This window comes from Nesoenas mayeri (assembly GCF_963082525.1).
Source record: "Nesoenas mayeri genome assembly, chromosome: 8".
NCBI classification, from domain to species: domain Eukaryota; kingdom Metazoa; phylum Chordata; class Aves; order Columbiformes; family Columbidae; genus Nesoenas; species Nesoenas mayeri.
Window position 1 is genome coordinate 25,310,710 of NC_137554.1, and position 121,896 is coordinate 25,432,605.

The following is a 121,896-nucleotide window of genomic DNA, read 5'->3' on the forward strand; positions in this document are numbered from 1 at the left end:
TGAGGTGCCACAATGGCTGCCTCCAGCAGGGCTTGGCTGAGGCTGCACACAGCCTCAGGTCTGGCATTTCCTCTCTTATGAATATTCATTTTGACAGCCTTAGTTTAACATATGTTGATATGTGTTACATGTATCTGGATGTGCCGACATTCGTATGTGCACAGGCATGAACTATATGTGGATTCATTAATGTATAGAGCAATTAGCTTTTACATAGTGCTTGTGTTCTAGAAATTGGCCCAGTTAATCACTACACCAAGGAGGGAAGTGAGTCTGTATGTCTGGCTGTTCTCCTCCTCCACTTTTTTTCTTCTTTATTGAGTAAAAAAAGGGTGGTGCTACACTTATTGGTATCTATTGATCATCTTTTATAGATAATCTGTCTTGCCTGCTCTTAAATACTCATGATGGGATCCACAAGCTCCACATTATCCACTGCCACACTTCAGTTGTATTATATTTACTATGTTTTTTCTGAGTATCTAACATAAAGCCCTCTTGCTGTGAATTGGACTGATTTATTCTAGTCAACACTTCCCAACTTTCCTCAAACATCTTATTTTAGAAATCTATTGTCATTCTAGTTGTCTATTGCGTGGGTGCAGAATAACTATATCGATACAGATACAACATTCCTCGTAGTACATGGCAGCCCAAGCTCTTCTGTAAATATTACAGCAAAACTCTGCTCAAGCCTGGCTCAAAAGCAGGACTAAGGAGCAGCTGATCTCTGTTGCAAAGTTCCCTCCTCCTCTGCCAAGATACTCAGCATTGCGTCTGGTCTCTTCATCTGGCTTTTTTCTTTTGGGTAAATCTTTGCATATCAGAAGCAGCCCAGTAGAGGGGGTGCAGATCTCCTTTTTGAAATAGGGTTAAGAGAGAATTGGCATTGAAACGCATTAATTGCTTCTTAACGCTGCACCACCAAAGCTTTATTTTGTAAAACAGTGCTGGAGCTGTACACATAACCAGATGGTTGCTGTCACCCAGTGTCACCCGTGCGAACGCTGAGTGAAATATTTTCTTTGCTGACACTTGGAAACAGTCAGAAGAGCGGAGGTCCCTCATCAATGTTTAATCAGTGCTTAATGGGGCAATATTCTCTTTGACCTCTGATAGTGCTGCTTGAGCAAGAATTGCAAAATACAACCTTTGGAGAACAGCCTAGTGATAGGGCAGGTTCTTATTATATGTCAAAGACACACCATTTATTAAGCAGGCAGAGAGCAGAGCTGAGCCTGAGGGACAGAAAGAGATTTTGAACTTCTCCCAGAGGCCAGGAAGTAATTTCAGATTTTAGATATGTTCTTCCCACAAAAATACTTGCAGCCATAAAGTTCAGGCTCTCAAGTGAAAACAAGTAACTACCAGAAAGAGTTCTCGGGGTTGCTTTTTCCACATCCATGCAGTGGTGGTGAGCCTCCAGAAACTGGTACTGTATTAATCATCGAGGGAAATACCCCCTGAACTGAAAATGTTTGGTAGACTCAAATCAGTTACTCCTAGAATATCGCAAAACATGAACAGACCTGGATTGTCCTTTGAATATATTTGCACATACCAGTGAAATGATCTGCTGGTAAAAATGAAAAGAGATTTTGGATCACCAGATAAAATAAATCTGGAGTTTGCTTGTGTTGACAGAGCCTCTTAAGTCCTTGAGATGCTTCCTTGTTAAGTGTGTAGGCTACAAGCTAAATTAACAGTGGAATACACGTGAATTTTGTCCGTTCCTGTTAATGGAGAGTTAAGATAACAGTGGCCTGATGGGGCAGCTTCTCACACTGATGCTTTGGAAAAGGCAAACATGCTAAAATGTGAAACACTCAGCTATAAACTACAGCACATGGCAGCCATCGCTCTTTATCACTGCGCTACGCTTGGCTGTAAACTTCCCCCCATAGAAAAGAACTACAAAAACATCCAGTGCAATCACCTCTTCTTCTTCAAAGCCAAATCAGCATTTTCTAGGACAAATATAGTCTTTTCATGTCATGACTCCCTTGTTAGCCAGAAATGAAGGGTCATACATCACCCACATACCATGCACCACAGAGGGTTTATAATGTTCCAGGGTTCAAACAGGCAATGACAAACCACAATTGACAAGACTAATGAGTCCACCAAAATTTTTACACACTTGACAGTTTGGGGTTTTTTTAGTGCATTTGATAAAGGCGGACTCTTCTCTCTTTGTTTATAGTGGTTCCCCCATGAAATGTGAATTACCAGCTTTCTACCATCTAGTAATAACATTTTGCACTTTTATGGCTCATGTGAAGATCTTAAAGTATTTTCAAAACATTAGCTCATTATGTGTGACAACATACTTGTCAGATAGACAGATGAAGGCATAAAGCAGCAGCAAACTTCTTCCGGCGTTGCAATATTGTCGTGTTTTGGCTGGTGTGCGACTGGTGCTGCCGACTGGGGAACCAGCAGCTCGGGGAAGGGAACAGAGCAGGAGGTCTAACGCGACGGGAAGTGTAAATTCCTGAATCTGGAGTTTATGAGGGCTGTGTGGGATTACCCCTGCGGAGATTTTTCAGGTGGTCTCTGGCATATGGCTTTGAGATATCTCTAAAGTCATATTTGCCAAACTATTTTTTTTAATCCAACTAAAAGGAAGAAACTAAAGACACTGCAGTGTGGCATCTCCAACCCTAGAGGAGAGCTCACAGCTTTAGCTTCCTTTCATAAGGAAAACTTATTTTTACAGCACATTGCTCACCCCACAGTGTGGCTGCAGTAGGTGAACCTGAGCCTGGGGACTGTCCCAACTGTGGCTCTGCGAACGTGGCTGCTTTTGCTGAGCTCCAGTTTGGAAATCTCTGCCAGACCTTTCCTCATTGCACTGGGAGAATGACCCTGGATATTACGGAGCAACACTGGCTTCATGGTGCTCAGTTCGGGCCCTTTGCCACACTAATAACGACCAACTTTTCTTTTCAAAAACACTTCTTAAAGAAGGTGTTGCCCTAGCTTACAAAACCCCAAATAAGCACTTTGTAGCTCGCTGTAATAAGATGGTCTGAAATACAGAGCACCAAACATAGCGACAACAAAACAGAAATAAAATCCGTTCTCCTCACCATAATCATAGACTGCACCAAAACCCACCCCAGCCACCACTCTGCCTCAGTGTTTGGTTTCCCTCCACACACATTTGATTTTTGACTTCCCCAAAGTCCCCTCAGGCAGCACATACCAGCTCTGCACTGCGATTGCCTTGTGGTGGTGTACAATTTTTTTATTTGTCCTGCTATTTGTTGCTGGGACCATAGAAACAAAGGAACTGGGGACCGGGAGGGACTTCTCAGCTCAGGTTTTGCAAGGCAACATCCAGCTGCCGCTTGGCACTGAGTGACCAGTGGTTTTTCCCACTACTCTTCCTTTTGGGTAGATGTTCCAAAACATCGTGGTCTGGTGGCTAGAGATGGTCCAACCTCCCGTCCCAATGTCTTTGGTGAATTTTTGCTCCTATGTCTTTTGTGCTGGTGTTGTTACAAACACAAATAGCTCTTCTCTCCTGCTCCCGCTCCCTTCCTCGGGTGTCACCTTCCGGATGCTCTTTCTATTTTTATCTGTTGACTTCGTTCAAGTTAGAGTTGAGTATTTTCAATGCACTTATAGTACCTGCTTATGATGTTTTGGAAATTTCTAGGCTTTTTTGGAGAGGGCCTGGCATTATGCCCCCCGTGAAGCATGGCTGCAGCTTTGCTGTCTTCAAGCTGTTGCATCTGTGGCCAGAGCTCTGGTAGTGATGGTTACATGTGCTGTCCTACAGCAACGCTTCTCCAGGCAGCATTCAGCTTATTACTATTGTTTAAAGTTTGCACTGGGCTTTTTGTGTTGCTTTTGTTTGTGTGTGTGTGTGTGGTTTGGGTTTGGTTTGTTTGCTTTTTTTTCCATTTGAAAATGTAAACAACTTATCTGAAAGTCAGACAAATTAATTGACAAGTGCCAAGTCTATATTCGCTCCGAATGACACTTCAGATGCTTCATGGGGCCATTTTCCAACCCATGCTGGGCTCCCTGTTCACATTATATCTGTCACACCACAGGTCCTCCTCGATGCCCTGGTGTCCAACATGCCATCGCATCCCAGCTTACAATCCCATTGCAACATTGCCATCTCATTCTGGGGTTGCTATCTTCTTGCAGCTTGCAATCTTATTGCAGCACTGCTCACTCAGTCAGTAGATGTTCCATGGGTGAAGCGGGCACCTTTTTTTGATCTTGCGTCTCTGCAGAATGAATTTTTCAATAACCATGAAGATTATAAGGATGACATCAGAGAGTCATGAAACCTTATCTGGGTCAGCAGACCCTGGTAGCTGGTTTGGTTGATGGCGGTTGCAGTGAGTGCTGTGCAGGGGCAGGTCCTTGCTGTGGGTGCTGCTACTTGCCCAGCCCAAACTCAACCTTTCAACCTGGGGAGCACATCTAAGACTGTCCTGTCTCATAGGAAACCCACAGTGTATGTGTACGAGGAGACTGACTGAGCTGGATTGTTTTCATCCAGGGAAGTAAAAGCATCCCAGACTTATTAGATCTGGATGACTTTGCTTCAAATTTCAAGCCACTTCTTGAAAATAAAAATAGCCAAGATGCAGGATGGCCCAGGGAAGCCAGACTGGCTGCTCACAGGGTCCCTGGGGCTGGCACAACCCCTCTCCTCTTCTTCCATGCAGAGTCATCTCTGCCAGCTGCCTGTAGCTTCTTGCATCCTCCTTCTTCCTGACTGTGTCATTAATTTTACTCCCAAGCTCCGATTCAGTGTCTCCTCCTCACTGTCTACAACTACCTGAAAGGAGGTTGTAGCATGGAGGATGTTGGTCTCTTCTCCCAAGTAGAAAGTGACAGGACAAGAGCAAATGGCCTCAAGTTGCACCAGGGGAGGTTTAGATTGGATATTAGGAAAAAATTATTCCCAGAAAGGGCTGTCGGGCATTGGAACAGGCTGCCCAGGGCAGTGGTGGAGTCACCATCCCTGGAGGGGCTTAAAAGGTGTTTAGAGGAGATTCTTAGGGACATGGCTTAGTGCTAGAGTTAGGATAGGGTATGGTTCATCTCGATGATCCTGAGGGTCTTTTCCAACTGAAACAATTCTATGATTTTATGATTCTTTGCAGAGACAGCATGTAGCAGACAGGTAAGATGTGTGTTGCCATCACCGTGAGAGCCCCATCCCTAACCCCTGCTCAGCTCCTGGCCTTTGCCTTGCTCAGTCCCACAGGTCCATTTGCTCGAGGACTCAGAAATATTCCCAACCAGTCTACTCCAGTCAAACCAGATGAGCCAGGAATGTGTGGAAACCTCTGGTACCTGCTGCCGCAGACACCCGGCCAGCCCGACCGCATCGGAGTAGTCACAGGATATCCCAGCATGGCGGTGCCTTTGCTCTCCAAAAATAGAGCTGGGGGGTAGGTTTTGAAGCTGCTCAAGCTCAAAATGCAGTCTTCATTTTAGTGAAATTATATAATCTTTTGTGCTACATACCTTCAAATGTCGTGTCTTTACTAATATCTTTTAAAATTCATTTCCCCCCTGCGTCAGAGCCGTTGACCTCCTGTACTAGATTGCCTCTAGATGTCCAGGAGGGAGAGGGCGAGTGATCCCTGCCAGCTCCTCATCCCCCGCTTGGCTGGCAGAACTGCTGACCCCCCTTGCACACATTATATTTTTAGTCAGTTTAAATGAGCATCATTCGCAGCCCCCATCAGAAAGGTCATCCCGCCACCTCCATCCCTGGCTGCTCTTTCCCTTTCCCATCTCCTTTGAACCGTCCTGGGGGACTGAGCAGGATTAAAATAACTTCTTTTGTCCAGCAGTTTAAGTTTAACCAGGACAGGTTTTTTTTAAGTTGGATCTGGATCGCTGAGACGACCTTTGCAGCCACGGCTCATGGTGGGGTGGCCACAGCAGGGACCCGCAGGATGAGGAGGAAGCGTATGGGCTGATGGCCTCTAGAGCTGCATAAATGAGGAGAAGCATTGGCTGCAGGGCAATAATCTTTAGAAAAGTGAAATAACTGGAAGCCAGCAGGTGAGAGAGCCCTGTGCCTGCTCCCAGCCGCCTCAGGCAGCATCCCCGCTCTCCTCGCCGCATCCTGGGCAGCACAAGTTTCCCAACATGAGGCTTTTCGACAGGCTCTTTATCTGCGTCAGTATTCCAGGCTGCTTTTTTATTTGCTCCAGATGGGCTACAATGGTTTCCTATCTTAATTCTTTGGTCTTTTTATCTTTTATTTCAATCCAAACAATTCCTGAGCTTCTTGCCAAGCTATATATTGTATCACATTCTTTCCCTCTTTAGACACAATATCCTCCTTGAGCCAGGCTGGCATGTTTCCACCTGCCCTGTTGTGTCTATCCCTTCTACAAACTCTTATTTCACCATTAAAAGCAAAACCAAAGGGATATGATATCCTGTTGTCTGTCATCCCAGTTACATAAAGTGTCTCTTAGACATCAGGAAGACAAATTCCCATTCCCTAAACTACTGCAGCCGCCCAGGAGGGCTGGACTGAGACCATCACTTTCTCTTTAACACACTTTTTGGTACATAATTTTGTTAATCATCCCTTTTAAGTGAATCGTTTGTTTGCATGTACACCCAACCTCTCCTCCAGGTTGATTCCTGCAGTTGTATACTGCTGCATGTGCCAAAAAGTACATTTTACATTTCTAAATTGTTTCTGCTTAGCAAGTCAGGACAGCGTTTAATTGCGTAGATCCACCTCTGTCTCCCAACACTGTCTACTTTATACCAAAAATTATTTTTGTTATTTATTCCAATTTGTTATTTCTCATGTTCAGTAGCTAGAAAAAAAAAAAATGTGAAGACCCTTTTGAGCATTTCTATGCATGTTTTAAATATTTCTAATGTAATTTCTGCATACCTTAGTCTTTTGAGGTAAATCTGAGGATTGCCTGCATACAGGAATAAAGAAAAAGTTCCTGCCGATGAAGAGTATTTGAGGTACTGATGGTACCCTCATATTGTTGTTTCTCAGCTCCTCCAAATTCCAGACAATGGTCCCATATAACCATAATAATGTAATTTAGCAGATTATGCTGGATTTCCTCTCAACAGTTCAGTTTTCTGTTATTTTTTAGTGTATTTTACATGGACAATCCAAAAATTAAATAAAAAGTAAGCAAATTATTCTAATATCTACAACAACAACAAAATAGAAACTGCTCTACTGATAAGTTCAAACTAATTTGACTAATAAGTCAAAACTAATTCAAGCAAATCATAATACTGGGGTAATTTACTATAATTTCAAAGCGAGTACAAAGGTGCCTTTGAGTAGTTGATCAGGTCCACAGGCTTGTGAGGGGGTTTTTGAGATTAATGATGTGCAAGGAGGAAGAACCTGGTTTGACTCTGGATATGTATGAATATTAATGAGTTTGCACTGGCATAATTTGGACAATCTAAAAGGAGTTTGATACCACCGTGGCAAATTCTTAATATGGAGCTAGTTACACCAGGTGAAGATGCAGTTGGACTGTATTTTTGGTATAATTGCTTAAAATATATTTACTTTGCAGGAGCTACAATTATCTGCCATACAAGTGGCTTTTTAATGTGGGATAATCTGAGTCTGTTCGTAGTTAAGGAAAATATTTTAATGTTGCTATCTGAGTAGCTTTGACTTGATATTCTACTTTAATAGAGACTCTTCCTATAAAAGAAATCTAAACTTCCTTAATTGCTAAATAATACATAAGAGAAGTGAAAGAATTAATGCCTTTATAGACTCAGGCCCAAACAGGCACCAGCTAAAAGATGGATTGTTATCTGTGCCTTTCCCCTCATGTATCTGAGACTTTTGTATCCATGGCCCCATCTTAATTTGTCATTCACACTGGAAAGCAACTAAAGGATCTGCTGGGAGATCTTTTCATTGCCACTGTTAAGAAAAAAAAAGCCATTTTCTTTGCAAGCCATTTGTCTCTGCCTTGTTTCTAACAGCAGGAGGTTTGGCTGCACATGTCTATCATATTTTAAAGGGCCATTGGTGATAAGCTGATCAAAAGAATGCAGATTCCTTGCAACCACTTGAGTCCAACAAGCTATATATATCCAGTATGACAGATAAGTCTACTTTTCTCCCCTTTTAAATATACGGTCATTTCCAATAAGACTGTTGGGTATGGACATATCCCGCAGAATATACACAGTGGCTGTGTAGTGTTGTTGAGTGGATAAATAACTGATAAGGGTATCAGGAACACTTCATAAATGATAAGTATTCTTTTGTCTTCAATTAATCATTAGCAATAAAATTGCAAGAGGCTTTGTGCAAAGTCCCCAGTGATTTTGACAACACAGTAACACTAATTTCCTATTAATTTGTGAGTAGGTAGAGGTAGGCACCTGGACACTGCCCACTCTGACAACTCATGCTAAAGCAATCACATGCATTAGATGTTTGATTTTGATTAGGGTAAAGATCATCTCCATCAATGCATGGAGAACATGGCGTTATTTAGTGCTCATCAAATCTCCACAGAATGAAATGAGGCAGCGTTTCCAGTGGGGATTGAGAGAAACCCACAACCCGTCTAGACTTCATGGTTGCCTTAAAGCAATTCAACACCCATGGTGGCAAAAGGGACAGAGTTTTGCCACTTGCATTAGAGAAGATGCTCTGCCAATTGCTGGCCACGTATATGGCCTATATATACATACGGTTGCCTTGCTGGGAGGGCTAATGGTGCCTGTACACACTAGCCAAATCACTGTAATATTTGCCATGGAGTTGTGATCTCCTTAATACATAGCTCTTGTTGTACCACATTTCTTTGAACTTCCTCCTGCCGTGATGAAAACATGGAAAAGCTTGAGACAAGTTCAGTCACATCTTAACAAAGGATTCATAACAGAAGCTTGGTTTTCTCCTTATCACCATGGATGGCCTTTGTATTTTTACCAGGTTTTTAGTCTTTAAAGGTGAATTCCCATCTTCCTCTTGAAGAGGACACCCTTCAAGGCCTCCAAACACCTCTGGAGTGAACGTGCTGTCTTCCAAAATCTGCCAGAATAGGGAGAAATTAGGAGCAAAGTCAAGCTATGATTACAGTGTATCTTGCATTTGCTGTCACTGGCCAATCTACTAAATGAACTTTTAAAAATGTTACTAACTTTTCTTGTCTACCCCCTGACCCTACTTTTGTCTTTGCTGTTGAAAAGGGCTGCAAATAATGCCCTGTGACATTTAAATGCAATCCCTTAACAAGAGCTGTTTCATATGCTTTAGATTCATCCTTCACGATTAAGGGCACGAATAACTGGAAAATGAGTGTCTGTTTCTTTACTGCATCTCAGCTGTTCGTTAGGTGGTGGAGCTGAAATCTGTGATAAGAATCAGAAGGCAGAGCCAAACTGATAAGAAGTCCAATTCTGTTGATGGAAGAAGAAAAAGAAAACTAGCTGCAATTTTTCACTCTTAGTTTCTTTAATGAAGTTTAGACTATATGTCTTGTGCAGTTTGGAAATATCTAGAAATATTTACCAAGCTGCACTCTGATTGTGATGCCAATAATCAAACTAAAAGAATGAGCAGAGGATGGATTTAGGAAAGAAGCGAAAGATTGGATTTGCCAATCCATGCTGCTTAGAACATCAGTGAACTTCAAAGACACAAATGTTCTTTCTTCCCAGTTTGTAAATGTTTTTCTAGCCAGCACTTCTGTTTCCCATGAAACCCGAATTTTACATTGCTAGCACCAGAGAAGTGATGTAGATGAGAAGATTTCACTTCTTGCCCTCTGGGCTTTCCATTTAAAAAATAGAATACCCGTTTCAGCCTTCAAAAGGATTTCTTCAACAAATCTCAAATTGTATAAGAAAAAATACAACTACAGAGTTTTATGATCTCCAGTCTGAGGTTTTCATCTTCACAGACTGTACACAATTTCAATCTATTCCTATATATTTTCTTTTAAAAGCCTATCTTTAATAAAATAACTAAGGCTTCAAACCTATAATGACTTCTGTATGTGTCTAACTTTCAGTTAGAGGAGAATTTCAGATGAGTATCTGTATACTCCAAATATAGTAAAGCAGTGGTGGGATCAGAGTTTTCTGTTGGTACTTGCTATAACAAAGAAATAGCAACGGACAAAGAGTAACCAAAAAAAAACCCTCTGGAGGCAAGGAGTAACACATAACATCAATCAGGTATGCAGAAATCACTCTTCTCCCTGCTTCTTCGTTAGCTGCAGTGCCTAAAACAACACATTGTTTAATCACAAGTGACGTTTGGGAGGAATGTGGCTGCAGGTACGATCTGTCATCAAAGCTGACGGTGACATTTACTATGTTTTCAAGAAAAATAATTTAAGAGCAGGTAAGTTGCTCGATCCTCTTGTTTCATACCAGAGGTACATGTTTTGACTGTTATCTAACCAGCCTATAAATGAGCCGTTTAATTAACACATCGACTAGTTAGTTTAGGAGGCACAATTCAGTTCTGAATGCAGACATACAACCCGCTCTCTTTGATGGCTTCTTTATTTTTTTCAGTTCAGGCATACTTATTAAATTGATCAGTCAAAAAAATGTTGCGTTTAAAGTGAGTATGTCATTATCTGCTATTTTCCATAAAACTGGAAAAATATCTTGAAGGATTTTGTTTGTTTGTTTGTTTTTAATTTTGTAACATTAAAAAATTACAAATTCAGTTGCATTCCAACCTTTCTATTGGTAGGCCTGTATTTCTCTCACTGTTACTCGTAGCAAAATTAATTACTATGCTTAAACATGATCCTGGCTCTACAGAGTTTACACTCCTGTCCACAGCAAAGCTGCAATTTGCAGGGACAACACAGGTCTAAGGCTTTGCAGGAGCAAATTCTACTAAGGGAAGTAGGTGTCACATATAACCACAGTGGTACAATGAGATTGTAGGGGATACTTTTTAGGGGGGTTAAAGAAAAGGATAAAAATGTAGTAAAAGCTGTAACAAAACAAAAGAGAGAAATATACTCTGAAAAAAATAATGACCAAAAATACAGATATATTTATTTTATTAATTTTGGTGCTTGTTTACAGTTTGATACTGATTCACGCTGATGGCAGTCCCCAAAAGAATGCAGATTCTACCTTTCCATTTATATCTTGAAAGATGTGACATTCAAATCAGTAGTTTTTGGCTATTAAATTATGCATTTCTTTTACTTCTGGGGGTCCTGATGAGCGGCCAAATTCCAAATCACTGAGCTGGATACCCTGAAAATGTAACTACCTCCAGATGGTGTCATATAGGCATTTATTTAGGTGCACATTAGGTATTCCTAAAAATGTGATAAAAGAAAATTCCACTTATTGCCTGCCTAATTTCAGAGCCCATAACCAGCTCAAGGTGTTCCCGGAGCACAGTCCATGGCGAGGATCCTGGCTGCTCAAGGCTAAAGAATTCCAGATGTGTTGGGCCAGGGCGGAGGACAGGGTGGGTAGGACTCCAGGCACAGAGGAGGGTGTTCATTACACAGGGAACAGCCCTGGATTTTGGCTTTCATTCTTCAGATTATATTTTAATCAATGTTTATTGAATGTAAAATGCAAAACAGCAGCAGAGCGCAGTGCGCAGGCTTGGAAACTTAGCTGTACTCAGTAGATGAAGCTGTTGATGGAGGTGGACACCATTGTGCTGTCTCCTGAGAAGGTGATGAGACACCACGGAGACAACTGTCCCCCAGTGCGCTGAGTGGAGCACTGTAGCTTCAGAAAGGACTTCCTGGAACAGCAGGAGATGGAGAAAGAGAGACCTGGGTCCTGCTGGACACACAGTTCCGAATCACAAAACTGCTCCTTGGCGACCTCCTCCATGATCAGCCCCGTCCCTCATCCAGGTGGGCTGGTGAAACCTCTTAGAGAACACCCTCTCACTGTACGACTCTCCTCACAAGTCTTCTCAAGCTTTGTTTACATCCTGGAGTCGAGAAATTTAAATTTCATGTGTGTGGGAATGGCAGTGGATCCTTTGTGGGGATGGCACTGGATCCTTTGCCTGAGAGCGTGTTCCTGATGACAGAAATCTTGTCAGCCTGTTTACAACATGCTCCACAAACCCTATCAGGAGGTTAAGCAGAAGTTACTACTTCACCCTACAAGCGTCGTGTATGGCCAGGCCCAAGGTGACGGTGATATTAATAGCAGCGCAATGCTGTGTTTAAAGTGTCTGCCCAGCGTTCAGAGGGAGATTCAGATGAGGACCTCAAGGAATCCCCGTGACAGGGACAGCTGAGCTATATACTGTTTCCCAAGAGCCAGGAGAGGGGCGGATGGCTCTCACGTTCTCCCTGTCACCACTACAAATACTTCCATCCAACTGATCTTGCTGTGGCAGTGATACTCTTTTGGTCCCATGGGAGAGCATCTTCTTATGCCGTTAAAAATCTCTGTTCACATCACTGAAAGCTGTCACCCTGCTTTATATGGCAGGTTCATTGCCAAGAGAGAGGAAAACTGCACCTTGTCACAAGATAGGAGCCAGGGAGTGCATGGAAGGTATACCAGAACTTTCACTTTTTTTGAACAATAAAAATGAGGCAATTTTAATGTTGAGAATGAAGCCAAAGGGAAAAGAAAAAAAACTCACCACCATATTTTGGTGCCATGAATTCCACAGCATCATAATGAAGATAAAAGAAGAGATGCAGAAGGAAGATAAAGAGATTAGAGTATCAGAATTATTACACATATTGCCGGTGGCAGTGCCTGTTCCCAAGGCTGCCTGCCATTTCTCAATGGCAAGATCCAGGTTTTCAGGTTTGGTGTTTATTTTCCTATGTGTGCTGGAAAGCTTCTAGCTATTTTTTTTTTCCTTCAGACTCCAAGATATTCATGCTGAAGGCTTCAGCCATTTCTACAAATGTTATAGAAAACTATAAACAAAGCTATTTTGTTGAGAAAAGAGAAAAGCTGAGGTTGTTTAAGTTTTGCCACAACAGCCGACAGCATGCCCTTTGATACACCTATGAAAATCCAGGCTAGTTTAACTAAATTGTAAGTCTCTGAAAACCTATGGCTTGCATATATTCACTGAGTCTTCACTAGAGTCTGGCAGGGTAGGAACCAACTAGAAAGAAAGCCCGTGATTCTCGTACCTAAGGCTGAGGTACGTATTTTTCATGTGATATGGAAAGCAAAAACAAGTTTAAAAAAATAAGAAGGCATCTGATGCTTTTTCTAGAAACATTTCTCATATTATCCTAAAATCATAGAAAGAGTGCAGGTAGCACAATATTTTTTTTTTAGCAATAATCTCAAAAATAATATCTTCCTAATCATGTTTGATGGTTGCACTCAATGATCTCAAGGGTCTTTTGCAACCTAAATTATTCTATGATCTTTTCACCAGCAGAAAGAGAAGAACCATGGAAGAATGAAGAGATCACAAAATGTGAATTAGAAATCTGTATCCTTTGTTTCACAGCATGGGCATGTCCTTTTATCCCTAAGCATGAAAAATGCTTGATAATTCATATGCTCTTGATCCAGGAGAGAGCCAGGAGTATTCAAAGAGTTCCTTAAACGTGTTTCACATGTAGTTTGCTTCTCATTTACAATTTGCTTGGATTACTGCCTAATGAACCATGTCGTTCCTTAATGGAGTTCCCCCCCCCAAACTGGGTGCCATGCTGATAAAAGAGGTTATTGCAGATATTGTACAGATACAGGAGACATGCCGAAGGCACCATATTGCTGGAGTAAGGGAAGCTCATCAGCCTGGAGTTCAGATGAGGTCCTGAGCCCGTGGAACCACGATTTCCGGAAGAGGCTCCATCACACCTGCCTCCTGCGAGGGAAGCACAGCAGAAACCCTGGTGATGTTCAGGTGTGGTACAGCAAGACCAGGATAAATACTCTGAATCTGCTGTGCTTGATGAACTGTTAACACTCTAACAGGCTGGTTCTCTTACAGGTAATTACATGATTGTATAAAGGTCATGACTTATAAATTGATGTAGACTGCTGGAGAACAGGTTAAAAAAAAAAAGCCATGCCATCTGCTGCTCTGGTTATATTAATCCCAGACCGTTTGACTGCAGCTTTCATACACTGTCTTCACTCTCTTCTCCATTGTGACAAATAATATCTATTATTTTTCCTGTATTATGAACTTCTCCTGTAACATTGTGCTCCCCCAGTGGTTCTGTTTCAGGAGAAATTAGATGTGGTGAGATGTCCCTGTGCCCAGACCCTGAACAACTCTTTCTAGTGACAGGTAAGAAAATGCCAGAGTACCAGAAAGTTCTGCTAGGGGAAGTTTCTGGCTTTGTTACCTATTTACTCTTTCTGGGACCAGCAGGAGCAGCAGACTGAGCTTCTCAGTTCCTTCCGTTGGCTTTCACCCCTTCCTGCGGCTGTCTCTGCCCTGCAGCAGGGATGCCACTGCCTCTCCCCCTCTTTAGCACTTGCTTAAAAATTTCAGCCCTGCAATGGTTGCTTGAAGCCTACAAGTTTGTTTTCCTCCTTACATCATCTCTTAGTTAGAATCTAGTATAAAATTAGCTGCCCTGAAAGGAGAGCGCAGCGATAATGCTGTGACACAGCTACGCTGCTCGCATTGGGCTTTTTCAGCCCTGAGCTGTACAGCTGGGCACAATGCTCGCTTTGAAATCCCACGCCACACACATGATGGCTTTCATTAAAAATATTATCTGGTGATGATGGTGCTGTGGAAAGAACGCTCTCATAGGCACACTTGCAGACCCAGGCTGGGGAGGGAGGAGACCATTTTTTCCATTTTCATTACTGGTTGTAATCTATAGCGGAATGACTGATGAGGTGGGTGGATGTTGCACCGACTATGAGACAAAACTTGGAGTTTAAAGTATTACAGGCCCTACCGTGGGATCAGTGTGAAAACAGGCACATATAAGGAGGGCAGACTTCAGAACAGGTTTATACAAATGCTCTTCCCATCAACAATTCATTAAGGATGTTAAAGGAACAGTTATTTCCAACGTACAACACAGTTTGTAATCTGCATACAAGGAAACAAGGTTTAGAGAAGCAGTTTACAGACACATTAATCAATTGCTACTTGAAATATTCTGTGCTAAATCGAAGTATGAGAGATTCTACACTTGGCTTAATCCTAATGTCAGTATGTTCAACGTGTAACTCTCCTGAGTGAGCAAAGATCAGTCTTAGTGAGAAAGCAAGAACGTTAGCCAAAACTAACACAAAGATTTAACTTCCAGAGGAAGAAAACATTTTAAAATATAATGGGAGGGATGGGAAACTAAACATGAAAATCAACATGGGCAAATTAAGTACAGCATACTGATGACCACAATCAAAAGGAAGGCAAATAAAAAACGAGTCAGACAAGAAAGCGAAAACGAAACACATAAATTGGGAGATACACGAGGAGATGCGCTGTGAGATACACGAGAAAGATTGCAGGAAAGCAAAAAGTGGTAGTCTCATGCAAACTTCCATTTTCTCTATTTTTAATCTGGATTTATACCAAAAGATTAAACTTAATCTTTGCTTTGAGGTTTGAAATGAGAGCTACAAAGAGTTTCTCAGTATCACTCTGCCTTTTTGGGGGTTACTGGATGCGCAGTTTGCAGTTAGAGAAAGGGTTGTGGGCTGGGACTGAGGATCAGGCAGAAAGCATGACGCTGCCAAACAAGCATTCCATCTACCTGTTAATTTTTTGGAGCATACATTATATTGCTTGCAGGAGTGAAGATCAGTATCATAAAAGAGTTGCCACTTTCAAGGAGATTTTCCAAAGGCTGGACCATGCTTTTTCAACATAATATGCTCCTGATTTCTAGGAGAGCACAGGGACCTGCTGCAAAGTGAAGCAAGTGCAGCAGCCCAGGAGTGCCACACATGAGACCTCTGTATCATACAAATCTGTACCTCTATGTACAGTCAGATGAGAGTTTTTCAAAAATATATTAAATATTTATCAGTAAAGAAACCTTAGAAGATGCAACAATAACGTCATGATCTCTACTAGAGGGATATATGCAATTAATAAAACATGTTGAACATACGCTACAAAAATAGTGGGTTTTTTGGTGCCATCACGTCACCACAAGTAGCAGCTATTTTGGAGACATCTCACTTGTTCTGTTTCCCAGTGTTGCCATATCCTGACCTATTTGGCATCTGCGTATGCTGCTGTCAGAAGAATTTTCACTCCCACCATGGTGCTAGGATTTATATCTGACATATGTTCCTATTCTTCCCATACTCCAGCACTTAAACTCCAGATTAATTCCTTTCTTGCTGTTTAAAAAAGGAACACATTTCTAGTGTGGCCTCATTTTTGCAAATCTTAATGGCCGCATTATTTATGCCGGAATGCTGTTAGCACGGCAGAGGCTTCAGCTCTTCTCTTCTTCGCATCTTGCTGGTTCTTTCTTCCTCCGGCCTCCAGCACAAGCAGGTGCCACTTGTGGGGATGCCACAACTCCACAGCACCAGCCAAGGGTGATCCTGCTCTTCTCCAAGGCTTATTCTAAAGCGAGAGGAGACAGATTTAATCCACAGCTGTGTCAGCCTGATCATCTAAGCATGTGAAAGACCAGCCTGGTTTGAGAGGGCCATGAACATCAGGTTGTCTGAATTGGCAGTTTTGACCAATGTCTTGTGACACCTAAGACCATGGAAGCTGAATTTATATATATGTATATATATATATTGTTCTTTTTTTCCCCGTGGCATTTGGAGGGAGTTTTTTCATCTTTTTTCTTTAAATAATTCAACATGTGAAAGTGAGCACGTGTACAACCAGTTTGAAACAGCGCCACTGATGGTCACCTCAGTTGCAATTCTGCAACGGGTTTGCTTTCCACATCACCTCCATAAACCCGTGAGGTTGTGGGGTGGAAGGACAGGCCGCTGCCACCGCTGCTCTGCTGTTCATCTGGGGAGGCAGCGATTCGGGCACGAAGCACATGGGAACTCCAGGAGGAGTCTGGGTTTGCCCCAAGGGCTGTAAATAAATTGAGGTTGTACATGAAAATGTTAAACCTGTTCAGTGGCTTCCCTCACCATGAGCAGGATTCCCGGGGTTTGGAACCAGAAGGACAATTGCCTCATTCATTTCCTGAGGTTAGTTTGTTAAAAAAAAAATAAATACTATTTCTAGCCTAACCCTAACCATGACTCTAACCCTTACCCTGACCATAACCCTGAGTGAATTTAACAAAAAAAACCCAAAACAAAACAACAACAAACAAATTAACCAACCCCTAAAAACAACCTCTCCCCCCCAAACCAACCAACCAACAAACAAAAACCCAAACCCCTACAAAATGGAATACAAAAATGACTAGTGCTAACAGCGAATTTGGCTCAATTTTGCTTCTCCCTCTCTCAGGCCCAGTGAAAATATTCCAACAGAAGTCCCAAAGCTTCAGCTTCGTGCAAAGAAAATTCCTTGTCCTTCAGGTAGCAAATGCTGCTTTAGCAACAGAAATACAAGATATTGATTATGGCAGCTTTGAGAGGTGTCGTTTTGGTTTAGATTGCTTTCTCTAAATCAGAAGTCCTCCTCAGCAAAACTGGAAAAAATATATTCTTTTAGACCAAAAAATCACCTAAATGAACAAAAGCCAAGGATAAACTGATATGACTTTTGCATAGTAAGAATTAGATTTCATTTATTAAAACCAGTTGAAAGAGAGTTTTGCTGACATCCCGTACAAGAACAGCGGCAGGTGAAAACCCATCCCTGAGAGATGCCAGTGTGGGGAAGGGTTTGGGGTCTGACCCAGCTCCCACTCACCACAAAATGGGATGCGGAATCCACTACTAACATCCAATGCCAGGGAGAAACCGAAAAAATCAGCTCTGAAAGCAGAGGGAAACCACATTCAAGAAAATAGAGTATGATTACAGAAAATAATATGTCAATGTATTAATTCTTGGATGAATAGCTAACTTGTGGAATTTATTGCTGCAGGACGCGCATGACTCTGGTAGGACTCTGTTGAAAAGATGTGAAGTGGATATTGAAGCCATCTAGTCACTACAGGTGAGATTTATTTAAAAATTATGTACATCTGCAGGGTTTCAACAAAGTGTTAATTAACAAAGAGGAAATCTAGAGGGTATGTGCTTCACATGTGTGTAGTAGGCCTGTATCTAGCGGAGTCCCTCGAGGGTCAGTACTGGGACCAGCACTATTCAATATATTCATGAACGACTTGGATGAAAGAATAGAGTGCACTGTCAGCAAGTTTGCCTATGACACCAAGCTGGGAGAAGTGGCTGACACACCAGAAGGCTGTGCTGCCATCCAGAGACCTGGACAGGCTGGAGAGTTGGGCAGGGAAAAAATGAATGAAAGATAACAAGGGCAGGAACAAGCACAGGTTCCAGTATAAGCTGGGGAATGACCTGTTGGAGAGCAGTATAGGGGAAAGGGATCTGGTGGTCCTAGTGGCCAGCAGGATGACCATGAGCCAGCACTGTGCCCTTGTGGCCAGGAAGGCCAATGGCATCCTGGGGTGTATTAGAAGGGGAGTGGTTAGTAGGTCAAAAGAGGTCTGCCTCCCCCTCTACTCTGCCCTGGTGAGACGGCATCTGGTATATTGTGTCCGGTTCTGGGCCCCTCAGTTCCAGAAGGACAGGGAACTGCTGGAGAGAGTCCAGCGCAGGACAATGAAGATGATTAAGGGAGTGGAACATCTCCTGTGTGACGAAAGGCTGAGGGAGCTGGGGCTCTTGAGCTTGGAGAAGAGGAGACTGAGGGGTGACCTCATTAATGTTTATAAATATGTAAAGGGTGAATGTCATGAGGATGGAGACAGGCTCTTCTTGGTGATAACCAATGATATGAGAAGGGGCAATGGAACACAAGAGCTTCCATTTAAATATGAGAAGAAACTTCTTCTCAGTGAGGGTAACAGAGCACTGGAACAGGCTGCCCAGGGGGGTTGTGGAGTCTCCTTCTCTGCAGACATTCAAACCTGCCTCCACACCTTCCTGTGTAACCTCATCTGGGTGTTCCTGCTCTGGCGGGGGGATTGGACTGGATGATCTTTCAAGGTCCCTTCCAAGCCCTGACATTCTGCGATTCTGTATTTGGCTCCTTGGGCCCACTGATTGCTGGCCAGGAACTGCTGCTGAGTGCCCCATAAAGGCACTCCTGCTCTCATCTGGCAAATTTTATTCCCCTGTACAGATTTTCCTTATCAAACCCAATGTGTGCACAAGGCTTCTGGTGCGTGCCTGATGAGGATGGAAGGTGTAGGGTGTGAGGAAATGAGAGATTGAGAAAGATGCTGCTACGTATCCCTGGGTACAGGGGGAAGAGGCTTCTGTGGCTGACGGGGTTATGAGCAGAGGTTGTGGAGGATGTTTCTCTGCATCACCCCTAGTGTGGCTTTCTTCCTACCCCAGCTCTTTGTTGCTCAACGGGGATACTTCTCCAGGGGTCTCGCCTTATCTGTTTTCTGCTCTGCTCTTCCCAGGAGGACAGCTGCCGTTTGGGTGCCACTGAGCGGCTTAGGCTTTGCCTGTGTTCCCTTTGTTTATTTATTTTCCACCCCTGTTGCACGATAAACATTTTCTCAAAGCATCATTGCCTGACATGAGCCTGTGCTGCGTGGTGCCGCCTGGGGCTCTGGATTGTGAGAGGAAACAGGCACATCGCACTGCGATTTGAAACAAGGAAAAAAAAAGGAAAAACAAGTTTAAAAGATAAAGAAAAAACAGGATAAAAAAGTTTTTTTAGAAAGTAAATAAAAGGGGGGGGGAAGAGAAACAAGAAAGTGTGCTTTTTAGGACCACGCTCACGGCCAATTAAACAAACACTCGCGGCTCCCGCGCGGGCGGAGAGGGAGCCGGGGGTTCCCGGGGGGGTCCCGGCCCGGCCCCGCGCTGCCCCCGCCCGCAGCGCGGCGGCACCAGGCGCCTCCCTTTCCCCGCGGCGACTCCGGTCCCGGCCCCGCCGCTCCCGCTCCGCCTCCGCTCCGCACTTTGTATCTCGCCGCCGCTCTCAGTCAGCGGCGGGGCCGCCGCGCAGTGTCCCCGGAGCCGGGCGCGCAGCGCGGGGCGCAGCGCCTGCCCGCCGAGCCGCCGCCGCTGTCCCCCTGCATGGCGGCCGCCCCGCAGCCCTAGCCGGCCCCCGGGGCCCGGGGGAAGGCGGCGCGGGAGTCCGGCGGGCGGGGGGCGGTTGGCCGGAGGCGGTGTCCGCGGCTCTCCCGCCGCGGCAGCATGGCGCGGGGCGGCGGGCGACTGGAGGCCGCCGCTGCCGCCCGGAGCCATCGCCCGCGGGGCCGGGGAGGGCTCGGCCTCCTGTGCCTGGCGCTGCTCTGGGGGCTCTGTGGGCTGGGCGCCGCCGAGGCCGAGTTCTCCATCCTAGACGAGGCGCAAGTTCTGGCTACCCAGATGAGGAAACTCGCCATCGAGGAGCTGGGGGTCGTCACCATGCAGGTACGGCCCGGCCCGCGCCTCGCCTGGTTTTCCCTGCTTCCCTCCCTCCCTCCTCCTCCTCCACACGCTCTTCCCGATTCCTGTTTTGCCTTTTCTTTCTTCATTCCTTCCTTTCTTTCCTTAACCCACCCCGGTTCTTTTCTTCTTTGCAAACTTTCCTTCCCCCTTGCGCCGGCCGCCCAGTTCCCCTCAGCCCGGCCCGGCTCCCCTCAGCCCCCGGTTCCCCCAGCCCCCGGCTCGGGCGGGGGGAACAGGGGCAGACTCCTGTTTTATTTATAATTTGCACAATAGAAACGGGCAGAAAACGCCCTCCGGCGTCCCGAAGGCTGGGTGTTCGCGGGGGGGGGGCCGAGCCCGGGGCGGCTGCGGGGCTCGGGCTGGGTGCAGAGCTGCCTCCCGCCCGAGCATCCAGCCCTCAGCCTGCCAGGGAGCGGCGATGAGCCCAGTCCTGCCCGAAAACGCTCAGATCGGCATAAAGAAAACGTTCCCCGGCCTGAGAGTGCGTTGGGACAAGTTTATTCAGATGCTGTAATTCATTTCGGGGTTGGGGTGAAGACGGTGATAAGAAGCTGTTTGCATCTCGGCCTTCGAGGTTGCATCTTAATGGGATGTCGTGTGGAGGGGCTGGTCGGGCTGGCAGGGTGTGCTGGGACCTGCGGTACAGCCATCGACTGCCGACCCGCTCTGGGGGGGGAAAGTGAAATCAGATCCCGAGCGGCTTTCGGGGAAAGGTATGGTCAGTAGCAAATGCAGTTTTAAAAGCCTCCCAAATTGAAAAGGAGATACTTTCATAGGATCAGCAGGGGTCTCTACCCAAATGGCCTTTTATCTTCTCTAAACTGGCTTCATTCTCTCACCTCTGAAACATCATTGTGCTGACCGGCCTCCTAGGGCTGCATTTTGTCTGAGAAAACAGTGAGCTGTCTCTTGTCCTTGATGCTGAGAAGACGTGTATTTAAATGACTTCGCTTAACAAGGTAGATTATTGATGTACTAAATTCAAGGAAGTCACTTTTTTCTTCTATGCCATGCATACACATGCATGGATTTGCCCTCAAAAGATACGAGCATAAACCTGTGAACGGTGGAGTCTGTGGTTAATGCGAATTAAGTCAGTATAATTGTATTGCTAAATCTGTTTCTGCTATTAAAAAAATATATACTACAATAATCTTAACACATATTGTTCTTAAAAAAGCAGCTCATAAAAACATACATGGTTACCTTGTGAAATACACCAGCCAGCCGTAGGATGAGCCGGGTTTTCTTTCCAACAATTGTACTGATTATATGAAGTCAGGAACAATCTGGATGCTAGTGCACAGGGATGCAAATAATGTTAAAGCTGTGTTTACAATTAGTTGGATATTTAAGGCCCTAAAGTAATTTAATGCAATGAAACTGGTAGTTAAGCCCTTTTCATACTGAGCTCTATTTTTATATGCTTAATATTTTGGCTGCCTTAACTCCCATCCAGCTAATGCGCAGCCTGTCCTTTGCTCTCCCCTGTAACATTGTTACAGCTGTTTAAGATTAAAAACGGTGGGAACAAACCTCTGCTGATTTTAGAAGCTTCTTTGCTGACCTCCGACAGTAGAACGAAAAATGTTATGACGTGTGTCACTGCAATCTGTGCTTCTCACTTGATTTTAGGGCAGAAATTTCCTAATCTCGCTCAGAGTTGGGTGTAACTGTTGCAGAATTACCCTTTTCTCTGCCTTTGCGGGACTGTTGGTGGGCAGTGGTGGGTTGTCTATGCCGCAGGACTGTTGGCACAGCTGGGATGCTTGGGGTGGTGCGAACAGGTGTTCCCTGTGGTGAGGCTGTGCCTGGGCACAACAGAGGGATGGGAGGTTTTTAGAAGAAGAGCGAAGCACTTTTGGTCTTTAATTAAATCTAGGGGTGTTGTCCTGGGTTTAGAGAGCAATGTGGAGGCAGGCCCCAAATCGGGATGTAGAGAGAGGAAGTTGCGGTAGCGAGGGGAAGGATAAATAACCAAACATTTAGGAGCTGCGGTTTTCTTTAGTTTCACAGATTGTGGAGGAGCAGGTGGAAGGATTAAATGGTTCCCTTGCGTGCACCCATCCTGCTTTGGTCCTTGACCGTTGTGGCTCCCACACCTGCACATCCTGGTGATAGGCAGGAGGTGGTGTCACCAGCAGCTGGAGTGGGATGTAACTGGGAGAGGGCTTTGGAGGAAGGGTAGGTCTGTGCTGGAGGTGGGGAGGGAGCATCCAATGAGTGAAGGAGCAGGTGGAAATGCTTAAATAAAGTGAAGGTGAGAGGTTGGTTTGGGTGTGCCTTGAGTCTGGAAAAGAGGAAATTCTAGACGGAGCCACCATAAATGCAGGAGGGAGGATGAGCTGGAGCCTCCAGAGCGGGCACTAGAGGAGCAACGGAAGAGGTAAGAGGAGAACCATGAAATTTCTGAGCCTTAAATGCCTGTGTAACAAATACAGATGTTGTGCGATAGAAAATAAATGAGATTTCTGCTGGAGCAGCCACCAGTGCTATAAACGACATCTGTCTTCTCCGTGTGGTACCTACTTCCTGTGATACGTTCTTCTTCTACCAGTATTTCATGTTATTAGACCAACAGCAATAAGAACTTAGTGTTTTTAATCTAATCGCAGTATTTTGCTTTGAGAGGAATAAGGTGCATGCACATCTGCATTGTAATATAGGCTGAAGCTATAGGAAGAATGGGGATGAGAGAGATTTCTGATGCTAGCATCAGTGTGACAATTGTTTTTGGCACTTGCAGCTTTCTATTTATAGACATTTGCATGAATACACTATCTGACTGTTACCTTTAAGTAATGCTTTGATTTTTTTTCCTAAGTGCTCTGATTTCATATATAAATTTATTCCATGAATGGTACTGGAAAGAGCAACTGAGGATAATGTAGGTGACAAGTCACAAGATTCACTGAACACTGGACAGCAGTGTGGTGGTTTCTTGTTTAAGGTTCAAATTAGAATATGCAAATTTGTATCACACAAGGTATTCACTTAGTGAGAACATGTGTTGTGCGCTGCAGTGCAGAAGGGCATGCGGGTTCCTGGGTGTCTGTGTGTTATCGTCCTGGGTGTTATTCCTCTGGTAGTGGCTGAATATAGAAAGTTGGTTAATTTTCTGACTTCCTCTGTTGCACTAATTAATTATTGTTCACACTCTGTTTGATGGTTCTATCAAACCTGCAGGTAATGACATAGCTGCATCTTAATATCGCCTGTATTTCCTTCTATGCATCACGATATGGGGTGGTATGTACATGCAGATGCTTGTGCCTTTATTTTCCATGAGCAGCAGAGCTGATCAATTCACTGTTCTCCCCAAAGTTTGTCAGTGCATCTTCCAAGTTAACCAGGAACAGCTGCGCCGTAATCTCTTAGTCTTCCCTCTCCTTCCTGCGGGACAGAGGGTGCTGTCTTGTGACAGCGACTGGAGGAGAAGCCACTGTTTCATGCAGGGATGCTGTACCTGCAGCAGGACTCAGGTAGGGTACCGACAGTCACCCGTAATCCATTATCTTCTTTTTTTTTGTTAGCTAGAGCGTGTGTTGACAGTGTCCATATTGTTACAGGGAGCAGCTCTTGGCAGCAGGCTGCATCCTTGCAAGACAGGGTGCAATCACGTCTCCACTTGCCAGCCTCAGCAGCCGTGTTACTTCTCATTACTCAGTAGAATTCATCTTAAATAGCCCAGTGTCATAATTTACAAAGCGCTGGAGCTTGGTGAATGAGTGGCTCGTGTGACAGTCCTGCAATATATTCTCCTGGGCAGAGCTGACACTCAGCGGTAATTGAAAGCTAAGCGCCCCTTTATACTAAAATTACAACTAAATTGGTAGTTGTGCCATGACCTGGGCTGCTGGTGGAGTTTCACCATCCCTGTTACGTTCCTCGCCTGATCCCGGTTGAAATTACAAAGTAGGTGGTTGGTTGAAACAATTGAAATTCTTTGGTTGGGAGTTGAAGGCAGGAGAAGAATAAATCAGAACTTTGGTGAGCATTTTGTTTGGTTTTGGCAAGGTTTATCCCTCTGAATCTGCACGGGGCGTCCAAGGTGAGGACCATTTTTTGATAGCGTGGGGCAGGGTAACATCTCCACCTCCAAAATGGAGATATAATACTTGCAGGGAGAGTTGAAAGGATTAAGAAATGCTTTGAAGATGAAAAGCATTGTTAAGTGCTTCTCTAACTTTCAAAATGCATGTTGGTGTTTCTAGCCAGATAGTAATGAAAGTTACAGGCCCAGAGGGCCTTGAATATTTTTGACACCAGCTCTGCCCTCTTAATCCTTTACACTTACTCTGTGAAGGAAGCACAGCCCTTTCTCATTGTCTGTTACTGGTCTTGGAGGTTGGAAGAAGAAGAAGAAAAAAAAAAAGGCATTTTGACCCTGAAAACTTTTGACCCTGAAAACAGCAGTTTGATTGTCATTTTTCTCCTCTGTGTGGTCGTGGTGTTGTTTTCTTTTATTTTCATATTAATACTGGCTCAGGTGATGTAGTGATGTGTAAAATAATAAGCAGCATAGTACAAACTTCTCCAGGTTGATTAACGAACACATTATTTATTTATTTTACTAATAACTTATCTGGCTAAATGTTTCTTTTTGGCTATATAGGTTGTGCACAGACAAGAGTGACATGTAGACAGGGAGATGTCTGGGGTTTTATAGGGCGAGGATACCCTGACACCATTGTTCTGAAAAATCTACATTCTTTGAAGATTTCTGGGTAATAGCAAAGAGTTGCAGTCACCAGAACTGTCCATTTATTTAATCTCTTCGAAAATGGACACTGACAAATGCATTTTATTTTTTTTTTTCCTAATGGGATGATCTGCTGGCTAATGACAGTGGATGTATGCTTTAGAAGAGAGAAATCCCATTTTGAGCTGCACTGCAGACCAGTCGTAATGCCAGAACTGTGGTTCTCCCATCTCTGAAATCAAGGGCTTCACACATTTCCCCACTTCTTTCTATGGGTATTTGCAAATAAATCTGTTTGTGGCTGTGAGGTGTTTGTGCATCAAGTGATATAAAGCACCCCAAGTTCTCCAGCACCGGGTCTGAAACCTGGACCTCTCTGGAGCCTCAGGCAAATGACAGCACAGAAAACCACTTCCTTTTTTTTTCCGATCTATTTTCAGGTTGTTTCCAGCTTGTGAAGCTGAAATACAATAGAAAAATGTAAGTAAGGAAGGCTGATAAATGTTTGACTATATATATATATATATATATTTTTTTTTTTTTTTTTTTTAATTATTATTTGGCTGTAGTGCTCACTTTAGTAATAATTACAGAGTAGAAACCAGTGGAGTAAAACCTCATCTGTTTTACATGATTATACCTTGGTTTGAATCCAGCTCCAGCAGCCTTTTTTGAGGCTTTCTGAAAGCCCAAGACTGCAGCAGTTTTTTTTATCCTGTTCCACAGAGATTCTTTCTTTTCTGGTGTGAAACATTTCAAAACAGATAGAGGTCCTGGTAGAAGGGCAGTGAAAATGGCTGTGCGGAGGAGACCAAATCTGAATTTTTAATTAGGCTTTGAGTTGTTTCTTCAAAGTGTTGGGATGTCGTTAGTGATGTAAGTCTTGTTGCATTAACGGAGACTGGCATTTCACTTCAAACAGGGAAAATGCAGCTGTCCTGTGCAGATAAAAGTTGCCAAGTGTGGTGCAGCAAGGTGGGGTGGCAGATTATTAGGTGTCCCCTGCATGGCTGTGACCAAGGACCCTGCCAGTTGTGATGGGGACTGGAGGGTTTATTAGCAGCAAAAAAAAAATCCAAGGATGCTGTGAAGCCATTGGGCATCTTCTCAGCTGTGGCAGGGCTGATAACACATACGTTAAGAAAGGAGAAAAGGTAAATACAGTGTGTGTTAGCCCACTTCTATTTCTTAATTCAGCAGAGGAGGAATGGCTGGTGCCTGATGATCTGCATGTGGCAGAGAAGCTGCTCTGCTACCGGTAGCTTGGCCAGGCAACGGTGAGAAAAAATGTAATGCTTATTGTCAAAATTGAGTGCTTTGCATTCTTTAAGACAGAAAGGCAAGATATACTTGAGATTGGAAGTAAATGTGAAGTATTACAAGATTTTTTTGTGCGTGTGTTTACCAGTTATTATTTTATGTCTATTAATAAAAGGAAGTATGATGTATTAACAGATGTTTTTTGTTGTTGTTTAATTTGTTTTCTGTTCATCAATTTTTGGTGAGGAATTAACGAAGAAATGATTGGAGCCTTGTCCATTCTTGTGTGGAAGAGCCCAGCTCTAAGGAATTATCCCGAATTTCTGCATGTCCTTTGCCAGGATGCTGCATAGTTTGGACTGCTCTGGGTTGGGGTGTGTGAGCCTGACTCTCTGTGAAGCCTTTGAATGGCAATGCTTCCCAGGTCAGAGCTCATGGGGTTTTGCTGAGGAATTCAGCAAGGGTTGGATAGTGTCCTAGGAATGACTTATTTGCCTGTAGTTGAACAGGAAAATATTCACTTTTTTCTTTCCTGTACATGGATAATATGGGCTATGATAATCATGGATAATCAAAATCTAGGTAACTTATTTGACATATCAGCTTTTGTTTTGTACATCACAAATTCTGTGAAGGTTTTGACTAATGAATATGCTACCTCTTCCTATACTGTAGGCTTAATGCAAAATAAAGTACAAAATTATATACTGCATTTGGCAGTCATTGCTTACCTGTAGTTTATTGTTCAGTAATGTGCAATGTAAATGAAGTCTAAAAGGATATCCTTGTGCTTTCTTTTCCATGGACAACAGACTTTAATAACGTTGGTACTTAGACAGTCTCTGTTGTGAAGGCCTTTTCTAATATAAAATACAATGCATGCTAAGTCATTGCTTGAACCTTGCGTTATGTGTGTTCTTCCCAGGTACAGATTTCTGTATGATACTATATGTCTAATTTAGCAGAGAAAATCTGAGTTGACTTTTGAAATAATCATGGTGCCACAAGTCAATAATACTAATTTCCAAAAGTTTTAATGGTGTCACTTTTATCAACTACCTGTAAGGCAGAGTCTCCCAGGTGATTTTGCAAAAGCATATTTGCACAATTACGATCATTAGTAAAAACAAACTCACTTTACCAGCTCCTCAGCCAGAAGCAGCTGATAAAACCAGATTGTCACTAGTGCCGTTTCACTTTGAGCACACGGTTTTGCTCAACTTCGTGTTTTGAAGCTGTGACCATTCTACTAGTAGAACAGAAAAGCCCTCACACCTTTCTGAGAAACTTTCAGCATTTCTGCAGAGCTTTAGAGCCGGTGCTCCCTGTCGGTTTTGGCCATCTTTTGCACATGCTCCTGTGATGCAATAGAAATTTTTGGCTATACTTACGATTGTCACAGGTGGGAATGAGGCCAGGGAAAAGGGCTTTAAAATAGACACATCTGGAAGTTGCTAGGAAGGTTTCTAGAAGCTGGAATGCCTTAAGCAGAATTTCTTGTGCATTCACCCTGTGAGGGTTGTGGGAATATTTTGGTGTCACTTTTTGTGGATTTCAGGCCAGATTGCATGTGAAGGTTTAAGTTCAGCTTGATGGTGGGGATACGGTGGTACCACACCAAAGGGCTGGGGTGCTCCCACGACCTCCTCGTCTCTGCTTCAGTCCCTGCTGCTCTTGCTTTCAGCTAAGGAACTATTAGAAATATTTCCTCTTGGGCTGTACCTTCACCTCAGAAGTCAGAGTGAACAAAACCTGTGGAGGTGTTTGTGGTGATGAGGTGGAGAGGAGCAGGGACGGACTCCCAGAAATAGCTGTAGTGTGAGCCTGTTTGCCTGGAGCAAGTCCAGGTACTGAGCCAAGGCTGGAAAGGGCTCAGCAGCCCTTGGGAAGGTCGCACCAAGAGCCAGGAGGGCTCTTCACCTTTTATTTGCTGGAAAATACCCTTCAGTACTTAAAAGCAGTCTATAAGAAAGATTGGGATAGACTTCTTAGCAGGGCCTGTTGTGACAGGATAAGGGGTGATGGCTTTAAGCTAAAGGAGGGGAGATTCAGGCTGGACGTGAGGAAGAAACTGTTGCCCCCTGAGGGTGGTGAGAGCCTGGCCCAGGTTGGCCAGAGAGGTGGTGGATGAACCATCCCTGGAGACATCCCAGGCCAGGCTGGACGGGGCTCTGAGCAACCTGAGCTGGTGAAGATGTCCCTGCTCATGGCAGGGGTGGCACTGGGGGAACTGGGAAGAGCCCTTCAACTCAAATTATTCTATGGTTCTATGAAAGCCCAAATCCTTGGCAGAGACTGGTTGTGTTTGACTTGCGCTAGTCCTATTTTGCCTTGAAACAGCAAGGAAGAGAAAAAACAATCGCGTGATGCTTTTCAGGGTGAAGTGGATGCTGTGATGTTGTATGCATTGGCAAGCAGCAGGTAAGGAGTGCTTTTTAGGAATATTCCATGACAGATGTCTTGGTATGGCCACAGAGGCGTGCACTTTGTGGGAGCAAAATTAAGTTTGCCTGATGTGTTTGCTTTCAGTGGTAGCCTGTCCATTGCAAATCAACATGTGGGCAAATGCTGATGGAAGATTGGCACGGAAGAATGTCATTTTCTGGATATTTTTATTGTTTTGTTCATAGTCAGTGAACTAGCACATTATTTCCTCTTGTTTTTTTTCTACTGCAGAAATCATATGGGGTTCCTCGCTTTTGATTTTGGAGTCTTAAACACCATTTGGAGGAAAAGAAAGAAGCAGGATCTCTCGTTGTTGCAAGGCGTGTAAAATGGAGCAGTAAAGACCAGTTAAACTCAGTGGATCACTCGTTTCAGTTCAGTGTTTTGTTACCAGTGGGGGCTGGAGTGGGTGCATGGTCTGCAGATTCAGCTTCCAGCTGACAGCAGCCGGCATGGTCAAACCCTCATGGGCTGAGAGGAGCCAAACCAAGGCTTTAGAGACAGAAATTTTGTGTTGCGTGAAAGACGTGAAGGATAAAATAAAAGGATATTTAATTTGGGGATAATACATTTTACAATTTTAACAATTAAAGGTTATTTAAATATGCTACAGCTGCAGTCTAGGTAGTTGGGCTTCTCTGAGCATATTGCTTGCCCAAAGAATCATGTGTAATGTGAATTTCTTGGTTGTCTTTCATTTATTTTGCCAGTGGCTATTGAGGACTGTCAGGTGTGATGTGGGATTTATTCCCTTGGTCTGGCTTGGTGGAATTCAGCTGCAGGAAACAAGTTACAGGGAAAAATGCACTTTCTGGGGCAGGTAGGAAAACAAGAATAAGCACTGAGGGTGGCTCATTTGTCACATTATCCAGCAGTGATCAAGTGTCTGTTTCTAAACTATGTTTCAAAGTTAGATTAAAATTAGAAAATGTTATTCCTGGAAACATAGTCTCTTGTGTCTTGCTTGTAGCAAGTCCTGATTTAAAAACAAAAATTGAAATACATTGCAGGAAGAGGATGAAAATTGCAAACTTCTCTGTGTTTCTTAGTTTGAGATTAGCTTCACCAATATGAAGGGGGCAAATATAAAGCTAATCTCACTTATGTAGCCTACCTTCTCCTGTGAGTAACTGCTCAGTAGTGTAATTTGGGAAGAAATGAAGTATCTTTTTCACTTTTTATTTTTGACTGATATTTATAATATTCTGGCTCTTCCTTTTGAATTCTGGTGCTGTTGTATTTTGTGTAGCCCTGCATGGTTTCGGTAGCTGCTCTGAGGGTTGTACTTGATGGTCTTGAAGTTGTTAAAATTGCTCAGCTGTGGATTGAGCGGTTCTTGGTGGAGGTACCTGTGCTGTGCTGAACTTGCTGCTGGGATTGCGGGATTTTATTCTGAAAGTTGTGTTTGGTTTTTAATATTTTAGATATTGATGTACTAACGATACTGTATTTCCATTAAAACTACTGGATGCAAAGCCCAAATTAAAATAGCTCCAACATTACCATACTAGTAGATAAGTAGCTTGATATAAATTACCATTTATTTCTGTTTGGTATGAAATTGAATCTATTTAATTTTAAAATACTGATGCACCGTGATGTCACATAAATGTAATTTTGCCTCTCCCTTCATATTTATGTATTTATTCAGTAAGTTGTTGACAGTAAGTCTAGAAATGCATCTAAAAAAATACATTTGGGTAATTGCAACCTCAGACTTTTCAAACGCTGCTTTTTCATACGAATCCGAGAATAGAAAGTCAGCCTCCAAAAATAAATGAAACCCAACATACATTGCCATGGTTTTCAGAGCTTGAAATGGATTATTTCTCTTTGGGGAGCAGAGGTGCAGCAGCTATTTTGGGAAGGGAAGAAGACTTGGAGTCGGGACAAAATGAATGCAGACCTGTTATGTGAAGGCTTGTTTGAAAAGTAGGACCTGCTGAGTGTGCTCTCTGCTTCCAGTGTGTCATCTGGATGATTTATTAGAGCCTGAAAATTCATGCTAAAGGGAAAGAGAAAAACCAAATAGCTAGAAATGGATGATGCAGTCATAAAAAATGTTAGTAGAGAAATACATTGTTGTGGGATCCTTTGGAAATGTAATGAAAGCTGTTGCCCCCTCTGAGCCAAGTTAGATGAGAGCTGCTTTGCTAGATGAGCATCTGGTGTAGGTCAGGCTTATTCTGGGCTTTTAACCTGTTCTTTATGAATCCACATCTTGGTGCAGCTTTGATACCAAAAATTGTGTGTTTTAAGCCTTTGACCGCAAGCCTTGACTCATAGGTGTTTCCATGAAGTTGTTCTTCAGGTTCTCTTGTGCAGACTGAAGGTGCAGCAGAGCTGGATTTCTGCTGCCTTCCAGCATTGTTCCACCGCCTCCTGAGCTCTAGCTGAATCACAGAATGCTTGTTTTGTGTCGTTCTTGCCATTTGCTGTCTCCTTCCTTTCCAGTACCACCAGTGTGCTGGGAGTGATTTCCCTGCCCATCAGCATGAGTTGAGCCTTGAGTCCTCCTCTGCATGATGGTATGGCAGAGACACCTCTCCAGTCAGCGTAAGAAATAATACGTTTGCATATATATATAATTTTTGCATATATTTATATATATATACTGCATACATATATATATATATAATAACACGAAATAACATGAAATTTTGTACTTGATGGAAGATAGGCCTGAGGGGCTGGCAGGGAGCCAGGTGGGTGCCTGGCTCTGTGAATGTGCAGACCTGCAGCTCTGCAGAGCACTGTCTGCGTGACAAAACCCAGCAGTTTTGCAACTGGCCACGCTTCCTCTGTGTCTGCAAAGAGGAGCTGGGCTGGGGTTTTGCTGGGAGATGACATTTCATTTTAATGCCAAAAACAGATTCGTGGCCTTTTTGGGATTCTTGCTCTGAAATGAGGTTAGAGCCAGTGTTAGCATCGGGCCCTAAGTCTGATTGCCTGCATGTCCAAAAATATATTTAAAATATTAAAAACTTGCTATAGCAAGTCTGTGGGCTGGCGGTGTTGCTGGCTGCAGATCCTGCAAAGGCTGGAATGTGAAGCTGGCATATGGCCATACCCACACTGGTGAGGACTGTCAACTTGTGGCCTTGCTTTGATGCAGAAAGAAAAAAAGACAGATTTTTAGATTTTTTTTTTTGCCTTTCAGTGGACAGAAAATAACTTCCTTCCTCATGGGGGGAGGTAGGAATTTATATATACCTTAGCTATTCAAAATCTTGGGAGATTCTGAGCCCCCATGGGCAAAGGAAAGTGAGGAAAACGATGTAGAAAGGGGTATAACTACAAGAGAGAGAACTGATAAAGTGGCTGTTTACTGCTTTGGTTTGGATGAGAGCAGGAGCAAATCCTCAGGAATGGCAGCTCACTGGTTCATCCTGACAGCGCGATGGAAGAGCAGGATTTGATCAAACCCTTTTTGAACCCTCCTGTTGTCAGCCCACCGGCACGGAGATGCTGCTGTCCTCTGAGCATCTGCTCTTCGTGCAGCTTTGCCATCAGGGCTCGAACTGGCCTTTCTGTTTTGTCTCTGAATGGTGCCGACTGCGGAGTGGTCGTTGTCTGAGGTGCCTACGTGTTGCCAAAAAAAGAAATGAAAGCATTAAAATGTACAAAGTGCACCTTTGGCTGTCATGGGTACCAGACCTATTTGAGTATTACTGTAGAGGAATTGTGAAGCATTCCCAGCTACTCATTTTAAATCCCACTTTTATAGTAATAGACTTAAAAATCTTATTGTGTAGTTGAGTTAGTGACTGAGTCTTCACTTTATAATCTCTTTATAAAAATGTATGCACATTAACAGGACGTATTTAATAGACACACTGCCTGGATGAAAGGGCGCTTTGTGGAAGGAGCCTTTTGTGCGTTTCTGGATCTCTCAGCAATTCCTGCGGAGCTTCCCAAGTCTGGCTGACACGGAGCAGCGGAGGAAAAGACCTTCTCGCTTTCAGCTTGAATGGAGAATAATGGGGAGCGAGATGGGAGTGGGGGAGGGAACCCTGCTCCCTGACGCAGGGACGATTGGTTTGGGCACACACCAGCCGAGCATTTAACACGTTTAGTTCGTCCTACCCCCAGCTGGGGCTTTGCATTTGCAATGAGCTCTGTGCTACCCAGCCAGCGCAAGTGGGGCTGCAGCAACAAAAGCGGCTTCAGCCCGGGGAAATTGAGACAACTTTTGGTAGTCCCTGTATTTCTAGTTTGGTCCACACATCAGGTTTGTCTGTAATGACAACACCAGAATAGCATTTGATTTTTCTTTTTTTCCCCCCAAACTGAGATCTGGTGTTATCTTTCCTCTTCTGTTTAATCTCTCAGCTGGATTTTGGTATTTTTTTTCTGTATGTGGCTCACCACAGATTCTTGGCAAGAAAATGGTTTTATTTCTTAAAAAATAAGGCTGCGAGGTCGTGGATATGTTTGGTTTGACCTGGCAAGCGTCTTCATGAGAACAAGAATCTTGTGGATTTCTAAGTTTCCACTAGCCAAAAGAACTAAACTTCAGAAAAAAAAATAAAACTCCAGAAGTTATCCAGTGATAAAAATATTTGTTCTTGCAGTTGCTGCTAATTAACATGCTCCGTCGGGTTACAAGCAGAGAGAGCTTCACCTTATTTCTAGTTGCAAGGACCCCATAAAATGCATTCCAGTTTGAACCACCTGAGTAAAGATTCAGAGAAGATAATTTTTTTCCAAGAGGGGTAGAGGTATTAAATTGGAAGATGTTGCAAGAGGAAGATGCATGGCCAAGGTTAAAGTGAATGTGGATTGGGGTGACAGGCAGTGGGCTGGGCTCTCCCTGTGCTCCTGTATCATGTGAAAGCAGCTCTTGTGTCAGGATAAACCGAGATATTATACATTGGTGTCATTGTTGTGATGAGAATTTCATCTTAAGAACTGAAATAAGCTTTTTGAAAGAAATCACTCCACACCTTTTTGCCAGCAGCCCCAGCACGTCGTATTTCTCTGTATAAAACCAACCAAACAACGAGACTGTTAATTTTTGGATGAAGGTAGAATCCCTTTCTAAGAGCTTCTAAACCAGTGCATTTCAGCTGCTGCTCACATGGGCTTGTTGCACAAATGTGGCGTTACTGCTAACCACAAGCAGCTGGTTGAAATTAGTGAATTTGGTGTCTTTCATCAGTTTTTTTTGGTGGCTTTACCTGTCATTGCAACTCTTCTGTAATAGTGAAATTCAGCAAGCTTTGAACATTTTTGCAAAACGAAGAGGTAATTGTGATTGTTAATTTCTAAGTAGTTGGAATAGATAGAGCACCTGAACTTTCTGTGGTTTGACAGCAATTCTGTCTGTAATTATCTAACACTTTTCTATCCTACTGGCTTAGTGAAATATTTAGAGAAGCACACGGAATATATGCTGCACAGTAGTACTGTGAACTACAAAAAAGCATGCAGGCTACAAAGCTAGAGTGTTTTTTATTTAAAAAAAAAAAAGTTCATTCATTTCATTGCATACTTGGTGCAGGTTTTGTGTTCTTCATATCTAGCATTCTATGATCTTCACTTTCTTTAGGGGAAAGTTAGTTGAACATTTAAATGAAAATCAGGTTCCTAGTTTGCCAGATGAACATTTCTCATGAAAAAGAATAGATTTTTTTAATAGTTACTGCATGCTTTGCAGACTGGGATAGCGAGGTGTTTTGTTTGGTTTTAAATCAGAACAAACCCCAGTATTATTGTTATTACTATTTTATTTTTGGTGACTGAAAACTGAAGCAGGAAATGACCTGAGACACAGTTTCCATGACACCCTCTCACTTGAATCCAGTTTTTGAGAAGATGAAAGGCCCAAGCAGTCTTTTGATAGTGAGCAGCTAATTGGGTGGCTGATAGAGGCAGGTTTTTCTATGTGAAAAAAAAAAAAATAAAGGAGAAAAGAAGTGAAACAGCTGTGTTTTGGTACATATGTATAATCTCAGATAAAACTCTCCAAGGACAAGGAAATATAGTAGTACCTTAGCGCAAGGAAAATTAAGAATCTTTGAAAGCTTTTTCGAGGGTGCTTGTATTTAAAAGAAAAATCAACTGGACCGAATATGTTAATAAATACTGAATTTATAAAATCAGAACAGAACCTCTTGCTTCGTGCAAAAACGTGGTGTTGGTTTTTGTTTCTGTCTAGACAAATCCCAAGAAAATAGCAAAGCGCTCATTTTTTTTTTTCTGTTTTCTTTGCTCACTGTATTCCTACCCCCAAAAAAAGTGGTTAGAGCATCCTGCAGCCAGGTCTGCTCTTGCTGCAGCTCATCTGAGGGCAGTCCATGAAATTCCTGCCTTTTGAGCATTACTGTTGCTCCTCCTCTCCTAGTGTGTGTTAAAAACGTCACAGTGCAAAAGTAGAATGTAGCAATGTGTCTTTTTGGAACGTAGATTTAAATCTGAGAAATCTCTTCTGCTGATAACAGGGATGCTGATCAGGGTGTTAATGTACGCGTAGTCTCTGTGCTGGACAATAACCTTCCAAGACACAGCAAAGAAGAGAAATATCTAAAATAAAGTTAAATACTTAGCACAGGGACCTTTGGTTTTGGTAAATAGTTCCAATCTCGGGTAATGAAGCTAGATATTCAGACAGTTTAAAATGAAGTTTATTTTACTTTCTGAGACTTTGTGCAATATGGACTGAGTGCATATTCCCTGTATTAATATATATCAACTGGATGGAAAAAGAAAGTACAGGTCATAGAGTCTTACCTTGTTCATTTTTCCCTCTGCTGTCCCACTTAGTTTGGGAATTCCCAAGTGTCTGGACAAATTATTCCTCCTCTAAAAGTGGGTGTTTTTAAGCTGATAAACTTCTGAGGCTGTTACTACTGGGGCTTAGCATCTACTTCTGATTTGAGGGACGAGTCCTGGAGGAATCCTAGTGAGTAGAGGGGTAGAGCAAGATGTGGCTGATGAGGGTGCAGTTTCTAAGTAAAGTAGCAGTATTTGCTTCTGCTGCAGCATCTGTAGGTGTTACAGATATTTAATATTGCTTAGGAGAGGATCTTGCTTGCCTCTGGTCCATCCCTTGGGCTCTCTGAGCGGGCTGCACCCACCTGTGCTGTCAAACACAAATCCTTTCCCCCACCTGCAGAGTAGCCTGGGCTTTCATGAAGGGTTGGGTGGATTTTCATGGCTTGCTCCTTCTTCAGTAGGTGTTTTTCTGTCCAGGTGGAGAAGATAATTGCCTTATCTAATGTGCTTCTGGCTACTGTGTGTGGAGTACCTTTGTTTTCCCATGAAATTTTGAAATACCTGGAAGGGAAAGTCGTAGGAGGAGTGTTTTGATGTCGCTCTTGTCTTGGGACCTTGTATGCTCTCCATGGCCATGTGGTGCCCCGTTGGTCCTGGAAGTGTTTCCAGCTGGTTAGTGGTATGGCCCGGTGGCATTTTCTCTTTTTGAACTTTTGACGCAGAATATGCTGTCTAGGTTGGCGTACTTCATAGTCTGGTTTTTATCTCCTGAATATCAAAGCAAGCCTTTTATTTTGAATGCAGGAGATTAGGATCTCCCCACTGAAAGCTATCTAAGCCAGCAGTTGCTAGTCTTTCACAAAGACTTCAATGGTTTACGAACCTAAAAATCTGCTGCACCATCAGTAAACAACCAACAGGAGATGGGTCTGGAGGAATTTGGCTCTGGCTGATGGATGTCAGATATTTTCACCACACCATCATGCGCTCGTAGCTGCGGCAATATGGAAGCAGCTTAGTGTCTGAAACGCCTGCTTCAACATAAATAAGTAAAAGCCTCCAAAACCAGCTTGACTGCTCCGCGTTGGGCAGCTTTCTCTGCCTCCTCATATGAAGATGTTATTAGACAAGAGCTGCCGGTTTTTCTCTGCAGACTGAGCCCGGGGGGCAGCTCGTTAGCTCCCTGCCTGCCTGCCGGAGAGGAGCATGTAAAATTAATGCGGGAAGAAAGGGCCGCGCTCTGACACTGCGGGGATGCAGGTGGGCTGGGGCGATGTGCGGGAATTAAACTAACGTGCTAATCGCGCTCCTCGCAGGAGGTCGGCTGCTCCGTGCAATTTCAGTATTTTCTGGTATAATAATCCCAGTGGGTTTTCACTGACTGTTTCCAGCTCTCTCCACTAATGTAACCTTCAATATTGCGGTGAGAAGTTTAGTGAGTGTTTTGTGAGAATATTGAGAAACGGATGGCTGTTCCCTGCTTTCAGCAGTTGGAAAATATTTATTTATGAACACAGCGTGGCGTTTGCTGTCACTCCTGTGTGACGGTGCGGTGTCAAGAGCGTCATTTCCCAACAACAGCGTCTGCAGCTGGCAGGAATTTCTGTGCACTTTGAAATTTTGAAATCCAGTCTCGTGCTTGTGCTGTCAGGATAGAGCTTCCTTATGGCAGACACCCCTTTATTTTTCTTTAAAGGCTGAAATTTTAATATTGATCTCAGAGTATATATTCAGGTATCTTGCTGAGAAAATAGTCATTACCTGTGCATTGTGAAAGGCTGAAATAAAGTCCATCTCCTGTTGTACGTGGGATGCAGAGGGCAGCGTGTTCCCCTGCAGCTGTGACAGTCCTGGGGATCATCCTTCTTTCCCCATCCCTTTTTTGTAACAAATCTGTTTCATCTGAGGTTAAAAAAAAAACAACCTGGAAATGAAGAGTGGTAGCAAGGTGTTCCAGAAGCAGCAATTTAATTATAATTTTGAAATTCAATGCTAAAGAAAACAAATGTTTCACATAGATGCTGTTGCCAGAGCCCTGCTAAAGTGCATTTATTCTCATGAGTACTTTAGTTGGAAAATGTTTAGCAGGCAGGAAATACGGAATCTCTTTTTGCACCTTTTTTAACGTTTATCTTCAGAACAGGTGGAACAATAGCTACTTAATAAGGGTGTTTATCTTAAATGCAGCGATTCAGGAGGCTGTACAGCAAATAAATTGGAGATTAAGCATGATGCAATTTAGCTACAGGGAAGATAAAGTTGAGAGAAAAACATGGGAACCCTGGTCTCATTTTCACTAGTACTGGTCTCCGTTACTATAATGGTCTAAATGCCTCGAGGGGGTTGCAAATGTGACTGATTTACATTGGAAGGAAGGGTCTTTATGCTTCCAGTGACGCACAAAACAATGAGTAAATGAGCATTAGACTTAAAAACTGCCTGATGGACTTTATATTTCATCAGCTGTACCGCTTGGTAAGTGTTGTTTTTAGCAGTCACCTTTCTTGCAACATGCTGTGTGGTGATTTCTGAATCTCTGTATGTCCAGCTGCGTTATCCTGGTTTCTAAATGTCAGATTGCACCGTGCCACCTCCATTGCAGCCCAGCTTCTCTCTTCACGCAGCAAATTTGGGGTGGAACTTACTACTTTGCCACAATGCTGGCAGCTCAGTGGTAGTTACAGAGGGATTAGTACTGGATATGCAGTGGTCAGTTCTGTATTGAACCCTTGACACCCCTCAGGCACTGACAACGTCGCTCTGTACCACGTGGGTTTGGTGTTGCCCCCGAAGAACTTCAGATGTTTCTTCCTTGGCCGTTTGCCTTACTAATAGTTGTGTTAGTGCAGCTATTTGTGGGCTCTAGCATAAACCAGATCCTTGAAATGGATCCCTGGGATTGCAGGGGTTCAGCCCAACCCCAGCAGACAGAGGTGCTGGCATAGCAGGAGTGCTGAGGTGGATATTTTGGATGTCACGTGTGTATAACTACACCATTTGCTGTAAGGAATAATTGTGGTTTAAAACTTGCCAGTTTTAAAGATGGGTCATCACTGCATGTCAGTCTCAAAGAATTTGTCTTTCAGAGGCTCGTTCTCTTCTGTTTGGTGATGAAAAGTGTGTTCCCAGGAGGTGTCTCCTTGCCCTGCTAGAGACTGAGCTTCATAGTCATTGAGTGGGATGGGTTGTACCAGAGTGAAGCTCATATAGTGACAAAATAGATCTAAAATTGTTCACAAAACACGATTTGGAGGGTTTGGTTCTTATCATTTAATACACAAAGAGAGATGTAACTAGACCGCTAAGCCTGGTAGCAGAGTTTTATTTTTAGATAGACTGTTGGTGGACATGTCATAGATACATACGTTGGAAAATACACCCAGTATTGAGTAACCTCACTGCATCTCAAGGATGCCCTACCTAAGGTCGTAGAAATATAGAGCTCTTAATGAGAAAGTTATTTTAAAATATTGTCAAATCCTTTGCTTGTGCAGCCTTCCCCGAACTACCCATCCATAGCTTTTCATCTGGAATTTAGCATGAAACAGTTAAAAATAGTGTTTTGTGGTGTTTTGGCATAGCTTGGATTGACCAGTGGCTTTTTGAATTTCTAAAACACTTTTGTCTATGATGTTATCAGGAGAAAAAGAAGCGAGATTGCTTGTGACATAGAGAACAACGGGGGAAATGATTTGGTGAACCCTGTGAAATGTTTACCAGGCAGAACTTTGTCTTGGTAAATCACAAAGAAATGCTGCATTATGAAGGGTTATCATCCCAGGCTTAAAGACGGAATTCAGACTGCACATTGGGAGATACATCCCTTTATTGGATGTATCTCTCTTATTTCAGCATGGTAGGAGCAAGTCAGTGGTGCAAAACCGTTGATGCTGAGGACCCAGTATCCCAGGTATGTGGGTTTTTTTTTTAACTAATATATATGTTTACATCAGGGCTTTATCAGCAGTTGAATCTTGCAGAGTTGTGTTGTTGTTGTTGTTTGGTTTGGGGTTTTGTTTGTTTACTCTATCCGTCCTTCAGGTCTGTTTTGGTGCTTGACCAGGATGTGTCAAACTCTTGGAGTAAAACTAACTTTGCAAGTTGTAAACTTAAAATGGCATTGATACTGTAGAAATCACTCATTTTGTCTACTCTTCCAACAAGAAACACATGAAAAGCTAATTCAGGAACCTTGTTTCCCCCAGTTTATTTTACACTTTATGCTTTTGGTAGCTTTATTGTATGTTTCCTATTCTTTTTTTTTTTTTTTGGTTATTTGATAAGAGTACTGATATTTCCCCTGTAAAATAACAGATTAGAGTAGGGGGCAGATGTTACAGCTGAAATTACATTTCTAATTATCCAGATTAAAGACGACTGCATCTCTTTGCAAATAAAAACCAAAGATACTATAGGTCATTGATGCTATGGCTTCTTTTCTCCTTGCTGTGCAGTGGGCTGCATTTTGTACAAGCAAAACTAAACCAGAAACTTTCCTGATAACTTTAGGGGGGCTGAGTGAGGAGGGGTGTGTAGTGACATGATAAAAAGTTTGGGAGGATAGGAGGAAGGTACATATTTAATTTTGGTTTGGAAAAAAACAATTGTTAGTGCTCCAGCATCAAGCAACTAAACCTTCCCATACCCTGACAAGCTGACAAACCGAACCAAGCCAGGACACCATCTGGAAATGATTCTCTGGAAATGATTCTCTGTTCCATTCCCTATATCTAGTGTAATGAAATAAAATCAAACTCCTTGTCATTGTTACATTTTGTCATGTGATACTTTGCAAAGAATTGTTAAGGTTTTGCTCTGATTTTCATGCTTTGAAGGAAACCTCTGTGTCCTTGCTGCTTTGGGTGAATAGAGGAGCAGGACAGCATCAGCCTTTCAAATAACTTTTATATCAGTAGTAATTCGTGGTTGTGAGTAGGTGGAAATTGAGTGCAAATATATGAAAAAATACTGAATTAACATAAGGAACTAGTGATTGCTATGTTTATCAGGTAGAATACCTTCCTGAAGTGTTTTAAAGTTCAGTAATTGTCATTGATCTTGAGATGATGCATTGGGATGGTTTGGGCTGTCTGCTGTATGCTCGGGGAGGATTTGGATAGGGTTCCACTTTTTTGTAGTTTGATGCAAAAGTCGCCACCTCATAATTCTTAACATGTGGAAGAGAGCGCATACCGCTGTCCGTTTTCTGTCCGGATAATTTATGTTTTTATTAGATAATGCTCATACTGGAAACTTCACGTTATGGATGAGAGTAGAAGTGCAGCAGAGGAGGGAGTGGGTGGGAGCCAAGGGAACCTGGAAATCCATGGGTGTCACCTGGAAATGTGGAAAGACGGGTGTCAGTTGGGGTGTTTACTTCATATATGGTGATATTTTTATAATTGCTGCATCATCATTTTTACTTTAAAAAAAAAGAAAGTCTATAATTCCTCCACCATAAGATGTAGCTGCTTCTTATTGCCACTGATTAATTCATTGGCAAGTGTAGGGAGAAACAGGAGCACACCACATTGCTTAAAACCCTCATTTAATGTCTTATGAGACACTAGAGAAAGGACTTTCAGAATTTTAAGATTTAATTGTTCTTTTTAAGAATTTGGATATTCTGTGACTTCTTCCTAAGCCTGAAATTCATGACATTACTTTGTATTACTGTGTTGTATCACATCTATTTTAGGACAGACATCACTTTTTGGAATCATTTGAACTTTTACATTGCCTGGTGCTTTTGATTTTGTGACCTCAGCCTTGTGCTTGTGTCCTTGTTATATTTAAGAGTGAAAAGACATAGAAAGAATTAAAGTCAAGGCAGGGAGATGAGTCAGAAGCGTTAAGCTGTTTTCAGTGTAGGTCTGTCTTCCCCCAGTGTCTCTGTGTAGTGAAAACTGTATTGTGGAAACACACATTTAAATTGTGTCATGGAAAGCTTTTGGAAATTAAAATACAGATTACACGCTGAAACAGGGAGGTCAGGTTAATTTGTGGGTATCAGCAGTTTATTAATTTATTAAAAATAAAATTTACTCATTAAGATAAATTGTGAGTATCAGCATAATGAAAAATTTGCTGGGCAATAAATCGTATTTTCTGTTCTTTCACTTTCTGGCTGTCAAATACTGATACCACTGTAGTAATAACTGCATTTGACAACAGGAATATCTATTCCTCGAGTAGCATTAATCTACTTCAATTCTGTCTACATTCAAAGTAGCGTTAATGCCTTTATTTCTCTTGGTGTCTGAACTCGCTAATCCTGATACCAAAGTGGATTACGGTGTCATTGCCACATGTTCAGATGGAAGTGCAACACTTGGATAATTGCACAGAAAAGCAAAAGAAGGGGAATTTATTTAGGTTGCTGAGATGGAGGGTGGTCTCTGTACAGCCTTAAATCCTTAATTCAATTTCAGGTTTGCCAGTCAGTCCTGTTGGGCTCCTGCACCAAATTAGGCTTGGCAAGCTTGACCTTGCTTTGGGCTCGGTTTTAACGCTGGAAGCTCTGCTTCCACCAGAGTAATGTTTTGATGCCTGTTCAGCACAATTTGTCTTGTATTCATAAAGAGCAGAATTATTATATAATGCTTTAAAAGAATTGGAGGTTTTGGTAAAATACTTTTTTTCCTTTTTTTTCCTTTTTTTTTTTTTTTTTTTTTTTTTTTTTACAATAGCGTGTAGCAAGTACAGGCTTTTCACTGACCTCTCTTATTTGATAAACTAACAAGTGAAAGCCTGGATGATTTACTGAAAAATAAATAAAAACTATTTTGAGGAAGAAGCTGATATTAAACATTCTAATTTGCACACCCCTTTTTGACTGATATATATTTTATGTGCACTGAAGCATCCTCAAAAATTAAATATGAATGAATGGTAAGAAACCTTGCAGTACTATGAAACATTGAGATTTTATAATTTGAAGTGCAAATGGCTGCCTAGGGATTCTTGATTATTTTTAATGAAGATGACACTGCACACATGATCAGCATGAGTGCTGCTTAAATAAGAGAGTTCGTTTAAGTAGTATCTTCTGAAGGAAATCACAGCAGAGGTTTATTTTGAGTAAATGAGCAGCCTTTTCTCCAGAGGTTCCAAATTATTTTATTTAGACAAATTTAAACATGAATTGAGATTAAAAAAAGGTCCAAAAAATCTTCTGTTTTGAAACAGAAATTGCTTTAAGTTGTATTCATTTATCAGGAGCAGTGGAGCTTACTTCATAGTTTGTAAATGTTTTGTGAAAAAGCAGCTTATTTACAGAAGGAATGAAAAATAGGAATTGCCTCTGTCATTGTTTTAATTTTAACGTGTGTGTACACAAGTCCTTTTTGATCTTTTTAATAGGTACAACCCAAGTGGCAATGACATCATGTCATAGAAGGAATTAATACCATCATTGGAAATTTCCTGTGGTGTTGGTGTGTTGTTTTTTTTTTTTTTTCTTTCTTTCCCGAAAAGCTGGTTCCCTTCAGTTTAAATTCCTTTTTTTTATGGTGTAAATCTGCTCCCAAATTCTGTTGTCTGATCTATTCTTCCTGTCCTTGTGATGTTGTGCTATGTTGACCATAAGTTACATATTGTGTGGATGTGCAGGGTCCCAGGACCATGCTTGTGGGTTTGTAGCAACTACCTTGTGTGCTTTAGGTTGCAAAACATGAATCCGATGTCAGTCTGAGATTTTTCATTGTGTCTTGTACAGGCAGAACAGTGCGGTTCTCAGTCCAGTCTGTTCTTCGCTGGGCTTGGAAGGTTCTATTGAGGGTAAAACCAACTCAGAGGGATAACTGATCTTCAAAAGTAACCCAGGCTGTTTCTAAACACCCCAACAGATGTTTTCTTTTTCCTCTTTCCTCTTTGCTTTGCAGATTTTTTGCATTGTGATTTTTCTTGCATGTTTTCTTATATAGTTTTCAGTAATAACATTGACCACATTAAAAGCCCAGTCCATTCGGAAAAGTGCGGTTTTTCCAACCAGAGTTGAAGGCTCTGGTGATAACCATATAACATGATCACATATTGATACAGTCCCTTAAAAACCTGAACTTTTTCTAAACATCCGGAAAGAAAATTTACCTTAACGAGTATGGAATGACTGTACAATCCTGGCAGGTGAGGATAACTGAGTGGTTAATGGGGTCTATGTTTTCCTGCATCCCTGGGAGTGTAAAAGGATACTTCAGATAAGGTAGATCACAGACTCGTTATTTCATGACTAGGTATGGTAACAAGCCTTTTTGCATTATTAGTGATCTCCATTTGAAGGCACGTTACAGTTTTGGTCCTGTCACCACGTGCTTTTCCGTCTCAGCTTGCTGGCACCAGTGAGCTGTAAAAGGTGACTCCTCGCAGCAGGTCCCTTTGGAAGGTGGATGGTTTATTTCCATGTTTTGACAAATAATTAAGTCTAATGTTAAGGCTACTTATCTGCAGAATTGTGGTGATGGGAACGGGATGCAAGAGTGTCTGCTCAGCATCTTCTGGAGCCTCTTTGTCCCCCAGAGTTGTGTTGTACGGTTGTGCTGACACCTGGGTGAGCCCACATTAAACTGATTGAATCCTCTGTCATGTTTGGGTCTTAATAATCTGCAGAAGTGGATGAGTATTCAGTTAAAGGATTCCAGGTTTTCTTAGAAAAACAACATCCTTTCTTCTCTTTTGGTAATGTCTTAGAGAAACCAAGCAGCCAAAAAACCCCACAAAACCTTTGTCAATGTGTGGTGTTCTTGCTCCTCAGCGCTTTCGCAAAGAGGTTGAACTTTAGAAATAAATAAGAGTATTTTCAAAAGGCCAAAAGAGCACAGTTATTGAATCTTGTGGTACCGTTAAGATTAGAAGAGGAATTCAGGAGATGGAGAGCAAGTGATGCTGCTCCATCTACAGCAAGTGTGTCTGCAAACTCAAGTATAACTTAGAAGAATTAGTCTTTTAAATAATTACATCTCTTTTCAGTCAGTGTAAAGGTGTCACACTGGGAAATAAATATTTTACTCAACCTCAATACCTGCATAATACTTTTGTTCAATGTTACGTGTGCATGTGTTTGGTGCTCTCAGCAAAAGATCAACCTTCACTATCCTGTAGTGAGTATTTTTTTGCAAAGGCTTCTTAAAAATAGCAGCTTACAGGAGCTCATAGCAGTGCAGGTTTGCTGGAGCTGGGAGTAGTGGTTTTTTTCTCTGAATAGTCCAGGATAAACAGTGGCAGATCTGGGAGAGCCCCAGCGGAAAACTCCTTCTGCAGCAGCTCAGAGGATCTACGGCTTTAATGTGAAACCACAGGAATCCAACCACTCGGAAAAGAGTCTCCTGTACCTTGGAATAGCTGAAAAAGCTCTTCCGCTGACTGAGGAAAAGGTGCCTCTGTGGAAACTAAAAAAAACCAACTGCATTGTAATCTGAAGTGTTGTCTTTGAACAGGTGAAATGCTGTTAGAGATTTGGGGGCGGGACAAATTTCAGCTACTAATTTGTAGCATCCATTTTCAAACACAGAAATCATTCAGATGTTCATCTCAGTATTGTTAATCAGCAGCTCATCAGAAGAGTGCATACTCTGCTTTTGAAATTGAGGTTCGGTCTAATTTCTTGTCATTTAGTGTTTGAAAGATAAATATAATAATTTCAGCAACGTAAGTTTTAGACAGCTGAAATAATTGTTTTCAGTTAGGAGATAGTATGGAGTGTTTCACATTATGAATGACCCTTATTGTTGTCATGGTGTATATTTATTTTATTTATTAAAGATGATAAATATAACTAGAGCAGCAGATGAGAAATTCTATTTTGTGTTCTGATTTTTTTAATAAGCTTTTTATGCTACTTAGTCTCCTTTTCTAGCAATGTGATTTCTGCTGAAGTTGCTACGTGACTAGGGAAACAAGAACTGAGGTTGTTTTTATGGTTTGAAGACCTGGTTAAATAATGACTCCCTGAATAATGGCAACGTTTGTCAGGGAGTGTTAGAGAGCAATATAGTATCTACAGAAATGTGTACTTAAATGTAGAATTATGAAATCTGTTGAATTGAAACCATTGCATATACCTGAATGCTGTTAATGTTAAGCCAACTTGAACTGTCTGGTGTTCTTCATATGGAGAAAGCAACACAGGTGATATGTAGGATATCTATACTGAGAGACGTGGTACAGACATGGAAAAGGGAGGTATACCAGAGAGCCATCTCATTCTTTGTTTTGAATTAGGATGACTTTGTAAAAACAAAGTGAGGCTGCTAAAAAAGCGAAATATGAGAAAGCTCTTTGCTTGGTGCAGGCAGAGCTGGGGCTGGGGCAGGTCCCTCTGCTTCTCCCCATCTGCCATGGTGGGACTCGCCCATCTGTTGGGACCCATGGCCCCACCCGTGCCTGCTGGCCTCTTCAGTTCCTAGAACAATAAGGGTGTAAGATAAAGGACTCTTCTTTGCAAAACATCTGATAATTTTTTTGCTCCTGAAGGCTGGATGTAGAAATTTTTGTGGGATGGCTTGGCAGGAGTGGTCCAGCAAACACTGCGGCAAGTTTTGCTTCCCCTTAGCGCCTTTCCTCATTACATATGGAGCTTTCTCTCCCTTCTCTGGGTTGGAATCAACTCTGTTCTTGATTAACACTGGAGGTTTTGTTTGAGTTTTAGTGGTTGTTTGTTTTCTGGTTTTTTTTTAATTTTTTCTTTTATTCCCCTCTCTTTCATGTAAATGATGTCTTGCTATTTTGCTTGCTTTTTTCTTTTTTAATTAGAAGAATAAATGCTTGCATTCAAGCACAAATTGCTTTGAAGTGCTGGAGGAATTCAATTCATGAGCCTCCCTTTAGTCTCAATCTTTAATTTTTTTTTTGCGAACCGATAACATCTAATAGCTCTGCTCTTTCCAGAAGATTACATTTATTTTCTGTGGGTTGTTCTACCTCCTTCTGCGTCTTGAGATAAGCTAAACAGGAGGGAAACCAGTTAATCGGCCAGCTCTCATTAAGTGTTCCTGCGAGGTTTTGTTTCACCAAGCTGCGAGTTCTGCTGGACCACAGATCTTTGAAAGAATGAGGGAAAACTAGTCGTGGGGTCTAACTGAGCTGGGCTCAGGAGCTGGAGGTGGTTGCTGGGTGCCGTGGTCCAGCAATGCTCCTCTGGCCCTTGTCCTGCAGAGCTTGGCGGTCATCACTGACCTCGGATCGTTCCCAGTGACTCCCTTGGAACTGGTTTAGCACCTTTTTCTTGTGATGATAATCTCTGTTTTACTGACCTAGTAATTATTTGCTACTTTGCACCTGTACATTATTTTTTGGGATCCAGGACACAGCATTTAATTCTGTTATAGGTGTTTGTGATCTTGTTGGTAATGTCAGGTGGTCTTCTGGCTCGTGAAATATATCCAGGAGAAGTTGTCAGATAATTAATGCTTGCTCCCTGGGTTAACTCTACCTCTGTTTGGGAAGCAAGAGGAGGAATATCATATTTCTAGTGCTAGTGGATGGGAAGTTCTCTTCTCATTAGCACCTGAGTATAGTGAAATGTTGTTTCCTAAAGCTCAGGGGCAGTGCCAGGGGATTTCAAATTTCTAGGTCAGAAAGAGTGCAAATTAAAGTAGCTCTTCTCTACTTTTGTAAGTGGTGATTGATCCACAGTTTTAGTGTGGGGGTCACAGCTCTGGGACTGGCACTGTGTCGTCAGAGAGTGACTAAGTGGGACAGGACCTCCCGAGGTCCTTGTGCCCTGCTGGGCTGGGACACCTGTCCCTGGGTTTGGGACTCTCTGAGTCCCAGCGCATCTTTTTGGGAGGCTACATCTGCAGCAGGTATTTCTTTCTAAGCCACAAAATATGCTGACGTTAAACTGGAAGATTTTTTTAAATGTAGCTGATGTTAAACTGGAAGATTTTTTTAACATATATGTCATCCTGTAAAGATCATCTGTCATCTGTCTAAGAGCTCGATTTTCTAGGCCCAGCACCTATATGAGCCAACATGCCCAAACCCGCATTGGCAGTGTGAAGGGGTCAAGCTTAAGTCAATTGGAAGCCCTGGGTCAGTTTGAAGTGTAAGTTATTTAGTTATTTTCCAATAACTTTGCATCCAGGTTGGAGCGAATTATTAAGATAATAATTGATGCAAAGTGTTTATCTTCTTGAGTTGATTTTTTAACTTCTTTTAAAATTTATTTGCAAAATTAAACCTGCCTTGAAATTTAGGAGTGTATAGAGTTGCTCCGTCTCCATTCGGTTTGAAAAGGGTGCAGATTAAATCAAAGAACCAGTGCAAATGAGGTGTGTAAACAGGTGACCTTAAAACTCTCCTATTTAATAATACAAATAATACCATTAGCGTACTCTTGTACTTTTTTTTTTACAGACACCGACTCATACAGGAAGGTACTTATGTACAGTTTCTTTCAAGTTGTCACTCATCTCTTCTTGTTCTCTTGAACTAAAGTGTGGGCGTCTTGCGTAGAAACAGCTGAGAACTGTCTGCAGCGTGTGCTATAAATTTTAAACTTTAGTGTTTTTGTGAGCATGGGGAATATTGGACAGTCGTTGTTGAGAAGCACTGCAGCAGCGATTGCAGGGGAAGCTGTTATCATGGGATTTATCGTGTGCATCTTGATGGTTCCTGCTGGGAGAGCCTGAAAAATGATACTCTTGGACATTTAAAGAAAACAGTTCTGTAATTATGTTCCCATCAGCCCATTCATTTTGCGCACAGAAGTTTAGCGTCGTGATTTATGATCTATAAATTCCTATGTTTAAGCTTGTCGTTCCTGGGTTTTTTTTTCTGATTGAAGTAGATCTCATTTCTCCAAACAAAACCCAACAGCTCCTGCCTTGGTTGTGTTAAAGAGATCAGGAAACAAAATCACATGCTCTCAGTGTATGTGTTTACATCTGTATGTTCCCTTGTGTTTTGGGTGTTGTTTTTTTTTTTACTTTCCTGTAAAATTACACAGTCCTAGCTAGAATGTTACATAAATTGAACCATGTTTCTTCTGCATACTTGCTGTGTATTGAATTCATGACCAAATTGGCCAAGCACAGTAATTATAAAGCTCTTCTGGCTATAGGATTGCATCTATTTACATGGATTGCTCTGCTGCTTAAATGTTTCCCTATTTTTGGTGAGTAATTTTGACGTGAGCTTGAAAACAAAGCAGAAAAATGAAACCCACAGTTGTCCCAATAGGATGAAGTTTCAGTTCGATTTTGCTGCTGATAAATGCTCAAATGTATGTTCTCTTTAAAGGGAAGAGGACCAACAAAATGCAGCCACATGAAAAATGTCCAGTAATCAAAAAGTTTTCAACCTGAAAAAAAAAAGATGAATATTTTAAATTTCACATCCCAGAGGCTGGAATGAGGAACAAGTGTTAGGAGAAAAAAATCCAATCCTATTGAGAAGACCATCTGCTTTGTATTTTAAGGTTGGGTAACATAACTTTCCTTTTTCTGAAATACTGCTGTATACATTGTCATGAGTATAACCTTAGTCAAGTTACATTGGCTAAATGAATAATCTTTTTAACATGTGGAACTAATTCTCTTAGGGTATTTTCCCTCCTCTCGCTCTTTTTTTCCTTCCTCTGCTCTGGTCCCTTGAAAAAGAAGGCAAAAAATCAGCCGGTTCTTGACTGCATTTTTGGCAGTTACTCAGTTTTCCATAGTTTTCTCTTTTTGCAAATGCCTCAAGTTTTCCAGGGAAACACTTTTATAAGAATTGAGCTCTGCTTGGACTCTTTTCTAGCTATGTTGTCCCTACTTACCATATCCCCTTATGACTATGACTCTTGAAACGATCCCAAAGGCTTTTACCTCCCACAGGTTAATGATAGCAGATTAATTATAAATGCTGTGATGCTTTCTGCCCTCAAAATTAAGGTGAAACTAGAATACCCGCGGAGATACGTGTCTGCAAGCACGCACACTGGCATCGGGAGGGCCAGGAGGTTCAGGGTTCGCTTTGCTTATGGAAAAAATATGTCTGATAGTCTTGGCTTTTTCTCACAATTGATTCTCCCCCACCCTCCAATTCATCCTTATTCCAAGTAATCTTGTGTAAATTGTATACGTAAAATAAGAAAAATCATTTAAATGAAGCTACCAAAGGAGTCTTTCGTAGATGATGTGGTTTAACAACTCCAGCACCGTAGATAACTGAGCACAGACCAGTTAGTGACACAGAGCTTCTCCGAGCAGAAACTCGATGGTGGGAGATGAACTGGGACACGACAGCAGAACCACAAGCTGTATCAATCTTTGCATTTTCTCATTTTGTAATGGCTGATCCTGCTCTCTGGAGAGAGGCTGCCAGTGTTCTCACCCCCCAAAAGCACTGACCTGAGCTCAGCTTGGCAGCTCCAACTTACATTTCTACCTGTCCATAAAGACATCTGTCACTGCTTGACAATTAACATAATGAAAAAAATAAATTAGTTAAATACTTCCTGAAAACTTGTGCTTTTTGGAAACCCACAGGAAGAGGAAGGCATTGGAGTGTGATGTTGGGATGTTCCTTTCAGTCGTGTGGGCCGAGCGGGGTCTGTAACAGGGCTGTTCCCGTCATTGCTCTCATCCGGCCACGTTTGCCTTTCACGGTGTTTTCCTCCAATTTACTGTAGTTTCTTAAATGAACATTGTAAATTCTTAAAGAAAAACACGAAGCATGTCCTTGATCTCATGGGAACCCACTATTTAATGTTTCTCAGTTTTAGAAAATGGTAACAAAACATAATGTGATATGGCTTCAGACACTGCAAAAATAAACTCCAGACAGAAGCCACAGGCTTCCCTTGAAACAATCTCACTCAGCGAGTTTCATCAGAAAAAGGATTTGTTACGTATTTGTTTGCTCACCACTTTTTAAAACATTAACCTTGAAAATAAGAAACAGATCCTGCTTAGTAGCCGCTTGAAGTTTTAAAAGTATTGCAGTCCCGCTGAGCTAGTGCTGCATATATTTGACACGTGTACGTTTTGCTACCGCTCTTTTGTATAATTTTTTAATATTGTTGAGTATTTCATCCTGTCATTACTCAAATATGACAGGTAACAGCAGTCCATATCCTAAATCTGCTAAAAGTTGTGGGGTTTTTCTTTATAAAGTTTTGCAGTATAGATACTAAACCAGCTTCAAAATATTAACAGCTCAGTGGATATTTTACTAATAGTATATTTGTTTTTCTTGATTCCCTTTGTCTCTAAAAATGTTATTTTTGCTAGTAGGGAGATGGATTCCGATCTTGTCTGGCAAATGAGGTGATGTGCAAATGGTTGACGGCTCTGCAGAACGGCTGGTGCTTGTGTTTGCTTTGGGAGTGATGGCTTTTCTGGTTGATTTGGATGCAGCGCTGACAGTCAACCTGGGGGCTTCTCAAGTATTTTCTCACTGTATTGCTGCTGAGTTTATTTTAATTCTATAAACTGAGGGAACAAGTCAGTTAACATTTTACTTTTATGCTAAGCTTTGTTTAGAGTCATCTCCTAGGTTTAAAACAGAGTTGCCTTCAGCTTCAAGTTATGAGTAAAAGTCCCCTAAGCCTTGTTTCCACTAAGCTAAGCCCAAGCTACCCTTATCTCTCGCTCGGTGGGAAACCTGACTCCTTCCTAGGCGGAGCTGTGGGTCTGGGTGCTGTGCCCATTCATCACTGTCAGGCCCCATCTGTGGCAGGCATTAAACCCTGGTGGCCCAAATCCTCCCCATCCCAGCCCTCAGGACCCTGCCTTGGATCCGCTTGTCGCTTCCCTAGTTATCTCGCTTATCAAATATTTGTCCTGTTGCTCAAAGCTGAAAGTGAGGCAGGCTGGTGGCACCCAGAAGCAGTTAAAGTCATTAAAGAATATATCTAGATGCCACAGAAGAATATTTGCTAGGAAGTTGCAAGTGCTTTGACCCAGACAGGTAATTAAAGAGCTTATGAAAGCAAGGGTCTCTAGTGTGTCGAAAATTTATATTTCTAAAACAAACTCTGGGTTTCTTGGGGCTCCATCCAGGCTGTGCTCATCCGCAGCGGGCTCACAGGGATGCATTGCGTGGCTCTCTTGTGTGTCTCAGAGTTAAATTATAAATCATGGATCGCTAGAAACCCTCTGTGTTCCCTGCAGATCCTGTGATTTTCTAGGCTTCTGTTGGTGTAGCTAAATGCAAGTGCCATGTTCAGTAAGGGAAGGGGAGGATTAGGAGTGGTGGGATGTGCTGAGCGTTGTGCTGCAGGATGCAGGTGTTGCCGGGGATGGTGCAGGTTTGTGCTCAGCCCCCGGCTGCCCCACCGAGTTTACATGTGAGTATAAACCATCAGGGGACAGGTACAGCCAGACAAGTACAGTTTCTGAGCATCTCCAACATTTGAGTAATTTGAAAAAAAATTTACACTTCAACTGTCTTTCTGATTTAGACGTGGCTAAATCTGGAATCAGTATCGTTCCTGAAGTTTACTTTTGAAACAAAGTATGGATGGTGAAGATTCTTCAAAACGCCTAGGTTTTGAAAACCTTTTTCATTTTGTTTACTTCTGACCGTTGTGTTTCAAAACTGGTGCTTTATGATGGAAACAGCTGAAGAGAATGAAGCAAAGTTTGCTTGTGGTGCTGGCTGAGCTGTGGCAGCAGAAAGGAGAAGCTGGAACAAAGAGCTGGTTTCTAAACCAAATCTGTAAGTTTAATTCTGAGTTCGGATTGGGAGGGGAAAAAAAAATCTGGAAATCTGCTTGATGAAACCAAGCAGTAGGAGCAGTTGAAGCGAGATGTGTGTGTGCAGGTCGATTTTGCTACTGATAAATGCTCAAATTTATGTTCCCTTTAAAGGGAAGAGGACCAGCAAAATGCAATCAGTTGAAAAGTGTCCAGTAATCAAAAGTACAGTGGAGAGTACATAATTGTTCCCTCTGCTGTGTGCCACAAGAACGAGCTGTTGTCTTTTTTTAGACATGTCGAGTTTAAAGGAATTCTAGAATTCCAGAGAAAATGAGTCGTCTTCAAATAGTTGAGCCATGTTCAGCAAGAACCTGGATGTTTATAAAGATCATAATAAACTTAAGGTAGCTGATGACAGCGAAAAGAGGGGGGCAAATGGAGACGAAGGAAATCAAATGCTGTCTGAGGGCGATGAAGCAGTGCAGCAGTTGCAGCCTCGTGCGTTGTGGGGGCGAGTGCTGATGGGTTACAGCAAATAATCCTGGGCCAGCAGCTCATTAAACACATGTCTAATTGTTCCTGTTGGCGTGAACTTAGCCCACTGCCATCTGCTGAGCAGATTCAATTAAACAAGGAGGGGTGGGAAGACTGAAGTAGAGATGATGCACTGTGTAAAATACAATGGGCAAGTTCTCCTAAATATTTTGACTCTTTGTGTGGAGCTGACAGGCTCTTGGATCTGGGAAGTTCCCCTCACTTCATTTGGAGGTCGCCACTTAGCTCTGGTTTTCTACTTAAAGTTAGATGACTTTGTGAAATCAGCTTAAATACAACAGGGAGATGTTTTTGGCTTTTAGACATGAAATTCTGCAGAGGAGTTACTGAATAAGGAGCAGATACCCTGAGTATTGGGACTGCAGCCAGGTAGGAGCTGAGCAGCGAGCAGGGAGCCGTGGGGAACTCGCCTTATCCTGGCTGTTTCCTCAGTATTTCGTTTTTCCTGTTGGTTTAGGCTCATTGTCTGCGATGGCAGTTTGACAAACAGGCTCCTGCAACCCCCTCCCTGACATGCCCAGGGGTTTTAATTTAAAAAGTAGAAGATACCGTAACATTTTAAAGGACTTGGATAAATTATAAATCAAGCAAAAATAGGTTAAAAACCTAGCCTAATGGCCAAATAAATTCCTACTGGCATTGCGGCTCTTATATAACGGCGTATAATGTTCTCTGGCATTATTTTAAGGTTCATAAACATGTCTACGTGTTCAAGGGGTGGAGGAAAGGGTCAGCTTTGTGTTGGGGACAGAAAGCTCCCTTTTCGGGAGCTGACAGTCTGTTTCCTTCTGGCTCCTTTTGATGTCCAGGAACTAAATGCTGCATGGAAAGAAAAATTCAATTCATTTAAAACATTTTGTGTCAAAATGACATGCTTTAATGTATTTTCTTCTGATGTTTCAATTATCTTTTCATCTCATGATGGGGAAGGGGGCGGGGGCAAAGCCAACATGTTTGTAGTTAAAGGACCCAAGAAGAACTTTAAACAAAGGTCTGGAAGAAGAGGATGTCTCAATGTACGGGTGGCTTTTAAGAGTAAAAACTTTGTTTTTTGTTGGGTTTGTTTTTTTTTTTTTTGCTTTCCCAGTTTCTTGGCTCCCTGAGACTTGTAAACTGAGGAGATTTATTGCTGCCCTTCCAAATGCTTCTTTAGAATTAAGAGTTCAAATTTCTGAAATTCCTGAAGTCCTCAGGGGGGAGAGGGATAAGGGAAAGGGATGATGGCAAGTAGAGTGGAGCACGTCAAAGGGTTTTCCAGGCTGGTTTTGGCAATTATAGCTGCATTTGGCCTTAGGAGGAAATCAGCTAAACCTGCATCAATAAAACTTTTGGAGTCATGGACCAATGACTACACTGGATTTGGGTGAAATTTAAACTTTAGTAACTGCAGTTGTTGCTAATAATTTGGAGAGCTGACTCTGGCTTATTGTGTTGTTGTAAACATGATTTGTAGTAATTTCACAACTATCACATTAAGGGAGGGACTCAACAAGGTCTTTATGAATTGCTGTCCTTTTCCAGATGTGGCCGGGCTTACAGATGTTCTTGCTGACGTATTGTCTTGTGTTTGACTTAACACTGGTAGATGTATAATCCACTCTGTCAGTGGAATCCTGGCTCACCCCTTGAGGCTGGTAGAGAAAAATCCCATTGACTTTTTTTAATTTAAATTTTTTATGCCTCCTCCACAATCGGGGAAGGTGTTCACCCACCATATATTCTTTCTGCTTATATCACTGATATCTCTTACATATCTTGCGTTATGCAGCCCCGACATATTGCTATTGAGTTAGACAGAAAAAGGAATGTTTTAGGGACACTTGTTGCTTTTCCAGTGGGGATGGCCCCATTGTTCCTAAGGGGAAAACTGCTCTTGGAAATGAGAAATCTCAAAAGAGAAACTTAAATGCATCAAGCAAACTTTTCAGAAATGCTGTTGATATAACCCAAAATCCTTCCAAGCTTATCTTTCACATCCTATTTTTTGCCATTAGTGAGCTTGATCTGGTTATGTTCAAAAGTGGGTCTCATTTTTCTCTATTCTGGATACCAAATATGCCTAAATCTGGCTCATAACAACAGGTACTTCTAAGAATAGTTATGTTGGGTTAGATGTTTAGTGCTAGAGAGCAGTCACAGTTTACACGGGCAGTAGCTTTCTAATGTGAAACACTTTTTTCAGCACCTTGTGTCAGTTTGGTAAATTAATAGATGTTTTGGAAAAAATCTGTTATGTCTTTGCCTTCAAAAACAAACCCGGCTTCTTCCTGCAGATCCACCAGCAGGTCTCTGGGGATGTGATTCCCCATGAGTGAGCCTGGCATTAAAGATTCCCCAGGTGAAATGGACCTTTTCTGCCACCAGTTTCTTCCCCGTGTGCCTTTTGGAGCTATTCTAGTGTGATGTTTATGACAAAAGGTCTCTTACACATCCTTTCTGATTTTTCTTGCAGAGGATATTCAACTCCTTTGTGTACACGGAGAAAATATCGAACGGAGAAAGTGAAGTTCAACAGGTGAGTCCAAAAGCCCTTCCCACCTCCTCCTGCCCATTGGCAGTGTCACCTTAGAAATTACAGTTTCTCTGGATTTATTTGGGCCACTTCCCAAGTGTCCAGCACCTCACATAACCAATCTCCATTTATATTCTATTCCATTTGCTGTTATAATGGGCTGAATATGTACTTGAGAGTTTTGCATTGCCATGGAAAGGCTTTTCCATCTGCTTTGTGTGGATCCTTCCCTCAGAAACAAAAAAGCAGAGGCAGAGCTGGCGCCCTCATGTAGGATCTCACATTAATTGACTGGTTTTCATGTTGGAAGTGTCTCTTTTACAATTATTTTCATTCAAAGCAAAACCACTAATATTGTTTATGGCTGTGGAAAAGGTATCAATTGCTTTGTGTAAATATGGGACAGCTACAGCCTCATGCATAACACTTGTGGTTGAGGGTTTTTGTGATTTTGTGTGGGCTTTTATGAGAAGGCATTTGAACTTTTAACTCTTCAATTTAACATTGAGATATATTATCTCAACACAGGGACTGTTTGCATTTAAATACATGCGCACATTTGGAAGATTAATTTTAAAACAGAACAAGCAGATCTTGCTTTCTTCTTTAAGAAGCAAAGGTACCAATTCCTTATGCTCACAGCTGCACCTTTGTGCTAAATGTGATGAGATGGGCAAAATAAGAACCAGCTTTTCGTTCCAGTTTAAGCATGGACTCACACAACCTTCAGCGAGTAACCTGACCTTCCTAGACCCCTATCAAACCAGTTTTAATGTTCAGTAAGAACAAAAGTGCCTCAGAGCGGGGCTGTCTCTGAGGACAAGGGAATTGCTGTTCAGCCACGTGGGTTTTGCATGTGATTTGTGCCTGAGCTGCTGTTGCTGGTTTCCAAGAGTGCATCAGTACATTGCAGGCTCGTGTGCATTAAAACTGGTCATTTAATGTAAACAAATTAACACTCTAAGTTGTGTTTACTGTAAACAGTAAAATTCCCAGCTTTTTAAAATTATTATTCCCAAGGAAAAAGTCAAGGCAGAGCTGGATTGAATTGGACTGTGAATCCCTGCACAGTGCATTTAAACTTTTGGAGAGTTGCACTGGAGGGCAGGGCTCAGCTCCTCTTGTGTTTCAGAAGGAGTATGGTGGCTTTTGATGAGATTGTGGTTGATGTAGGAACTAAATCAATTTGCAGAAAGCGGAATAGTTGAGGAGAAGTTCAACTGATGCTGGTTTCTGGTAAACCAAACCCAAGTCTTTGGTGTAGAAGCCTTGTCCCATACTGGCATTAAATTGAAGTGTGTAAAAAAATGATAAATATAAAAGCGTGTGTTTAATATCTAGGATTTAAATGAGACTCTTAGATTGACACGATACAGATTTCAAGGTGAATCTCTTGTGTGTGTTATCACAAAAATGACAAGGTTTGTGTTTGGGAAAAAATCCAGCAAAGTTCACCTCTGGTACTGCTTGGGTCTGTGTTAGATGTGTGTTTGGTGAGATACAGATGTGTGTGGGAAACAACAGAGGAAAGCAGAGCAATGCATTAATCCTAGTAAATTATCCTAATTCTGGTATTAAGGATTGCTTGACCCTGCGGATAGTGGTGTCTCAACCGCACTAATAGATGTTATGCTTTACAGGAGGTTTTTCCTGGATCTAGTTAGTTTGAAGATATTTGATGCTTTTCCTGAAGCTTCATCATTTTGTAGGAGTCTGCCCTACAGTTTGGCTGTAGAAACACATCTGATTTTCAGTCATCGTGGTTGAGGTCATTGCCTGTAGTATGAAAGCAAAAAAATATGGGGATGGATAAATAAGCCCGGGAGTTCCCATCTCTGGGTTCAATCCCACTGCCTTTGTTGTGCCACCTTTCCCACTTTGCTTCTCAAGTGAATTGTGCAGAAGACTTTCCATGCCTTTAATAATTATCCTTATTCTCTCCCAGCTCTATTTGGCTTCTGCCTTTTTTATTTCTAGTTTTTTTATTAAGCAGTCACCAGTATGAATGTCATGACATGGGGGCAGCAGATGTGTCATTACTGTTGCATTAGAACCCTTCAATTATTTTTTAAATCTCCTCTCTTCCAGTAAACCCCCTGAAATTGTTTTCCTTTTTTGGCAACCTCTAATTGGAGAACACATAATTAGAAGAGGTTACATGGAACTGAGTATAATGACATCTTGTTCTCTTCATGTCAGTGGTACCTTTTTTCCCCTGGAGATGCAGATACATACGAGTGTGTGTTTGAGTAGTTTATTTTGTATCATTGTTATGAATTTATACAATTCTGATGTGTCTTCCTATTACTAATTTGGTTTCCATTTCCCTCCGCGCACACATAGGTGGGTGCTTGTGTTCAAAGGGACCACGAAAGGGCAATTGTCACCCGAGTTTAAAAGTTTAAATCTGAAACCATGCTGACATCTGAAAAGAAGGGCTGGCCCTGACGTCGCGCTGGGGCAGCGTTTTCCTCGAGTATTTCTGGGTGGTCTGTGCGCTGCGAAGGGGCCATGTGGGCTGGATTATACGTATCAGATGGCTTTCTAATGCCAAAAGTGTTTTTTGGGAAACCAAAAAACGGGATTAAAACTTCTTTTGAAGTCTTGACTATCAATTCTCCACTCAGGGAAAGATGCTGCTTGTTTCCCCACCGCAGATGTGTGTATTTGGCCTAAGTAGATATAAATAACTGTCTGAACACTGTAGGTAGTGTGATGAATTCAGAGCTGTCAGAGGAGAAAAACGAGGCCTCGGTGAAGCATAATTACTGTGGTTAAAAGCTCAACAGTGAAGTGGATAGAAGAATAATTGAGCACTTCTGTTTCATTAATAACCAGGTCTTTTAGCTCTAATGAATCACAAGCAATATAACCAGAGTTTTATGAGTAAGAGTAGTACATCGAATGGGATCGTCTTGAGCAAATGCAAACAAATGTAAGCAAATTAAATCCCCTGTCGCTCATTCCTGGTTTTGTCATTCATTAAGGTTTTCTTAGCAACTGATACCCAAAGGCAATTAATTACAATTTTATGTCAGCTGGGATTTTTTTTCTGCCAGACCACTGAATTGTTGTAGGGGGGGATTTTTTTCTTTCTTTTTTTTTTTTGTATACCAAACTGTGTAAATAATGGCTTTCAGTTGGTTGAGAATGTGAAAAACTACAGCTGTTGGCCTTCAGGCCTCACTATTTAATACACTTTCTTCATGCCACACAAGGAGTGGTTTACCTTTTGACATTAAACCGTTACGCTTTTAAGGTCTACAGCCATAGAATTACTATTGTACGTAACAGATCAAACCTTTTTCGCCTTGAATAGGTTATTAAAAATTGGATGGTGGTTGCCAAAAATAACTTTGATTGCTTTCCTGTGAGTTATTTCAATATCAGGGAACTCGCATACAATGTGAAATGTAGCAGTGTGAACTAGTGATATAAATAATAATAAAGTGGAAGATGGTTGGTTTTATTAGGGGAAAATCTAGATTGGCCATTTTCAAGCAAGTCAGCGTGTGTTCAGTGTCGTGCTCTGCATGTGGTTTCTGCCATACAGAGAAACTGAAACTGGGCTCCAGGGAGGGGACAGTGACACTGTCTTGAGCACATTTACCAGCTTCAGGCAGAAAAGCCTTGATACATCGAATTCTGACAGAGAACTTGGAGCACAGCAACAGCAACATCTCTGCAGACAGAAATTAAGCATCATTTCTTCTATTTCTGTCTGTCCATGCACCCTGAGGAAGGAAGCCATGGCAAATAAAGTAATTAAATTAGTTGAGATAGTAAATTGTAAATATGCCTGTGTCAGCTGAAAATTGCCTTGCTGGAATATTCCTGGGAATATTCACTCCTGTGTGAAGCCTGGGAAGGACAGGGACAGAGGGAGGATTTTAATTTAGAATTAATGACTGTGCAAGCAGTGACATATGCCTTTTGTCATTAGGTTTTTCCTTTTTAAATGTGTTCCTCTCTCTGTTTAACTCCTGTGTTTAGAGCTAGAAGACTGTCATTCGTGTTCTTTCTAGCTCATTCAGAGCATAATTACCATGGATAAAAATAGCAATAATAACCTAGAGAATCAGTTTTATATAAATCTGCTGTGAGCTGCTAAGAAGTCAAAGTTAGTCGGGAGGTTCAGGAATAGAATTGTCAGGTAAAACAGTGGTTATTAACAATTTTCTGTAATAGGAATCTGTGAGGGCACAGTAGCACTAAGTTGTGATACAGCAGGAGGAGTGGATGGTGGAGTGAGAGACTTTCATTCCAGGTTCTTCTGTTTCACAGGGGATGTAAAAATATAAATACTAACTCAATACTTTTCAAGGAGCCCAGCAGTGTTGAATTCAAGTCTGTGAGCCCGTTACGGCATCCGTGCCCATCAACCTCATTGATACATATTTTATATACAGTCTCAAAAACATTAAAAATATCTTGGCTTTCAAGACACAGCCAGCAATAAAACGTGACCTTGGAGCTCTGCTTTCCCTCAGCGCTCCCTGGAAAGGGAAGAGACTTCAGAGCTTTGAGGGGAACGAAGCTTGAAATAAAAGCTCGAGGGAGCCATGCAAATGAGGCAAATGTCTCTGGGAAAATTAGAGGAGCTCAGTGATGTTGCGATGAAAGGTTGTTGACGGGGCCGGTGCCGATTGAAGTACATTACCCATGGGTGCTGCCATCATCAGAACAGGTGGTACTGTCCAACCTGTCTGCAGACTGCAGCTGCCAAAAAACCCCAAAAATACAGAAAAGTAGAGCTAATGGCTGTATTGTTCAAGGCCATTTCTTATATTTTGGTTCCTTAAAATTAAGGAGAAAAATACACAAGTCTGAAAAAAGATGAGAGGAATGCCAAGCAAGGCTTTGTTTTTAAAATGAGGTGAAGAGCGCTTTGAGAATTAACTTGGTAGCAGCGTTTTATGTCCGTCTCAAGGTATCTGGATTTAGTTGAGTCTCTGTTAAAATGGGTGAAATTGAGCATTTCTGTGGGAGCAGGAAACATCAGTCACCTCCCCGAGGGAATAGTGAGTGTGGGATGGGAGCTGCCCTGCTTTTCTGAGCCTAATTTGGGACATGATTTTCCATTTTGCCTTAAAAATGTTTTGAACAATTACATTAGGATGGTTTCATAATTCAAATCTCGGTCCTTTCATTATGAGGTTTTTGTAACGAGCATGGTGTGGGTCTTGCATCCATCAGCATGCAACAGCTACTCAGCTCTGGGCAGGCTAAAAAATGAGGGTATATGTTGGAAAAATAGTGATCTTTTGCTTATAAACTTTATTTTTTTTTATTTAGAAAAATGAGAAGCTGATTTAAGCCTGCAGCTTTTATTCTGACAGGCTCCAGCAACCAAGCGCATCACTTTGCCAACTGAATAATGTTTCTGAGCTAATGATGTGTGTGTGCATGAGCACTGATGAGGAGCTGGGAAGCATGTATTATTTTTTTGCTGTTGTTTTAATCACTGAGAACTGGAATGCCTGCTCGCTGTCATGGTTTTTTGCGCTCCAGTGAAGCCCAACTATGGAAGAAAAATTAAGTTAGTTTTGTTAGGCCTCATCCAGCTTATACTTTTCGATTTGATGAATTAGGACCATTTGGTTTTAGTCATTTTTCAGCTGATTGGTGTGTTATCCTTAGGTTTGTAATGTGATTTATTCATTGGATCATGTTGCCACTGGTGAATTTTTGAGTTAGCTGTTTTTGAAGTGTTTTTGGCCATTGGGAGTATTCCCTTGCTGTCAGGGAGCATGATTTTTAAGGCAGTTCAGATGAGACAAACTCAGTTCTTCCAACCATGCTCATGTCCATGGGCCTGGAAAAATGTCTGTGTAGCTCTGGGAGGTACCAGGTCTCTTGTGTCTCTCCCCTGACTGATGAGTTGGAACCCATTTCATAAAAGTAACATAATGACTTTGAGCTGTTCAGAGGTTTTTAGATGAGAGACGCAGGTCAGGTACTGAGCATTTGCTTTTTGTCATGTTTTGACCTATGGGATCTTCTGAAAATCAGCTGTGTCGGATCTCCAGACTCCACACGGCAGGATAAAATTCAAAGGCTATGGGGTGATTTTATTGTTCAACCTGGAAGATGAAAACTCATCAACACCAAAACCTCGTCTTGTACAGCGCTCGTTTAGCAGAGAAAAGCAGCGATTCCTAACGAGAGTCCTTTTGCTCTGATGCTCTGTGTTTGTGTTGTCACTGCTAATGATGGTTGTGTGGTCTTTTTTTTCAGCAAAATTAAGCTCTCTCCCCTTTTTGTGACTTCAGGTGCACAAAGCAAGAAGGAATTGTGTAGATTCAAGTATCTTGTTTACATGGTGCTCAAGTACAGGTATTTCATTTGCCCAAAATGAGAGAGGAGCTGGGTAACCATGAACCTTAAATGCTTTGATTTAGGAAATTTGGCTTGTGTATATTCGAGACCCTGCAGAAGAATGCACTGCTCAGGGACAGTTTGAGCAGTACAGTTGTAAAAAGAAAAAAAGAAAGCTTACCGGAAAATAGAAAAAGAACTACCCAGCAGCTTATTATCCAACAACTGGGAGCAATTTACTAGTGTTGGATGCCTAACATGGAGGAGACCATTAGTAGTCCTCTGGTGCCTTGGCAATAAATCATTCTACAAAACTAATTAGGTAAAATTCTGCAAGTCATTTGAGCAAGGTCCTATTAAAACCTGTGCTCCTAGGAGACCTGTTGTTGGGCTGCAGCATTTGCTGGGAACAATGGAGGCAAAAGCATTGCTGTTATCAGTGTGAGCCTCGTTATTCGCATAACGAAGTAAATCATGATGAAATGTCCTGTTAATAATAGTTAGGAAAGACATTTGTCAGTCCAGGGGATGTGGAGCAACCGGCTGCGTTTCTCAGCACACAAATGTAGCGGCAGCATTAAATCATCCCCATAGAGTTTGAGCGCACAGAGACCAGCAGAGATGAGTATTATGAATTAACGAGCTAAATTCAGCTCTGATAAAAGTGCAGAGATGCAAAGTGGACTATTTCTGACTATACAATACTGCCGTATATTGCTTAGAGGTGATTCTCTTTCTCTTATGATGCGTCTGGTGGAGGATTAAGTGTAGTCAATATGTTGGTGTGAAAAGGATACCAAATGTGCCGGAGTAAATTTTATATGTGCTTGATCCATTTCATTAATTTCTCACTTGGAATGAAAGACCAGGGGCAAAAGTCTCAATAAGTGTTTCTTGTAAAACCTGATGCTTCTTAGTAACTGTGTGTACTGTCACGTTTGCTCAAATAACAGCCACAATATTTTCACTTTTAATTTTCCCCTGCAAAGTCATTAATGAGTCTGGTTGTGAAGTGCCTAATGAACTAGACACAAATGAGCTCTTATCGGACAGAGCAGCAGCTTCACTTGGCCCATGCACCGGCTGCAACCTGCCAAGTACCCAATATTGCGAATATTCTTTGATTTTACTTTTTATTTTTAAGAAACATTTAAAGAGAAGGGCTGAAGTACCTAATTTTCTATTTCTAAAATTAGATGCTTTTTTTTTTAAAAAAAAAAAAAGCCTGAGAATTGCTGGGGAGGGATGACAGTCTGTTAGTTTTCACTTTGTGAAAGGAGAGAAATACAATCATCTGTTCTTACAAGTAACAGTGTAACTTCTAAACCTTGTCCTGATTTCTAAGTGTCTGCTTCCTTCGGAGGGACCTCTGCCAACAAAAGGCTTGCGGAAGAATTTCACCTGTGCAGGCGATTGTCATTATTTTCTTACTGTTATAATATAATGCCAATTACAGATCTTTCATTTTGTTGTTCAAGTTTGTAATTAAAACTGTTGTGGCTGATGACTGGCCACAGTGAGCTGCTTGATCGGTGAAGAAAATCCCTGGGAAGGTGCTGAGCTGGGAGCCTGCGCTGCCCCCAGGAAAGCACCAGGGGATACAAAGGAAAAAAAACAAGTACTGGGATGGATTATTTTGCCCAAATCTCACTGAGGGGAACTACATGAAAGGAGCTATAAACTATTTCTGCTCAGATCCACCTGACTGAGGAGGCTGTTTGTGAACAGAGAAACACTCCTGGGGTTTGGGTTGCCTGGATCCTGATTTTTTCTTTCCCTAAACAGACTCAGTGCACTGGCAGATGTGCTGCTGGCTCTTTGCTCCTGGAGCAGTCAGAGATTTCTCTGTCGGTGACGTCTTCTGAAATACTCTTCTTTGGCCTTTCCTTAAGTGTGCATTGATAAAACTTCTTAAAATTGACTTGTGGCCTGTTTATTTTAGTCTCCATCATGTCCTCGTCAGGCCTTGCAAGAGCATCATACTGGGGACGTGGGGATTCAGTGGGGAGCCGGCAGCACAGGCAGAGTCACATCCAGGTCTCAGTTCTTGATGAAAGGGAAATTTGATAAAATGGAAATTTCACTGGTCATACTGGAAAAACTCTCTGTTCAAGTACCTGTTGCTAGATGGCAATTGTATGTTATTTTTTTGTGTATAGACTGCTTTCTGTTGCCAATTGTATTAATTACTTGACTTCACAGGGCTTAAGCCACCAAATTAGGAGTACAATGAGCAAAGTAGACAACTATTATCTTTAACATACGCAGTTTTGACTTACAATTTAAGTTGGTTAATAGGGAACGGGATAATACAGAGAAACAGGCTTAATTTTTATATTTTCTTCTTTTTTTTTTCAGTTGGCAAAAAAAATTCGTGAAAAATTTAACCGTTACTTGGATGTTGTGAATCGTAACAAGCAAGTGGTGGAAGCATCATATACGGCTCATCTCACATCACCCTTGACTGCAATCCAGGACTGCTGTACCATTCCACCATCTATGATGGAGTGAGTATTAAATTCTGAAATTACTTGGTCTGTCATTTAATATGTGAAGGAACAAGGTGATTTCTTTGCAAAATAGCTTGTATTTTCTTGGTAACTCTGAAAAAGGGGGAAGACAATACTCCGAAGGTGCTTCTTATCTTGTCCTCATATTCTTTTACATTTCTGCTGTGCACACGTTTAATGAGGAGCTCTAAACAAGAACTGGGACTCAGCTGTGATGGTTTGTAAAATGAAACAAAAAGGAAAATAGTTTGTTCAGCTCCTAATTGCATGGAATAGTCTTCTTAACAAAATGAGTCTGTCTATACCCAAGATACCGCTTTTGCATCAAGGCACTGCTCACCCTGAATAACTCTGCTGAAGCTGGTTATGGGACTTATTTTTTTTTCCTTTGAAGTGCAGTAACCAACATCACGAGTTGGTTAGTACATCATATGCTAAAAATTGCATTACAGTTTAATCAGGTTTACATACTGCTGAACTACATTTTCAGTTTGGTTTGGTTTGGTTTGGTTTTAAATACAGGAGTTTTGAATGGTTTAAGTCCAGGCAGTTGGTTGTCTCTAATCATGTTTTATTTTACTGCGTATTTGAAGAAACTTCTTTGGGTTTCCTAATTATAGGAAGGTGTGATAGATGGTCTGATTTTTCCAGCAGAAGTGTAATAATTCCTTTTAAATGCTCAACATTTTAAACATTCACCTCCATATGTGCTAGAAGAGGAGTAACTTTCAGTTTATGCAAAGCTTGATTCCAGAGTAGATTTTCATTGTTTATATCTCGGCCTGATTTAAAACCACTTTAGAGAGAGGAAGGTAACTTGAGTAATAAATATGAAAAGCAGTTTCTGCGATCTAGCTCCATAAGACAGCCCTTCCCTTAATGACAGCATGCTTTCATCTCTTCTGAAGTACGGCATCAACCTTTGATTATGTAAGGATTTCAAATATTCCCTGCATTCAAATATGTGGTATGAATCTGTGGCTGGAGAAAAAGGCCACTTGCTTCTTCTGTGTTTGTCTGGATTGACATCAGAGTGAGAACTCTGAGTGGGGTTAAGGCTCAGGTGGCCCCAAAGAACAGGGTCCCTTGCTGGGGGGTGTGGGTAGATTTAGTGCTCTCGGTGCAGTTCCTGGTGCATTTGGTGCTCAGCGGCCAAACTGTCAGCAGCGTTAGCAGAAAGGCCCAGAATCGGTTGAGGATGCAGATCTATCTGTCCTCTGATTTCTCTGTGCAGGAACCAGTAGCGCCTTCTGAGCAAGGGGTGAAGAGAAGGACGAATGAGATTTATAACCCCCTTGTCAGTATTGCATAATTTCTCATTAAAAAAAAGAGAGGTCTTCTCTTAGTCTGGAAACTTTCATGAATTTCCTTTCACTTTGTCCTCAAAATTCCCTAGCTTGGAAGTCCTCTAGAAATATCTTTGCCCATGGTGGACTTGCATAAGGATCCTTCACAGTAAGTGCTTTGAGAAAAATGAACCGGAGGTCACAGCTGGCAAAGCAGAGAGGTGAATGATCTATTTGCAGAGCTTCTCATTCAGGCTCTACAATATGATTCTCCTTATTAAGTTACTTGGCTTGATAATATTAAATCTGTTAAAGTGGTTCCCAGACCAGTCTATCAGTCTGCGGGATCTTCTGGATGGCACTTCAGTGAGACACAGTCGAGTGTATGTGGTTGAAGAACAACGGCTTATCAGACCTTCCGAAATACACCCACTGCCGTCTGTAGGAAATTGGCTGCAAGTCATACAAAGAAAAAATGTAAAAATGTGTTTCTCTTCTGAAACTTAACTTCAAAGTTGTTATTGGTGCTGTGCTTTGTTAAGGATCCTGTTGTCTAAGTGCTTCTGCTCAAAGTTGTCAACTACCACAAAAGCTCGTCCTCATCTCCCCACATCTCTGGAAAAGAGATTAATTTTTAATAGAAATCTCAAAAATGGGATAAAACCTTTTTCTAAGCAGAAGCTTTCTGTTGAAATTAAAAGATTAGATTCTTGTCAGGATCCCCCTTGAGCACCTCTCAGCCTGGTTAAAGGGGGGAAGGCAGCGCGCAGGGCGAGTGTCTTTGCTGGCAGGCAGAACTGAAATCGCTGAGAGCACTTTTTTTTTGTCCAAAGAGATACATAAACTGAGATTTTGGGCAGAAAGCACTAAAAGTTAAGATACCTACCTTAATGGTCAGGTTTTGTGGAATTTATATATGTATTTGAACATGGATTTAGGACTTATTTGTAAAACATAGGCACAAGTATCTCCCTCCTGGATATTTTGATTGTATTTTGAAGACTATTGATTTACTTGCTTCTACCTTTAATTTTGGACTAACTTGGTCTGGCTGTGAAGAGGTCTGCACCAGTGAGGGGTTAAGTTAGGTGTGGTTTTGCTGGTGACAGCTTATCCTCAATGTTTAAAAGATGTGTCTTAGTGTTGGGCAGAAGTGTCCTGGAGTTAGAGCAACAGTAATTAGAATAGCTTGCTTTAGAACATTTATTAGCTGCTGCTGTAGAAGAGATCACATTGAAAAAGACACAGAGTTGTCTGTACTATTTGCTGTTTTCTGGAAATACTTTGCTTTAAATTGTAACTGAAAATGCTTGTGTCCTTAGGGCTATGGTTTTTCTTCTGGGAGGGCTGTGAAATATTTGTGTTCCAACTGCCTAACTCTGTGTGTTCTTTTTCTTGGTGTAGGGAGGTATTTCATCATGTGGCCTCTTTACTTGAGTAAACATCTGGTGCAAGAGCAGTGTCAGAAGTGCAGTATCTTCAGGCTGTATTTTTAAGGTAGATTTAAAGGCATGTCCCCCAATATTTAAGGTTGTTTATGATGTGGTGTTCAGCCTCTAAATGCATGATGGCGTTTGTAAATCCTGGGGGTACTGCATATTGTCAGACAATTCCTCCATCAGCCTTTACACCCCTGTCTAGGTTAGTGTTGCTGCTTTAGGGAATGAGCGAGTTTGGGTTTCTTTTGGAAAAATTATGTGGGAAAGTATTTGCACCATCAATGTAAAGTAGAAGTAATGAACTATTGTGGAGAGAGAAGATTTATTCTGAGGGTTTTTTGATGGCTTGGTATCTATTTAGTTTATATTTGTTGTTAGCATTTGGAAAAGGATCCATGTGGGGCCTTGTATTTGCTTGTATTTGTCGTGAAACTCTGAGCATTGGCTTAGAAGACAGTTTGCCGTGTTGGTCAAGATAAACTGTGAGAATACCACACCTACCTAGTGACTATAAACAGCACAAAATAGGACTAGCAAAGCACCAACTGGAATATAAAATTAACTTGGCGTTTGAATTGCTCATTTAGTTGAGTGGTGAGATATGACAAGGAAAACGGTATTTATTGCCATTGTGTGGTGTTGACTTTAACAGTGAAGAGCCCAAACGAGTAAGTTTACATGTGACTGTGATTCCAGTCCATAGTGACTAATTCTGCATTAAAATTAACAGCCTGACCGTACTTTCAGTTGCAGTATTGTACCCAACATACACCAGCCTAACTGGGGTAAGTACCAGTAATCATGTGTTTGTTCCCCCACCAAGGCAGGTTTGTGCAGTGGAACTACCTTGCTTTGGAAAGCGATGAAAATAAATAAATCAGAACATGCAAAACCAGCTCGATGAAGCAGTGCAGTTAGTGGCTATTGAGCGGTTTTGGCCAGGAATTTTTCCATGGGCCTTAATTCAACATTTAATCATACTCTTGGCTCATCTGGTTTAGCAGAGTGTTTAAGCATGTGCTTGTGTAGATGGATCTGGGTGATATCTGTGTCCATGGGGTTGGGCACAGGGTCCTGCTCCTTTCCCAGAGCAGCTGCCAAGGGCATCACTCCAACCAGACACAGTTAATATGGATAAAGAGCTGTGGGCTCTGAGCCAAACGGATGGGTAAACTGATGGGAGATAAGGAAAATGGATGTCAAGTGTTATGTACCTTCTCATCCTTGAAGAAACCCCTGCTGGAAAAGTCATTGTGTTTTCTCACTAATAAAAGCTGTTGAAAAAACCATGAGAAACAGATTTCATGCAGACATTCCCTGTCACGATTGAATTGGGTGGCTATTTACAAGACAATGTTTTAGTTAAAAGCATTTTCCGTCTTAAGAGATTAAATACCTTTGTGTACAAGATGGTGTCTCCTGTTTGTCATGCCTGAGATGCCTCGTTCCCAAGAAAGCCGTGGGTAGGTCATTAGGATTTCTTGAAATGGCTTGATGTGCATGGGGTGCGGATGGGGCTATAGGAAAGTGTCAGCAAGAGGGAAGAGAAAGAATAAACAGTGGTTATTTATCAAAAGTACTGAACACCTGCAGCTTCCCTGCACCTTCACTGGGAACTTATGGGATACGTGTCCATTGTGAAAAGTGTCTAAATAGGGACTTAAGAAACGAGTTTTGGGAAATGGGTTTGGAAGCATTAGATTTGCGGGGGGTTGTAACTTTGCTGGCCTGCAAGTGATCTGACTCGTGAATGACAACCTGAAAAGCTTTCTCTGTAAAAATAGTGTCAGACTGGATGGCAGCAGGCAGATCAATTAGGTGTTTTATAGTGAATATTTGCAGATGAAAGAAAATCACACTCTTGCCATGCAAAAAGAAAGGGTGAGTCTGATAATATGTGTAATGCTTGAGTGTTCAAGATGCCTTTTTTTGGGAGAAGCTGTGATTGAGGATGGCTGGCTCTTGTAGGAAAGTAGCTTTATGTAGTTCCAGTTTTGCCAGGTAGATTAAAGTTGTGTTCACACAAATACAAGTGAAGGCACGGTGGAAAATGTACCTCACAGAGCAGGTGCCATGGAGTGCACTCCAGTGGTTTCTGGACATAGAAATCCCTGCACATCTGCAGTAAGATCACCAAAAAAGAGGCTATAGCTTCTTATTCAGATGAATTTGTGAGGAAACACGCAGCTGCCTTCATTAGTGCTCCTGCTTCTACTGCTGGAATATCTCTTTCAGTGTGGCTGGAAATGTATTTTTCTTCGTTATTTACTATGCTGATAAGAGCTTAGGGAATGCATTTATCTAAATTTGTGAAAGGAGAAGGGATGGAGAAATATTTGTTAGTAAAACATACTACTTGGCAGCGTTGCGTTACAAACATTAATAGGCACTGTTTGACTAAGTGACTTTACAAACTTATTTTTGAAAATCATTTACTCCCTGACTGTGATACCACCTTCAGAAGTGGTCTGTTTTTTTCTCTTTTAAACAGATGGTTAAATATTTGCTAATGCGGTTCAGTTTTATCGCAGCTCTTTCGGTGTTTATCTTCCCTCTCCGGAGCAGTTAAGTGGGAGATAACGGGAATCCCATCCAGTTCCTTCAGTTGCCACAGTATCTGCAGAGCTGCACTTGCACAGGTGGGGCGGGTGGGCCAAACTAAAGGAAATTTAAGATGTATATTTGCTGTTCTTGCAGAGAATCAGACTATGGTAATGCACGTGGGTTTCTGAAAACGTAGAGAGCGTGCATAGTGCTCGTCTTGGTGTGACGTTGTCGTGTCCATAAACCGTAGCAGGTATTTAGGAAATTGCTCTCTTGAACATTTTACTTCCTGAATGTGGCCAAGTTCCTCATGAAAAGGTGGGGTTTGGAACAGTTTGTGTTGCTGGGTTGCAGTCCTCCTTCCAGTTTTTACATCTTTACACCCAAGAGCGCGTCTGCTTTGACTTTTTCAAGCAGTAGTTGAAATAACTGGAATAACTTCCCAGAAGAAACTGGTTAACTGAATCATCAGTTGCTTTTCCTGTTGAATTTATTCATAAAATCGTCTTTTTCCAGCAGTCTGTTTAGATGCAGTGGGAAGTATGTAAAGTATGAGTGAAAATCTTGCCTCACAATCAAGAAAACATGCCTAGATGTGAATTTCAAAGGAAATGATGAATTTTCAATGAAGTTATGTAATTCCATTTGCATACTAAAATGAGCTTTAAATTTGTATGGGTGGAAAGGGAGGGAAATAAATGAGTCTAAAAACAATGAGAACCCCTTGGTAGCTGCTCAAGTGTCGTTTTTATCTGCAGCTCCCTTATTTTTCCCTAAACTGAAACTGTACAAAAGACGTTGATTTACACTGTAAATTCAGGCCGAACAAAATCCAATTGGAACTCACTTGAGTGCTGTTTTGATGTAAGATTCAAAGCCCCTGCAAATTTATTTTATCTTCTACACTTGCTGATCTCCTGCTTGTAAATCCTGTTGAAGGAGAATAAAAATGAGCGTGGCCCGATGGGAATTTAATGTCTGAAGTTCAAAGCGGTTTGCACATCAGAGCCGACGTCAATCAAGTGAACATCTTGCAAGCAAGGCAGGGAGCGCATTTCTCCATGGGGAGGAGATCAAAGTGGGAGTCGTGGCTCTGTTTGCTCCCTCGGGATGCAGCTTCGATCGGTTGTTCATTAAAGTGAATCCAGAAGGAAAAGCTTTTTTGGAGAGAGGCAGGGAAGGGAATGAGGTGAGGGGGCCTGTCTTGAAACTGAATTTCAGTCAATGTCTTTTGCTCTCATTTAAGTATGAAAATAAACTAATTACATCTAAGAACAGGTTTTGTTGTGGTTTTTATTGTTATTTTGGACTTCCCAAGTGTCGGTGTGATGACATTTTGGGCTGAATCTCCAGAGAGACCTCAGTTGGACATCGTTGATGTTGTCCACCTTGTTCATTAGTCGTGCTGCCAACAAAAGTGGGAGACAGTGGGAAAAGTTAAGTCTCCTTTGTGCAGAGAAAGGGTGGTGATCAGTGCTTTACTGCGAATCTTAAATTATTAATGGTTTTAGGGTTTTTTTTAACTTCTTCCAAAGCAAGTGATGGGAAGATTTGTACAGTTTGAAACTTGCGTGGGAAATGTGCAGGGTGTAAATACATAATAGTAAAAGTAAAACCAGCAATTACAGCCAAGAATATAAGCATTTAGCGTAAATGCCACATGGCAGTTTTGAAGCTTTAGCTTTTATTGTTGAATATTGGCAAATAGCTTAATAGTGCATTCGGAATTGAAATGACTTAGAGGCACCCAAAAGAAGCACATGGAAAATTTTCCACTGTAATTAGAATGATCACAAATGTTGTAATATAAATTTGCCACAGTGCTGCCTTTGCCCATTTTCTGGTATTGTTGGTTTTGAGCATATTCATTTGCGATGGGAGCTGGTCTTGTCTCGAGGTCCTTATATTGTGGAACCAGTCACGCTTTAAAAATACACTCCATTGCAAGGTGTCAAAAGTCAGTTTTAAGGCAAACTGCTCCTGAAGAGCGATCTGCAGTGGGTATCCCACATAGCCCAGTCTGGAGATGACAGGTCTGTCTGAGGGCTGGTCTTTAATTTATGGGGTTTAAAACAATTCTTCTTCTGCATATTGTATTTATATCTCTTTCCCATTAACTGTATTCTCTTTTTGCTACTTGTGTGCTGTAGCAAAAGGAGGAGGACTGACTGGGCTGCAGGAATTTCTTTCTTTCCTTTCCTTTCCCAGCTCTACTGCAAATGATTTAGGCACCTATGTCTTCATTTGCCTGATGGGTAACATAATACTTGCTTGCTGAGAAAAGGCGAGGTGCTTTGTTGATTTTTGCATTTGAAGTGCTTTGACATGCTCCAGTAAAAAGAGCGATGTGAATGGGGCGTTTATGGCAGAAACGCTGATCCCCGTGGCAATCAGTTGGGGCTGCAGGAGCACCCGTGGTGGGGAAGAATAATAACTTTATTTTTGCCTTTATCGAAGGCATGCCAGAATTGGGCCTGGTGTTCTTCTGCCCGAAACGCCCTGTTAATATCTATCATGACCAAGAGACCTGACATTCAGCTTGGCAGCTTTGTGTGTATGAAGAAGTGACGTAGCAATGCACTCAACATTTTGAATCAAGATACATAAAACCTTTCCGCTGGGTAATTTAAAGCGAGTAGTTTGGGCAGTGCGAGAAGTGCGTGTCAGGGTGCACTTATCACTTTGGGTAAGTGTGAGCGATGACTTTCGGCATAAAATAAAATCGAGAGGAATATTCCATATGATTTTGAATTAAACCCCAGCATTGACTGCCTGTGTTCTGAGACATGAATAATGTCAGTTGCTAACAAGGTATCCTGTTGCCATCACTAATAGATTGTGATGGGAGCACTGGGACAATTAGCTAACATCCTGAAAAGTCGTTATCTTTCCCTAAGAGTTTGTTCTTGAGTATTCCTTGGAAATATTTCTTTAGCGTGGAGATGCTTAATTCGCAGCCGCTAGCTCTTCTCCATCTGGTTTTGCTCAAAGATAAACATGCTTTTTGTGAAACGCAACCTTTATCAATCAATCTTAGTCTTAAGATTCTTTAGCCAACAAAAAAATCAACATTTTTGCTTGGTTGGTAGGAGCTGTAGTTTTTTGAGGCAGTTACATTTTAATGGGGATAGGGAAAGCCACAGCCTTGATCCGAGATCTGCGTTCCTGCAAAGTGTCGAGTCTTTTCCTCAGTGGAGACGACTTTGGGGAGTTTTCAGAGCAGGTTGCCAATGATTCCAAGCAGCAGCTCCCAGCAGAGTGGCTGAGCCCACGTGGAGCTGCTTAGCTGCTTTTGGGTCTACCATAGCATCTCTACTTTGTCTTCCAACCTGATGGGTTGGGCTCTGAGCAAGAGGAGAAGAGGCCGTTCTGTCTGCCTGTCCATCCGTTTTTCTCTCTCTCTTCCTTTCCACAAAGAGTGTGAATGATGCAGAAGATCATCAAAAGCTCTTGGCCCCACGCCAAGTCTTGAATCAAACCACCAGCTCTGACGATGATGCTGTTCTGGATAAAATGCCAAAGCACCAACATCTGCATCCAGTGAGGAACCCCAGGACCTTGTGTAGAGCAAGGAGTTGTGTTGCCTGTTCTTGTTCCCACTGTAGTTTTCATTTTGCTCATCACTGAGGGGTTTGGATGTGTTGAGCACCTGCCACAATTAAAGATATTTCTTCGGTGACAACCACATTCACAATTACCTGAGTTAGGTGGGGATGGAGGAGAGCGAATGGAGTTACACGTATGTATTTACATACGGTCACCCAACTGTGTCAAAAGACTGAGGTATGTAAAATACTTGTAAAGAGGTAAGAGAAAGGATTTGTGTACAGACTGCTCTGGGACTCCTGGATGCAAAAACTTGCACTATCCAGGTACATTTGCAAATCTACTATAAAAATGTGTTTTTCCCCTAGTATTTATAGATCTATATTAAAAACAATGAACAAAATTGATAAAGCTATGTTTAAACTGCATTTATTCTATGTAACTTTAAAGTGTTTGCAGGGCAGTTAATTATTTCCACATATACATGACTCCTTTTTTTTCTTCCTGAAGTCTAGGTTTGAGAAGGGATCAAAAAAATGCTGGTGCCTCAGTGACTCTGTTCCCTAGTAGTCTCATCTTTAAGAATAAGACAGTTAAAGATGTGCATACTCTTTATGGATATAGATAAAACTCATTTTAAAGCATGCCAGTTTAAGGAGACATTGTTTTCATTGATATTTCGATGTGGCATTGAAGATGTTTAGTAATCAATAATGATCACTTTTTACATATTACAAAAATTAGTTTTATTAGAGCTTCTTCAAATGGAGCCTCTAGTCTGAGCTCCAGCTCTGTAAAATGAGACTTCTTGTGACTCTGCAGGAATCATAACACTTAGTCTGATGTTAAGGCTAAAGAAGTCAGTGTCTGAGGTTTTGTTATGCATTTGTATAAAAGACTGTTTTACTTACTTGTGATTCAGAAAATCATTAAGGAGTTTAATAGTAAGTTCTCAGGAAATGACACCTAAACTCCCCCCAGGAGAATTTGTCTGGTTTTGTAACACTAAAATTTCTGAAAGTGGATCCAGTCACCTGCAGAGGTGGTGATCCTGAGCCTGCTAACAAATATTTTGCTTTTTCTTAGTTCGTTTTCACTGTGTCCCACCTGTGAAGATCCCATAAGCTGAGAGATCACAGTATCACAGTGTCACAGATGGAGATGGAGGCTCTCAGCGAGTTATGGTTGGACTCCATGACCTTTTCCAACCAAAATGATTCTGTGCAAAATCCTGCATCTGTCTGACTCAGGGTAGCTGCAGCTCCCTGTAGAATGAAATTATTTTGAATTGGGCTGAAAGAAAATATATTGGATTAGGAGAGTTTTGGTTTGCTTAAGAAACTTGCTTCCTGTAGTCAGAACTGGAGATTTCCTTGTGGTAACCAGTTCCATGTGTCTGTGGGTTTTGTTTCTGCTAATTGTTGTTTTAAGAGGATGATTTGGAAGCACATTGTTTTATTGTCTGTTTGTGTCTACAAACCCCAGCCCTTCCAGCAAACACACTGGAATGACACAACCAGAAAACTGGTCTCTTCCCATTCTTAGTGGGCACCACATTTGAAGTAGTTGCACTTTGCTGGATTGCAATTTCTCAATTAAAATCCTCAACCAGAACAACTGTTGCATGCGATATTTCAGGCCTCTGCTGTGTGATAGCGTATATTTGTGTATGGATACGTATGTGTATGCAAAAATGTAACAGCAGTTTAAGCAATTAAGTACAGTGGACAGTAAGAAACTAAATTAAGAATATATAATATACATGTGCGTTGAGGTAAATGGAAAGCATTCAAATGGCACTGGGTGAGTGATGTACAGATATAAGCCAGTGATTGATGCACCATTAATATTAAGTTGCTTGGTGTCCTTTGATGTATCTTATTTGTGTAATTTGCTGTTTTAGCCTTGACAGTGTTGAACAAACCCCTTCTGTGCCCAGTTTTTCTCCAAGACTTGTTTCCCATCAGTTTTGGTGCCAGAAAGGCTGGTTAAGGCTTTTCACCCAGAACGGGATGTTATGCAGACCTCACTTGCAGTTTTCTGTCATTTCTTAGGAATAGGATTGATGATAGAAAAATTCTTTGATAGGAAGTAAAGAGGTTTTTTTTAAGTACTAGAATAGTCACGCCATAAGTCAAATGTCATCAAAATGTTCAAAGTCACAAAAACATTAGCAAAAACTGACCTATGTGATACAAATCTGCATTTGAGTCCTTGAAAGCTTCAGAAGTGTTTCAAGTTATTTGTATCCCTTTAAAACTGCTTTTATTTAAATTTTGTTAACGCATCGGTTTCATTATATAGTTATTAGAACTATGCACTAGAATTTTTTTTTTTTAATTAGAACTATGAATGTAATTGATTTATTTAACCTAACCAAAATGTAACATAACTTCAGACTGTCAAGTTCCTTCCGCTGTTTGGAATGTTAATCCTCAAGTTTTGGTATAGAAAACAGTTTACAATTGCTCTGTTAGATCTTTTTCCATAGACATAAAGCTTATCCCCCCTAGTTTTTGGGTGTCACAATGTTGTCCAGACCCTTAAAATATGTATAATGAGTTTCCAAAATAATTATTTTCCATTGAACCTTCAAAAAGATGCATTTCCAAATGCTGTGCAGATTTAATAGACGATGTTAGATTGCTAATTCTGTTGTTGTCATTTCAGATTTGATGGAAATTTTAACACCAACGTTTCTAGGACTATTAGCTGCGATAGACTGTCTACCACTGTCAATAGCAGAGCCTTCAATCCTGGACGCGACTTAAATTCTGGTAAGTAGTACGGTTTTGGTTTTTTTCCTCTATTGTAGGGGTTTTTTTTCCATCAGACTTTAACATTTCCTTGGCATAGAGAATTACCATTGATTGCCATAGCAACACGCTTTTATTTCTCCTTGAAACTGTCACACTGTTCTTAATTTGAGATTTCATGATTGAAAGATGATACCTAAAGTAATGCCCTCAGTCTAAGTACTTTACAAAAATGTCATGAAGACTTTATTTCAGCCTACCATGGATAATTTTGTTGTGGTTTATGCACTTTATATTTCTTTTTTTTTCTCCCAAGACACTTCCCTTGCTTGTGCTGTCTGCTTTGCCGTCAGTCGTGGCAGCGCTGAAGGGGCCGCGCAAAGAAGTTTCTCTGATCTTCCTAGCCGAGTTCAGCTAATGTGAGGCTGTGTTTGCAGCGATAGGCAGAAACTACAAAGTATAAGGACATCCTAAAATATTTCCTTTCTTTGCCTCGTCAGGGCATTTCCATCTTGACAGTCAGTGCATTTGCTTGACACACTTAAGGAGCTGGAAATACGCTCAGAACCAAAATACACAGGACTTATCCCTCAAAAATTCAGCTTTTGATCCTCCAGTGCAGCAAGATTTTCTCTTTTTGCATCCTGGTCAACTTGAATTAATACATGGATTTCAGGGTTTTTAGTCCTAGTTTTGTCCAACTGTTCCATCTTTTCAACTTTTTTTGATGCCTTAGTGCTCTATATTAGAGAACCGTGTAGATTTTGGCTGTGAATTTCATTTAGCATAGATTTTGGATTTTGTTGTGTGGTTTTGGTTTGGTGTTTGGTTTTTTGTGTGTTTGTATTTTGACAAATGGTGCAGACTTGAGAGAGTGTGGGGTTTTATTTTAATTCTCATGTCTTTTGGAATAAAATAGTTGACTGAATAGGGGGCAGACCCCATATTCCACCTTCACCACGCACCGAGCATTTGCAGATCTTGTGACAAATAAGATGAAAAAACCTCAAATTTTTGTCTAGCCTTTCTACTGTGTCCCTTCTTACAGCTTTGCACTGTGTCTGCTTAATTGCTGTCTTAATGAAATCTAAAAATACAAAGTAAAAAGCAAAAGGAACGGTCCCCGTAGGTTCCTTTCCATCGCATTTCTGGTACCACATCTTAAACGCAGGTGCTGCCCAGACCAGCTGATTTCCTGACGTGCATCTCATCATTGTAATTTGTGTTGTTTTCCATCCTCAAGATAGTCTTTGTTCACTTATTCTGATTTTTCTGGGTTTTGTTTTACTCATAAGCTCTCTCTTTATTAAAACAAACAAACAAACAAAACAAGCAAACAACTTATTTGTATTCAATTCGTGTTTAAAATCACACACAGTTGTTGATTAATCAAAATAATTTTTGAAAGCAAGTTGTCATGCACTGTTATAAAAGCAAAGCATTGAATGAATGACTTAATGTTTTTTATTGAGTAAAAAAACCATTCTACTGCAGACGATGGATGTAAAAAACAGTATTAAAGAAATATTCCTTCTTCTTAAGTAGTGGAAAACTTATAAGCTGTAGTTTCCCTTAAACATTTTTTAAATTTCTGGTTTAAATTCTCACAGATACAAAGCGAGTGCGTGTTCGAGCCTCTTTCTGCCCTGGCTCGCCAGTGAGACTTGAGCGTCTCCTCTTCCCTCTGGCTTGAAAGCTGCCTAATGAAAGGAGCATCTTCAAACACGGGCACTGGCAGGAAAGGGCAGCGAAGGAGAAGAGGGAATTGGAGTGACTGTGAGAGCAGGGAGCTGCTTCAGCATTTATTGACAGCAGACGCTCCTCCAGCTTTCTGTCTGCAGCTCTCAGAAACACAGCCTTGGGGGGAGGTTTGTTATTAGGGAGAAAATGCCTGGGAGAGAGAAATAATAGAGTGGAAGGACTGGATTGATGCAGAAAAATGAGATGGAAACTGGTTTATTTAAGAAACAAAAGCTGATAGTCAGCACACACCTCATGAAATGAGAATTTGGGTTTTCTGTAGGGGAGCTGCAAGGAGCAGCCTTAGTCCAAGTGATAGGACAAGAGGAAATGGCCTCAAGTTGCACCAGGGGAGGTTTAGATTGGATATTAGGAAAAAATTCTTCCCAGAAAGGACTGTCGGGCATTGGAACAAGCTGCCCAGGGCAGTGGTGGAGTCACCATCCCTGGAGGGGTTTAAAAGGCATTTCGACAAGGTTCTAAGGGCCATGAGTTAGTGCTAGAGTTATATAAGGGCTGTACTTGGTGACCCTGAGGGTCTCTTCTAACTGAAAAGATGCTGTGATTCTAGGATTCTATCCTGAGCTCCTTATGTGAAGGTGTTTGAAAGTCTATGAGTTGACAGTTCCCACCTCTCCTTCTCTGGTCCTCAGCTGAGAACATCTGAACTGCATGAGCTCCACCAGCCTGGCCCCAGGACAGGACACAGCTGTGGCTTCAGGAGGGGCTGAGGCCAAAATAATGCTGACGGGGAGCCGGGCATTGCCCACGTCCAAAGCAGCATCCATCTATTGCTGTGGAAATATTTGGATTTTGGAATAAACTGGCTGTGGGAAGGCTCAGGGGCAGGAGGTTGGTGTTTGTTTTGCGGATGGAGGGTATTGTGTTGGTGGTATCTGGAGCACTTGCTTATGTAGTCGTGGGCATGACCGGTTGTGCCAAAAAGGCGGCCTCTGCCCAAAGGAATTTGTGGTTTAAGACAATAGCTGGCATGAGATGGGCTGGGGATGTAAACAGAACGGCAGTTTTGGTCAGGACAGAGTGCCGGCAGTGCCCCTGCAGTTTACAGCTCTCCAAATGGCTGTAGGGTTACAAATAGCTTTTTTAAAAAAACTTCCTTGTCATCTGTCTCTCAAAACTTTTTTTTTTGTCTTATTTCTGCAGTGACCCAGTTCTGTGAAACTGCTCACCTTAGGAGATACACATAGGACAGGGCACTTTGCGAAAGAGCTGGTTTTGAATAAATCTATGTGTGTATATTCATCACTCTAAATTAAAACCACCTTTCCAAGAGGATAAAGATCAAACAAGAAAAAAGCGTATCTAATCTCATGTTTTTCTTACTTCTTTTGTAAGTGTCCTCACATAAAGCTCGTGAGGAAGATCTGTTGCATTTTAGATTCAGACTCTTACCTCAGCCTGAATTATTTTTCTGCCCTAAAAACCTGAGAGTTGTTGGTACATCTGGGTGTTTTGATGGGGTTTTTCCTCTCCTGCCTTACTCATTTAGACTCAAAGGCAGGATGGGAAGCCACGGCTTCCCAAAAATCACATCGCACCACATTTCCCACTGGATGCAACATGATGGAAGGACCTGGAGAGCATCAGTCTCCCTGGGAAGGGGTTTGAAATCCCTCTGCTCCTCCAGCGCAGAAGCTTCTTCTTTGGTTCAGCCACGGTTCCAAAACCAGCCTGGCCTGTCCATCAACCACGTTGTCTTCAAAAAGGGCCTGATCAATTCATTCTTAATGCAAAACAAAATTCCTGTGAGTGTCTCTATTTTCCCGCATAAATTTTGCAGTTTAAATAATGCAGCCTATAAAAAGCTCTCAGCAAAGCCTAAATTTAAACTAGACTACATTCAGCCTCCATCTCAATTCTTTAAATGTTAATCTTGGCCCGTGCAGTGTAAGAAAGTGGGGTTGGAGTGGTTAGTTGTAGGTGTTGGACGGGGATGGAATTTGCTCCTGAAACTTTCAAAAATAAATGATGCTGTTTATTTTTTCCAGTGTTTTATGGATTTTTATAATATAAAGAGAAAATAAACAGTAATCTTGGGGAAGGAAGAAGAAATAGATGTACTACTCTTTTCTCAGCCCTTAAAAAAAATGGTTTGCTGTTTTTTGGTTGGCTTTTTTTTCATTGATACCAGGCGACTTTTTTTTTAATGTCTTGAAAAGGTTTTGCTTCAGTTTTCCTTTTGGATTACTTTTAGCCATTACAACAAAATAGATAAGGCTTTATTCTTCAGACAGAATCACAGACTTCAGTTAGTTAGATTAAGAGATCTGTCCTCGCCTGTATGAACAGCCCTTTATTTATTAGACAACAAAATCTTACCCAGAGCCAGTGCATTATATTATCAAGATTCCTTTCTTTTTTTCTTTTTTAATAAACAAGGAACCTCTAAATCTTTCTTCTTTTCATCTTTCAAAGTGCCGAAATATCTGTTTCAAGTCAGGCAGCTTGAGCAGAAAGCTCATCACCAGCAAAATGTACAGAGATGGTACCAAGTTGCTCAGTAAATTTTGTCTCTGCCTGATGTGAGGTGTTGATTGTTTAAAATGTGGAGTGCCTTGGCCATGTTCCTTACATTGCTGTGCTTTAAACTGCTAGTTCGGCTAAGTTAAAGTAGTTGGGAGATGGGTTAATAGGTCCCCTTCAAATCCTTTTAATCAAGGAAGCTGGGTTCATTCCCTAAAATGAAAGGGTTTTTTAGTTCTTTGCCCTTCAGAGTCAAAGGAGCTCCCAAGGAGCCAGCTGGGCTCCGGCCTGGCTCGTGCCATCAGTAGAATTTTAATGGGGTTCGGGCCACAGAGCTTTTTATTTCTGGAGAAAACACGTGAGCCAGAATGCAGTTGGACTCAGAAAATCCTGGATCAGATTTGTAGGTCTGGTGGGTGAGAGAATGGCTTTATTTGTAAAATAAACATGCTCACTTTTGGCTGTTTTTTCTGAGGGACACCGAGGTATCTTCATGATGATTATTTTTAACGGGGTACTTGTGAGAGAAGAACTGCAGTGTGCGTGTTGCACAGAAAATTCAACTTGGGTTTTTTTGACAGGGTGAGAACCATGAGGTCTGCGGCTCAATAAATGTAATGCTAAAGATGACTGTAAGAAGTGCTTTTATAATGAGCAATTATGTTCAGTAGTTCCTCTTTTTTTCCCACTGACTGTTTGTGCTGTTCTTTGAAGATTAATTAGTTAATGATTTGACTGTGCTTTGAAGATGTAAAGTGGTATCTAGAAGTGCTAAGTGTTATCATATCGCATTCCCTTTGAAGTTTTATAAACTCTATCACATAGGGCATTCTTTCTAAAAGTCCTTTTTGCCTTGTGAGATACTTATAATTAGAGAGAACGATCATTTCACACACTCTCATGTTACCACTTTCCAACTTTTTCTGTCTGCAGCAGAATTTGGGGTCACCGGAAGTGGAGGGGACGGAGTTTTCGGGGTGACAAGGCAATGCCAGCTCCCAGGTGGCCGTTTATGTCCCCAGTCTATGTCTGGAATTAAGGGATTCCACTAAAATTTTGGCTTTTGTAAGACTTGGATTCTTGGCTTCCTCCAAGCACCATGATACCGAGGCTGGGTCTGTATTTAGTGGCGATGCTCATTTTAGAAAAGCAAAATCTTTACATGTACTCAGTAGTAGAAAGAACTTTGTAATTTATGTTAGAACAGGGAGATGGGGACCGTCTTACACTTACAAAAATGATTTGAACCTGACCAGAAAATGAGAAGTAAATTGCTTTTGAGTTAAAATAGGAACCACAGATCTTGGCCAAGCATATGGATGCCTAGAAAGTGAGCACCAGTGCGATGCCCTGCACACATTTCTGCTGCCAAGGGTGTAATTTTGATGAGTTTGGCCTTTAGCTATAAGCTAGACAGACAACTTGCCTTATGGTATGTTTTTGTTGGCGTGTTCCGATTGTGTAACCTGTCCAGAGGCTGCTCTGCTGGAAGAAGGAGGTGAGAATAAAGTACAGGCGAGCGACTAGGGACGTGGGAAGTTTGGGGTAAGTGAGGTTTGGCTAAAGATGAGCTGGGACCAAGAATCGAAGAAATATCTGCAGGGTGTTCTCACAGCTTTAGTGGATGGAAAACAAAATTGCACTTAAAGAAAAAAAGTATGTATTTTTCAGCCATGGCTTATCTGCTGTGGTCATAGGAAAAAGAAAAAAGTTTAAAAAAACCCCTAAAAAGTTAGGATAAAATTGGTAGTGTTTAGGGAGGGTGTTGTTGAGGTAACATATTAGCTGAAGGAAAACATGAGCAGAGCTTTGTGCAAAGGAGGAAGAGGAGAGAGAGGCACCAAGGCTGTGAGGAGTGAGACTGAGGTACGAAACCAATGGTTTTGTGGGGAAAACAAACTTTTAAACATGGAAAATAAATACATATCACGACCTTGTGAGAATGAGAAGTTTAATATAGCCATGACTAAAAAGGAAATACTTTTAATTATGAGCTTTTTTAATGCTGTTGGTGAAATTGAACTGGACAAGTTATTTCATCTGGGCTTTACCTGAGTGCTCACTTGTCTGATTTGAAATCACGTTTGTTTTTTTTCAAGTTCTGTAACCCACAACAAAAACTTAAATATGAGAAATAGAGCCTCTTTATACAGAGCAAAACAGTTGCTGTGCTTCACCCCCAGAACTATGAAATCCCGGTGTCTAGACATAAAAAAAAAAGGATTTAAATGCTTTGTATTCTCTTCTCTCTCCCTGTGAGGCAGCGCAGTCCTGTTCCAATGAAGCTGTAATTCTGATGTGCATGGTTTGCAATGGCCTTATTTATGTTAAAGTGTAATTGTATTAGCGTTTTCTAAGTTTTTTGTATTACGGACAAATGGCCGGTGATTTTCATACGCTGCTGAAAGACAGTCTTGTTTAAAAAACTTTTTTTTACATAATTATGATTTTTTTTTTTCTTCAGAGGTTTGGATGCTTTTAAAGGAATTTTTTCCAAGCTTTTCTTTGATAAACCTTTATTAAGCTGCAAATACTGTCCTGGATTCCCACAGCCGTGGCCATGCAAGGTGCTCCCACGTGGGAGCTGCCCCATCTCTGCCAAACCCTCCATGAATTCGGAAATCAAACTGGGTTTTCCCAGGCAAGATTCTGGAGAGGAAAAGAGGATGGCTGCTTTGGAGGAGGGCGAGGAGAGGAATTTCTGCTAGTCCTGGCTAGAAAAGCTAGGAACTCTGTGTGGCCTATGTTTATTTTGGTTTTAATTACAACTTTTTTTAACCTAACTTTTCTGTGGTGCCTAAATTTGGCAATATTAAAATTTCACATGGTTTGGTGTCCTTGCTACACAGAAAGCAGTGTCCGTGACCCAAGAAACCTGCTCTTCATACAGATCAGAAACGACACTGCTAAACTAGTATCATATCAGGTTTAAAACCAAAACAAGGACTTGAGAGAAATTTAAGGGGAACTTGAGTGGAACAAAGAATATTCAGATATTTATTTAACTTTGTGTTGCAAGATTATGGGTGGTTTCTTTGAAAGTGCAAAAATTCCTGAGAAAAAAAGATTCCCATTCCCAAGAGCATCACCAGGTTGGTTTTATCTGTGCACAGGGGAGAGAGAGAAACAAGGTTTGGCATCTTTGGGGTTGGATTTGTGGTTTTTTGGAGAAGGATGAGAAAGTGAGTGGTGTGAGCAGAGTGTAGTTCTGGTCATTAATGCACTGGGAAAACCATTGTCAACCATTTCGTGTCTTGTTCTTTTCCTTAGTCTACTGAGGCACCAAATTCTTCGAAGCCACAATTGTGCAAAGCTGCATCTTTGTCTGGAGTCCAGCACAGTGCAACCAGGACTTCCACTGGGGCTTCTAGGCACTGTGGAAATATAAAAAAAATGTGGCAAAAAGTGGGGGGAAAAAACGCCAAGACAGTGGTTTTTACAGGGTGGTTGTGCTGAGCTGAGTGTGGAGAGACCATCGCGGCTGCAGCCAGTTTGGGAAACTTGAGAAAGTGCTAAACTGTTGAGGATGTTGAACTTAAACGATTCTCTATGTGGGTATTTTGTCATAGAATGTCTGGCTGAGGTTTGAAATGTGCCTTGCAGTGATTTCCAACCCAAATATTGGTGTATCAGATAGTGGCGGAGATTGGGGAGATGAAACTGGCCGATTTTCAGCGTTAGTCCTAGGGGAAATGCCAAAAGTAGATGCTCAGCACAAGGTAAAGCGCTGTAAATCAGAGCTGCCCTCTACCAGGGCTGCCCAGTTTGATAGTCAGTGAACATAAGAGGAGAAATGACAATTGAGTACTTATATTTATTTGGTTGGGTGGGTTTTTTTTAAATGTATTTTAAGCTCAGGTGAGTCAAACACGATTGTCCCCACCTGGGCTCTGAGTGCTCAAGATTTCCATAATATCTGTTCGCTCTGGTTCAGCTTGGTATATTAAATATCTTTAAGTTATTAGTACAGAGCGTCTTGGCCCTGGGGTACCTGCATTACTTGGTTGCAAGTTTTGGTCCTGTTCTGTGTTTTTACCAATGTGCTCAGTTTTGTTAATATCACTGAGCTTTTGAAAGACTTTTATTGTTAGTGTTAAGTAGTGCTTCCTTGAAGATTATTTTAATAGGAAAGTAAGCATTTTTTAAAGAGAATTAATATGCCCTATAAACTACAGGAGGGTTTGAGGTCTATACCCTGTACTTGTTTTCTGAGCTTAGCTCCTGCTTGACCATACGACTCGGGAACGTGCTATTTATCTTTTTATTCTTCACTTTTTGTCCATGCAACGAGTTACTAATAATTATCTGCCAGAGAGGGGACTTAGAGGAATGTTGTGATATATGCTAAGAGCTGTTATTATCATTCTTTCTGAATTTTCTGATCTTGAACACGGGAACGTGGTGGAGATGCTCACGGTGAGGCGGGTGGGACCAGTGTGGAGCCACCACCCACCAGGTAGCGCTTGCAGAGTGTGACCACTGTGGAACCCTTTGAAGAAAGACACTATTTTTTTCCTGAAAAGTGGCTGTTTCTCCTAACATAAGGGCCTCACAGCCTTGTAATTAAGGCACAGGGATAATGAGAAACATGGGGAAATTCTTGAGTCCCAGGAGTGGAAGCTGTACACATCTACCCTCATGCAAACAGGAGGGCATGATGAACAAAAAGAAAGAGTCTCCCTGTTGTTTTTTTTTAAACCTTTTCAACTATTTCTATACTGTGAGTTTTTTCTTGACCCACATTTGTGTGTAAAACTATTTTTGCTAAATGTTCATGTAGACATTTTTTAAGCAGAAGTCAGCATGGGCAATATTAACAGATTGGGTTACAGAGCTGTAGGCAGCAAATCTATTTAATATTTTGGAGTTACATCAGTATAAAGAACACATGATTTTTTTTAACATTAGCGTTTTTTCTTTATGAAAACTACGTGGACAATGTGTTGTAAATGTATGTATGTATACCTACTGTATATAATTGCTTTAATCTCTTCCTTCTTTGCTCCTGCCTTGGCTTCTTGGTCCCCAGTTATACTTCAGAGATTCAGGAATTGTCATCATTTATTAAACAAATCTATCAAGTCCAGTGTTAAGCTTCCAGGGCCTTTAGCTGTTTGCAAATCAGACGTGAAGCTCTATCAGTCCTCAAATAGAGCTGCTTGTAGTTGATGTTGGGACCCAGGTTATTCTTCTCCAGCCACCTACAATAAACCTACCTCTAAGCTTGACCTCCCTTTGTAACTCTACTTTGTTTTTCATTTTTCTCTCCAACCTTCAGTTCTTGCTGATAATCTGAAGTCTAATCCAGGAATTAAGTGGCAGTATTTCAGCTCGGAAGAAGGCATTTTCACCGTTTTCCCAGCCCACAAGTTCCGGTGCAAAGGCAGCTATGAACACCGCAGCAGGTACAATTTGTTTCCTTACGATTTAGTGGGCAAAGCACTAAAATTGGGTTCCACAAGCACTGATTTAATTACAGCATTATGCTTTGCCAAGATGACAACATTCACCGGTAACTTTTAATGGGGTCCCTTGGGTTTTCTTAGGTTTGTTTTTTAAAGTGCCAGTTTTCACTTCTAAGAAACTTTGATGTAAAATAAAATCATGTACAAGTTCCTTACCTCTCCCAAATCAAATAAGCTGTAAATAGCAGTAAGTTGTGAATTGTAGGTCAGCCCGTAGGCAAAATTTGTCTTGTGTTTGGCTCATACTTGACCCCTGTTAATAAAGCAGGGAAGCTGTGTTGTGCGGGTTTGGATGTGGATTGCTTTGGGGAGAGGAGGAAGGCTGAGACACTGGCGAGGGCACAGGTAGGAGCATTTCTCCAATCTCCAGTTGAGGTTCCAGTGGCACATTGTGGATAATAGGGAAGCAACAGTAGTGGAAACTTTCTACTAAGAAAACTAGAAAAAAGGATCAAATGGTGACGTGGTTCTTCTGCCTGGGGGAATATTCCTATTCTGTAGGCATAGAGCAGTTGCAGTGCAGAACTTTTTCCCTGGCCTTTGCTGTCAATATTATGGGACTGATCAAGAGTCAAGGGTGGAATCTTCTGAGGAGGTGCAGTGGCTTTAGTATCTCTGGTCGCATATTAACTAATTGTACCAGTTAATTAATCTTTGCAGAGGAACTATCAGCACATCCAGGTATGTTTCTACGTAGCCGAGTGTACAGAGACTAAAAAGTGTTTTGGTTACCTGTCCCTGTTGAGTAATCGAATGTTTACAGACGTTATCTTCTATGTGTCATCAAAGCTTGAAATGTCTGTGCTTGATTAAATTTTCTGTGGTCTTGGAAAGGTGTGGCCTGAAGATGTGAGCACCAGGCGTACCTCAGGCTTGATCACAATTTTGACTCTAGAACCATTGATAATTTCACCCAAATTTCACTTAGTCTTGGTCACAGTTTCTCCGTAGCTGAATAAGGGATATCTTTTTGCTAGTATTTACTTCACAGCATAGTTTGGATGGGTTAATCAGTTAATACTTAAGTGCTTTGAAGATCAAAGGCCCTATTTAAGTTCCAGGTATTAATACCAGTGTAGAGCTGCAGGCTATTTTACAATTAAGAACTGATTTGTGCCAGTTGTTTATTGCAGTGCCTTGTCTAAAATCTTCTGTGTTTCCTTAATAAGATTACTCTGGCTGCCTTTGATACAGTAAAATTTAGATCCCAAAACTCAGACTTGATTCTAAACAACTTTGAGAGTCTTGTCTTTTTTTTAGTTCTTCCTCCATGCTGAAGCTCTTCCTAATTGGTTCCAGGCTGAAACCTTGTCATGAGAGCTTGTGAAACCTTTCACACTTCTCTCACAATATTGAACTGGATTTCTGCTTCACTGAAAATAGTTGTTTTTGATGTTAGCACAAACAGACACATGGCAGCACCAAGAGACTTCACCAGAGTTAACGCAGATCGGCCCCGGGGCTTGAAACTGCACAGTACCGAGGGGCTGTGGAGCATGATACGCATGAAATGCATCCCAGAGCACCAAGAGAAAACCCTTTCTTGGCAAGAAACCTTCCCTTGTTACCATAAACCGAACACTCTATGCTAACGCAACTCCGCGCAGCTGCACAGGTTTTTACTTGTCATGTAACCAGCAAATACCCACTATTGCACTTGTACATGTAAGGTTCCCGGCACCCAACATTTGTCATGAGGCATTTCTTCCTTGTCAACACTTAATCCAAAATGTGATGTGAGCTGCTGCAATCCCAAATGCTGCTGTTGCGTCAGCAAAATTGTTTATTCCTAGCTGAAAGTGGTTGGTGTGACAGAGGGAGTAGGATCTAACACCTGATTTGGTTAAAAAAATCAGAAAGAGAGTGAAGGGCCTTTTCTGTGTGTTCAGGTTCTCAGCTTGTCTTTCTTAGTAGAAGGTTTCATAAAGGCAAAAATTCCTGTAATATTTTGACTTGTAAACCTCTCAGTGGCAATTAGAATATACCTGATGAGGGTGGTTTGGGTTTTGTTCCCCTTCAGGCCTGTCTATGTTTCTACCGTTCGACCTCAGTCCAAGCACATTGTTGTCATTGTGGACCACGGGGCTTCAGTCACAGAGACGCAGCTCCAGATTGCCAAAGATGCAGCTCAGGTTATTCTGAGCTCCATTGATGAACACGATAAGGTAAGCTTTCTCCAGAGAGTATTTTGATTGGTTTCAACCATGCTCAGCGTTTTCAGTTTTCATCCAAAACAATGTTTTTAACTTGTGGTCCATGAGCTCATAGAGATCTGTGGTCTGCCTCTAATGGCTGATGAAGGCTTGAACTCACTTTTGGAAGCCTGTATTACTACAGAGAAAACATTTGGGGATCCGTAGGCTGGAAAAAAGTGAAAACCACTGATCTAAGGCAAAATCTTGTTTCTGAGTCATCTTTAAAGGCAAATGGATTATAAACTTCGCCTTAAGTCTTCTCATTAGTAGTACAGGAAAAAAGCTTCAAACTTCTGTGCTTTTAGAAAGTTTTGATACTGTAAAATAATGCTTGTAGTTTAGAAGAATTAATAGTAATTTCATGTAAGTGTCGAAAGTATTTGTCTTAATATAGACCTATAATGAAGAAAATACATTTAAAACATTGGTCAGTAGCTCAGTGGTTATGAAACCTGTTATACAGGTATATAATTTCTGCTTAATTCTATGACTGTCTTGCATCAGTTGTAATTTACAATAAAATATGCCACTCATTTAATAAGACTGGGATGTTATGTGTATATTAATACAAGTGTTACCACTATGTGCCATTACTTATTTACAGGCTAAAAACTGATGGTAGATTTGGCTCACTTTGGCTGACGCATTAAATCAACATAATGCTTTCCCTATGAAAAGTTCTTAGAAGTTGGGTTTTTTTCATTTTCTGCATGCACTCTACTTTTCTATAGGCACTCAAGGCTTTCCTGAAAATGCTCTCTCCCGATTTTGTTTTCAGTTATCTGTGTATTAACTATTATATACGAGCAGAGCAAAGCTGACTTCATCTGAGAAAGAAATGGTGATTTCAAGAAAAAGAGATTTCAGTCTAAGTCTAATCCTTTTCAAATTGGGTGGATTTATGCCTCAAGCATTTATTTTTTAGCAATTGAATTTTAAATCCCTGGAATCTCTTCAGTTGGCTTATCATTGTGTTTTCTATATCAGCGCGTAAAGAATTAGAAATGGCAAGGTAATCCAATATAGTTTCTTCTCTTTCAAGATCTCAGTGTTAACCGTGGCAGACACAGCAAGAACCTGCTCGCTGGATCAGTGCTATAAGACATTTCTGTCTCCTGCCACTAGTGAGACAAAAAGGAAGATGTCCACCTTCGTTAGCAGTATCAAGTCATCTGACAGCCCCACGCAGCACGCCCTGGGATTTCAAAAGGCTTTCCAGTTGATCCGAAATACAAACAATGGCACCAGACTCCAAGGAAGTAAGTCCTTCGTTGTGCAATCCTGATTATTTCTGAGGCTTGCAAATGTTTTCTGACTTGAGATTCTCACTTTGACAGAGTGTAATGTCTTGAATATTAAAAAAAAAAGCATATTATTAAGTAGCATTTACTTGATCTGGAATCAGCATGAGCAGCTGTTGAATATGGGCATTGCCTTTTAATTTATTTCACTTGCTGACTTTCTTTTGAATGATAATATGGAATTGCGGGATTGGATTGCCTGATAGCTGACTTATTTCCCAAAGGTGTGTGGAGAGATGTCCTTTTAATGACAATTGCTGTTGCTCCAGGTTCATTGACTTATTGCCAAAACATAAATATGTGGGTAATTCACCCAACTGGAATCCTATGGAAGTGGCCCATGCTTTTCAGGGAAAAGGGGTTTTTGAGAATACCAATTTTGGGTGAAATTTTATGCAATGTGAGGTTGGCCTGGCTTGAATTGTCCTTCATCTTAGAATAACCTCCTGAATTTTGGTGCATGGATTATGGGCTTTCTCCTTCCCATTCCCAAGATCAGGGTTACCCATTCGCGTTGCTTCGTCCTGTGCCTGCTCCAACAGATGCAAATTCTTCACCAGCTCAGAACAGAAGAAAGTGAAAAAGAACATCCCAGGGATGAAAGTGCTTTGCAAAGACTAAGATGTGCTCCTACTTCATGTGACTCCTTCAGTTCATGAAATGATGCCTTTAACATTAAAGGTTCAGCCAACTTCTGAACTTTAGGCTATAGATGAAGCTCTTATCTGACTGTACACTGCTCAGCTGAAAGATGGCTTGTCAGGGGCAGGTCTTTATCATCCTCTAGCAAAATGATGAAAATAAAACATCAAAACAAGAAAATCCAGCACTGCTGAATCTGGCTGGAATAAGGTGCATTAATCATCAGTAGTTATTCCAAGAACATCAGCTGTAGAGTCTTGCAGCAGCCTCCTATGGATCTTTTCTCTTTGGCACTGTTTGTGTATTAGGATTAGAATGTTTTGTCATTCTTCATTGATGTGAAAACACATACTTTTACTAGGTTTCATACCAAACAATTATTTTTAGGGCACAAGTACAGAAAAAGGCAGATGCTTTGGATTTAGGTTTTCTCTAAGCGTTAAAGATTTTGAAGACCTAATGTGTATACAGCGAACTTCAGAATTCATAGGGCAAGATGCATTACGTTTGAGAAGAGGATGTTTATAGAACATGCCTCATTTTCGTGTAAATAATCTTTTTATCTTTCTAAAAAAGAAAAATAAGCTTAGAAAAAAATATAATTCATTTCACTGTTAATTTTCTAACATCCTGTTCCTGGAGAACAATGTGTGGGTGTGTCAGGGAAGTTTTTGAGATACAACCTCACTCCTGAATTCACACTGAAAGAGTTGAGGAGGAAATGACTGGTATGAGGTGGAAGAATTGTGCTGCTGAACACGTCGGAATTTCCTGCCACTGAGTACCAACATTCCCTGAAAACACTCTGATTAAATAGGTAGAGTGCATATGTGTGCACATATATATTAAAAACAAAATTAAAAATTGCAGTGTATGAATATATTATACACACGCACTATTGATGGGTGCCGTAATGATACACTGAATATAAGGGCCATTTTCTGCTGTTGAAGTGTAGTCTATCAAATAGTGTAGGATGATCAGCTGTTTAATGATAAAACCTGTTCAGCACTGATCCCCAGTGCAGACTTAGGACTGTCTTATGTTAGTCCTGCTCGCAAAGCTTTTAGTCTGCAGCATCAGGCTTGCCTGCAGTATATAATAGCTGTACTGTAGCCTAGGAAACACAATTTTCCTTAAACTACAGCCAAAGCTGTATTAATACTTGGCTTTGCTTTTTTTCCTAGCTTTAAAGCTTGTTTAAAAAAAAAGGGGGGGGGGGGGAGCAGAAATTCCCCTAAAATTAACAGCTCCTCTTAGCTTGTTTGTATCAAAACCTGAATCTGGCCGGAATTCTTTTCAAGTATGATGACAAAATGTACAAGTAAAAGCATTCGTACCTATCTAAAACATTCCACAGCAAAACCACAAAAAAAACAGATGAGACAACAAAGATGGCGTATAACCAACTAACCTCCTGTACTTGGGGTTATATGGTGTTGTATGATCCCTACAAGTGTCTTAACTACATGCATAAACCACTTTTAATACTGAGATATAATATGATGAAACAGGATGGTGTGTAACAATTATTTGAATTTACGTGTTCAAAGGCTTTGAGGCCGTTTACCGAGAACATGCTCAGCTTGAAAAACGTGTTCGGCTCCCTGGGAAAGGAGCCGATGAGGAACGGCGATGTGCTGCGTCACGTTTCTCAAGCGTTATTCTCCAGCCTGTGCCACACGAAGGCGTCGGGTGCTTTTCCTCCCGCTGCGTCCTCCAGCGACTGCCCTGCGAGGCTGGGACTGAACCACAGCGGGAGGGGGTGAAAAAAGGTCTTTTTCGGGGGCTTTTGTGGGATACCCACCACCGTGCTGCTGCAAGGCTGATTGGATTGCACAGGCAGATGTTGCTGGAAGGGAGGATGAGGAGGGTCCTGTGACCACCAGCACTAGCGGCAGCAGCGACGGCTGGCAAGGCACCACACACTGTTCACGTAGGAAATACCATCAGATGCAGCGCAGCTCTGCTCTGTAGAATTGCAGGACAGGAGAAGAACAGTGGGTCAGGAGACAAAGCTTGCATTTATTTTTTCGCTTTTGTTAAACCTTCTCCGTGGATTTAGAGTGTCTTCCACGCTCCTGCCTGGTTGCAGCTGGGCCAGAAGGTGCCTGTGGGGTTTGCTCAGGAGAAACAAGCCATGGTGCTTCTGGGTGGCTGGTAGGCACCAGATCCAACAGATCTTTCTTAAACAATGTGAATAGAAGTTTAACAATGAAGGATGTAATTCATGAAACTGCAGTGTGTTTATCCATCGTACATTTCTGTGAATCTCACAAATGAAGCCATTGGCAGTATATAGTTGTAAGAAAATGTAGGGGCCCTTACTACGACTTCCCCGAGTTAAAAATCTAATGCACTTTCTGCTCTCTCACTATATAATTCTTTTTAGATACCGATATGGTCATAATTTATCTCTCGGCTGGGATTACATCAAAAGATTCCTCGGAAGATGATAAGAAAGCCACTCTACGTGTCATCAATGAAGAAAACAGTTTCCTCAATAACTCAGTAATGATTCTTACTTATGCGCTTATGAACGGTGAGAAATGTTTTTGTATTTCCAGTGGATGAAAATTCCCTTTCGTTGTACAGCTCTTTTATTGAGCTCATCCAAATGTAATTCCATGCCTTACTGGGAGCAGTTCGCTGATGGGTTTTGGCCGGTGTAATCCAGAGGCTGCATCCAGATGTTCTCTCTTTGGTGTGTGAAATTATATGCCCCCACTATATGCTTATATATCACAGTGCAGCTGCTCAGGATATAAAGTATTATTGCCTAAATTGCCTAGTGGCAACCAGACTCAATTAAATTTGATAACAATTGCAACTGTCAACCTTCCTGACACTGCCTGTGTTTCCTGGTGCAGCAAAAGGGCTTTTATTTCAGTCATGAGCCAACGTCAAATGTAATCTGAAGTGCTTTGATAACTTAGGACCCAACCTAGGAGCGAAGTTAAATATGAAGATCACACACGGAGTAGTTTGGCATCCTGTGCCTTTTCCAATGCAGCATTTTTAGTAAGAAGGCTGTATGTTGTGTTACTAAAAGCTGCACCTAGACTCTAGGCAAGGAAGGCAATGTATCATTTGGCTGCAAATTTAAATACTCATTTGAGACATAGTATGTACAAAAGTATTACATTGTCTGCAGGAATTGAGCCTGAGACTTATGTAAAATGTGAAGCTTTAATGTTTAAGCTAAAGAACAAAGCCTACTGTCTCCAGAGGCGTACAATACGCTTTTGGTCCTGTGTGTGGAGCAGCCACCGGTGGAGACCAAAGAGCTGTCCTGTGGATTTATGGGTCACCTAGGTCTTTTTTAGAAGATCTTTGTTTAAAGTGGTGATGTGAACGGCACATTGAATTTTTGCATCGTGCAACAGCATGTGAGGGCAATCTTAGTAAATTTTGAACTAGGTATTTACTTTTCCTAAAATGATACAAGTCTTTCATCACTTTACCTTATTGCCTAAATAGTATATTCAGTCCTACAGTACAGCATGTGTATCATTTTGCTTTTATTGACAGCACTTTGGAGTAAGATGCAGAAGTCTTGATGGAAAATAAGCTCCTTCTATTTCTCGTGTCTCTGTTTCAGAGGGGGTGACAGGTTTGAAGGAACTGGCCTTTCTGCGAGACCTGGCAGAGCAGAACTCAGTGAAGTACGGGGTGCCAGACCGAACAGCCCTGCCCGTGGTCAAGGGGAGCATGATGGTCCTAAACCAGCTGAGTAACCTGGAGACCACAGTTGGCCGATTCTACACAAACCTCCCCAACCGAATGATTGATGAGGCGGTCTTCAGCCTTCCTTTCTCAGATGAAATGGGAGATGGTAAGTGCTTACACTGAATTTAGGTATAAAAATGTCAGATATTAGGTTCCTTTTTGCTTACATGTACTATAGTCTTATGAGGTGATGCTTTTAGGTGTGTTCCCAAGGCAAATTAGCCTTTCATGTCGGTAGGTTTTTTATCTGCAGAAGATCTGGTCATGAAAAACAGTGGTAATAAGGAAAGGAATAGATAGATTCCGACTGGATTCTCAGGGGTAGAATTTGTTCTTACATGTGTACAGCATCCATAATTTAATTTGTGGAGGGAAGTGCCATGTCCTCAAGGGAAGCAATCTTGTCATGTTGAATTGACAGCCCCGACAACGCTGCACTGTTGCAGGGTTAATTATTTCAGTCCTTCTGTATGTCTGGAGGTCTTACAGGTGGACTCAGGGGGTTGCACAGACCCCACAGCAGAGGAGAGAAAAAGTTGTTATTGTTGGAGCCTCTCTTCCCTGCAGAGCCACGCACATGACCGTGGAGTCACCCTTCCTGCTGCTGTTCCCCTTTTCTCTCTTTGCACCCCAAGCCATGGCTTTTCACAACTGGTTTAGCACCAATTCCGTGATGCAGGTCTGTAAGGATGGGGATGCCGGACACTGGCAGTCAGACCCGTGTAAAGAAGGGGCTTAACAAATGGCACAAAGAGAGATTATTGAATATTGTCCAAGATTTGCTCTCCTCAGCTCTTCCGTTAGCTTCAGCACTCTTGCTCTGTCCCCGGCACTGAACGGTAGAGGAAACCTGAGCTGGCTGGTGATCACAGAATCATTTTAGTTGGAAAAGACCTTTAAGATCATCAAGTCCAGCCATTAACCCAACACTGCCACTACCCCATGTCCCTGAGAACCTCATCTCCTGTCTGTTTGACCCCTCCAGGGATGGTGACTCCACCACTGCCCTGGGCAGCTCGTTCCAATACCCGACAACCCTTTGGGGAAGAATTTGTTCCCCAGATCCAACCTCAACCTCCCTTGGTGCAACTCGAGGCTGTATCCTGGCCCAGCTAGTCTGGAGTGAGGGATACAATGAATTTAATGGAATTTAATGGGTGACAATTTTTTCCATAGACTGTGAATGCATCCTGAAGAATATTTTAATGCAGCAGATGTCTGCAGTCTGGTTTTCCCGTCAGTTTCTAGTTTATGCTGACGTGGTGGGAAGCCGCATGGATCTGCCCTTTTACTTTAAAACTAGATGCCATGTTACCAAACACTGTGTGTTCAATTTTACCTCATTTCACCACTGCATCCAGTAATGGAGAGACTAAAGGTGTAGATATTGAAAGAGACTTCTGGGAGAGTACAAGCCTGTGTATATAAGATGACACACATGTAGGAATGCAGAAATCAGTTTAATTTGTGCACTGCAGGAGGATCCTTTGCGTATTCTTAGTTTGGCCAGTACGTCGGAGCAGTTGAGGGTTATGCTGAAGAGTTTTCAAGGGCTGCTGAGTTCAGGTTGCGCATTTGCCTTGTGTGTTGAGTCCCAAAACAAAGACTATTCCTGAGCAAATCTCTTCTGAGTCAGGGTGCTTGCTACTTTCTGGATTTCCTAACCTCAGTAATTAAGCTGTGTTATTAGTCTCTCACAAGGTCATATCTGAGCATAATGGAAAATCTGAGCAACAGAAGGATTAGAAATGGTGCAATAGAGGAGCTTTGTCTTCCATAAATAATGAAGTGTACTTAAAAGCTTATGCATGCAAATTAATTTTATATTGGTTTGAAGGAAAACAGTCACTGAGTTTCCAAATAGCAGTGGTGTAGAAACTAAGAGAAATAAGTTATTACTGAGAGTTCCCACCTCAGGCACAAGATGCGTCTCAAACCATTGTGCAATTATGGGTATGATTCCCAGGACAAGTGGTCATACTGGGATTTAGTTAGGCAGAGGAGGTTTAATATTCTCAATTAAATGAGCTATAGTTCACCCCTCTTGTTGCTTTACAAGTACAAATTCTCTTCCTCCCTCCTCCCCCTATTTTCTAAATTGCCTTAAATGATGTTAAAGGAACAAAAAGCACTGTCTTGGCTTTTCATGCAAATGCATTTCTTATCTGCAAGGCATCGACTCGTAGACTGAAAAAGACCCTCAAAATGTTAATTGTGGTGTATATTTTAATAAATAGATTAAATGTACCTTAGGTCACTATCAGAAATACAGACATTAACTAATTAGCGAGAATGGCTAAAAGAAGACAGACAACAGATAAGCTGCTTGGCTTCCCTGCAGGTGTGCCAATTTTTGTCCATATTCTAGCAAGGAATACTATGTAAAATTTAACCGTATAACATGTTGAAATGGCAAAGTGCGTGCTCTGCTTCCTCTAAAAATAATTAACTAGGTATTATTGCTGATGGCTTTGTGTTATTTCTCTCATTCTAAGGCCTGATAATGACTGTAAGTAAACCGTGTTACTTTGGAAACCTGCTCCTTGGGATTGTTGGAGTAGACGTTAATCTCGCATATATCTTGGAAGACGTCACCTATTATCAAGACTCCTTGGGTTCCTACACTTTCCTCATTGATAATAAAGGTAAATTTGTGGCTCAGATGATCTCTTCTAGTCCCACTGAGGTCATTAACCATCAAAAGGAAACTCTTGATTCTCATGTCACTAAATAGTCTATATGTAATGAATGATAATATTTATTAAAAGATTAATTGCACATTGTTTGGTTAGTTTTGCCTGAGAGTTGCAGGGGACTGTAGGTGGATTCACGACTTGAAAATTCCATGCTGGAGTTTTGATGTGGAAATGCTTACTTGCTGTTGAGATGTTCAACATATGTGACATAGAGGTTTTCTGTAAAAACTGGTGTATGTGTATGTTCAGCTCTTTTCCTCTGATCCCAACCTCTTTTTATTTCTTGATTCTTCGAGATGTCTTTCATTTGTGACTTATCTAGTTCTTCACTTGCAACTTCTTTGATAATATTGCTTGTTCACTGACATTTGTTAAGCTTTTGCAAAACTGTATGGAGTTACTGTATTTTTTTTTCTTTCCTATAAATATTCACCTTGGGCTCAGTTTTTATAATGCACTCAATGTATGGATTGGTGTCTTTATTTTTTAGGATACACTCTTATGCACCCATCCCTTACCAGGCCATACCTGCTGTCTGAGCCACCGCTCCACACAGATATCATCCATTACGAGAACATTCCGAAATTTGAGCTGGTGCGCCAGAACATCCTTAGGTAAGAAATCTGAGCTGCAGGTCTAAACATTAGCAGTCCTAGGGCACTAGAATTGTTTTAAGGGAATATAAGGTAAGGTTCCCTTTCCAACACTATTTGGATACTTGGACGGATTTCCTCCGCACCGCAACAGTTCTGGTTTGTTTTTTCCTCCAACTTTGTTCCTTTTACCATCTGGTGTACTCAGTGGTTTCTACAGCTGAGCTGGGTGATGCTCTTTCTAATCTCCCTCTTTTCCAGTGTTTGATCTGGGTATTTCTTTATCCTTTGTCTAATCCGAGTGTGTGTTTTAACTAAAGGGTGGAGGTACACAAGTGCGTTTTCAGCATATATACGCTTTCTCTTCACCTGAGACTGATAACAGTGTCTTCATATCTTATGATATTTTTATAAATGTACAGTCAATAGGTTTCATGTAAGAGCTTTCTCGGCGTTTAATAAAATGCTGTATGTTTTATTTGCCAATATAGCATTCCCCTGGGCAGCCAGATCATTACGGTTCCTGTGAACTCCTCACTGTCTTGGCATGTAAACAAACTGAGAGAAATTGGGAAAGAAGCCTACAATGTCAGCTATGCCTGGAAAATGGTAAGGACTTCAGGTGACGCTGTTGCAGGATGACTTAGAGTAAGTTCATATATTGAAGAGTACATTGAATATAGTGAAGTATTGCTATATGTTGAAGTACGAAAGGTTTGAATTACTCAGAAACCACGTGACTGTGGGTTTTTTTGTTACAGGGATGAACCAGTGAAATTGCCATTTCAGTTTTTTTACCATGTCATCTTCAGAGACGTGTCTGTATGGACATGTCTGTGTTCTTGCTTCAGCAAGGGACTCATTTCATAAGACAGATGTAATGTACAGTCACATAGAGATTATATTCGTGCGTTCCCAATGGAAGTAAATCTATCCCGGTTTGGATGTCACACTGCAAGGCAGGTGACACATAAATACTTACAGAAACCTTGTTTGAGTACAGGGCCGAGGTGGTGTTCATCATGAAGTCATTCTTTACTTAATACTGTTATATGAGGGGTAGAGTAGTACAATCCATTAATGAATATAATTGGGAAAATGTCAGTTTCTCATTCTGATCTTTTTCTCAGAGCTATATCAGCAGCCACTAATAGTGTTTTCTGTAATTTAACACTTTTCTTACAAACATTAGTTATATCAGAGCTTTCATTGAAACCGAATACGATGTGTATGCAACAGGCTTTATTCCCAGTTGTAAGAGCTTTAAGAGAGCTTCTAGCAGCTGTCTTCCTTTCTTCAGTTTAACATATCTGAACACTAATCTTGACCCAGGGATTAAAATGGAATGTAAAGGTCAATATAATCCAGGTGATTTTCTCTGATGTCAGAAATAATTGGCTACTTTTTTGTGCCAACAAACTTAGGAGGGTACTTGTGGATCATTTCACAGTATTAAGTTAAATCCAACCGAAAAGATTAAGCTGAGGAGTTTTTAAGAGATTAAATCTGTCATTGTGTAACAGAACTTCACATAGGAGGGCGTCTGGAGCTAATTTTCTAATGTTGTAATGCTACATTAAATATCAAACACCCTTGCAGAGCAGCTGGGTAACTCCAGGTTTTGCTAGTCTGATGTACTATAAGATACTTAAAATATACAAACCAGTAAAGCATGTGACACACGCAGCACACAATTAAGAGTGGTAATGATAAAATCTTATTTTTGAGAGTTAATTCGTCTGTATTCTTCATAAAGGGAATACCAGTGTGTTTTATCAACTCTGCACCTGAAATCTCTCCTCTGTTAATAACACTTCAAAAAGTATCCACAAAACAGTGTTAGAAATTATTGCTAATTGAGCAACAAAATTAAGGTCTTAATGTAATCTTTTTTTCCTGAAAACTAAATATTTGTGCATAGACTATGGAAAAGTATTTTTAATACAACTCTGGTCCATACAGGATGGTTACAGATTGGAATGTGGCTGGTGGGACTGAGTTGCAGTAATCAGAGCACTGAAGACAAGTATTTGTATCCTGCATAGACACCAACACAGCTTGAAAATTTTATCTGCACAGTTGTTCTCTCTGTTTTCTGTGGGATCAAGTCCGTGTTTCTGTATTAGCTGCTTTGAAAAAGAGTTGTCTGTTTTGAGAGAGAGCGGGAATTATGATCCTTGAGAGCATGGCAAAGCGTGGTACCACCTTCCAGAACTGGATGGGATGAGTGGTTAAAGAAAGAGGGTGAATGCCAAATAAAAAATAAGTTCTGTAACTCCTCCACCTTTTTGTTTGTTTGATGACATGCCCATGTCTTTCAGGTCCAGGACACATCCTTTATTCTGTGTGTTGTGGTGATACAGCCAGAAATACCTGTTAAGCAGCTGAAGAATCTCAACACTGTCCCCAGCAGCAAGCTCTTGTATCACCGACTGGATCTGCTGGGCCAGCCCAACGCCTGCCTGCACTTCAAGCAGCTGGCGACCTTAGGTAAAGCTTTCTTGCTGTTCCTCTTGACCTCCTGCGTCTTTCTGCAGAGTTGTGGCAGCTGAAAGTAAAACTCTTCTCACGAAACACTGGAAATACTCTCCTCTTGAGAGGCTTTTGTTTCCAAGGCTGTTTCCAAGCCTCTCAGAGCTCTTCATTGATCACAGCTACACTGCTCAAGGGTGAACACTTGCATGAGTGAACACAGTGGGATTGCTCATCAAAATAAGAGAGAAATGCACCATGAGCCTTGCTTGAGTTCCCAGAGAGTGAAGTGGGGATGGGAGATGTCTCAGCAACCTTAAAACAAAGTTCTGTTCTCTTGGCTGTAAAGCAGCTTATTAACAAATAACATAAGTAGGATGAAGTCCCGGCCAGTTGTGCAGGGCTACTTTTTGACTTATGCAAGTTTTTCACTGCCAGAACCATTTAATACCATCACTCATGTGAAGTCAGGAGTTACATCTGTTGGGGGAAACTGTGAACTCCTGTGCTGTGATGGTTTCCAGACCTTCCTTACCTGATTCAAAATTCTCGTCTCACTGACACATTTCTGCTTTTCATAAGCTAAGTTGATTCTGTTCTACCTGACTGATTTCAGGAGTTGCTCAGACGTACTGGAAAGAGGGAGAGTCTCCATGGCAGTGTAAGTTCTAGTGTATTTGGAAGGGATAGTGAACTTAAAAATCATAATATATTCTAAGAACATAGAGATTTTTTTTACATAAGCATTGTAAGTTGCAAGCTTTCATATTGAAATACTAGTCATGGGGGTGTTGCTAAAATTTATGCTGTATTATAAGAAGTTCTGAATTAGGTGCTTTTGTTTGTAGCAAGGTTTGAAGGTCTTATGGATGGATTAGCGGCACAGTTGGGATATTTTCTTAGCTATATTGCACTGCCACAAATAACTAAGTGAGATTAGATTGGAGGAGTTATGGAGGAACTTGACAAACCTATGGAAACTGCTTTGTCAATTGTTTAAAATATAGGTTTTTTTCTTTCTTTAATGTGGTGCCTAGTCTTCATTATCTGATATCCAGAAAGACAAGATATAAATGGAAAATATCCAAAGAACGCGGTACTAAGCTGACAAGTGGAAAAACTTCATGCAAAGCAAAATGCAATCACATCAGAATATTTGGTCTGGGAAGCAGATGAAGGGCTTTAATAGAAGTTCGTGAGTGATAACTGCAGTACATATGGTTGCTGGATGTATGGTGATGCGTTTGAGAGGAATGTGAATAAAAGCAGAACACTTCACGTACTCTGGTGAATTTTTTCCTTTGGAGACCATTACACATGGGGAAATTAGGTTCCATGGGTCAAATATTCAGAAAAGGCATTATTCGCATCCTCCAGCCCTGCATCATCATCGTTTTTCAAAAGAAAAAGCTGTCTGGTATTGTAGTTTTGCACAAGGAGAGTTTACTTTCTAGTCTGTTCTGGAAATTACCCCAGACAGCCACACATTTATTGTTAAGCTCCCCCTCTGCACTTGTAATTCTCTGTTTGTTCATTATCTGTAATTGAAAGTGCTCATTTTTGTTTTCTTCTGCTGTACTCAACCTAAACATGGATAAGTAATTTCTTCTTTAGCATTAAGTCTTTTTTTAAGGGCAAACAGCTTCTGTAATCTTTTGAAAAGCAGTAATGTTGTGGTTGTTTAGACTTTGAGAACAAAGGCACTAAAATTACCAAATAACCCATGGAGATCAGAGCAAGTGGACTAACTTTGTGACTTCTGTATTTTGAAGCAACAAAGGTGGTTCATGTGCAACGTAAGTTTTGTCAGTGCCTGGGGAGGCGAGCTGTGCTGGTCAGCGCTCCATTTTGAGTGAAAAACTTCACATTTTCCACCCTTTCTTGCAGTCCGCCCGTGACCTGGAGGAGCTGTGCACTTTGCATACTGACATGTGCAATTCCTTGTCCATAACATTCCCATATTTGCTTCTTTTCAGAAAGCCCTACAGTCATGCTCTCTGCAGGCAGCTTCTCCTCTCCGTACGAGCATCTCAGCCAGCCCGAGACAAAGCGGATGGTGGAGCATTACACGGCCTATCTCAGCGACAACACGCGCCTCATAGCCAACCCCGGCCTCAAGGTGTGTTCCTCGGTGCTGCCCACTCTGGGCAGCCCTGGAGACCCCGGGTTCCCCATGTCCTACACCTGCATCCAGGAGGGGAGGACCTGAAATATCCATCTCCTGATGCTCATAGGGTTACGGAGCGGTGGTTTGGAGGGGTGTCCCCAAGCCTGGAGTGGTGGCTATGGGCTTCAGAGCCTGGAAGACTGGAGACAAGAGGGGAGGGGGTTTCTTCCCTAAGAGGGGGGGAATTTGTTCATAAGTAGCTATTGACATGAGCACTAGAAAAATTAAAGCTGCAGTAAGTTCTTACCAGAAATACCTTTGTGTTCTTAGGCATATAAATGAGAAATTTCTATTTTGTGTGCAAGCAGGGCAGTTTTTATATTTACGTGAAGTAAAAAAGCAAATGCTAAAAGCCGCAGAGATAATGACAACAATATTTCATTATAATAAGCTTTTCCTTTGCTTGGAATGTGCCAGATCCGTCTGGTGTGAGACGACTTTAAACAAGTAATTGAGTTTAGATGATCTTCGATGGCTCTTTAGGAAACCCCGCGAGCGGCTTATTATCTTCTCATGCAAGTCTTAGAGGAACCCTGCTAGGTCTGCCTTTGTTTTGCAGTTCTCTGTCAGAAATGAAGTAATGGCTACCAGTCACGTCACAGATGAATGGATGACACAAATGGAAATGAGTAGCCTGAACAGTTATATTGTGCGCCGTTACATAGCAACCCCCAATGGGGTGCTCCGAATTTACCCCGGTTCCCTCATGGACAAAGCATTTGATCCCACCAGGAGACAATGGTGAGTTTTAGGGTACTGTTCTCAAAGCTTTGGATAATCTTGGAGGGCAATAAAGAAAATATTTGGTATCGATTTCACAGCCTGTTTTGTTTTTATGTCCAGCTATAAACTATTTAACTAGAAATATTTTCTTGGTGGGTGAAAGGCTCAGTGCTTAAATAAAGCCAGTTAAAACCTGTATTGTTTCTAATGTCAACCCTTTTTATTTTAAGTGATAGTTTCTGTCTCATATCCCTGTTGTGACAGATGGGAATATAAATATTCAGAAAATTAGTATCCCCTTTAGGGATTAGCTAATTCAGGAGTGTTTTCAACTTCCTGTGCCATTTTTGGTTGTTAATATTTTAATCTTTTTGTTTACAGTAGATTTCCTTGATAATTTATAGTAGGAATTTGCTGGTTTGACTGTGCGCTATTAATTATGCACTAGTATCTGATTTGGGAACATATTTGTGTACGTTACAAATATATCTACAAATGAGGCAGGCGAGTGCTGTGGAGCTGAGTTGGACGTGTGGGCAGGATCCAGGCAGGTGCTGCTGCATCCTGACGCTGCCAAAGGCACGAGCCAGAGCCAGAGCCAGGTCCCAACCCACCAGCTGAAAAAATCATTGCCATAGCTACTGATGGGCTTTTATTCAGGTTTTCTTCCTTTTTTGTTTTTATTCATGCTTTTGCTGACAGATAAGATGATGGAATTTTGCTCTTGTTTTTTGTAGTGAGATAAACAAGGTGCATTCATGTTGTAAATGAACTGACTGCACTTTTACAATCCCTTGTTTCAATTTAAAAAAGGTTTCAAATTATTTTCATTATTAGTTTTGGGAGGACCTGTTTGTTTTGTTTTGTTTTTTTCTTGCTTTTACACTTCACTGTTTTGCACAAACCATGGTTATGAAAAAGCCTCCATATATAGCATGCTATAGTGTCCTTTTTTTGTTTTTAATATATAAAGCCAAATGGCAGTGTTTTGGAAAGAAGATGCAAGCAAAGCACTAGTAAAAAAGTAGAATTTTGTCACTTCCACAGTGCAGTCCAGACTCTGAGGTTAGTACACTGGAAAGCAAAGTAATAGCTTTTTCATACACAGAAGTTTTCCCAGCAGTTGGAATGTCTTTCAAACTTTCATGACAGTAAGAAGATATCTGACATTGTCAACAGTAAGTTTTAAATGCAATTGTAATTCGTAACCACTTTCTGACATCTTTCCAGATTTGCATGTGTGGTTTCTGCCTACAGGACATCCTTTCTGCTGCGTTTGCAATGTAATGATTTTGCCAGTGTTTGCTTTGAGTTTGAGCCTTCACCGACACTAAGCCATGTGTTGTTCTGGGGAAAAATGTCTAAAATGCCATCTCATGTATTCAATGAAGAAGTAAATAGAGCTTTTTTAATGCATTTGTATGTGTTGAAGAACCATTCATTGAGCAAGTCTGGTTTAGGTCTGGGTCCTAATCACACTTAGGTACTCATTTAACATTAAGAAACTTTAATTTGGTAGCACATTGTTCACAGTGTGCAGAATTCAGTGTTAGTGTTTCTGAAAAATCTATGATACTGCCTTAAAGCTTGCAGTAATTATGAGTTTCTTTTGGCTGCCCTCAGGTACTTGCATGCAGTGGCTAATCCAGGACTAATTACCTTTACTGGTCCTTACTTAGATGTTGGAGGGGCAGGCTACGTCGTCACCATCAGTCACACTGTCCATTCTTCCAGGTAAATGGTGTTTTGAGGTTTGTGTCAAGTAAGAATAATGTCAGTTATCCAGATGTGCTCTGGGTAGGAGAGGAACATGCTGGCTGACTCCCATGTGTTCCAGAACTGAAAACCAAACCTGGTTTTACAGTGCTTTTGATGAAGTATGATATAACCTTGTGTAGATTCAGTGGCAATAGTATGTTGAAACACTGAAAAATCCATGTTATGTGCATAGTTTATATTCTGTAGCTTTATTGATGTACAAATAATAACAGTATATAGAAAAAAAGGGCTGATTGGTGAGAATTGATTCTATGAGAGTGTGCTCCTGGATGAACACGAGCTGCTATGTTGTGTGTGCAAGACAAGGACCAAGGAAGAGGAGAGGGATCGCGTTCAGGAGGCAGTTTGGGATAAGTTCCCTCTCTGCTGGTAGTCAAGTACATTTTCCTCAAGATTGCTAATCTCTAAATTTCCTGAAGTTACTCACACTTACACTTCTGAAGTTGTGTGTACCAAGGTGATGTTTGAAATGGAGTAAGAGGTGTAAAGCAGATCTACCAAACTGCAAACAGGTCAGTCCGCAAAGGTGGTTTCCATTAAAGATCTGTCCATACTCCAGACATCAGAGGAGCTCCTCGCCTGGGCTGTTTAATTCAGCACTTCTGGACAGGGGCTTTCAGGAGTGAGAAGAACTTGAGAAGCCTGTAAACTTTCAACTGCCCTTACAGGATTGCAGAAAACAAATCAGAGTGCAAACAGCGGCCTGTGCCTTTGGGATCCAAACCCTATATATGTCTAAAGGACCATCATATAGTTAATATTACCTGCGGGAGAAGTGGAGTGGGTCTGTCTATGAACATCTCATCAATACTGGAATGATCCTTTCATTGAGGACCAGACCTTTTTTGGTTCTGCTTCTTCCTGGCCAGGCCCCCAGCCCAAGGCTCAGGTTTGGTTTTGGATGCAGGCTGTTTATAGGAGCTCAGTTTATAGAACATGTACTTAACCTTTCTATCACAAGCTCTCCCAAGTTCCAGAAATTGTAATTACTCGTTTTGTTTTTTACACGGAGCCTCTTCTAAGACTCTCACTGAGCATGTGCCTTCTGCTCATGCTCCATGTAAGACCCCTCCAGTACAAAGGTAACTTCTACCATTGCACTGGTAAATACAAATGACAAAGGCAGCAGAGCTCAGGACGCTGCTTTTCAGCTCTTCTCAGACATCTCGGCATTGTTTGGGGTTTCCCACCACAGGACATCTGACTGTCTTTTTTGGCAGGAGTATTATCGGGCTGAACGCCTGCATGGTGCTTCTCACAGAGGAATTTACTTCAGGGAAATAAGCACTTGAGTGAGAAGTACAATTAATCATGATTCTGATTTTTATCTAGCAAGCGATGGTTCAGTTAGCTTTAAGAACTTAAAGCTCGCGTGGGTTATTAGAACATGATTAAAGAATGGTTAAACAAAGTTTGGCAGATGTGAGTGTGATTCTTGGGTAAATATGACCTCTAAAGCTTATACTCACATGTGGTTATAATCCCCAAAGAGGTTTTAGTTTAAAAAAAAGAGGGTGGGGGAGGAATCAGTAGAGTTAATGGGCACACTCGCATTAGAAACTGCTGTGTGGGTTTAAATAACAACATTGGTTTATCTGGAACTGACACTCATCTCTCAATCCTGTTTTATGTATCTCTCATTTCTTTTTTGGAGGCTGGGAATAGAAGATTCATGCAAGAAGCTGTTTAATACAGTGTGCATAAGCAAACCAGAAGGATTTATTGTTTAAAAATGAAGCTAAAACATTTACAGCGTTCCTAATGGCTTTTTGTCTATTAAGACAGAGCAGTAACTTCATAGCTTGATGCCTCATCTCATCCAGTTAAATGTATCTGTGCTACTTCACTGTCGTTCTCTTTCCCATTCCTCCTCCATGAAATAGGTGCTGTTAAAAATAAATCAAACACAGGTTTTTAGAATCTATATTTATAAATCTACTAATTAAATTTGACTACATCTTCACTCTGCCTCTTAAAAAGCAAACTAACTTCAGTCCGGTAAGCAGAGTTGGTTCTGTGTGGACAAAGGTTTGCCAGCAGCCTCTGCTGTGCATAGTCCAGCTGTGCCTTTCAGTATCTTCTTTTTCTAAATGTTTTTATTTCTGTCTTCAGAGATAAAATTATTTAGAAAAGTAAATTTTAAAAAGTAGTGAGTCAAAGGTGTCTCCTTTGCCATCAACCTAAGGCCCACATGGGTGCAAAATAGCCTGCCCTGCAGTTTGAGGATGAGCTGATAATTTTGTGTCCTTGAGAGGTGACCGGGTCTGGCTGTGCCCCCTTGGTGCTGCAAGAAGCCAACTTTGAGAGTTTGGGTGTTAGAAATGGGGGAGTGACAGGTTCTCTTGTCATTCGGTCCAGCCTCAGCCTACTACACACCACTGCATCATACAATCCTTTTCATAACCTGCCCTAATAAATATTATTTGCCTCTGTTATTAAATTTGGAGGCTTTTGTTGTAGAACCTCGCTGCTCTGATGCTCAGCTGCCCAGGGAGGATTTGCACCTTAGTTCGAAATTGTCTGGATGTTTCTCCTGAGGGGAAGGTGGGAACTTGGCAGAACAGGAAGTTTTGGAAAAATAACAACATAAATAGAATATAATTTCTATTTGGAGCTTTCAGCACCCATTTGCTCTTAGCCAAATGTTGAGACTGTGCTTCTGCCAGGAGAGCTCTTGCAGTGGTGTCGCTGATGGTGAGGAAGGTTAAAAGTGTAACCCATTTTTACCTCTATAGAGCCGTAAGAAGATGCAGTTCCATACATCAGCCCATTTTCACCTTTACAGAGCTGTAAGAAAATGCAGTTCCATACATCAGCCTGAGACTGTTCTATCAGTCTTTGATGTGTTGGTTGCTAAGGCAACTGTGTATATTCCCAAACTGGTGTGTAAAAATAGGAACACAAGCGCATTTTCAGTCTGGGCAAAATATTGCACTTCCCGGCAGCTCTTGCTGCTGGTGCTGGTGAGCAGCCCCAGAGACCCTCAGCCTGCCCTTCCCTAAACGTTTCTTTTATGGTTGCCCTACGCAGGGGAAAAATACTGAATCAGAACGTTTGTCAAGTGATGTGGTTTTAAATCTCACCTGGCACTCAGGAGGCAGTGTTAGCTTAATGTGAATTACTCCTGTTTAATTCCAGCTCACATGGATAACTGGCCTGGTCGTAGGATGTGATCTGAAGCATTTAACACGGCGCTCGTTAAGCAGCACCTAATTACCACCTAGTTGCCTGGTGCAAGGCAACCTCCTTCATGTCTGCCAGGTTGTTTTTTTCCTCTGGCTGAAAATCCTAATCACTCCTACACTTTGGAATTTAGTAAAATATCTACGGCAGCTTCACATTCAGGTCCCGACACTGGAAGCTGAACAAAGTGGAGCTGTGTAGGATGGAACCCCCGCAAGGCTGTGGGGATTCGAGTGCTGGGAGTGCAGCAGCTGTGTCCTGCCATCATTTGTGGGGGGAATTTTTAATCCTAATTGTTGTTGTTGCTAAATACTGAACATCTGTAGGTAGTAGGGGTGTTTGTGAGAGCTGAAGAAGGTTCCAGGGTGTGGATTGGCCCTTGCTGGGCTGTCTCCTGTCTTCATGGTTTGGTTGCATAAGGTGCAATTTAAGTTGAAGAGGCTTCAGGATTTGCAGCAAGTACCTAACGCTGTAAAGATGCTGTTCTCTCCATTTACAGCAGCTATAACTTCATCTAAACACGAGCAAGGTGAACTGAGCTTCAGTGTGGAGGTCTGGATTTGAGCTGGGTGTTTGTATGCCAGAAAAGCCAGTCCTCTTTTCAAGTAGGGAACTGAGTAATTAAAATATTAATGATTGATGCAGGTGTCAGAGCCTTTTTCCTTTTTTTCCTCCCTCTTTACAGCATGCAGATGTCTTCAGGACATTCGGTGGCAGTGATGGGCATCGACTTCACCCTCCGATACTTCTACAAAGTTCTCATGGACCTGCTGCCAGTTTGTAACCAAGACGGAGGAAACAAAATAAGGTAAAGCCATTCCTTCCAGGCAATATACATCTAAAGCTATTTTTTTTCCCTTTAAATAGATGACCCTGATGAACTTTTCAACTTAATTTATTCCAGGATTCTGTTACTTTCAATGTGTGTTCTCTGATTTCCACTAAAATTTGTGCTTGTTCTTCTCATGATGATTATATGGACTGTTTTGTTATTCAAAAGCAAACTGTCATCAGCTCAGTGAACAGTCTACAGAAGATAACTGATTATTATTTTTGTTATATTTAGACTTCTCTGAAATCCTGGGCAAAAAACCATTGTGTATTAAATGAACACACTTCCCATTCTCTTCTGTTTGTTTTCATTTTAGTTTAGTTACTGTGAGCATGTAATAATGACGTATTATCGCTAGTTATCTTAACTATGATTAAAAAAATATACTTTTGTTATATTTTTCTCAAAAACACATAGCACAGCAGTAGTCAGAAGAAGTCTTGAGTTCTTTGGGAGTATTAAATTTTGTTTTGACCTGTGTGTACCTTAATTGTTCCTCTTTCATCTTTTTTCAAAAATCACGTGGTGGAGGGTGGGGGCAGATTCTGTGTAGATCTGGAGTAACTCAACAATGTGGTTTGGGCATTGTTGTTTCTTTGTTTGTTTTTAAACCTTAAATTTGGAAAGGGAAGTGGTTTACTGCAATCCTCCCATTTCTCTTTTGGTTTGGTTTGGGTATTTTTTATACATTTTGTGGTGTACAAAAACCAAACTAAACATTTCTGGTTTGGCATTCCTTCCCCCCCCCAGTTAAAAACTATTCATAATCAGTGGGGTCAGATGTTTTATTCTGTTCTTACATTCCCTAAATGATGAATTTCAAGCATATTGTTGAATGTTTTGTTAGACCATTCTAACATAGAAGCTGGATCTAATGTTTAACAGCCCCTGCGTAAAGGCTCACAGGTAACAAGGGACAACTTAAGGGTTTTTTCAGTATATCTCTCTGCTTTTTCTCTCTACAGTCATTCTGGGTTAAGCACAAGCCTACTCGTTCTCCTCTTTCCTATGGCATCTTTCAGAAGAAAAACAAAACAAAACACATCATCACAATTTCTAATGTAAAACCCAGTTTGGGGCAGTAAAAAAAATCCAACTAAAAGTTTCACTGACCCCCTTGTATACCTCAAGCGTTGCTGTCCCATTCCGCGCTGATCACTTCAAATTAAATCTGCTCTTTCCCTCCATGGGCCGATGTAGGTAGAGCTTTAGGACACAGATAGGGCTTTAGGACATAGGTAGAACTTTATGATGTAGGTAGAGCTTTACATTGCAGATTGCCATGGGAATCGCAGACTTTAAAGCTGCCCCAAGTGTCTGCGGGGGCCCAGGCAAAGCCCCGCAGTGCCAGGGACACGGCTGCTGCCCCGCTGAGCTCTTGGGAGTGTTGTGGCCGCATTAACCTCTTCCCGTCTCCCCTCTGTGGCCACCGATTCTGCAGATCTCAGAGCCGCTTGCTCCTCTGCCTTCCCCAACATGGCCGTCTGCGGCTATGGAAACCAGAGATGCCAAAAACATCGCAGATTAAAACCTCGCAGTTTCAAGATAGAGACAAAAATCCGATGTTGTTTCCCTGAGATCACACAGGAAACTAATGGGAAAAGGAATGGTTGGGAAGGCTGAGAATGTAACAGGACTTGATTTAGCTCCCCACTAAAATTGAATTCTGAGGGAGGAGGTTAATAAAGGAGAGTGTGAAATCTCTATTTAGTAATGTAGTAGATTCATAAACTGTTAAAGCTTTCCAGGTTCATTTTGCTTAATTTATTTCTGGATCTTCCCCGATCAGACAAAACAATGCACTGATCGCTTTTCCTTTCTGTTTCTAATCGGTTCCATTTTCGAGTTCTCAACAGTCCAGGCTTTGCTACAAAAGTAACATTTAAAAGCTTCAGGGAAATACCCAATATATTCTTTAGAGACATTCCCCAGGGAATTTGCTTAATGGCCCTGTTATTTTAATAAACAGAAGCCTTTAAAAATTCTTCCTCTAGCTGTAAATTTCAGATGAAGTTTGATGTGGGTGTGTTTCTCTAACGGGGGCTCTCTGCTCTCTGTTGTGGGGCAGGTGCTTCATCATGGAGGACAGAGGGTACCTGGTGGCTCACCCAACCCTCATCGATCCCAAGGGACATGCGCCGGTGGAGCAGCAGCACATCACACACAAGGTCTGGCTCCTTTTTTCTTGGTTTGTTCCTACCTCTTCTAATAGCTGAGGTGGTAAGGACTGTAGAGAAGCTGCTGTTCGTATCTGATTTAAAAGGCATAAAAATCCTACTTTTTTTTTTTTACTTAGGAGCCTTTGGTAGCAAACGACATTCTGAACCACCCAAACTTCGTCAAGAAAAACCTCTGCAACAGCTTCAGTGACAGAACAGTTCAGCGGTTTTATAAATTTAATACCAGCTTAGTGGTAAGTGTCTTTTTCTGTTTTATTTTGCTTTTGAATGTACTTTGGTTGGGTTGGGTTTCTCTTGGTGGAAACGCAAATCCTTGCCAGAATCAGCAGACGCGGCTGGAAGCCAAACTGCCGTGTGGGTTGGCGTCCGCTCAGCCGCTCCAAACACAAACCCAGCGAGCTGGGCTGCACAGACGGCACTCACACGAGGAGTCAGTTGACATGGAAGGAACTCATCACACCTTTCCATACTTAAAAGGGGCTGATAAGAAAGATGGGGACAAACTTTTGAGCAAGGCCTGTTGTGATAGTACAAGAGGTGATGGTTTGAAACTAAAGGAGGGAGATTCAAGTTGGACACGAGGGAAGAAATTTTTTTATGCTGAGGGTGGGGAGAGCCTGTCCCAGGTTGGCCAGAGAGGTGGTGGATGAACCGTCCCTGGAGACATCCCAGGCCAGGCTGGACGGGGCTCTGAGCAACCTGAGCTGGTGAAGATGTCCCTGCTCATGGCAGGTGGCACTGGGGGAGCCGAGAGGGTCCCTTCCTATGATTCTCTGATTATGGATGTGATCGCTGGCCAGCTGTGTGCTTAATGTCTGCGAAGTCTCATCCAGCATCAGGAAAAAAAGCTCTCGGTTCTTGGGTGAGGAGTTTCTAGCAGTAGTTGGGATTTTTTGCTTTGGATCTTCTCCTGACCTCTGGCTTCCAACCAGTGTCACATTCTCCTGTGACACGGGTAGTTAAGGTCTCTAATTACCTTTTAGCTGGGTGACTGAATAAAAGTATTTACTGGTGCAACTTGCAGGAACATTCGCAGACTATCATTTGTCAAACTGCATCCTTTGGAGATGTGGATATTCTGCGGTCCCCGTGGGTCTTCTGGGCTCCCTCAGGTGCTGAGAGGTCTAAGCCAGGGGCTGTCAGTTCTCACTGCACTGTGAATGCTGATTGCAGAACCACAGATCATTGCGGAATTATTCAAAAGATGTTAAGCTCTGTGGGAGAAGCTACTCTTTAAAAAATACTTTTCAATTATTACTGGGAGGAGAAGGTGGGAAATGAATGTCACAAATATTTGAAAGTTATGTCAGAATACATTGATTTATGTCAGTTAGGCTTAAACATTTTCCCCACGCTTGAAATGCAAAACAGAAAGTGTATTACTGTAAAGGAAATTGTATAGGACAGGGCAAAAACTTCAGAGTGTGGCATGCAAATAGGAATCAGGAATGAGCCTGCCTACCAAACAGATCACAGCTGCACAGCGCTGTGGTGGATTTTTTTATAGTAAACGTGCCAGGAAGTTTTCAACAAGTTGTGCTGGTGCCTCCCTGTCAGAGCGGAGTGTCTTTGGGGGTCAGCGATGGCTGGCGCGGTGGGGATGGGTCGGTGAGCGATGTGAAGGAGTGAAATGGAATATTGGACTCAACGCTACTGCCACATCTCATAATGTTTACAAGCGAAGTGCATTTTTTTTTTTCTATCTTCAACCAATCTTTCCACCCACCAGTAGCTTGGAAGCAAAACTCAACAGATTGATGAACAATTTTATAAACCTCTTATTTGCGAAGGTGGTGTTGGTGTTCCCTCGGCTCCTTGGGAGGAGGAAAGTTTCTTTCTACACCATTAGCACTACTTTTCTTTCTTCCTAGGGTGATCTGACCAACCTTGTGCACGGTAGCCACTGCTCCAAGTACAGGCTGACGAGGATCCCCGGCACCAATGCCTTCGTGGGAATTGTCAACGAGACCTGCGACTCCCTGGCGTTCTGCGCCTGCAGCATGGTGGACAGGCTGTGCCTCAACTGCCACCGGTGAGTGGCATGGACGGGCCGCCCCAGCCTTTTCCTTCTTCCCGCTTTCTTCATTCCAGTTTTAGAAAAATGCCTCTGTTTTATAAGCTGAATGAAAATTTGCAGGGCAAAACTGGAGTGAAAACAAAGTAGTTGCTTTACCTGTGCTGTTTGTAAGGGGCATGGTGACTTAGCCAACTCAGCATGTAAAAACGCAGGGTGATTTGTTCTTGGCAAGTTTGGGTAGATAATGTTAAAGACCTCCACGGATTCAGTTATCTGTACATCAGGCCCTTTGTTCTGGTGTATTAATACCCACAATGTTATGTGGATTGACATAGATTTTCGTCGAGGGGGTCCAGGTGCTTGCAGGAGGTCTTGCCCACGCCAGCATCATTACGTGTTCGCTGCAAGAGGGATTCTTGCGTCTGGGTCTGGGACTTGGCCAGTGTTGTTGCTTCTGAAATTCCAGGGGGCGGGTAACAGATCAAAAAGGCTCCGTTACTGCATTGTCCTCAGTCGCAGTGCAGAACAGAAGCAATCCCTGTGTTCTTGGGGGAAGGAGGGAGGTTCTGAATGTGAGGAACGGGCATCATGCAGCTGCACTGTGGGGTTGCAATCAGGGCCTAACATCTGATGCAATTTTTTGTGTGTTCTCTGCTCCCAAAGAATGGAACAGAACGAATGTGAGTGCCCTTGTGAGTGCCCTCTGGAGGTAAATGAATGTACTGGCAACCTCACTAATGCTGAAAACAGGTGAGAATTAACAAAATTACTTGTTTCTTCATGCTTGCTCACAGCCGATACAGGCTAGAACAGACAGTAGTTTTAATATAATTGCACAGATAATATGTAATAGGTAAAAATTATGTTTTTCCTTGATTGTGCTTTGGCTGCTTTTATAATATGAGGCTTTACTTTTTGCCCCAATATAGGAACCCGAGTTGTGAAGTTCATCAGGAGCCAATGACTTTCACGGCCATCGACCCGAGCCTGCAGGATGCTCTCCCGCAGTGTATTAACACCCAGTGCAACCAGAGGACAGAGAGCGGGTAAAGTGACCATCTCCATCCCTCCAAATAAACTGTGTTCTTGAGAGAATTCAGTAAAAAAAGCTCTTCCTTACATGTTTCAAAGAAAAAAAAAATATTATGCCAAAATAAGAATAATATCAATGATGACATGCTGCAGTGCAGAAACAGCAGACCTCCAGGTTCCCATTCAAGTCACAGAACACCATTAATAGCAAACAAATGGCTTTCCTGTCACACTTTGTGACTCCAAGAACCAGCAGATTTGCTGTTGAAAGGGTGACAAATTTTTCCTTTCAGCAACATGGCCGGTGCTGCCGCGTGTGCATGTCTGCTGGGGAACGTGCGGCTGCAGCGCTCACAGTGAGCACACAGCACTGGCACGGTGGTGACTTTGGAGCACGTTAGAGACAGCAGCTGCCTGTCAGCTTCTAGTTTCTCTGCTCTACTCCTGGCGTTATGTAGAGAAGCTTGAGGACTTATTTTTTTTGCTAGTTAGGAGCGGTCGCCAGGCAACTGAGATTGCTGGAACTTACCGTGCTCTGACCAGACTTCCCAAATCCTTCCTTCTGTCTTCCAAAAGGCTGCAGACAGAGGGTGGAACCATAGTCAGACTTCACCGTCCTGAGAAATGTCTTGTTGAAGGAGTTATGAGTAGGAAGTTCTCCCTTTGCTCAGGCTGAGTGATGGAGGAAAAAAAAACAACACAAACAGACTCGGAAGATGCACCTTCCATGTGGGACTTCTCTTGTGGTCCTTGAGCATTTTAATTAGAAGATTTTTGTGGCTAAACATTACATATGTGAGAGTTTACAGATGATTTTGGCCTCCCTCTGTTTCACAATTCTAAGATAGACTGAGCTATGCCAAACGAGAAGTGTTGGACTTGAAAATCAATATGGTTTTCTTTTGTTTTAATTTTCAGGGATTGCTTTGGCGTGTTGGACTGCGAGTGGTGCATGGTGGACAGCGATGGGAAGACCCACCTGGATAAGCCGTACTGTGCCCCGCAGAAGGAATGCTTCGGCGGCATCGTGGGAGCCAAGAGCCCCTACGTGGATGACTTGGGAGCAATAGGTAACTCTGCCTGGCTGAGCAGATGCTGCATTAAGCTGTTTGTATTCTGTAATGTGCATTTTCAGTGTCAGAGCATGCTTCACATAACACATTTATTTTTTATGCTAGTGGTAAATTAGCATAAACATTGCATTAAACAGTAAGAAGTAGCACCAGGCCTGTTGTGGGTGTTACATTTTAAAAAATATTGACGTGTAGCTGAGTCTAGCTATACTTTCCTGTCTTTAAGTTGTACCCTCTCTGAATTTCTTCTCCTATGTATAGTGTGCTGTCCTGCATGTGCACAGTTCAGTCCCTAGAAAGCCTTCAAAATCTTCTCTAATCTTCAGAGATGTTGATTTAAACCTTTCTGCAGAGTATTTATGGTTTTTTTTCCCCTCTGTTTTGTCCCTTTTGGTTTAGGAGATGAGGTGATCACTCTGAACATGATCAAAAGTGCACCAGTCGGCCCAGTGGCTGGAGGCATTATGGGCTGCATCATGGTGCTTGTCCTGGCGGTGTACGCCTATCGCCACCAGATCCATCGGAGGAGTCACCAGCACATGTCACCTTTGGCTGCCCAGGGTGAGCTGATAACTCTGGAGGGAGAAATAGTAGGATGGGAATTAAACCAGAACCATCTAAAAAAATAAAAAAGCAAAACCTCTTTCCTTGGTTTTGTTTCAGTGCTTGGCCCCATTTTATTTCCCTTTCACACCTGCTCTTTGAGTGAGGTCTGGTCCTGGGGGCCTGTGTGTTGCTGCCCTCTCCTGGGTGCAGCCAGCCCTGCTGCCACCCAAAGAGGCTCTGCCCGAAAACCCTAACATGCGCTTCTTGTCAGGAAGCTGAAGTTACACTTTTTTTAGAGCTAAAGTTGGGCGTATTACTGTTTTCATGCCCTTTCTGCTTGGGCTGTTTGGGATGTGCCTTTTTTTCCTTGTATTCTCTGCTTCTGGTCCATGTCATGTTCATGGGATGTCTGTTCCTAGATAAAACCCCTGAAATTTGGGAGAAGGGATACAGGTAGAAAGATAGAGGCGTGAGAAGTATGCTCAAGGCTTGTTACCTCTAGATTTGATTGTACCCTGGCTCTATTTCAAATTAGTACACTTTCTTTGAAACTTTAAAGCCTGTTCTTTTCAGGGGGAGTTGGGGAATATAATTTTCCTAGTATCCCCAGCCCTGTCTAGCTTGGAAAAAGAGCTCAGACTTCATCTCTTCACGGAGCAACGCAAAGTGTTTCCACTGTATGACCAGGGTGACAGCCATTAGTAAGATGACCCCAAATTTTTCTCTTAACAGTTGCATTTTTCTGTTTGTAATGGTGTGTAGAAATGTCAGTGCGCATGTCGAACCTGGAAAATGATAGGGACGAGAGAGACGATGACAGCCATGAAGACAGAGGAATCAGTAAGTACCAAATCACTTTGCTGTAAAAAAAAAAATCTTAGGTTAAGAGTAAATGAGCTGTTTGCTTTCTTAATATGCTAGGATTAAAAATACAGGAGGAAGCCCTGTGCTGATCAGCAGTAGAAAATGACAGAACAATGTTTTAAGTTAAACTATAATTTCCAGCACACCCATAGTCTCATGCTGAAAAGTCACTTTTTTTTGCTTTTAAAAGACAAATCTTGAAATGTGGAAATTTGCCCTTTGTGCTCCCCGATCATGACCACTTCCAGAAATAGCTCTGATCAGCTTAAAAATTGCAATTGTGACAGTATAGGCTGTGGAAAACTCCTCCCTTTGCTCAGCCTTGGAAAGGAGAGGACAAGTCTGGCATGTGCATTCAACAAAAGTGGTGGTAAACCTTATTTGCATTGAGTTGAGATGCTTGTGCTTCTTCAGCGTTCAGTGAAATGGCACTTTGTGTATGATACTGCTGTGCTGAAAGATGGGTTGGTGCACCTGAAGTCTGGGAGAGCTCCAGACTTGGACCAGATCCCCATCTCTGGGGCTTCACTGAAACAGAACTAAAACAATCCCCAAGATTCAAAACTCTGTCGACACTCAAAACCTGAAAAATAAGCATATCTGAGTTCCATGGCTTGAATCTACTGCTCCTCCAGGTCCTTTTTAGTTTCGAGTTGGCTTTCAGTGCTGCAACAGGTTCTTTAGCATTGGCACAATAATTCTCTTAACTTCTATTAATCCAAGCAGATGAGGTGAATGAGTTTGACTGGATCTTCATTTATTCCACATTTAAACAACATCTCTACTCCTACTCCTCTGTCACTTGACAGTCTTCTTAAAAGAAGTGGTATTTGAGAAGAATTAGTTTGCAGAAGGTGCATTCCCCTGTGCCTGATTTGTCCCCGTGATACAGTTCAGTGCAAGCACTTAATTTAAAACCAGTTCTGTTTCTTTGTCTCTCCCAGTCAGTAACACTCGCTTCATAGCAGCAGTGATAGAACGACACGCACACAGCCCCGAACGCAGACGCCGGTACTGGGGGCGATCAGGAACAGAAAGTGACCACGGTAAGACCTGGAACTGCTGCCCTGGCCCCAGAGTAATGATTGTGGTTAATTGCTTTCCTTCAGATCTCTGGCACGTTGCCGATCAGGCTGCCAAAACCAAACCAAACACATTTGTTCCTTTATTGCTCTGTAGTTCAGCGGTTTTGACACACCTGAATCTCCCTCCTTTAGTTTAAAACCATCACCTCTTGTCCTATCACAACAGGCCCTGCTCAAAAGTCTGTCCCCATCTTTCTTATTGGCCCCTTTTAAGTACAGAAAGGTGCAATAAGGTCTCCCCGGAGCTTCTCTTCTCCAGCTGAACACCCCAACTCTCTCAGCCTGTCCTCCCAGCAGAGCTGTTCCAGCCCTCTGAGGGATGTTAATGATCAACATTAACTGTGTACGTGTGTAGCAACCAAGGGTGTTCAGCCATGTGTGTCTGCCACACACACACTTCAGGTGTTCAGGGAATTCTGACATGTCTCTCATGCCCTCAGACTAAGTCTCCTTAAATCTTGAAAACTATTAGACGGGCATCATGCTGTTGACTCATGAGGAGGCTTAATATAAATTAGGAGGGTTAGACAAGGCAGTCTGCCACAGACATCTGCTCTGGCTGTGTGTCGCCGTGGCTGTGGCACAGCAGACCTGTGCGATTATTAAGATGGTGGTTGCACTAATGGAATTGCCAAGGGACGGGAAATCTGAAGGCCAAAGCCTTGGAACATAGATGAACAGATGTCACAGAGGCAATCGTGCTCTAGGAGGAATTACCCTGGATTTGGGGCCAGATGACCTGTGCTGAGGCAGATTTGCAAGACTAATGCTCCTTTTGCTCCATTTCTTGCAGTCCTAGCAAATCCTTCCCCTCTTCCTAGTCAACAGGTCTGGGTTAGCAGGGTAACTACCTAATTCTGACACGTGCGCTTCTATTTTTAGTTTCTGTAATTCCCTCTTCTTCAAAGGGCTGCCCAGTTGTCTTCCCCAGCCAGAAACCATGACTCAGACTATGGGAAATGAGAAGCAGCTTTGGGTACTCAGCCTGGTATTTTTAACACGCTCCTTTTAGGTGTCTCAAGCTGAAAACCTGACTGAGATGCTCAGAAGCACTACTGGTTTTTCAGCTCTTGGCCAAAGTTTGCTCAGGATTATTTTTTTTTATTAAAGCGAGATTTTTTTTTTTCCTTTTAAATTTCGTATATGTTTTTGCACTTAGAAATACCAAGGTGATCTTGCTTGTACTGCAAACTGGTTTTGAGGGGATAACAGCTGGTTTCAGTGGCAAATCCAAATTTCATAGTAACTACAAGCACCTGCTTCAAAAGGAAAGCACAGAAAACCTCTGACCTGTTAAGGAAAACGGTGAAAGCCCGATCTTGTCCTGCAAGGGTTAGCTGTGAGCTGGCGCTGGGGTGACATCATTTCCTCAGGATATCCCAGGGAGCGCAGTGTCTCATTACTCCTCCAGACGCTGACCTGGGTTTTTGAACTTCTCCGACTCCAGCAGCAGATATTTGAGCCGAAGGAGCCCGGAGTTTACTGCGTGTGCGTGTTCCGCTGGATGGAAAGCTCACCAGCGTTAAACATCTGCTTGGGTTGTGCAAACAGTCCCTCCCAGGTGACAAGTGCTTTCTGCCTTTTGAAAATAAAACACTATGATTAGACAAGAAGGTTATGTGAAGAAGTTTTGTTGCCTCCAGATACAATAGCTGGCAAACCTTCCTAGGAAAGATGTGGTTTGATACAGAGATCTGTGGTTTGGAATAGAGATGGTAGCGGATCCCACCAGTTTCTTGGCTGTTTGCAGAAATTCAAGTAATATCTTAAAAGATAACACCACCCCCCACCCCACCCGCCCCCCCCCCCCCCAAAAAAAAAAAATCTGTTTTGTTTTGGTTTTTAAATCACTGCCAGCAATTGTACAAACTGCTGAATGCGGGATTGGTTTTTACTGTTTGTGATACAGACTGTAGGTCACTGAAGTTTATACAGTGACAGGAAAAGGGATCTATTGTGAACCTACAGGAGAGGATGCTGTGGGTTATGGTTGGTTTGTTTGGTTTTGGTTTTTTTTTGGTTTTGTTTGTTTGGGGTTTTGGTGTGTTTTTTTGGTGGTGGGGTTTTTGTTGTTCTTGTGTTGTTGTTTTTTTTTTTTTTTTCTTTTTTGACTTATTAAAACCAAATGTTTTATTCTTCATGGAGCACAGACCATGCTTGATTCCATGAAGGCTGCAGCAGTCAGCACCGTGGAATATTGACCTTTTAGTCTTGCTTTTAATTCTCCATCCTGCTGATTTATTTTCCAGGCTACAGCACTATGAGTCCTCAGGAAGACAGCGAAAACCCTCCATGCAATAACGACCCGTTGTCAGCCGGCGTCGACGTTGGAAACCACGACGAGGACCTGGAGCTGGACACGCCGCCCCAGACGGCCGCCCTGCTGAGTCACAAGTTCCACCACTACCGCTTGCACCACCCGACCCTCCACCACAGCCACCACTTACAGGCTGCGGTCACCGTACACACTGTGGACGCAGAATGCTAATGAACACCCACAAAAACAAAGAAACAAACAGAACTTGCGAACCATGATCCCTGCAGCAACCGGCAGCTTTGGTTCTGTGCTTTTCACCAGGAACCGTTTAACGAACTTCCTGAGTAAACTGTGAGGCAGAAGAGCTTTACATTTTTATAAATGTAAGGTTGGCTCTGGAATGGAAGGGGAATGCGCTTGATGAATGGACCTGCCATAACATTTAATAAAATGGAGCAGGAGGCATGTTAGACCTCCAAATACAGGGATGCGAGTTTATACAGCAGCTGAAGCTTTGGCAGCCCTGTTATGCTGAGCCAGGAGGAGAGAGAGAGCTTAAAAGAGCCGGAGATGATTTAGTTTCCTTAACTGGAAGAGCAGAAATCGTACAGCTGAAGATGGAAAAAGTGCCAGAAGGAGGTGGGGGGTGAAAGGCTGTTGGTTTCTCTGCGGTTTGTTTGGCGCGTAGAAAGTTCACTGCGCCGCACTTGCTGTATGGAACTCGGGACAATGCATCTCAAGATTTTTAAGTAAAGGATTATTTTTCTACTATTTATTGAACTTGAAACTTTGGGGGGAGGGAGGGGAGAAAACATGTTAGCAATCCTCCACAACTACCACATATATCCTGTGATGGTGAAGTGGTTCTTCCGAGGGAGACATCTGTTTCTGATGAGCTGATATTCACCCACTGCCCCGCTCTGCAAAAGGGAAAATGAAGAAGTCGTTTCTGACGTGTTTACATGATGAATGCTTTCTTTTCCACAATTGTTTTCTGTAAATATTTCAGTATTTTCTTCTGATTGGCAGAGGAGAAATCCTGTATTCCGTTACTAAAATTCTAAGAATTCTGCCCCAAAACTTCTCCATCTTCTATCATCCTTAAAGGTTTCCTGTGTGGAAGTAATAAATAATTTATTTAGCATTAGTTACCAGATAATTCCAAATGAAATCTGTGCCATTCTTCTGGTTTGTTTAGGACACCGTCAGGATGAGGAGTAGGGATTAACCAGTGTTTTGTAAAACTTGGGTTACTGTGGAAGGTATCTTTTGGAAATCTTGATTTTAAGCTGCTGCTGTTTGGAATTTAACATTGCTTGGTAATTCAAACAAGGATTAATCAATCTGCCTACGACACAGGGCATCGTAATTATAAATTAGTTTTAAATCACAGTGTTGTATTTTAGATTCACATTTTGTGATTACAATGATATAAAAACATTCTTGCACTGTGCATATGATAAACATCCATTTATATGTAGGGTTTTTTTAAAAAAATCACTTGTTTTAATTAATATGGTACTTAATACTGAATTATGTAAAAAATTGGTTCTTAAACAGTACGGTAAAATAACTATATGTGTGATATCAGGATACCCCTTTATACTATGTATAAAATTAAAATCTCTAGTGAAATAAACTGTATATAACATATAGTTCTGTGGATAACTGGCTAGATTGAAATTATTCCGTTTCAGTTTCCTTTAAGTTGGAATATGTGCTGTAACAGGAGGGAAACATTTGGGCAGGTGCCTTGTTTTTATAAAAAACCCCTTGAAATATCTAAACTTTATGTAGAAATGACAGTATTGATTTAAAACTTTTATTTTTAGGCCTGTTTGGGAAATGACCATTTCTGGCAGTGATCAGAGATTCACCAAAGCAAATCAGTTGGGTTTTTCTTCTTCCATGTTACTGAAAACTCAGTTGCAGTGCAATTGCCATTTTGCTGTGTTTGTGCAGGATTGGGTTGGAATTTTTTGCTGACCAGACACTTGTGGGAATCTAATAATGGTTCTGCTTTATGTTCTCAAAGGACTGAATCTGACACCCTACAACAATCTGTGTTAATCTGTAGACCCAACTGGCTAGAATTTCTGATTTTGAATCCAAAATAATGCTGGTTGTTGGGTGATGGACAAATGGACTGTTTTGTCACGTTTGCCTTTAGAAGAAAATGTAAATCTTAACCTTACTGCTAGAGCAAAGAACAACATTCCCAGCCAAGCAGCAGAATTAAGCATGAAGGGAAAACAGCTTTCAGTGCAGAAACTGTTCAGTTGTATGTGCATTTAATAACAGTTTGTGCAAAACACCAAACAAGATGCTTTGTGGGTTTCCTAGTCCTACAGAACTCATAAAGCTGTTCTAACTAAGATTCAGAGGTGAAGCAGATTTGAAGCACACCTTTTTACTTAGGCCCTTGCCTGCCTGCTCTGGTGCTGATGTTCATTTAAAGCAGGTTAGGCTCTGGAGCACATATGTAATGAGAAACACATCATTAAGTCCAGCTGTAACTAAACTGCAGTGTTAAACACAGGTTATATATATACAGTTATTAACCCACACTGTCATATCCTGTACTACTTTTTTATAGTGGGAGAAATGATTTTTGTTCAAAATGTATCAAAGTAATATGAATAAGCACGCACATTGTGAAATGCAATAATATTTATTACTTTCTTGACTACAATACTGGTTTGTTGTTCTTAAAATGATGTGCCAGGCAGAAAGCACTTGCAGTGTTCTCTGTTGCAGCCCTGACAGAAATACATGTAAGTGTTGCTCTCTTTGAACCGCTAACAAAAAGTCACGGGAATGAACTTTTCCCTTTACACATTTTACCTGTAAAAGCAGCAGTAAAGCTGCACCTCACTGCTGCTTCATCATGTTTGTTCCAGGACATACCAACTGCTCCTGACTCATGGTGTCTGCACATCCTTGCTTACACTGGAAGTAACGAGAAGGGCCAGAGCTCTTGCTATTAAGGAATAATTAAGGGGAAAATGCAAATCAAGAGGCGTGCCAAATCACAGCTTCAAACGCTGACAGCTTAACCTTGTCCCAGCAGGAATCAGTGTAATGCTGGGAAAGAGATTGTTCATTTAAAGCAAAACCTGATAAATACAGGAGGGACCATGGGTGTAATCATGGGTTCAAGAAGCTGTGTGATAGCTCT

At 41.7% G+C, this 121,896-nt stretch overlaps 1 protein-coding gene across 1 annotated transcript; it reads left to right on the forward strand.

Annotated features, from left to right (window-relative positions):
* Positions 1 to 19,488: 19,488 nt before the first annotated feature.
* Positions 19,489 to 118,949, forward strand: CACHD1 (cache domain containing 1; the record flags this gene model as incomplete). The annotated part of the gene is made up of 27 exons (XM_080348577.1): positions 19,489 to 20,433; positions 55,205 to 55,267; positions 63,941 to 64,089; positions 75,578 to 75,684; positions 85,166 to 85,292; positions 87,373 to 87,517; positions 88,590 to 88,806; positions 91,883 to 92,032; positions 93,092 to 93,325; positions 95,715 to 95,864; positions 96,406 to 96,529; positions 97,000 to 97,117; positions 98,830 to 98,998; positions 100,957 to 101,099; positions 101,707 to 101,888; positions 103,494 to 103,604; positions 107,518 to 107,640; positions 109,733 to 109,832; positions 109,961 to 110,077; positions 111,716 to 111,876; positions 112,525 to 112,611; positions 112,791 to 112,907; positions 113,812 to 113,963; positions 114,366 to 114,527; positions 115,275 to 115,352; positions 116,321 to 116,422; positions 118,711 to 118,949. Exons 1-27 carry the CDS (start codon positions 20,215 to 20,217, stop codon positions 118,947 to 118,949), a joined length of 3,846 nt encoding a protein of 1,281 aa, XP_080204703.1. The 5' UTR covers positions 19,489 to 20,214.
* Positions 118,950 to 121,896: the final 2,947 nt, after the last annotated feature.